General features: G+C 44.2%; 9 protein-coding genes across 9 annotated transcripts; 7 read left to right on the plus strand and 2 right to left on the minus strand.

Annotated features, from left to right (window-relative positions):
• Positions 1-2,541: 2,541 nt before the first annotated feature.
• On the minus strand, positions 2,542-9,787 carry LOC309334821 (uncharacterized protein). The gene is made up of 4 exons (XM_081849410.1): positions 9,677-9,787; positions 5,404-5,499; positions 5,220-5,303; positions 2,542-4,215 (listed from the first exon to the last, which is right to left on the minus strand). Exons 2-4 carry the CDS (start codon positions 5,470-5,472, stop codon positions 2,971-2,973), a joined length of 1,398 nt encoding a protein of 465 aa, XP_081705536.1. The 5' UTR covers positions 5,473-5,499; positions 9,677-9,787; the 3' UTR covers positions 2,542-2,970.
• Positions 9,788-13,015: 3,228 nt separating this feature from the next.
• Positions 13,016-19,826, plus strand: LOC309335206 (vomeronasal type-2 receptor 26-like; the record flags this gene model as incomplete). Its single annotated transcript, XM_081850079.1, has 6 exons — positions 13,016-13,224; positions 13,823-14,114; positions 15,426-16,229; positions 17,308-17,538; positions 18,186-18,312; positions 18,928-19,826. 6 exons carry the CDS (start codon positions 13,016-13,018, stop codon positions 19,824-19,826), a joined length of 2,562 nt encoding a protein of 853 aa, XP_081706205.1.
• A 2,488-nt stretch (positions 19,827-22,314) lies between these two features.
• On the plus strand, positions 22,315-32,979 carry LOC309335207 (vomeronasal type-2 receptor 26-like; the record flags this gene model as incomplete). The annotated part of the gene is made up of 6 exons (XM_081850080.1): positions 22,315-22,523; positions 24,480-24,771; positions 28,647-29,447; positions 30,639-30,869; positions 31,100-31,226; positions 32,081-32,979. The coding sequence occupies 6 exons, from the start codon at positions 22,315-22,317 to the stop codon at positions 32,977-32,979; spliced, it is 2,559 nt and encodes an 852-aa protein (XP_081706206.1).
• A 3,198-nt stretch (positions 32,980-36,177) lies between these two features.
• On the plus strand, positions 36,178-45,020 carry LOC309337316 (vomeronasal type-2 receptor 26-like; the record flags this gene model as incomplete). Its single annotated transcript, XM_081854096.1, has 6 exons — positions 36,178-36,392; positions 36,716-37,007; positions 37,534-38,346; positions 38,766-38,993; positions 41,801-41,927; positions 42,998-45,020. The coding sequence occupies 6 exons, from the start codon at positions 36,178-36,180 to the stop codon at positions 43,906-43,908; spliced, it is 2,586 nt and encodes an 861-aa protein (XP_081710222.1). The 3' UTR covers positions 43,909-45,020.
• Positions 45,020-55,846, plus strand: LOC309335208 (vomeronasal type-2 receptor 26-like; the record flags this gene model as incomplete). The annotated part of the gene is made up of 8 exons (XM_081850081.1): positions 45,020-45,806; positions 48,556-48,723; positions 49,074-49,365; positions 49,757-49,984; positions 50,309-50,566; positions 51,065-51,292; positions 53,743-53,869; positions 54,936-55,846. The coding sequence occupies exons 1-8, from the start codon at positions 45,673-45,675 to the stop codon at positions 55,844-55,846; spliced, it is 2,346 nt and encodes a 781-aa protein (XP_081706207.1). The 5' UTR covers positions 45,020-45,672.
• Positions 55,847-59,965: 4,119 nt separating this feature from the next.
• On the plus strand, positions 59,966-70,822 carry LOC309336561 (vomeronasal type-2 receptor 26-like). The gene is made up of 6 exons (XM_081852505.1): positions 59,966-60,538; positions 62,224-62,515; positions 64,423-65,232; positions 65,728-65,955; positions 68,383-68,509; positions 69,576-70,822. The coding sequence occupies exons 1-6, from the start codon at positions 60,324-60,326 to the stop codon at positions 70,484-70,486; spliced, it is 2,583 nt and encodes an 860-aa protein (XP_081708631.1). The 5' UTR covers positions 59,966-60,323; the 3' UTR covers positions 70,487-70,822.
• Positions 70,823-74,455: 3,633 nt separating this feature from the next.
• LOC309337314 (vomeronasal type-2 receptor 26-like) lies at positions 74,456-87,005 on the plus strand. Its single transcript, XM_081854094.1, has 7 exons — positions 74,456-74,890; positions 75,137-75,428; positions 75,841-76,647; positions 77,149-77,376; positions 84,123-84,249; positions 85,288-86,354; positions 86,701-87,005. Exons 1-6 carry the CDS (start codon positions 74,676-74,678, stop codon positions 86,184-86,186), a joined length of 2,568 nt encoding a protein of 855 aa, XP_081710220.1. The 5' UTR covers positions 74,456-74,675; the 3' UTR covers positions 86,187-86,354; positions 86,701-87,005.
• A 2,347-nt stretch (positions 87,006-89,352) lies between these two features.
• On the plus strand, positions 89,353-101,583 carry LOC309335209 (vomeronasal type-2 receptor 26-like; the record flags this gene model as incomplete). Its single annotated transcript, XM_081850082.1, has 6 exons — positions 89,353-89,612; positions 94,231-94,522; positions 94,979-95,791; positions 97,128-97,355; positions 98,259-98,385; positions 100,616-101,583. The coding sequence occupies 6 exons, from the start codon at positions 89,353-89,355 to the stop codon at positions 101,524-101,526; spliced, it is 2,631 nt and encodes an 876-aa protein (XP_081706208.1). The 3' UTR covers positions 101,527-101,583.
• A 23,247-nt stretch (positions 101,584-124,830) lies between these two features.
• LOC309335210 (vomeronasal type-2 receptor 26-like) lies at positions 124,831-131,729 on the minus strand (the record flags this gene model as incomplete). Its single annotated transcript, XM_081850083.1, has 6 exons — positions 124,831-125,729; positions 126,577-126,703; positions 127,407-127,637; positions 128,073-128,867; positions 129,976-130,267; positions 131,521-131,729. 6 exons carry the CDS (start codon positions 131,727-131,729, stop codon positions 124,831-124,833), a joined length of 2,553 nt encoding a protein of 850 aa, XP_081706209.1.
• Positions 131,730-140,579: the final 8,850 nt, after the last annotated feature.

Raw genomic sequence — 140,579 nt, forward strand, 5'->3', positions numbered from 1 at the left:
CTTCCAACTAGGATTCTATGAAAGATACACGGTGAATGTGGTCATGGTTAGGACTCCATCTAAACTTCATGACAGCTTAAACTTTGTTGCAGCTTAATAGGGTGATGAACTTGCTCAAGGTCATGGGGCGAGTTTCATGGCTGAGTGGGACTTTGAATTCTTGGGTCTCCCAGCTCCTAGGCTGACTCTCTAAGCACTACACCACACAGTCTCCTCACTTCTCCCAGGGGGAATAGGGGTCTCTAACCACTCCTGTGAGGACGCGGGTGGCGCTGTGGGTTAAACCACAGAGCCTAGGACTTGCCGATCAGAAGGTCGGCGGTTCAAATCCCCGCAACAGGGTGAGCTCCCGTTGCTTAGTCCCTTCTCCTGCCAACCTAGCAGTTCGAAAGCATGTCAAAGTGCAAATAGATAAATAGGTACCGCTCTGGCGGGAAGGTAAACGGCGTTTCCATGCACTACTCTGGTTCGCCAGAAGCGGCTTAGTCCTGCTGGCCACATGACCCGGAAGTTGTGCCCCGGCTCCCTCGGCCAGTAAAGCGAGATGAGAGCCGCAACCCCAGAGTCGGTCACGACTGGACCTAATAGTCAGGGGTCCCTTTACCTTTACCTTTTAACCACTCCTGTCACCCATAACAGACTACAGCATCTATGGTTTTTGGTGTGTCTGTTTGTTGTAAAAATGGTGTTCACATAGTGCTCCAAAGAGGAACAACACCTTAAAGGTAAAGGGACCCCTGACCATTAGGTCCAGTCGTGACCGACTCTGGGGTTGTGGTGCTCATCTCGCTTTACTGGCCGGGGCACAGCTTCCGGGTCATGTGGCCAGCATGATTAAGCCGCTTCTGGCAAAGCAGAGCAGCGCATGGAAACGCTGTTTACCTTCCCGCCGGAGCGGTACCTATTTATCTACTTGCACTTTGACGTGCTTTCGAACTGCTAGGTTGGCAGGAGCAGGGACTAAGCAACGGGAGCTCACCCTGTCGCGGGGATTTGAACCGCCGACCTTCTGATCGGCAAGTCCTAGGCTCTGTGGTTTAACCCACAGCGCCACCCACGTCCTCAGTGCCACAAATGACCAAATTCTCCCCACCAGAGGCTTTTGATCCATGCAAGCCTGAAGCAGCACTTCTCTCCTTGCAGCAGTTGGTGGTTTGCGTAACCCAGCCAGGAGGCCCATGGCACCATTCACATAACAAAAACTACTGTAGATATTAACATTTTGAAAAGTGTGTGTGTGGGGGGGGCGGTCCTTGACTTGGCTTTCGAAAAACGGGGGCTTTGCAATACTTGAGTACTAGGGAACCATTGCCCTACAGGAATTACTAAAAAACTGAATCACATCAGGAACCACAAGACAGAGAAACCAGTAGGAGAACACTTCAATCTCCCAGGACATTCTATACAAGATCTCAAAGTAGCTGTTCTATTACAAAGGAATTTCAGAAATAGACTGGAAAGAGAAGCTGCTGAATTGCAACTTATTACCAAACTTAAAACCATGGAGAGACCTGGTCTGAACAAAGACATTGGATTCTTATCTCATTATACATGACAAAGCCATTTTTCACCTTTTCACCCCTTGCTTTTTCCTGTAAGACCTATTGCAGTCGTTAAGTCGTCAACAGGCTCATCACAGCTATCTGCCTATCACCCATTCCCACCACCCTTCTGAGTAATACCCCTCCCCACCTTCTCACTATATAGAAGGGTCTGGAAACTTCTGTTTCAGTGTATCTGAAGAAGTGTGCATGCACACGAAAGCTCATACCAAGAACTAACTTAGTTGGTCTTTAAGGTGCTACTGGAAGGAATTTTTTTATTTTGTTTTAAAAAACTGAATGTAGCAACCCAGGTGCTTTGCCTAATTTATGCTGTGTGGTAATTACCTCACTGCAGGAAGTGAAGTTACAGGGAACCAGGCAGAGGGCCTTCTTGGTAGTGGCACCCACCCTGTGGAACACCCTCCCAACAGATTTCAAGGAGATAAAGAACCACACAACTTTTAGAAGACATCTGAAGGCAGCCCTGTATTGGGAAGCTTTTAATGTTTGACATACTATTGTATTTTAATATTTTGCTGGAAGCTGCTCAGAGTGCATGCAGGGTATAAATAATAAAATTATTATTATTATTATTAGTATCCTGGGCCATGATATCAGAGTATGGTGAACCTTATTCATCGCAAAAGGGCCTGGTCTAAAGCATTAAGTTCTTTGGATGGCAGTGAAGTTAAGGAAGCAGTGGAAGAAAGTAAGAGGCCTCATTTACGAGAGGAGAACAAACAATTTAAGGAAGATGAAGTGAGGCGGTAGCCCAGACAAACCACCAACAACTGTTGTAAAGGCTTAGCAGTAGATCACTTGAGCCGGTGTCAATTCAGGCGAAATTGCCTTGCAGCATGCTGAGGATTATAAACAGGAATGTTTATAAACAGAAAGTGTATTTTGAAAAATCAAATAATTATTATTATTTTTAAAAAGCAAACTGGACTGCTGAATCCGCCTGTTTATTAGGATAAAGTTTATTCATAACCACCTTTTAAAAACAACTAGGACATCTCACAGGCCTTGCCTTTTAAACTTTGCACGAATATATCATTCACATAATCTTCTAGAACCTATGAAATGTACAAGGAACAAGCAGCAGAAGAGAGACAAGCTATATCTTGATTGCAGGCCATTTAAGTTAAACCATTCCTTGACCTTCGTACCGATTACTGGACTTCTTCAGAGGAAAAATACATATATTCCCCCCACTGAAAGAGTTCTGGTTATTTAGAGGTTAGCTTAGGCAGGTGAGGTTGATAAAAGTTTTTTTAAAATAAAATATGCTAACCCACCATTCCTCCTCTTTAATTTAAAACCAGGGCTTCAACAATGCAAAACGCTCCCTACCCCCCAAATATAAAGGCTGAAAATCATGTTGCTACATCGGGACTGCCTGGCAGGAGCAGATGCGGAGGACATCTTAAATTCGGCGATGGTGATGTAGAAGTTGCAACATAAGCAGTAGCGGCAGCAGTACATAGCACCATCTTTGTATATGGCACCCTACAAAGGACACACACAGATTCCAGGCTGCCTGTTGTAAGTCAGGTGTGCCTCCATTTATCTGGTCCTGGAGCCTGGGCCTTGATAAGTCAAGAGGACCTCCAAGGAGTTGGCCCTGGGGTCTGTACTCTGGAAAGGCAGGAGCTTCTCCAGCTATTGGGTCCTGGGATCTGTGCCTTGATAAGTCAAGAGGACCTCCAAGGAGTTGGCCCTGGGCTCTGTACTCTGGAAAGGCAGGAGCTTCTCCAGCTATTGGGTCCTGGGATCTGGGCTTTGATAAGTCAAGAGGACCTCCAAGGAGTTGGCCCTGGGCTCTGTACTCTGGAAAGGCAGGAGCTTCTCCAGCTATTGGGTCCTGGGATCTGTGCCTTGATAAGTCAAGAGGATCTCCAAGGAGTTGGCCCTGGGCTCTGTACTCTGGAAAGGCAGGAGCTTCTACAGCTATTGGGTCCTGGGGTCTGGGCCGTGATATGTCCATGGCCCTCTCACCTATCTGGCCCTCGGATTTGCGCTGCAATGAACCCAGGGCCACCTGGCCCCCCAATCTGCGTTGGGTTAAGTCCAGGGCCCCTGAAGCTCTTTGGGGATTGCGCTGTGATAAGTCCAGCACCGCCCCAGCTCTCTGGCCCCAGGGTGGAAACCGCCAAAAGGCCGGGACCCGGGACTGACGCCAAGATGGTCTGCACCAAAATCCGGCCTGGTCCCCTTCCTCTTCCTCTTCCTCGGGCAGGGACTCTTTCTGTACAGGCCTGCTGCGGCAAACCGTCACCTCCCCCAGGGAAAAAATTCCATAGGTTTGGATGCCGGACACCACGCCTTCTCCCGTTTTTGTCCCTCTGTCGGTTTCCTTTCCTCCCTCATAACCATTCTGCGGCCTTTCTTGGCAGCTACTTATAAACGTCTCCCAGTCCCACTCCATGCCTTCATCCCCCAGAATCTGTCGGTGGCTTTCCTCTTGTGCAAAGGGGCCTTGTCTCGGAAGGAGTTTGATTGATTTTGTGGGAGGCATCAGGCCTCGGCCCAACCCAGGGGACCAGCTAGCAAGACCGTCGCTCTCCGCAGCTTCTGAGCTGTTGTCTTGCTCCTCTTCTTTGTCTTCGGCTTCCCCTTGGGCCTCCTCCGGATGAAACCGCTTAAGTCCCGTCTTCGGCTGGGCTGGAAGCTAAAAAGTGAGGGGAAAGTGCGATATTATAGAACAGCATCAAACGGGGAATAGAGTGGAGGAGGCTAAGAGATGACAGCCGTTACCAGAGGAAGAAGGGAATGGACCAGGAAGAAGGGATGAAAGAAAAGGGGAGTTTTATAGGAAAGGAGGAGAAATTGCAGGAGATTGATAAAAAACACCGCTTTTTTCCTAGAAAAAGGTGCTGGAACTCACCACAAAAACCTCCCTCGTTCTCGTAGAAGGGCAACAGTGCCCACCTGAGAAGTGCCGGAACTGAGTTCTGAAGCCCTGATAAAAATGCTTTTTTGAGAGGCATGTGGAGGAAGGGAGGGGGAAAAATATAAAAAGGAAAAGCCTCCTCTGCTTACGAGCCTTTAAGAAGAGCAAATTCTGCCGAAAATGGGGAGGGTCCCAAGAAAATCGCCAGGTTTCATCTTCTTCCCATCAACTATGGTGGGAATGCCTGCTTGCTACAACTCCAAGGAGAATAATTTCCTCAATGCATTTCATATACAACAGGCACTGCACCAAGGCCTGCTACTGTTCTGTCAATTTTCACAGAATCGTAGAACTGCAGAGTTGGAAGGGACCCCACGGTCATCTAGTCCAACCCCCTGCAATGCAGGAATTAGAGCTAATGTCTCTGGAAACGAGTTATATGATAACAACAAATCAGAAAGATACTGGCTTGTATAGTTTATACAGTGGTACCTCTGGTTATGTACTTAATTTGTTCTGAAGGTCCGGTCTTAACCTGAGGTACCACTTTAGCTAATGGGGCCTCCCGCTGCCGCTGTGAGATTTCTGTTCTCATCCTGAGGTAAAGTTCTTAACCCGAGGTACTACTTCCGGGTTAGCGGAGTGTGTAACCCGAAGCATTTGTAACCCAAAGCGTTTTTAACCCGAGATACCACTGTATATGTGTTTATCCCATTTTGTTTGTTTGTTTATAAATCAAGTCTTTTCTTGAAGACAACAGGGGGGCTTTGAACTGGGCTTACTTTTCTGGGTAAGCAATCTTTGGAAAACGCTGAGGGACTTCGCATGGTATCACGCAAGGAACTCACACGCGCGTCCCGTAACACCTGCAACAGTGAAGAAGAGATGTTTTAAGGCAGAGCATTAGGGCCGAACCCCATCTAGCCCTCCACCCCCACAGTAAGAAGTCTTATTGTCCGATGGCACCTGGATGATATCACGGGTCATATTTGGCCACATCCTGGGGTGGGAACATCTGGGGTTTTGATCCGCCATGGGTTGCCTCAGACAAACAGTGCAGCACTATGGGAAACGAAAAGAAATGCAAGGGATCAAGACTGGATAGCAGGGCATAATATAATAATAATAATAATAATAATAATAATAATAATAATAATAACAACAATAATAATAATACCTTTATTGTCAATGTACAACCAGTGTACAATGAAGTTAACTGAGCCTCCCTCCTCCCCACCCACAAACACTCAGTCTCATTGCACTCTGTGTGCTTGTTGCACAACACACCAACCCTGAACGTCAGTTGCACGATATTATTTTCCGTTCAGCAGCCTAACAAGCCCACGGATAGAAGCTGTTTTTTAGCCTGTTGGTACAGCTGATTATAATAATAATAAATAATAAATTTTATTTATATCCCGCCCTCCCCAGCCGAGGCCAGGCTCAGGGCGGCTAACAACAATCAAACAATCAGATATTCACAAATTCTAAAAATATTTCATTATAAAAATCAATTAAAATCAAATTAATGGCAACTAATTAAGCAAGATTCTGTGCAGAATATTCGTTCAGCCCGGATACTTCTATATCTCCTGCCTGAGGGTAGAAGATTAAAGAGGTGCTGGCCGGGGTGTAAATCATCCCTGAGAATTTTTCTCACTCTCCTAAGGCAATGATCCCTTGCGATGTCATCTAGCAGGTTCACCACTCTCTGTAAAGACTTTCTGTCTGTGGCTGTCAAGCCAACGTACCACACTGTGGTACAATATGAAAGGACACTTTCTATTTGCTCAGCTTAGGACAGCTCGTTATATAGTGAACGGAGAGCCCTGTTCAATAATGTTTGTACCATTAAATTGACATATAAACTATGGGACAAGGATAACTGTGACTTTAAAGAGGAATGGGAACCTTTTACACAGTACCTAAAGACACAACAAAGTGAATTGGACTCTTTGGCAGATGTTGAATAAACACTCACAAACTTTTCATTGATAATAATTAGTTAGATAAATTAAGGATTTATACAATTCTGTAACATGCATAGACTAGCATTTATAGAGAAACCAGAGACTGGAACTGAGGGAAGTCAGGGGTGGGGGGGTGGGTTGTTTGTGGGAGGGAGGGGGGAATGAGGAAAAAAATTAAGGGTGATATGTTTTAAGATAATATGTTTTGTTGAATTACCTAATAATAATAATAATAATAATAATAATAATAATGTTCATAGCATTATTCACTAACATAGAAACTGCTTGGCTCCAAAAGAGACTTCTAGCCTGGGGGGGGGGGGGGACAACCAGTTGCAGGAACTGAGGGCGACAGCAATTCTCTCCCCTCTTGAGATTCCAAGCAATTGGCATTCGGTGGCAAGGCTGCCTCTGAACAGAAGAAAGCCATGATGACTAGCAGCTTAGGGACATAAGAAGAACCAAGCAGGATCAGGCCAAAGGCCCAACTTCCAATTTTCAACAGGGACCAAGTTGGAGGCCATCACCTCCCCTCCCCAGCCCCTGAAACCATTTTCAAAAAGTAATTAAAACCAAGGGCAAGCAATGGCCAGAGAAGCTTGTTTAAACCAACTGGGCTCCAGTCCCGGGTGGTGCAATGGGTCAGTGGGTTTGGCTTTTAACCCACCCAAGGACGGCTGTGGGCAGGATTCCTGCACTGCAAGGGGTTAGACTAGATGACCCTTGGTGTCCCTTGCAACTCTACCAATTCTATGAGAGGTCTCTTCCCTCATCTGCCCCCATCCTGTCTCTCCACCTGTGCCCCTTTTCTTACCTAAAAAGCCACAAAGGTTGTATCTTTCCTCAGAGTTCCTTTGGAGGGCCCTTCCAACTCTTGCAGTCACTGGAGACCAGGGTTCAAATCTCCACCTGGCCATGATTGGGTGACCTGTTGAGTCAGTGACTGCCTGGCAGCCTAATCCACCTCACAGGGTTGTTGTGAGAATTAATTGGGGGCTGGGGCCATGTATGCCACCTTGAGTGCCTTGGGGACCAAGATGGGATATAAATGAAAGGCAAGTAAATAAAGAATTAAAACCCCCTTATAAGTATTATAAAATCCATAAGATGGATGGATCAAAAGAGTGGGGGAAATCTTCAGTCTGAGATGAAACCTGAACTGCATTGTAACGTCTCCACCCCCATCGTTCAGCCCGGACAGTGAGATCCAATGCTGAGGGCCTTCTGGCGGTTCCCTCATTGCGAGAAGTGAGATTACAGGGAACCAGACAGAGGGCCTTCTCGGTAGTGGCGCCCGCCCTGTAGAACGCCCTCCCAGCAGATGGGAAGGAAATAAGCAGCTATCTTCTCTTTAAAAGACATCTGAAGGCAGCCCTGTTTAGGGAAGTTTTTAATATTTAATGCTGTATTGTTTTTAACGCTTGATTGGAAGCCACCCAGAGTGGCTGGGGAAACTCAGCCAGATGGGCTGGGTATAAATAATAAATTATTATTATTATAACAAAATGCGGGCAAGTGGAGAGATCCAGTTAAGTCTACACCAGATGTGGGGAACCTGTGGCCCTGCCAAAGCCCGTCTTACACTTTATCATCCAGCTTCATTGGCTGGGGCTGATGGGAGTTGGAGAGTCCTGAAACATCTCAAGGGCCATGGGTTCCTGTGCATAGTTTTACACACTTCTATTCATGCCCACCCCCAGCTGCTTCTTTCCTCGGGAGAGGAGAGATAGGTCACACCCACACCAGCCAATTAAAGCACATGGGCTTCCCCCAAAGGATCCTGGGAATTGCATGAGGAAGGGCTGTACCTCAGCCGGAGTGTATCTGCTTTGCATGCAGAAGGTCCCTAATGGCGTTTACAGGCTCCCCGCCTGAAACTTTGGAGACAAAGCCTTCTAGACAACACTGAGCCTACATGGACCAATGCTTTGACTCTATATGAGACAGCTTACTACCTTCCTAGCTTACCCCTCAGAGCTACAGTCCTTGGACCAATGAACTACAGCTCCCAGGATTCTTTGGGGCAATCCACACGCTTTTAAAGTATGGTGTAGGTGGAGCCATTTTTTATTTTTGCCTTGCCCTTGGGATGCACCCATGCTGGGGTTCGGGAATTGCAAACACTTGTGTGAGTCGTGCTCTGGATCCAGAGTTTAGGATTCCACTTTTGGAATAAGCACGGCACTTCTGGAAACCATGCAGCAAAAGTGGGGGTTTCAAACCTAATCAAAGCAGTGGGATGGTGTTGTAATTGAGAAAGGGCCTTGCTCCTGCAAACCCTTGAGGTGTGTTGCAATCCCCTTTGATTACAATCACCATTGCTGCCACCATCTTTGTGGTGACAAGATTGTCTGCAGTCACAGTCAAAGGCGATTGCAACGCCCTTCTCCAGTTTCCTGGAGATTCCCCAGCAGTTTTCAATGGGCAACTGTGCCTTAAACTATTTGGGAATCTGGTTCCCAAGCCAAAGGGGGAGGGGGCACTCCCCCTAAGCCAAGCTGAGAAAATGGTCAAATGTTTTGTCAGGGGGCACTTTGGACCCACATTTATTAAAACTCCTGCTCCTCTCCAGCCATTTCAACCACGCTGCAAAAGTGAGGAAGAGGGATTAAAAAAAAAAAAAACTCCACGCAAGGATTTTGCACCCGAATCCGCAACAGAGAGTGGGATCTACTTTTCCGACCAGGGCTTCTTCTAAAATAAAAGCAGTGAGGCGCCTTGCACGGTCGTTTGACTGTGTCGATGCCCAATTTTCTCTTGCAACGCGCGCGCGCGCGCCTTTGGTTAAAGGAATTTGCCTCTGGGAATTTATTCCCCAATGGGAGCTTTCAAGCGCACGTGTTTTCTCCAGTCGCCGAGGCTTTAAATCTCTGCCTCGCTTTTTGCAACGTGGTTGAAATTTCCGGGGAATCGGTGCGCGTGCCCCAAAAAGCTAGGAAAAGTTGGGACACCCAAACGCCTGGCTAATGAAACCTGCAAGTGAGATCAGGATTCTTCTGCGAGGTGCGCCCTTTGCTTTAGAATCCACCCTTTGGGCGCAAAAGCAATAAAACTAGGTCTAGACTTGAATCCCCTGTTAGAAGACCCTCATGCCACTGTTGCTGCACGGAGTCTCCCAAAATATATATAATACAAATATATACATTTACAAAATATGCAGATTTACGTCTCTGGCTTTATTACAGAAGAGACACACAACCCTCACTCCTCCAATTTCTGCTTTTCTCTGGAAGAGCATACCCAAAAAAAATCCCCTCTCTTGAACTCACCTAAGATCTTCCAGCGAGAGGATCCAGAAGCAGCTGTGTCCGTGGGGGAAAAGAGAGATCCGGAAGCGGGAATTTTTTAAAAAGCAGCTGGTTGCGACGTCGTTTCCGGAAGAGGAGCCTCATTGGAACAGAAACCCAACCTGGAGATCTTGTGTTCCCAAGCTTACTCTCTAGAAGGGGGTTGCTCAATTTCCCTCCAAAAGCTTCCGATTTGAGGAAGGGGGGTTCCTTTAGGATTGGCAAAGGTTGATGGGAATGGTCGTTCCAACCAACCCCCGCTGTGTTTGGGGTAGGAATTTAAGCATGAAAAAGAAGGGGAAAAAACAGGTGAAAAAATTTGGGTATTTCCTCCCCCCCCCCCAAAGGGGAATCTTCAGCCCTCCCCAGCTCTCTTTATCCCTAACCCTGGGTCATGGGGGTTGGAGTCCAGCCATTTCTGGTCTTCCAGAGGGACATTGTTCCCATCATCTTAATGATTAATCTTTTAGGATGCGGTGAACAGAGTTGTACATGCACCTATATTATACTTATGTGTGTTCTTTTCATGATTCTATGCATTCAATGCACACTTTCCCCTAATGCTCATTTTAAACCTTTTTGCTTGGATACGCTATCAGAAAAATCAAATCTTGCAAATTTTACTCTGTGCAGGAGACTATTTGTCACCCGTGGCAACTGCAGCTTGGAATGTGGGGAAAGGGTGGTGGAAAGGAATAGGATTGGGGGGTTGGATTAAATGACCCTTTGGGTCCCTTCCACAACCCCACAAGCCCATGGTTCACTAAGGGGCAACCAAAATGATTGAAGGTGGAGCAACTCCCCTGATTGAGCTGGCAGAGGTGGTCTCTGGCATGGTTTGGGAGGAACACAGTCATTTAGAGATTGCCACTGGGCTCACTTGGGACTTCATGGCTTCCATGGCAATCATTGGGCTTACTCAAATTGTCATTATACTAGGAACATCACAACTGGAAGGGCACAACCTTGAATTCAAGATCGGGTTGCTGGCATGCACTCTATCTAGGTCTTTATTGAGATATTTAGTAATCCACTGAGTAGGTCTATTTACAATTGTGTAGTAACAGATGTTTAGACAAATTTATGGAGGGGGAATGGGACGTGGGAGCGCTGTGATCTAAACCACAGAGCTTAGAGCTTGCCGATCAGAAGGTTGGTGGTTCAAATCCCCGTAACGGGTTGAGCTCCTGTTGCTCGGTTCCGGCTCCTGCTCACATAGCAGTTCGAAAGCACATAAGTGCAAGTAGATAAATAGGTACCGCTCCGGAGGGAAGGTAAATGGCATTTCTGTGCACTGCTCTGGTTTACCAGAAGCGGCTTAGTCGTGCTGGCTACCCTGAAGCTGTCTGCGGACAAATGCCGGCTCCCTCGGCCTAAAGAGCAAGACGACCGCGCAACCCCAGAGTCGTCTGAGACTGGACCTAACGATCAGGGGTACCTTTACCTTTGTTGTTGTTTAGTCGTTTAGTTGTGTCCGACTCTTTGTGACCCCATGGACTAGAGCACGCCAGGCACTCCTATCCTCCACTGCCTCCTGCAGTTTGGTCAAACTCATGCTGGTAGCTTCGAGAACACTGTCCAACCATCTTGTCTTATGTTGTCCCCTTCTCCTTGTGCCCTCCATCTTTCCCAACATCAGGGTCTTTTCCAGGGAGTCTTCTCTTCTCATGAGGTGGCCAAAGTATTGGAGCCTCAGCTTCAGGATCTGTCCTTCCAGTGAGCATTCAGGGCTGATTTCCTTCAGAATGGATAGGTTTGATCTTCTTGCAGTCCATGGGACTCTCAAGAGTCTCCTCCAGACCATAATTCAAAAGCATCAATTCTTCGGCGATCAGCCTTTTTTATGGTCCAGCTCTCACTTCCATATATCACTACTGGGAAAACCATAGCTTTAACTATACTGGCCTTTGTTGGCAAGGTGATGTCTCTCTATGTGGGACAAGAAGCTATAGTTAGAACTGGATATGGAACAACTGATTGGTTCAAAATTGGGAAAGGAGTACGACAAGGCTGTATATTGTCTCCCTGCTTATTTAACTTATATGCAGAATTCATCATGCAAAAGGCTGGGCTGGATGAATCCCATGCTGGAATTAAGATTGCCGGAATAAATATCAACAACCTCAGATATGCAGATGACACAACCTTGATGGCAGAAAGTGAGGAGAAATTAAAGAACCTCTTAATGAGGGTGAAAGAGGAGAGCACAAAATATGGTCTGAAGCTCAACATCAAAAAAATTAAGATCATGGCCACTGGTCCCATCACCTCCTGGCAAATAGAAGGGGAAGAAATGGAGGCAGTGAGAGATTTTACTTTCTTGGGCTCCATGATCACTGCAGATGGTGACAGTGGTCATGAAATTAAAAGATGCCTGCTTCTTGGGAGAAAGGCGATGACAAACCTAGACCTTTACCTTTATGGAAGGTTATTGTCTTCAAGGATATGTCCTCCCTCCTCTGCTGAAAGTAGAAGGCTCCTGTGTGATGGATTTTGGAAATCACATGTAGGGAAAGTTCTGCTCCACATCTCCTGCTTGTGGGCTTCCCTTTGGGGCAACTTGTTGGCCATTGTGATTATAGGATGCTGGACTTGATGGGCCTTTGGCCTGATGGGCTCCAGGGCTCTTAAGATGCCAATAAAGATAATTCAAACTCATCTTTCTGCCTCCTTGACCCTTGTCAGTCTATTTAGTAAACATGTTTTTCTCTTGCTCTGCACCTGCTCTTCTGAAGTTCCAGAGGAAACCTCTCTTCCCTTTACAATTATCTGAACCACAGCAATTTATTCTTATGATATACAGAGTCCAAGGGATCCTCACACCCCGCCCTCAAATATTGCATTTGGAAACAATAACATAAACATCACACTTAAGGGCACCTGGAGGATTATTTCTTCCACTGAAGGGTTTGATGTATAAAATATCTCATGTGCCACAGAGTCCTTGGGGCTAAGATATAGGGCAGGTGAGGGGGGAGCTAAATTTGTGCGAAGCTTAATCAGGACATAGGAAGCTGTCTTTGAGATCTGTCCTATCTGCTGACTGGCAGCAGCTTTCCAGGAAGGGGACATCCTCAGCACTACCTGGAGAGGTGAGTCAGGATTGCACTTCACACTTTCTGGGTGGAAAACAGATGCTTGTCCATTGAATATTTGGCCCTTCCTCTCAATCCCCCTTTGAGCCTGAGACCACAGCCAGACACTTCTCTTTATTTGTCAACTCACTGCAGCTTCTGATTTGCAAGAATGTGGGGTTTCTTCTGAACAGCGGGTAGTGGGGAGAGGAATAGTCACAAGGCAAGTGTAGCCAAGAGACCCAGAATGATAACACTGTTTCTGGTGATGTCTCTCGCAAACTATGGGATGCAGCAGAGGGTAAAGTGTCCACCGAGTGTGATTGGTGATATAAATTCTCCTGTGAATTTTTACCAGCCAGCGGATCACCTCATTGGTGGAATCATATCTCCAAGATTTTTTGAAAATCCATATTCCTTCACCTTTTCCAGAAACCCCTTCAAGAGAATTGAGATGTAAGTATTGATGTATTGATGGGGCATATTTCTGCTTCCAACTGCTCTCCAGTTCCCTTGATGTACCTGTGTTAACCCTGTTTTCCGGTAGTCTATTTTTGTGTGAAATATTTGATTTGGTTTTATCATTAGAAATCTACAGTTGAACAATTTATATAATCGTTTCATGAGATTCTCTTAATCTCATGACTCCCCCCCCCCCATCCCCTACATGGGTCCTTGTAACAGAATTTAAATTTACATATGCATACATTCCCCACAATTTTCATTTTCCAAATTATCCATAATCTTCATCACTTTACAAGTGATTCTTAGAGTCCAGCTAAAGTTTTGATTTGCTTACAATAGTCTTCTAAGTAAATTATAATTTTTTCTTTTTCCCCATTCTTTTTTAAAGTCCTTGTCTTGGTTCCTGAGTCTCCCGATTAGTTTTGCCATTTTGGTGTAGTCCAGAATCTTGGCTTGCCATTCTTCCCTAGTCGGGATTATTTCTTCCTTCCCTCTTTGGGCTAGTAGCACCCTTGCAGCTGTTGTCGCATACATAAACAGTCTTTTCTAACTGGATAGAGGGTAACTGTGTGACACACTATTTTTGCAGATGGGAGGTTGTGAGGAGCTCACACGTTCTTTCATTCGCCCTTGCTGTTCAGGATATCAATGATAATCCCAAACTCTTACCAAACATCACCCTTGGCTTCAGCGTGTATGATACCTGTTTTCATGGAAGAATGACTTCCGATGCCTTGATAGACCTGTTTTCTGGTGGGGAAATCAGTATTCCAAACTACAGGTGTGGAAGACAGAAAAAGCTGTTGGCTGTTCTTGAAGGGGGTGAATCTGACATCTCCACACACATTGCAAGCATGTTGGGCATCTACAAGATCCCACAGGTAAGAACTGGGTTCAGGTCTAACACACCAGGCAACATATGCCACTTAGTCAGACTGTAGGGAAAACTTAGGACAATGTAACTGATTGTATTGCTTACTTTACATTGTACACTGCTTTGTAACATTGTCTTTTATGAAGTGAAGAGCCATAGAGAAATAAATTGAGCCTGGAACCTTTTGCATAGTAAATACAATTGTTTAATGTTCATTGAAATGGAAATGCATAATGTGTCTGTATTGTATACTGTGAAGCATGGCTGGAAACTTTCATTGGTTGTATCACAAGGTGTTTAGCTCATCTATGTGTATGCTAACCTGGGAGGCATCCCTATTGGGTAGGGTGCTCTTTGTTCTTAGCTGCTGAAGAGAATGGATGTGTTTTCTCTCTGTCTCTAGCAAACTGCCTGAGGCTGAATAGGGGCTACAGTGGAGAAGAGATGGAGCTCTGTTTTTAGCTCAGAATGCAATATATTTGTAATCCACGTTATTATCCCACATACTGGGACCAGTGTAAGAGTTATGCAACTAAGCAAATGTGATTCTGGTTGTTTTCAAGTTATGTTCTGTAGGTAAAGCATATTTTTGATAGAGTTACAAGCTAGGTGGATCAGGGGAATTCTGTGGACATAGTGTATCTTGATTTCAGTAAGGCTTTTTAAAACACCCCCCATAATATACTTGCAGAGAAGTTTGGGCTGGATGAGGTAACTGTTAGGGGGATTTGTAGCTGGTTGACTGAGGGTCCTCTCCTGTGTTTGATGCAGTGTGGACATGGTGATCCATGCATTAGTGACTCAAGGCTCCATTACTGCAATGCACTCCATTATTGCCAGCATGTAACTCCACTGCTATAAAGTGTGCTCTAGTGGCCCAATCACTGTTAGTGGTTCCCAATGGCTCAGATGCAGAGTTTGTATCCAACAGGAGCCATGTATAATGTTATGGACCCAATGTTATCAAACTCCTTTCCAGCTGAGGATTGGCAAACCACTTCGCTATTGACTTTCTGGGGCCTACTGAAGAGGTTTATTTTGTTTTATTATTTCAGCAGGCATTTTATTGAAGTCTGATTTGAAAGTTTTACCTTCTTGATTTTTTTTTGTATTGCCTCTTTCTAAACTCTTTGGAGACTACTGCAGTTAAGCAGTATAAAAACTGCTTCAATATTGATATTAAAAATTCTTTTATTTTTTTTTTAAACTAACCTGTCAGATTCACCCTAATTAAATTTACCATCATCTTTCACATAGAAGTATCCAATCTTAGTCTTAAAAAAAACAAACCACCAGTCTCTTTTTCTTTCCTCACCAGCTCAGTTATGGCTTTGTTCTTAATGATAAAGCCCAGTTCCCTTTTGTCTACTGGATGACTCCAAAGCAAGACACTCAGTACCAGGGGGTGGTCCAACTCCTCCTGCATTTCAGGTGGACGTGGGTCGGACTCTTTGCTCCAGACAATGACAATGGAGAAAGGTCCCTGAGTACCTTGACGCCTCTGATGATCAAAAAGGAAATTTGTATTGCCTTCACCGAAAGGGTAGAACATAAGACTTGGCTCTGGATACCCCATGAACTACCTGCCATGTGGAGAGAAGTCAATGTATTTGTTTACACTGCAGACTCTCAGTATGGACTTTTTATAATCATAGAGGTGGAATCCTTACTTCAAAGGGTACAGAGTGGAGGAGGGAAAGTCTGGATAACCACAGGTCTTCACAACAAAATCTCATTATGTGATACTGACTGCTTCTCGTATGTGCATGGCTCTTTGTCCTTTGTAATGAAGACTAGAAAAAGGACAAAAAAGGACTACTATGAGCCAATGTCCCCAACTAGTCCAAGCTGCATGATAAATGTATATGATTGTTCATATTCAAAGCATGCCTTGTCCCTGAGGGGTTTAACAAAGTGCAGGGAGAAGAAGAATCTGAAGTTGTTGCCCCAGGAAGAGGTGGAAAGAATTCAGTCGCAAGACAGCTACATCAATTACTTGAATATCCAAGTTGTGGCTCAGGCCTTAAATGCAGCATATTCATCCAGATCAAAGTGGATTTCAGTTGTGGGCGGTGGAAGAAGAGGAGGCAGGTTGGAACGTCAAAGTCTATGGTCATGGCAGGTATGTCCGTTCCATTTTGCAAAGGATTGTAAGATTTCTTACTGTCAGCCAGATTCCGTGTTGTTTTATGTTTTCCTGTGATTTTGATTCATTTGCAGTCGGTTTGCTTTTTTCAGTTTGTTGTGCTGCTGCTTTTTCACGAGTTTCAAGATTCTTGGCTTTGTGGTTTTCTGGAAAGTTTCTGTGTTGTTGTTTTTGAATGCAGCCCTGTGGCCCCAGTGCTGAGTGAGGGAAGGCTGGGCCAGGGCGGCAAGCAAGCAGGTAAGGGATGTCGCCCCCCCCAGCCTGCTCCACTTTTGAGAGATCCCCGCCTCCACTCCTGCTTGCAGGCAAGTCGGAGTGGGATCGGGCAGCAGCGCTGCTGCTTGCAGGGGAACAGGAACTGGATTGGGGCTGCTCAGCTGGGGAGGTGCCAGCTCCATCACACTTTCCGTTGAGGAGTTCACGGCTGCACTCCCCTCAAGGGAGAAGTTTAAAGGAGCCCCCGCCTCTGCATCTGCATCCGATCCCCTGCAACCCTATGAAGGCACCAAACAATTTCACCCCTGTGTTGCAAACAGTAGTCAGTAATATTCAAGGCAACACAATGACCAAATACAATGATACGATATCAATATGCACTCTTTATATAATACGAAATATATGAAATCACATAAACAGAAAAATTATGAATCTCTGAAAGTCACAAATTATGCACTCTTAATGGATTCTCTTGAAAACATAAAACCAAATAAACTTAAGTCTTATAAGTCTCTGAAAGTCTTTCTCTGAAAGAAGCAATGTGTTAGATTCTTATCTGGTGAAAACAGGCTGTAAAGCTTTGTTTATGGCGTCCAACGCTGTCGAAGTAGTTCGCAAACAGATGTTGTGAAGAGAGCATGTTTGGCTTCCAAAGGAAGTTCCAAAACCAGAACATTCATTTCTAGGTTTGAAGTGTTCCAGTTCCAAGTAGTTCGAGAACTAAGCTGTTCGAAAACTGAGGTACCACTGCCTTTATTTTCCCCAATTTGAACTGTTTTTATTTCTCCCCTGGTGGGTTCACGTTCTCTCAATGCTGGAGTTTCCTCTGTCATTCCAGCTTCATCCTTTCTTGAAAGAAGTCCGCTTCTATACTAATACTTCAGCTGATGGACAGTACTTGGATGAGAATGGGGCAGTGGCCGCTGACTTCGATATCGTGAATCTGGTGCTGTTTCCCAACAGTTCTCTTGCTAGAGTGAAGATTGGGAGAATAGAGAGACAGGGGTCCTCAAATATGAAGTTCACCATTAATCCGGAAGCAATTGTGTGGCCCAATCTATTTCAGAAGGTATGAGAAATTATATCTGTCATTTTATTAACTATGGCATCTGCCACGCTCTAACAACATTCTGAATAATACATATGATGCTGTCAGGGAACTGACATCAAAGGGAGAAACGGAGGCAGGGCACCAGAGCAATGCCGGGGAGGGAACCAGCAGAGGGGAAGGATTTCAGCGTGACACCAATAGAGAGGGGAGGGAGATGGAGGAATCGGTGTCAGGGCTCCAAGACCCTTCAAGCGAAACTAGCGGAGAGAGTGCTGGCACGCCCTTGCCGTCCCCTTACTTGCGCAGACGCGTTCCGCGCAGGGAACATAGGCGGAGACTTGGGGTCAGACAGCTTTTATGCTGGAAGAGATTCAAGAAACGCCCACCGACGGATTCTGCAAGTGACTAACAGGTCACGGAGGGCGAGCTCTAACCCTAAACATGGTTGAGCAAACGATCTAACTGAAGTGGAGGCAATTTACGCACGAGTAACCCACCCATAACCATTACAGATGCTTGGACTGCAATCTTGTGCTCACTTCCCTGCAGCTAAGTCCCACTGAGATTAATGGGACCTGCTCTTGTGTAAACAGGTATAACCTTTAATCCAAAGGCACAAATGCTACTGACACTTTCTCCCTGGTGCTCAATCTCTTTATGTCTAGACGGCGCCTCGTTCCAGATGCACTGAAAGCTGTCTCCCAGGATTTGCCAAAAAGGTTCAGGAAGGGAAGCCGCCGTGCTGCTATGATTGTGCTCCATGCTCAGAAGGGACCATCTCCACTCAGGAAGGTAGGGGAGGATATCAGAGGAAAGGACCTTTGATAGGAGGATGGGGCTAATTTCTGAGTCACTCCAAACATGATGCTAGTAATGACACCTCATGAATGAAATACTCTCTTCAGGGAGGGCTCCCCTATTGCCAGCCTTCAATGCCCCCCCCCAGCACGAGGAAAGTTTATCTCCCATGTGCTCAAGCATGTAGAATTAATCTGTATTTAATGGTGGTAGCTCTTCTACAGAATTTTAATTTGTGGTATATATATAGTTGTTTTCTCATTTTGACTTCTACTACATAATCCGTACAGTTTTACAGTAGGACAGGTGAAACATCTTTCAAATCCACCCATTCATCGGTAACGATTAACTCATAAGAAACCTCAAGGATTCAAGATGAGCACTGCTTAATAAGATTAAAGCATCGTGCTTTAAGAGAAGCCGGTGGGAATGAGTTGATGGATTGATTCTTTTCTGGCTGTGAATGTTTGCCTCTCTCCTTCCCTACAAAACAATCTTCTTTCCTGATTTCTCCCATATGCCCACCTTTCCTCAGAATTGAAACAGCATAAGACCATTGCAGGTGTGTGACTGATGTTAGGATACTGAAGTGTCTTTTCCTCTGTGCAGATGCTGATGAATGCACCAGTTGTCCAGAAGATCAGCATCCAAGTGAGGACCGAGATCAATGTGTCCCCAAAGCGATCATCTTTCTGTCCTATGAGGAATGTTTGGGGAGCCTCCTAGCTTCCCTTTCTCTCTTCTTCTCCTTAACCACAGGCTTTGTGTTAGGAATCTTCATTAAATACAACGAAACTCCCATAGTCAAAGCCAACAACAGGGACCTCTCCTACATCCTCCTCATCTCCCTCCTGCTTTCCTTTTTGTCCTCCTTCCTCTTCATTGGAAGGCCAAGGAAAGGGACCTGCCTTCTCCGACAAATGGCCTTCAGCATCATCTTCTCAGTTGCTGTCTCTTCTGTGCTGGCAAAAACCATCACTGTGGTTCTGGCCTTCCTGGCCACAAAGCCAGGGAACAGGGTAAGGAGATGGCTGGGGAAGAGTCTGGCCAACTCCATTGTCATTTCCTGTTCCAGTGTCCAAGTTCTCATCTGCACCATCTGGCTGGGGGCCTCTCCTCCATTCCCAGATTCTGACATGCATTCCCAGCTTGGAGAGATCATCCTGCAATGCAATGAAGGGTCTGTGTTCATGTTTTATGGCTCCCTCAGCTACATGGGCTTCTTGGCTGCCATCTGCTTCACGGTGGCTTTCCTGGCCAGGAAGCTGCCTGGAAATTTTAATGAAGCCAAGCTGATCACCTTCAGCATGCTGGTCTTCTGCAGCGTTTGGGTCTCCTTTGTTCCCACCTACCTGAGCACAAAGGGGAAATACATGGTAGCTGTGCAGATCTTCTCTATCTTGGCTTCTAGTGCTGGGCTTCTGGGCTGCATCTTCATTCCCAAATGCTACATTATTGTACTGAGGCCAGATCTGAACCTGAGAGAGCATCTGACAACAAAAAGCTAAACATGACATTTGATTCTTAGCTCTAAGGATATCATAGAATCATAGAATTATAGAGCTGAACGTCTCCATCAGAATCTTGATTGGAACCACAACTTGTTGTTGGGATTAAAAAAAAAATATCTGGATCCCTGGTAGCATTTTCCAGAGGTTTCCAGTAAACCTCACAAATACGTGCACGTGCGTGCATGCGTACATATTATTCTTATTATTTATTGAATTTAGGAGGTCTTGGGGTGGTTCACAGAATAAAATCAAAGTATAAAACCACAAAATATATAATCAAAATAAAACAACACCCCAATAAACCTTTCCCCACAGCATATTCAAGCAGTTTCCTCTGATTGCAATTTGCAGCTAACCATGTGTATGGTGAGGTAAAGGTCCCAAAACAGTATGAACCTCATTTGCCAATATAAAACTGCTGGGGAATTGGAGAGGTGTTTCACAATCCCCTTTGACTAAGGATGCATTCAAATTTTTGTCACCACAAAGGTGGCGGTGGTGGCAATTGTGCGCCATCATAATCAAAGGGGATTGCAACACACCTCTACGGTTTGTTGGAACAATCCCTTTTCTCAATTAGAACACCATCCTATTGTTTTCAAAAGCCCTCACTTTTGAAGCACGCTCAAAATTTTCTGGTTCCAGAAGTGCTGTGTTTATTCCAAAAGTGGATTCCTAAACTGTGGGTCCAGAGCGCAGCTCATACAAGTGTTTGCAATTCCCGAACCCCAGCATGGGTGCATCCCAAGGGCAAGGGAAAAATATAAAATGGCTCCACCAACACCATACATTAAAAGCCTATGTATTCCCCCGAAGAATCCTGGGAACTGTAGTTTAAGGGTCCAGGGACTGTAGCTCTGAGGAGTAAACCAGGAATGTAGTCAGCTGCCTCATATTGAGTTCATGGAGGCTTAGTGTTGTCTAGAAGGCATCGGCTCTCCAAAGTTTCCGGTGAAGCTCCTGGAAATGACATTGGAGATCAAGCCTGGGACCTTCTGCATGCAAAGCTGGTGTTCTGCGGCTGAGCTACAGCCCTTTGTCACGTAGCTCCCAGGATCCTTTGGGGGAAGCCCGTGTGCTTTAATTGGCTGGTGTGGGTGTGACCTATCTTCCTCTCCCAAGGAAAGAAGCAACTGGGGGTGGGCATGAATAGAAGTGTGTAAAACTATGCACAGGAACCTATGGCCCTTGAGATGTTTCAGGACTCTCCAACTCCCGTCAGTCGCAGCCAATGAACCTGGATGATAAGGTGTAGGAGAGGCATTGGGGTCCATGGTTCACAAAGGGGCAACAACCCTGATTGAGCTGGCAGAGGTGGTCTCTGGCATGGTTTTGTAGGAACATAGTCATTCTGAGTTTGCCACTGAGCCCAGTTGAGAGTCCATGGCTTCCATGGCAATCATTGGGCTTACTCAAATTGTCCTTATACCAGGCACATCACAATTGGAAGGGCACAACCTTGAATTCAAGATTGGGTTGCTGGAATGCACTCTATCTAGGTCTTTATTGAGGTATTTAGTAATCCACTGAGTAGGTCTATTTACAATTGTGTAGTATCATGTTTAGACATGAGGGGGGAAAGGCTACCCAAGGCGATTGCCTTTAAGGATATGTTATCCCCCCTCTGCTGAAGGTAGGAGGGCCCTGTGCGATGGGTTTTGGAAATCACATGTAGGGAAAGTTCTGCTCCACATCTCCTGCTTGTGGGCTTCCCTTTGGGGCAACGTGTTGGTCATTGTGATTATAGGAAGCTGGACTTGATGGGCCTTTGGCCTGATGGGCTCCAGGGCTCTTAAGATGCCAATAAAGATAATTCAAACTCATCTTTCTCCCTCCTTGACCCATGTCAGTCTATTCAGTAAACATGTTTTTCTCTTGCTCTGCACCTGCTCTTCTGAAGTTCCAGAGGAAACCTCTCTTCCCTTTACAATTATCTGAACCACAGCAATTTATTCTTATGATATACAGAGTCCAAGGGATCCTCACACCTCGCCCTCAAATATTGCATTTGGGAACAATAACATAAACATCACACTTAAGGGCACCTGGAGGATTATTTCTTCCACTGAAGGGTTTGATGTATAAAATATCTCATGTGCCACAGAGTCCTTGGGGCTAAGATAAAGGGCAGGTGAGGGGGGAGCTAAATTTGTGCGAAGCTTAATCAGGACATAGGAAGCTGTCTTTGAGATCTGTGCTATCTGCTGACTGGCAGAAGCTTTCCAGGAAGGGGACATCCTCAGCACTACCTGGAGAGGTGAGTCAGGATTGCACTTCACACTTTCTGGGTGGAAAACAGATGCTTGTCCACTGAATATTTGGCCCTTCCTCTCAATCCCCCTTTGAGCCTGAGACCACAGCCAGACACTTCTCTTTATTTGTCAACTCACTGCAGCTTCTGATTTGCAAGAATGTGGGGTTTCTTCTGAAAAGTGGGTAGTGGGGGAGGAACAGTCACAAGCCAAGTGTAGCCGAGAGACCCAGAATGATAACACTGTTTCTGGTGATGTCTCTCGCAAACTATGGGATGCAGCAGAGGGTAAAGTGTCCACCTAGTTTGATTGGAGATACAAATTCTCCTGTGAATTTTTACCGACCAGCGGACCACCTCATTGGTGGAATCATAGCTCCAAGATTTTTTGAAAATGTGCATTTCTTCACCTTTTCCAGCAACCCCTTCAACAGAATTCAGATGTAAGTACTGATGTATTGATGGGATTTATTTCTGCTTCCTTGCTACTCTCCAGTTCCCTTGATGTACCTGTGTTACCCTTGTTTTCTGGCAACCCTGATAAATCATTGGCTCCTCTTTTTTTTGTTGAGGAAACACCTCATTCAGTGGGATGCAATACAATTGGGAAATCTGGGTAGGAATATAATGTTACACAAAAGCAACAAGCGCCCTCTTTGCTTATAAACCTATAATATAAGGTTTATAATGTCGTGGGTCTATCCTGGGGATCGAAACAAGAATGCCTGTTATTTTACTTTATTTAAAGATTTCTTTATGATGGTTCATACATTATTTTATACAGTGGTACCTCGGGTTAAGTACTTAATTCGTTCCGGAGGTCCATTCTTAACCTGAAACTGTTCTTAACCTGAAGCATCACTTTAGCTAATGGGGCCTGCTGCTGCGCCGCCGGAGCATGATTCCTGTTCTCATCCTGAAGCAAAGTTCTTAACCCGAGGTGCTATTTCTGGGTTAGCAGAGTCTACAACCTGAAGCGTATGTAACCCGAGGTACCACTGTAATGCAATTTAAGTAACTGGCTACCAGCAGGAGTTTGACCAAACTGCGGGAGGCAGTGGAAGACAGGAGTGCCCGGCGTGCTCTGGTCCATGGGGTCACGAAGAGTCGGACACGACTAAACGACTAAACAACAACAGTAGTTTTGATATATGCTGCTCTCTGAAGAATAACTTGTTCTCTGAAATGTAGGGAATGCTCTGGGGTGTGTTTGAATTGCAGGTCTTCTGTAGTAAGCGACGTTGGAACTAGGCAATCATTTAACTCATGGACAGCAAAATCTATGCCGCTGCAGATTGTAAATGTCTACTGTGCTTTGTCACGTGCAAAGCAGCCTGTGGGCAAAAATTGGCTCCAGGACCTTTTTCTCTGGCGTCCAGCACAGCCAACATAACTAAGACTTCTTGGCTGCTCTGTGGGGCTCCTCTCCCCATACCCCCATTAGAAATATGCAAACCATTACTTTGGAAACCCATTTTGTGAGACATTGCCTGGGAGGTTGTTTTATACAGGGATGGGTGGTAACCACTGGACCTAGTGGGGCGGCGGCCAATAATAATTTAATAATAATTTATTATTTATACCCCGCCCATCTGGCTGGGCCTCCCAGCCACTCTGGGCGGCTTCCATAAAAACCAAAAATACAGTAAAATATCACACGTTAAAAACTTCCCTGAACAGGCCAAGGAAGAGTTGTGTTCTGGTTTTGCCTCCTTTCTCCTCATTGCAAAGATACTGTTGACACTGATACTGGTACACCTCTGAGGAGATTTCACCCCTCCCATATCCAAGAATCTCCTGACGAGGCTGCTGATTCTCCAGAGAGGAGGAGCAGTGTTCTGCTTTCTACTTATTCAGCTCCAGCACCAAGTCAGTCAGTCAGTGTGTCGGAGAGAGAGAGAGACTGAGTGTTAGAGATCGTGTGTAGAGATAAGGTTGCTGCTAAGAGCAGCTGCAGACACTCAGTGCAGCAATCATTTATGCTTAGACCTATTTAGCTCTGTATGTAGTTTTGTATTATAGCTGTAGTTATAGAATAAAAGAAGATATTCTACAGAGCTGCTCTCCGAGTCGTGTATACACTGCCAGACTCTGCTATACTCTGCTGTGCGACGACTATATTGTGGAAGTGAATCCGGTGCTCACAACTCTAAGCTGTGAGTCCACAGCACTTTGACCAGGTGGTCTCTGGAAGTGCTACCCAGCTCGCCTAGCCCAGTCGGGGTTGAAGTGCATGAGTCCAGTTGGTGACACTGGCTCAAGGGCGATGCTGACAACCTCCTCCTTCCTTTTCCCTGCCACCTCGCCTCATTTCCTATTTGCTTTGATTAATACAAAAAAGAATGTGACTTTCATTTTCACTGAATTGAGGGTAACTGTGTGACACACTATTTTTGCAGATGGGAGATGGTGAGGAGCTCACAAGTTCTGTCATTCTCCCTTGCTGTTCAGGATATCGGTAATAACCCCAGGCTCTTACCAAACATCACCCTCGGCTACAGCATGTATGATACCTCTTTTCAGGGAAGAATGACTTCCGATGCCCTGATAGACCTGTTTTCTGGTGGGGAAATCAGTATTCCAAACTACAGGTGTGGAAGACAGAAAAAGCTGTTGGCTGTTCTTGAAGCAGGTGAATCCGACATCTCCACACACATTGCAAGCATGTTGGGCATCTACAAGACCCCACAGGTAAGAACTGGGTTCAGGTCCAACACACCAGGCAACATATGCCACCTAGTCAGACTGTAGGGAAAAACTTAGGATAATGTAACTGATTGTATTGCTTACCTTACATTGTACGCTGCTTTGAAGCATTGTCTTTAATGAAATGAAGAGCCATAGAGAAATAAATTGAGCCTGGAACCTTTTGCATAGTAAATACAATTGTTTAATGTGCACTGAAATAGGAAATGCACAATGTTTATGAACAGTGGTACCTCGGGTTACAGACGCTTCGGGTTACAGACGCTTTGAGTTACAAACTCCGGTACCCAGTGGTTGCTCCAGGTTAAGAACTTTGCCCCAGGATAAGAGTGGAAATTGCGTGCCAGCGGCAGCAGGAAGCCCCATTAACTAAAGTACACCTCAGATTAAGGACCGTTTCAGGTTAAGAACAGTCCTCTGGAATGAATTAAGTTCTTAATGCGAGGTACCACTGTATTGTATACTGTGAGGCATGGCTGGAAACCTGCAGGAAAGTTTGGGCTGGATGAGATAACTGTTAGGGGGATTTGTAGCTGGTTGACTGAGGGTCCTCTCCTGTGTTTGATGCAGTGTGGACATGGTGATCCATGCACTGGTGACCTCAAGGCTCCATTACTGCAATGCACTCCATTATTGCCAGCATGTAGCTCTAAAGTGTGCTCTAGCGACCCAGTCACTGAGCTCTTTGGGGGAGTCACTGTTAGTGGTTCCCAATGGCTCAGATGCAGTCTGTGTGTGTGGTTTGGGAGCTGCACACCTGAAAAACAATGCTATCCAGGGTTGTAAAGACTGCGGAGAGAATAATTGGGTGCACTCTTCCCACCTTGGATCAAATCTACGCTTCCAGGTGCCATAAGAAAGCTGCAGAGATAGCGCAGGAAAGTGCGCACCCCGGAAATGATCTCTTTCAGCTTCTGCCTGCTGGAAGAAGGTACAGGGTTATAAAGACTAGGACTAGCCGCCTGAGAAACAGTTTCTATCCAAATGCGATTTTGGTTTTAAACGCAGTGTAAGGTAGTCTCTATGGGAGTATATTGTATTTAATTATGGGGTATCAGAGTTTTTAGGGGGTTAACCAGGCTGGGATAGCTGGGATAGCAGGCTTGTTGGTTTTTGAATGTCTGATGTAGATTTTTTCAATTTCATTGTTTTGTATGGGACAATGACAATAAAGATTATCGTATCCAACAGGAGCCATGTGTTCAGCATTTGGGACCCTTTTTTTTTTTTAAAAAAAAAACCCATCTTTATTGAAAATTCAAGAAGTGCATAATTATATCTGCACCAAACATGGTGAGGCATGTAAATAAAAGAGAGAAAAAGAAGAAGGAAAACCGAACCCGTGTAGAAGGGAAAATAAAGGGGAAAGGGGAAAAAAACCAGAACTGTATATTTTACAAAGTTGTTAAAGCCCTGGTGCTTTACCATCTGCCATATTTGTGATTGTTTTCTAATCTCGGCTTCTGATATTGGAGACATCAATACTTGTTTTTGTGTGTATTCTAGCCTCGGTAGTTTTATTTTTTTGAATCCTGCCCTCCCCATAAACTCTTCTGGTACCTCTTTTCAGGAAGTGGTTGTTAATCACGGTTGGAGATGTATGCACTTCATGAGATTATTGAGTTTTCTTTCTTTTGCATAAGTCACTTCACAAGAATCTTACCTGCCCTTTCACCTGCCTCTCAATACTTTTGTCCTGTACACATATGCATGAATTCAACTTATTGGGACAATATATTACTTAGTTCAAATTTCTTTTTTCGTATCTTACTATACAATTCATCAGTTGGCTTATTAACTATTAATGTCTATAAGTCATTTAATACCTCTTTCAATTTTTTCTTACTATTTTCAAGGTTGTCTTTTTTAAAAGTGATAAGTATGCTATAATTCGACCTCTCATAAAAGCTTTATACGCTTCCCATTCATATACAGTGGTGCCCTGCAAGACGAATGCCTCGCAAGACGAAAAACTCGCTAGACGAAAGAGTTTTCCGTTTTTTGAGTCGTTCCGCAAGACGAATTTCCCTATGGGCTTGCTTCGCAAGACGAAACGTCTTGCGAGTTCTTGCGAGCTAAGCCACTAAGCTGCTAATAGTCGCTAAGCCGCTAAGAGCCGCTAAGCCGCTAAGCTGTTAATAGCCGTGCTTCGCAAGACGAAAAGACCGCTAGATGAAGAGACTCGCGGAACGGATTAATTTCGTCTTGCGAGGCACCACTGTATCCTAGCGGTCAAAGTCTCAGTATTTATATCAAAGAGTTGTTCAGTCTCGGTCTTCATTTGTTTTACAAACTGGTCATCATTATGTAGTGAGATGTTAAAATACCAGTTTCTTGGTATCTTGGTATCTTATCTGTATTATATCCAAGCTAATTGCACTGTGATAAGATACACAACATACACCAATCTCACAATCTTGAATTTGATAGTATAAGGACACTGATATTAAGAATTTTTTTGTACTTGACTATAAAATGTAAATTGCCTTTCCTTAAGCGCCAAGGGTCAACCAGATTCAGCTTTTGCATGTACTTTTTGAGAGTTTCTCTAACTAATGAATCCTCTCCCCCCCCCCCCCCGTGGAGGTGTGTTTCTGTCCAGGTTAAGATTAATTATTTCATTGAAATCACCTTCTACTATAAGTTTATTATATGTAGTTTGACTCAGGTGACTAAAACATTGAAAAAACATATCTAGGGAATCTACATTTGTCCCATATATATCGATCAACATTATTACATTTTCAGCAATTTTCATACCCAAAATTAAATAGCGTCCATTTTCATCACTAATAACTTGTTGTGTATCCACCCTCAATCCTTTTCGTATCAAGATAATGAGGCCTGTTGCATTGGAAGCATAATTTGTAGTATATACCTCTCCTACTCAATCCTTCATTAACACATTTTGGTCTTGTTCCAACAAATGTGTCTCTTGTAGATAAGCAATATCAGTATTTAAAGATTTTAAGTATTGGAAAATTACTTGCTGTTTTTTGGAGTCTGTCAGCCCTTTTACATTTAAACTAACTAACTTCATATTGTATTATTAATTTCCTCTTAGCTTGGTCATAAATCCAATATTCATTGCTACAAGGTTTCTTGTATATGCATATAGGTGTGTGTATATATATATATATATATATATATATATATATATATATATATATACTGTATATATATATAACCTGCCATTCATACACCTCCAATACCCTACACATATCTCTCTCTATAATTGGGATTTATGGACCCAATGTTATCAAACAATAGCATTGTGGACCCAATATTATCAAACTCCTTTCCAGTTGAGGATTGGCAGGCCACTTCACTACTGACTTTCTGGGGCCTACTGAAGTATTTTATAATTTTATTTTATTTCATTTTATTTCAGCAGGCAATTTAATTGAAGTTTGATTTGAAAATTTTGCCTTCTTGATTTTTTTGTACAGTGGTACCTCGGGTTAAGTACTTAATTCATTCCAGAGGTCCGTTCTTAACCTGAAACTGTTCTTAACCTGAAGCACCACTTTAGCTAATGGGGCCTCCTGCTGCCGCCGCACCGCCGAAGCATGATTTCTGTTCTTCTCCTGAAGCAAAGTTTTTAACCTGAAGCACTATTTCTGGGTTAGCAGCGTCTGTAACCTGAAGAACATGTAACCCAAGGTACCACTGCATTGCATCTTTCGAAACTGCTTAGAGACTGTTGCGGTTAAGCAGTAGAAAAACTGCTTTCATTTTTTATTAAAAAAAAACACACTTATGAGGTTTGCCCTATTGAATTTATCATCATCTTTCACATAGAAGTATCCAATGTTACTTCTGAAAATCAAACCACCAGTCTCTTTTTCTTTCCTCACCAGCTCAGTTATGGCTTTGCTCTTAATGATAAAGCCCAGTTCCCTTTTGTCTACTGGATGACTCCAAAGCAAGACACTCAGTACCAGGGGGTGGTCCAACTCCTCCTGCATTTCCGGTGGACGTGGGTCGGCCTCTTTGCTCCAGACAATGACAACGGAGAAAGGTCCCTGAGTACCTTGACGCCTCTGATGATCAAAAAGGAAATTTGTATTGCCTTCACCGAAAGGGTAGAACATAAAACTTGGCTCTGGATACCCCATGAACTACCTGCCATGTGGAGAGAAGTCAGTGTATTTGTTTACACTGCAGACTCTCAATATGGACTTTATATAATCATAGAGGTGGAATCCTTATTTCAAAGGGTACAAAGCGGGGGGAAAGTCTGGATAACCACAGGTCTTCAGAACAAATTCTCATTATGTAATATTGAGTGCTTCCCATATGTGCATGGCTCTTTGTCCTTTGTAATGAAGACTAGAAAAAGGACGGAAAAGGACAACAATGAGCCAATGTCCCCATCTAATTCTAGCTGCATAGTAAATGTATATGACTGTTCATATTCAAAGCATGCCTTGTCTCTGAGGGGCTTAACAAAATGCAGGGAGAAGGAGGATCTGCAGTTGCTGCCCCAGGGAGAGGTGGAAAGAATCCAGTCGCAAGACAACTACATCAATTACTTGAATATCCAAGTTGTGGCTCAGGCTTTAAATGCAGCATATTCATCCCGATCAAAGCAGATTTCGATTGTGGGAAGAGGAAGAGGAGGAGGCAGGTTGGAACGTCAAAGTCTATGGTCAAGGCAGGTATGTCCGTTCCCTTTTGCAAACTGCAGCTCATTGTCCCATGATGTCTGGAATCATCATGCTAGTTATCTGCCTTGCACTGAGCCAGACCATTGGTTTGCCTAGCTTAGTATTGTCTACCTTGAGTGACTAGCGGCGCTTCTCCATAGTTTTTGGAAGGGAAACTTTCCCAGCTCTCATTAGAGATGAATTCGGGATTGAATCTCAGACCTTTTGTGTGCAAGGCAGATGCTCTAGCAACTGGGCCTCTTCCCCCATCATTCTGCATTCAGAGACAAACATTGCAGCAATACCTTGTATTGATTTATTTCTACAAATTTATAAGCCACCCTTCATCACTTAAGTGGGATCCCAATGTGGTTTCCATTAGAATGCAAGGAACAGAAAATAGGAATGAACGAAAGAATAATTCTCCCAGAGTCAGGGGAGGGGCACATCAGAAATGGACATACCAGCCAATAATTTTCTAGCAGCAACTTACAGACTAAGTTCAAAGGCAACACAAGAGAGAGAGAGTGATAGAGATGTAGAGCTAGTTGGAGAATGCTCTAATACAGGAGTTATCTACCTATTAGCAGCCTCCTACCCTGGAGGTCCCCCAATCAGTGCAGTTTGGAAAGGTCTAAACATGTAGAATCTAGATCTGATATGAATATCGAGGTTGACTTTTTTTTTTTTTACAAAAATTAATAAGCATACTAGGACTAGACAATAACATTTTCGTCTATCATTAGGCAGCAATACATTTACAAGCTTTTGCAGCCTCACAACAAATGGAGGGAATTTCTAACCTTCCTTACAATCTTTCAGGCTAATCAATACCACTGGATAGTCTTCTTTATACAGTTTCCTTTATGTGGTTATTATAGGGAAAAGAGGATCCTGTAATAGAAAGATGACTTTATCCTTCTTAGAACTTAGTGTTTCGCCCTTAATAAAGCCATCTTGATCATTCTATCCATATTTTCCCCAACATCTTAATCAACCTTTCCTGTATGTAATAATGCGGACTTTGGTCACCCCCAAAATGCGGAAGCAGAATGAGGGGGCCTAATAATCTATCACAGTCGCTCTGAGTCCAGAAGAGAGATGCGCCTCATTGAAAGAAGATAAGGATGCAAAAAATTAATGGCCACTTAACCAACATGGGTTCTCATTCTCTCAATGCTGGAGTTTCCTCTGTCATTCCAGCTCCATCCTTTCTTGAAAGAAGTCCGCTTCTATACTAATACTTCAGCTGATGGACAGTACTTGGATGAGGATGGAGCAGTGGCCGCTGACTTCGATATTGTGAATCTGGTGCTGTTTCCCAACAGTTCTCTTGCTAGAGTGAAGATTGGGAGAATAGAGAGACAGGGGTCCTCAAATATGAAGTTCACCATTAATCCGGAAGCAATTGTATGGCCCAATCTATTTAAGAAGGTAGGGGAAATTATATTAGTTACTTGATTCACTATGACATGTGCTATGCTATAACAACATTTTCAATAATACATATGAGGCTTGGACTGCAATCTTGTGCTCACTTCCCTGCAGCCAAGTCCCACTGAGATTAATAGGACCTGCTCTTGTGTAAACAGGTATAACCTTTAATCCAAAGGCACAATTGCTACTGACACTTTCTCCTTGGTGCTCAATCTCTTTATGTCTAGACGGCGCCTCATTCAAGATGCACCGAAAGCTGTCTCCCAGGATTTGCCAAAAAGGTTCAGGAAGGGAAGCCGTCGTGCTGCTATGATTGTGCTCCATGCTCAGAAGGGACCATCTCCACTCAGGAAGGTAGGGGAGGATCTCAGAGGAAAGGACCTTTGATAGGAGGATGGGGCTAATTCCTGAGTCACTCCAAACATGATGCTAGTAATGGCACCTCATGAATGAAATACCCTCTTCAGGGAGGGCTCCCCTATTGCCAGCCTTCAATGACCCCCCCCCAGCATGCGCATGTGCTCAAGTACATATAACCTGTATTTAATGATGTTAGCTCCTCTACAGAATTTTAATTTGTGGTATTTATATAGTTCTTTTCTCATTTCTCATTTTGGCTTCTACGACATAATCCATACAGTTTTACAGGTGGACAGGTAAAACATTTTTCAAATCCACCCATTCATCAGTACAGATTAACTCATATGAAACCTCAAGGATTCAAGACGAGCACTGCTCAATAAGATCAAAGCATCATGTTCTAAGAGAAGCCAGTGGGAATGAGTTGATGGATTGAGTCTTCTCTAGTTGTGAATGTTACAGATAGGTAGCCGTGTTGGTCTGCCATAGTCAAAACAAAACAAATTCCTTCCAGTAGCACCTTAAAGACCAACTAAGTCAGTTCTTGGTATGAGCTTTCGTGTGCATGCACACTTCTTCAGATACACAGTATGTGTGTATCTGAAGAAGTGTGCATGCACACGAAAGCTCATACCAAGAACTGACTTAGTTGGTCTTTAAGGTGCTACTGGAAGGAATTTGTTTTGTTTTGACTAGTTGTGAATGTTTGCCTCTCTCCTTCCCTACAAAACAATCTTCTTTCCTGATTTCTCCCATATTCCCACCTTTCCTCAGAATTGAAACAGCATAAGACCATTGTAGGCGTGTGACTGATGTTAGGATAGTGAAGTGTCTTTTCCTCTATGCAGATGCTGATGAATGCACCAATTGTCCAGAAGATCAGCACCCAAGTGAGGACCAAGATCGATGTGTCCCCAAAGCGATCGTCTTCCTGTCCTATGAGGAATGTTTGGGGAGCCTCCTAGCTTCCTTTTCTCTCTTCTTATCCTTAACCACAGGCTTTGTGTTAGGAATCTTCATTAAATACAAAGAAACTCCCATAGTCAAAGCCAACAACAGGGACCTCTCCTACATCCTCCTCATCTCCCTCCTTCTGTCCTTTTTGTCCTCCTTCCTCTTCATTGGAAGGCCAAGGAAAGGGACCTGCCTTCTCCGTCAAACAGCATTCAGCATCATCTTCTCAGTTGCCGTCTCCTCTGTGTTGGCAAAAACCATCACTGTGGTTCTGGCCTTCCTGGCCACAAAGCCAGGGAACAAGGTAAGGAGATGGCTGGGGAAGAGTCTGGCCAACTCCATTGTCATTTCCTGTTCCAGTGTCCAAGCTCTCATCTGCACCATCTGGCTGGGGGCCTCTCCTCCATTCCCAGAGTCTGACATGCATTCCCAGCTTGGAGAGATCATCCTGCAATGCAATGAAGGGTCTGTGTTCATGTTTTATGGCTCCCTCAGCTACATGGGCTTCTTGGCTGCCATCTGCTTCACGGTGGCTTTCCTAGCCAGGAAGCTGCCTGGAAATTTCAATGAAGCCAAGCTGATCACCTTCAGCATGCTGGTCTTCTGCAGTGTTTGGCTCTCCTTTGTTCCCACCTACCTGAGCACCAAGGGGAAATACATGGTAGCTGTGCAGATCTTCTCTATCTTGGCCTCCAGTGCTGGACTCCTGGGCTGCATCTTCATTCCCAAGTGCTACATTATTGTACTGAGGCCAGATCTGAACATGAGAGAACATCTAACAAGAAAAAGCTAAACATGACATTTGATTCTTAGCTTGAAGGATATCATAGAATTGTAGAGTTGGAAGTCCCCATCTGAATCTTGAGTGGAACCACAGCTTTTTGTTGGTAGTGTTTTCCAGAAGGCTGCAGTAAACTCCACAAATATCTGTATGTACATGTATCCTCATCAAAGTTCCCTTTGTTCACTTGTGATGGGCAGATACATAATTTGCAGTAGACTTCTTAAAGTTTCTGATTCCTAATTCTTCACTAATAGCAACTATGGAATTGCCGATTGCTGCTTGAAATCATTTCTGTACCAGGCTCTTCTGTCTTGAATTAGACTGCACATTATTCATAGCTGAATTTCCTAAGCTGCTTAAGACGTTGTCAACTGAATTGCTAAAGTGCAAAATGAACTTAGCTAAATTAGAAGAAAAGGGACATTAAACTAGCTACATGAAGGACATAGATAAAACGTCATATGGGAACGGTGATACACATAGTTTGTGGAAAAGAAATATTTTTGGCACGTGAGTGTTGTCGAGGATCAAAAGTGCAAGAGTAGGAGAAAGTACATAGAAGGACATGACGGAAACGATATTAGGTAGTCAGAAATGAGATAAGTGGTCTCTGGAGAAGTAAAGTTGTTGTTCCGGAGGTCCGTACTTAACCTGAAACTGTTCTTAACCTGAAGCGCCACTTTAGCTAATGGGGCCTCCTGCTGCTGCTGTGCCGCCGGAGCCCGATTTCTGTTCTTATCCTGAAGCAGTTCTTAACCTGAAGCACTATTTCTGGGTTAGTGGAGTGTGTAACCTGAAGCATATGTAACCTGAAGCGTATGTAACCCGAGGTACCACTGTACAAGATGCATGTGATAATGGCCTCATGTAGGCCTGTCCTGGTATCTATGCTAACCAAAGGGAATGTGAACAGTTTGACACCAGAAAGGTCTATTTCATTGGCAAAAGCAAATTGAACGCATAGCACCAAGTGCTTTTACACCAAGAGCTTGTTTCCTCTTCAGAAGTAACTGAATCTGGACAAAATACGTCCCTCTGGAAATGTTTTTCCTGCTTTGTATGTTTCGATCTCTGTTTCTCTTATTTTCCGAACTCCCCTCCCGCACTGTATTAGGAACTCTGATTCTTGAAATAAAATAGCATTTTATTACCTATTTCTGGGGTATGGTCTTAATAGCTGGCAAACCCCTCACCAGTACAGAATCTGTATGGCTGGATCTAGACACATCAAAAAGCTATTCAGTTAAATGTGTTGTAAACTTCATACAGGGAAATCCTGTTGGCGAATTATGGGACCCCACAGCGCCATCTGGTGTCACAGTGTTATAATGCATATAAAGCACCTTATCTTTACGAACATAGCTGAGTCCTATGATAGCGGGAAGGAGATTCCTGAAGCCAGACATCTCAGTTTGATTAATTCTTATTATTTATTAAATTTCTATAATGCCCATCAGCCATAGATGTCAGGGTGGTTCACAATATAAAAATACAATGTAAAAAAGACAAAAGACATAATAAAGATAAGAACAAAAACTAACCAATAATCCCTCCACTCAGAAGACATTTCAAAGGGCATTAGATGTCAACCAGCCAAAGGCCTGGTTAAAAAGGAACGTTTCACTTGGCACCTAAAGGTGTACAATGAAGGTACCAGCTGAACCTTCCTGGAGAGCATTCCACACACTGTGTCCTTGAGGAATCCCCTGGAATCTTTGTGAATCCTCTAAGCCCCTCACCATTATCCACTCAGTTATGAGATAGTGAGGGCGATCACCTTTTAATCCCTTGAAAATGACATGGAACTGAAGAAGGAGGTTGGAAAGAATGTTGCTCTTTCCCACTTCCTCTTACAGCTTTGAAATATAAAATATCCAGTTGTTTTTAGGGGCCTAAAAAGGTTGGCAGACCCTGGTTAAGGAACGAAGACTGTAAAAGTGGGACTTAATAGAGATGCATAAAATCACGGAGGAAGAGGAAAAGGATAGGTTTTTCCTGAAAAATTATAACTCAAAGAGGCATCCACAGAAGAATCCACTTGGAGAATCTAGATAGAAAATAGGAAGCAATTTTTTGGATACTGTAGCCCAATGGAGAAATTCACTGACACAGGAAAGAGTGAAGAAGTTTGCATGCACGGGACACCAGTGGCGCTGTGCGTTATACCACAGAGCCTAGGACTTGCCGATCAGAAGGTCGGCGGTTCGAATCCCAGCGACCGGGTGAGCTCTCGTTGCTCGGTCCCTGCTTCTGCCAACCTAGCAGTTCGAAAGCACGTCAAAGTGCAAGTAGATAAATATGTACCGCTCTGGCAGGAAGGTAAATGGCATTTCCATGCACTGCTCTGGTTCGCCAGAAGCGGCTTAGTCATGCTGGCCACATGACCCGGAAGCTGTAACCCAGCTCCCTTGGCCAATAAGGCTAGATGAGCGCCGCAACCCCAGAGTCGGCCACGACTGGACCTAATGGTCAGGGGTCCCTTTACCTTTACCTATTCATGCACACAAAAGCTCATACCAATAACAAACTTAGTTGGTCTCTAAGGTGCTACTGGAAGGAATTTTTTTTATTTTGTTTCAGCTGCTAACTGAGACACTTTTAAAAGACACATCACTTCCAGAATCAGAGGCTGCATATCTCTGAATGTCAATTGCTGGGATCAACTCTATTGCCATCAGCTTGGGTGGATCCCAGAAATGTCTGATTGGCCACTGGGTGCAACAGGATACTGCATTGGATTAAGCTTTGAGCTGAACCAGCAGCAGGACTCTTCTAATGCTCTTGTCAGCAGCAAAGTTCAGGCCAAACTCTCACTCACCACGTGACCCATGTCAAACTTTGTAGCAGCGACTTTGTTTCCTCCCAAACATGTTTATCTCCAACTCTGCACCTGCCCCTCAGGCCACAGAGAGACTTCAGGTTGTTGCAAAGATGAACTTCCTTCCCTTTATAATTATCAAAATCATAATGATTTATTCTGCCTTGTTCCTGAGGGAAAAGTTGATGCACAGAAGATCACTTGTGTCAGAGACAGATTGAGTCAAGACTGAGAGTAAGGGGGTTGGGGTACATCTGTGTGAGGTTTAATGGCTGTGAAGGTATAGCTGAGCACTACCATATTGGTTAAATAAGAGTTTTTTGGCTTCTTCTGATGTAGCTGGCTATGGGGGAGAGAGGAACACTCACAAGAGAGGTGTAGCAGTCAGAATGAGATCCCAGATGCTGATGCTGCTCATTTTGCTTGAATCCTGTGGAAACCTGAAGGCAAAATGCCCCTTGAATCCAATCCGGGAAGGAATCAAAGCACAGAATTATTTCCAGACTGGCGACTTCCTCATTGGTGGGATAATAACTCCAAATATGTTTAATCTACAACTTCCATACAACTTCTCGGAGCCCCTATTAACCAGGTTTAAAGATGAGTAAGTAATTATATGCAGAAGGACGTCACATTTTTCTACTGCACCCCAATGGCTCCTGCTTACTAGGGAAATAGTCTCCATTTTAGGGGTGAGGACTCTGTGGTGTTCCAGATATTGCGGGACTCCATGCTGGCAGAGGCTGAAGGGAACTTGAGTTTCGCAGCAGCTAGTGGGTTGCATGTTCCCAGACGTGATCTATTTTTACCTTCTGTGCTGCTGTGTTGCTTGCTGAACAACACAAGTGTATAAATAAGCCTGATCATGATTTATTTTCATTAAAAGGTGAATGGTTTGACACTTTTTATTTGATTGATTTCATACAGATTGCAATTTAGGTTGTACTGGCACATCTTGTCCTTCTTGTTCACCATCCAAGAGATCAACCAGAATCCCAGGCTCTTACCCAACATCACTCTGGGCTACAGCCTCTATGAGAACTATTACAATGCAAGGATCACTTCCGACGCCATGCTAGACCTGCTTGCAGGTGGGGAAAGCAATATTCCAAACTATCGCTGTGGAAAATGGAATAATATCTTGGCTGTTCTTGAAGGAGCCAATTCCATCATCTCCAAAGTGATTTCAACCACGTCAGGCATGTACAAAATCCCACAGGTATGAAGGGTGGGGCATGGAGGGACACAAAAGAGGTTCAGCAGCAAAATAAATTCTCATTATCGTCAGCAGAGTCAAAAAGAGGCATCAAAGAGGGAGAAAACCCTGATCTATGTTAAGCTAGATTGCTCAGTTGTTTAGAGTGTGGTGCTGCCAGCGTCAAGGTTGCAGGCTTGATCCCCGTATGGGACAGCTGCATTGCAGGGGGGGGGGGACAAGATGAACCTCATGGTCGCTTCCAACTCTACGATTCTATGATATGTTTAATCAGTTATTGCATTTTCGTGTTCTGTTGGAAGCCGCCCAGAGTGGCTGGGGAAACCCAGCCAGATGGGCGGGGTATAAATAATAAATTATTATTATTATTATTAACACGGAGACTTTGCTAGTGTTGCAGCCTCCCAAAGTTTCCAAATAAAACTATCAGCCCCAGTCAGCACAATATTTGTTAGGTATTAAATATTTCAGGCTAATCCTGTACTTTGCTCTGAAAATGAAACACTATATTTTTTCTTCCCCACTTCAGATCAGTTATGGCTTTGTACCTGGGGTTGTTGATGAGAACACCAAAGTCCCTTTTGTCTACCGTACGGTCCCCAATGAAGAAGTTCAGTACCTGGGGATTGTAAAGTTCCTCCAGCATTTCGGATGGACGTGGATTGGCCTCTTTGCTCCAGAGAATGAGAATGGAGAAAGGTTCTTGAGTGCCTTGACATCTCTGATGGCCAGCAATGGAATTTGTGTTGCCTTTTCAGTAACAATACCAGACAGGACTGAATCTGGGAGGTTCACACTAAGTGGATTAATTGCCCTACGGAGACAGACCAATGTATTCCTTTACTATGTAAACAGTCATACAGCACTGCGTATCCTCATGACACTAGAAGAAGTACTTTGGAAACAAGAACTTGGGTCAAAAGTATGGCTCACAACAGCTTTTCAAGACATTGACATGTATTTGCTTTATGGTCCCAAGTCCTTGAAGTATATCCATGGTTCATTCTCCTTTGTAATGAAGACCAAAATAAGGAGCAAACGTGACTGCTGTAAATCAGAGTCCCATCTTTTTAATCTGTTTCAGCAAAAAGCATTTAGTTGTTCATACTCAAAGCACGTCCTCGCTGTAAGAGGTTGGACAAGATGCAGAGATGTGGAAGATCCAGAGGTGCCGTCTGAAGAGGAGCTGCAGAGTGTTCTGTCTCAAGACAGCCACAGAACATACTTCAGTCTCCAAATCATGGCACATGTTTTAAATGTTGCCTGTTCATCCAGATCAAAGCAGATGTTGATGGCGGGTGGAGGAGACCAGTTGGCATGTCAAAGGCTACAGCCATGGCAGGTATTTCCTTTCCCTTTCTAGAAATCAAAGTTCTTTCTACCAACTCTGCAATAATCATTCACATTGATTTAGACACGAATGCAATATCAAGGTGGTCTACTGCAATAAAAAGCCTAAGACCATATAATAAAAGCATAAGAAGCGAAAACAAGTTAAAAGCAGACATCCCTCCACCTGGAGGGTGTCTGTTTAGTCTTGCCAGTAGGATAAGTTGTGGCACAACAGGAGTTTTGAGTTCCAAGGAAGCAGGGATGAGGCATCTAAAATGCTTTCTAAGTTCTGGTGTTCAGTCCTCCATAAATGCCAACGAGGCCAGGTATGCCAGGATTTGGGAGCTCAAAGGGAGAATGTTCAAAATGCTCAAAGGGATGAGATGTCCAAAATGCTTTGAAATGCTGGTGTTTTCCCTGTCATTCCAGCTTCACCCTTTCTTAAGAGAAACCCGGTTGTTGAACACTTCCATGGGCGGACTGTATTTGGGTGAGAATGGGGAGCTGCCAATCATGTTTGATATTGAGAATTGGGCGGTGCTTCCCAATGAGTCTTGTGTTAGAGTGAAAATTGGGAGTATAGAGAGAGAGGCATCCACTGACTTCAAGCTCGCCATTAACCCAGAAGCTATTGTGTGGCCCAAGTGGTTCAACCAGGTAAGAGCCCCTTTATTCCACATGATACGCATGAAGATCTAGTAATCTGTCGAATTCCCAAGAGGAATTCAGGTATAATCTTTTGGAAGTTTGGCTGATGCTTTCATTATAATTAATTAAGTAAATTATTAAATGTGTATAATGCTCTTCATGTGCAGATACACACACACATGTAAGTTCATATATTGTGGGAGCCTTTTTTGTGGAACCTGCTTGAGCTGCACAATATGGTCCATGGTAAATCCAGCAACAGATAAAATCCTGTGGTCCCTGCCTTCCCTGGATGCCCTAAGCACGTGCTTATTCTGCTTAATGGTTAATCTAGCCCGACCCTGCGAGATCTCATGGTAACATCGAAGAGCCCACGCAAGAGCATCCTGGAGCCCAGGGAGAAAAAGAGAGAGCTTGGGAGTAAGGCCTGCTTGGCAGGCCAGCTCCGGAAGGTCAGGGTGGTTGTGCAGGAGCCGTTCCAAGGGGCTCATTCGAGTGCAGTGGGATTTTGGTTCTTGAACTTAATCCATTCCAGAAGTCGGCTCAGCTCCCCAAACTGTTTGAAAACCAAGGAACGGCTTCCAATTGGCTGCGGGAGCTTCATGCACTCAACTAAAAGCCGCGTTGGACGTTTGGCTTCTGAAAAATGTTCCGGGTTTGCAGCGTTCAGGAACTGATTTGTTTGGGAGCCAAGCCATTCAGGAACCAAGGTACCACTGTATGTACATTTTTGCATATACTACTCCTTCCCCGGAATGTAACCCCTGCATAAGATGTGATCATACTCTATGTTTAAATACTGCTCTTCATCAGAGTGTTTTATTGCTGCTGTTCTGGGATGGGATTTTTCTTTTCTTTTGTTTTGTTTCTGCATCTTTTGCCCTGTGCCTAGAGAACTTGTTGGGTTGTTTCCAAACTCTATGAATCAACTCCATTGACACAAATACTCGTTGCAAACAAATACTTCCCCTGTATGTACCTTGTTTTTTATTATAATCAGACTGTGCCTCAGTCCAGTAGTTCAAAGACCTATGTATTAATACTCTTTTCAGTACATTTCCGAGCACAATACAAAGTGTTGGTGCTGACCTTTAAAACCCTAAACCGCCTCAGCCCAGTATATCTGAAGGAGGGTCTCCACCCCCATCGTTCAGCCCAGACACTGAGGTCCAGCTCTGAGGGCCTTCTGGCGGTTCCCTCCCTGCAAGAAGTGAGGTTACAGGGAACCAGGCAGAGGGCCTTCTCGGTAGTGGTGCCTGCCCCGTGGTATGCCCTCCTATCAGATGTCAAGGAAATAAACAACTAAAGGTAAAGGTAAAGGTACCCCTGCCCGTACGGGCCAGTCTTGACAGACTCTGGGGTTGTGCGCCCATCTCACTCAAGAGGCCAGGGGCCAGCGCTGTCCGGAGACACTTCCGGGTCACGTGGCCAGCGTGACATCGCTGCTCTGGCGAGCCAGAGCCGCACACGGAAACGCCGTTTACCTTCCCGCTGGTATGCAGTCCCTATTTATCTACTTGCACCCGGAGGTGCTTTCGAACTGTTAGGTTGGCAGGCGCTGGGACCGAGCAGTGGGAGCGCACCCCGCCGCAGGGATTCGAACCGCCGACCTTTCGATCGGCAAGTCCTAGGTGCTGAGGCTTTAACCCACAGCGCCACCTGCGTCCCGTTTAAATAAACAACTACCTGACTTTTATAAGACATCTGAAGGTAGCCATGTTCAGGGAAGTTCTTAATGATTGATGTTGTAATGTATTCCTAATCTTTTGTGGGCGGCCTCCCAGAGTGGCTGTGGAAACCCAGCCAGATGGGTGGGGTAGAAATAAATTGTTATTGTTATTATTTAAAAAGCAAACACAGCAGGGAGGCTTCCATTCTACATAATAATAATAGTAATAATAATTTATTATTTGTACCTCGCCCATCTGTCTGGGCCTCCCCAGCCACTCTGGGAGGCTTCCACAGAGTCCAAACACTAAAATGTCACACGTTAAAAACTTCCCTGAACAGGGCTGCCTTAAGATGTCTTCTGAATGTCAGGTAGTTGTTTATCACTTTGACATCTGATGGGAGGGCGTTCCACAGGGCGGGCGCCACTCCCGAAAAGGCCCTCTGCCTGGTTCCCTGTAGCTTTGCTTCTCGCAATGAGAGAACCGGCAGAAGGCCCTCAGCGCTGGACCTCAGTGTCCGGGCAGAACGATGGGGGTGGAGACGCTCCTTCAGGTATACTGGGCCGAGGCCATTTACATCAAGCATAGGAGCCAACTCCTAGGAGCTGTGGGGGCTTTGGCCCCCACATTAAAATATTTGTGGGGGCTGCGGCCCCATAAAGTTGATGGGCATTGATTATGTGTTGTGACTTTTAGAAGACATCTGAAGGCAGCCCTCTTAATGATTGATGTTTTAATGTATTTCTAATCTTTTGTTGGAAGCCGCCCAGAGTGGCTGGGGAAACCCAGCCAGATGGGTGGGGTATAAATAAATTATTATTCTTATTGTTTAAAAAGCAAACACAGTAGGGAGGTTTCCATTCTACATCAAGCATATAGCCAACTCCTAGGAACTCCTATTGGCCCCCGCAATAAAATATTAGAGGGGACTGCGGCCCCATAAACTTGATGGGCATCGATTATGTGTTATGCAGCTTACCTGTGTCCCCACAATATTTTACTCAAGTTGGCACCCCTGACATCAAGGGTGCTTTCTTGTGGGACTGGAGACCCTGTTGGGTTCTTTCCAGACTCTCTGAGTGAGTTCTATATGCACAAATATTGCCGACACTTCCCCTTTAATGTGCATCTTTTCTTTATGGCTAGACTGTTCCTCACGCCAGGTGTACCAAAAGGTGTCGCCCAGGATATGCCAAGGTGGTTCAAGAAGGAAAGCCGGTTTGCTGCTATGCTTGTGTTCCATGTGCGGAAGGGACCATATCTACACAGGAAGGTGGGTGACGCCACAGGAGATGGAATTGGTTGGGAGAATATGAATAGGGCAACATATTAGTCAGACACATTCTGGGAAGATTCTAAAGACATATTTGGATGCAGATCCTTTCTTGATTTTTAAGCCCCTCCCGGGAAGTAATTTGAAAGAAATGACTCACAGGAAGCAATGTCTGGGATGCAAATTGGGTTCAGCCTGCCCATAAGGCACAGCTTTGGCTATTTTATAGCAAGCCTTCTCGGATCAGACAACCAGAACCACCCTCACAAAAGTGAATTAAAAATGTCTTTAAAATAAACGAGAAATAGTGAAAATTGCAATTCATTTAAAAGAGAACGCATGATGCACAATAATAAAAAAATTAGGTGAACATTCCATTGCATTGCATTGTAGAACAATTAAAAATTAGGTTATTTCAGCAGGAAGTTATTGGATATCCCAGACAAGGAGTTTGAGAACAGCTGTAGCAGCTTGGAAGAGAGGAGTTCAAGGATATTAAAAATAAATAAATCATAAGTTGTGTGACCTTGTTTCTCAGTTTGATCCTTTTACATGGTTTGCATGTTTTGTGGTATTTCGTTCATTGTGACTTGCTGTTTTTTATTGATTATTGATTGGTAATTCTTTATTGTACGTGATAAGTGTAAGCTGTTAATCATTTGCTGATATGAAATATTACTGTTTACTATTCCTTAGTATTAATATTGAATATTTTTGAATTTTGCTTTATTTGATATGTTGTTTATTTTAAAGTTATGCTTTTATTATGACTTTTTGTGTGTGTATTACGCCTGTGATCTTTGCTGTCTATTTCGTAGTTTTTTCAGCTTGTAACCCTCCTTCTGCATAGCAATATAGAAAGGCAATATACAAATTAAAAGCGAAATGAAATATGGAAATGAAGTAGTGTTACTGCCCGAAAACTATCGCATAAGGAAATGCACCGAAGAAGCTTCCCTTTCTTACAATACATTCTCATTTTCTGGTATCTCCCCTATGAGTGCATTTCTTGACATGTAATAGAATATGTCTGTAAGCAAAGCCAAAGCCATTCCTTTTCTCCTCCTCAGATGCAGAGCGTTGCACCAAATGTCCAGAAGAACAATATCCAAATAAGGACCGAGATCACTGCATTCCGAGGATTATCTCCTTCCTATCATATAAAGAATATTTGGGGATTCTCCTGACTTCTTTGGCTCTCTCCCTGTCCTTAACCACAGGCTTTGTTATCGGGATCTTCATTAAATACAGGGAAACTCCCATAGTCAAAGCCAACAACAGGGACCTCTCCTACATCCTCCTTGTCTCCCTCCTGCTGTCCTTCTTGTCCTCCTTCCTCTTCATTGGCCGTCCCAGGAAAGTCACCTGCCTCCTTCGACAAACGGCCTTCAGCACCATCTTCTCAGTTGCTGTATCTTCTTTGCTGTCCAAAACCATCATGGTGGTGCTGGCCTTCATGGCCACAAAGCCAGGGAACAGGGTGAGGAGATGGCTGGGGAAGAGTCTGGCCAACTCCATTGTCCTTTCCTGCTCCAGTGTCCAAATGGTCATTTGCATCATTTGGCTGTGTATCTCTCCCCCATTCCCAGACTCAGACAAGTATTCCCAGGCTGGAGAGATCACCCTGCAATGCAATGAAGGGTCTGTTGCCATGTTTTATGCTGCCCTGGGTTACATGGGCTTCCTGGCTGCCGTCTGCTTCACGGTGGCTTTCCTGGCCAGGAAGCTGCCTGGGGCCTTCAATGAAGCCAAGCTGATCACCTTCAGCATGCTGGTCTTCTGTTGCGTTTGGGTCTCCTTTGTGCCCACCTACCTGAGCACAAAGGGGAAATACATGGTAGCCGTGCAGATCTTCTCTATCTTGGCTTCTAGTGCTGGGCTTCTGGGCTGCATCTTCATTCCCAAATGCTACATTATTGTTCTGAGGCCTGATCTGAACACAAAGGAACACCTGGCCACAAAACCTAAAGTTGTTGCCTGATTCTTAACATATTTATAACCGTTTCCCACCACAGTAGTAATGAAGCACACAGAGTTGACTTGGGAATGAATGCATCTCCTTAGATAAAGTTTGCTCCTCATTTTTCATTCATCTTGATTGATGAAAGGGAATCATTGTATCACATGCCCGGAGAGTGTCTGGACTTACAACTTTTAGGGATAACCCTACCTGTAGAGTCACCTGGAGTTCAGCCTCCCTCTTCATACATATTTATCTTTCTCTACCATATCCAGTTTGTACTTTGACATGACCCACCTTCCTTTCTTCCTGGGTTCATAACCTAAGCCTAAATAATAACTTAGTGTAACTTGAAATTCTGCTTCTAGTATTAAAAAAAGGAACTGAAAAACGGAATCTCATTTGAGTGTATTAATGCTTGAATGAACCTTCTTAAGGCCCTTGGAGCTGGACCTAAGTATCTGGTCTGGACAATGGGTGTGGAGACGCTCCTTTAGATATTCAGGGCCTATGTCATTTAGGGTTTTCAAGGTTGGCATCAAGAAATGGATGTGGCAGCTGTCTGTTTGGTGGGAGTGAGAGGGGCACCACGATAACTGGAGCCAGAGACAATGATGGACAAGAACCACCACTTTTAAGTAAGAAGGCAGATGAGTGGTGGTGGCATGAAGTCAGGTTGAGATTGGTGGGGTAGTCCCCACTCACCCCCATGGAGCAGACCTCTCACTTATTTGCACTGAGCTTCTGGAGAAGGGCAGGAACCATCCTTTTTGTCTCCCTCTCTTATTTAGCAGCAGCACTCATAGACATCCAATGAATCTGAAGGTTGGGAGATTGAGAGCAAACAAAATATTGAATCATGCAGTACATAGTTACTTCCCCCAAATGCCAGTTGCTGGTGACCAGTGCCTGGCAAGGCCCATTGCTTTCATGCCCTGCTTGTGAGCTTCTCAGCAATGTCTGATTGGCCACTGTGTTGCAGGACTAGATGGGAGTTTGGACTAACCCAGCAGGGCTGTTCTTAGCAAAGTTCAAGCCAAACTCATGCCCAAAATGCAAGTGACTCATGTTGCAGATGAAGCCACATCTGTGATTTGGTGTAAACATATTTTTCCAGCTCTGTCCCTGCCCCTTGAACCATATAGAGATTCCAAGAACTTTCTTCCTCTTTTAATTATAAAAATAATAGTGATTTATTCTTCCCTAAGCTCAAGAGAGATCTCTGGCAATTGCCCAAACATCAGAAGCCAAGGAAGCCTGATGTTATACGTGTCACACTGTGCTGGAGGGTGTTGACTTCCTCTGATTACCTGGCTGTGGGGGAGAAAGGGGAGGTCAAAATAGAGGTGTAGGAGGCCAAGCCAGAATGACCTCCCTGCTGCGGCTTCTGCTGCCGCCTCTGCTTCTTAGGCACCATCAAGTCTTGACGCGCAGCGTAAATTAATAATGCAGAGTTTTAAAGAATAAAAGCTTTACTAATTTAAAATAAACTTCTTCATAAACAACATGGTTCCAAGCAGTTGGACTGAGGTTACATACTGACTCTGCTCACAAGTGAAGCAGACAGACTCTGATTTCTTACAGAGAGCACAAAAGAGAAACTGGCTACTTTGTCACATGTCAGAGTCACCCAACAGTTAGCAGTCAGGCCTGAATAACTTTAGGAGGCCCAAATGACTGTGCAGTCCCAGCACTTCCCAGCCTGCTTTGCTGCTTCTGCTCTCATGTGTCTTTGTCACATGACAAGTCTGTGAGAAACTGAAAGCAAAGTGCTCCTTAAATCTGATGAGGGAAGAAAATGAAGCGCAGAGTTACTCCCGGTCTGGAGACTTCCTCATTAGCGGAATCATATCTCCAAGAAGCTTTGCTGAGCAACTTCCATATAACTTTTCCCAGCCCCCAGTAACCAAGCTTAAAGTGTAAATAATTAAATGCACCGTGGATATCATGCTTCTTCACCACACCTTCAATGGTTCCCTTTAACAGGGAAATAGTTTCAGGGATAGGGAGACAGTGGCTCTTCAGGCGCTGCTGGACTCCGGCTCCTATCATCCTGATCACTGTTTGTGGAGGCCGAGGCTGAGGGGAGTTTCTAATCTCTTTTCCTTTTACTCCTTTTGGTCTTCAAATAAAAACATCTTGGAGGTCCCGGGCCACAGGGAGGCTAGGCTGGCCTCAACCAGAGCCAGGCTGTGGCCCCGATCTGGTTTAACAACCTGTCACAAGAGACTTGGGCCCTGTGGGACTTGACATCTTTCCACAGGGCCTGCAAGACAGAGGTGTTCCACCAGGCTTTTGGCCAAGGCACAGTCTGACCCCCTCCTTTCGTAATCATCACAAAACTCTAGCCCAATGGTTGCCATTAATTTGATTTGAATTGATTTTAAAATGAATTGATTTTAGAATGCTGTGCTACTTTTATTGTTTTTAGCCGCTCTGAGCCCGGCTTCGGCTGGGGAGGGCGGGATATAAATAAATTATTATTATTATTATTATTATTATTATTATTATTATTATTATTATTATCCATGTCTTTTAAAATTATAAACTGGAGGTCATAGGCAGTCTTAGGAATGATATTTGTAAGCTACAGTGGGTGATTGGCCAAAGAGCAAGATAATGATGCTATAAATAAACTGAGGCCTTTGTACAGTTGTAGAATTGTAGAGTTGAATGTCCCCACAGCTTGTTGTTGGGATTAAAAAATAATCTGGATCCCAGATAGTATTTTTCTGAGGGCTGCAGTAAACTGCACAAACATTATTATTATCATTATTTATTGAATTTATATACCAACCTATACTGGGGGGTCTCAGGGCAGTTCACATAGTTATACTTTGAAACCACAAAATACATACTCAAAAAACAAAAGCTGCGTAAGACATTGTCAACTGAATTGCTATAGTGCAAAATGAACTTAGCTAAATTAGAAGAAAAGGGACTGTAATGGTTCTAGGGGTTGCTTGTGCATAAGTTGCCGCCACTCTTGGCTTGGTTGCCTGGTTGAACCCTTTCTGTCTGGACAGCCCTTCACTTCGTGGCTGTCTCACTCGCTAGCAGAATCCCTCAATGGGCGTTTTTTGAATCTCTTCCAGCAAAGAAGTTGTTTGACGCCAAGTCTCCTCCTACTCTCCCTGCGTGGAAGTCTTCTGAGCAGGGAGGGAGTGGGCAGCGTTGTGCCCGTGCTCTCCCCACTGGTTTCTGGCGAAGAGGCTTGGAGCCTCCTCTCCGAATCCCCCTTCTCCACTGGTGTTACACGGATTTCCTTCCCCAGCAGATGGGCTGCCTCTCTCCCTACTGGGACCCTCTCCGGCATCCCTCCGGAGCCTTCACTCCGCCTCTAGCTCTGATGGCAGTTCCCTGACAGGGACATTAAACTATTTTGGCACGTGAGTTTTGATGAGGATCAAAAGTACAAGAGTACTAGGAGAAACATGGAAGGACATGACATGGAAGGACATGACATGGAAGGACATGACTGAAACTTGATATTAGGTAGTCAGAAATGAGCTAAGCCAGACACCTCAGTTTGATTTTATTCTTATTCTTATTATTTTATTTATTAAATTTCTATAGCGCCCATCAGCCACAGATGTCAGGGTGGTTCACAACATAAAAATACAATATAAAAAAGACAAAATACATAATAAAAAAAAAACTTAAACTAACCAATAATCCCTCCACCCAGAAGACATATAAAAGGGCATTGGATGTCAATCAGCCAAAGGCCTGTTTAAAATGAACGTTTTCACTTGGCACCTAAATGTGTACAATGAAGGTACCAGCCGAACCTCCCTGGAGTGCAGGGTCTCCAGTCCCACAGGAAAGCACCTTTGATGTCAGGGGTGCCAACTTGAATAAAATAGTGTGGGGACCCAGGTAAGCCAGGCCCCACAGAAATGATCACATGATGCAGTGCGCACACACCATTTGGATGGGAATACCCATCAACTTTGTAGGGTCCAGCCCTACTGGAAGGAATTATTTTTATCTTGTTTCAGCTGCTTACTGAGACACATTTAAAAGGCTATCACATGACTGCCAGGATCAGAGGCTGCATATTTCTGAATGCCAGTTGCTGGAATCAACTCCAGGAAAGAGCTGTTGCCATCAACCTGGGTTGGCCACTGGGTACAACAGGATACTGGATTGGATTAAGCTTTGAACTGAACCAGCAGCAGGACTCTTCTAATGCTCTTGTCAGCAGCAAAGTTCGTGCCAAACTCTCACGCACCACAAGTGACCCATGTCAAACTTTGGGGCAGCGACTTTGATTCCTCGCAACCATGTTTATCTGCAACTCTGCTCCTGCCCCTCAAGCCACACAGAAACTTCAGGTTGTTGCAGAGATGAACTTCCTTCCCCTAATAATTATCAAAATCATCATGATTTATTCTGCCTTGTTCCTGAGGGAAAGGTTGGTGCGCAGAAGATCAGAGACAGACTGAATCATGACTGAGAGTAAGAGGGGTGGGATGTATCTGTGTGAGGTTTAGTGCGTCTGAAGGCATAGCTGACCACTTCCCATATTGGTTAAATAGGGGTTTTTGGGCTTCTTCTGATGTAGCTGGCTATGGGAGAGAGAGGAACACTTGCAAGAGAGGTGTAGCAATCAGTCAGAATGAGATCCCAGATGCTGATCCTGCTCATTTTGCTTCAATCCTGTAGAAACCTGAAGGCAAAATGCCCCTTGAATCCAATCTGGGAAGGAATCAAAGCACAGAATTATTTCCAGACTGGCGACTTCCTCATTGGTGGGATAATATCTCCAAATGTGTTTGGTCTACAACTTCCATACATCTTTTCACAGCCCCCATTAACCAGGTTTAAATATGAGTAAGTAATTATATGCAGAAGGACGTCACGTTTTTCTACTGCACCCCAGTGACTCCTGTTTACTAGGGAAATAGTCTCCATTTTAGGGGTGAGGACTCTGTGGTCTTCCAGATGTTGCGGGACTGCAGCTCCCATCACCCCTGATCACTGGCCATGCTGGCAGGGGCTGAAGGGAACTTGAATTTCGCAGCAGCTAGTGGGTTGCATGTTCCCAGCCATGCTCTATTTTTACCTGCTGTGCTGCTGTGCTGCTTGTTGAAGAACACAAGTGTATAAATGAGCCTGATCATGATTTATTTTCATTAAATGGTGAATGGTTTGACACTTTTTATTTGATTGATTTCATACAGAGCGCCATTTAGGTTCTACTGGCACATCTTGTCCTTCTTGTTCACCATTCAAGAGATCAACCGGAATCCCAGGCTCTTACCCAACATCACTCTGGGCTACAGCCTCTATGAGAACTATGACAATGCAAGGATCACTTCCGATGCCATGCTAGACCTGTTTGCAGGTGGGGAAATCAATATTCCAAACTATCGCTGTGGAAAATGGAATAATATCTTGGCTGTTCTTGAAGGAACCAATTCCATCATCTCCAAAGTGATTTCAACCACGCCAGGCATGTACAAAATCCCACAGGTATGAAGGGTGGGGCATGGAGGGACACAAAAGAGGTTCAGCAGCAAAATCAATTCTCATTATCGTCAGCAGAGTCAAATAGAGGCATCAAAGAGGGAGAAAATCCTGACCTACGTTAAGCTAGATAGCTCAGTTGGTTAGAGTGTGCGGCTGCCACTGTCAAGGTTGCAGGCTTGATCCCCGTATGGGACAGCTGCATTGCAGGGGGGAGGACAAGATGAACCTCAGGGTCGCTTCCAAATCTATGATTCTATAACTCTTTAACAACTGCCCAAAGTTTCAAAATAGAACTATCAGCCCAGGCCAGCACAATATTTGTTAGATATTAAATATTTCAGACTAATCCTGCTCTTTGAAAATGAAACACTATACTTTTTCTTCCCCACTTCAGATCAGTTATGGCTTTGTATCTGGGGTTGTTGATGAGAACACCAAAGTTCCTTTTGTCTACCGCGTGGTCCCCAATGAAGAAGTTCAGTACCTGGGGATTGTAAAGTTCCTCCGGCATTTTGGATGGACGTGGATCGGCCTCTTTGCTCCAGAGAATGAGAATGGAGAAAGGTTCTTGAGTGCCTTGACATCTCTGATGGCCAGCAATGGAATTTGTGTTGCTTTTTCAGTAAGAATACCAGAAAATAATGAACCTAAGATGTTCACACAAAGTGAATTTATTGCCCTATGGAGACAAACCAATGTATTCCTTTACTATGTAAACATTCAGATGGCACTGGGTTTCATCATGACACTCCAACAAGAACTCGAGAAACAAATTGGGCCAAAAGTATGGCTCACAACAGCTTTTCAAGACATTGACACAAATTTGTCTTTTGGTCCCAAGTACTTGAAGTATATCCATGGTTCATTCTCCTTTGTAACGAAGACCAAAATGAGGAGCAAAAGTGACTGCTGTAAACAAGAGTCCCATCTTCTTAATTTCTTTCAGCAAAAAGCATTTAGTTGTTCATACTCAAAGCACGTACTCGCTGTGAGAGGTTGGACAAGATGCAGAGATGTGGAGAACTCGGAGGTGCCGTCTGAAGAGGAGCTGCATAGTGTTCTGTCTCAAGACAGCCACAGAACATACTTCAGTGTTCAAATCATGGCACATGCTTTAAATGTTGCCTGTTCATCCAGATCAAAGCAGATGTTGATGGCGGGTGGAGGAGACCAGTTGGCATGTCAAAGGCTACAGCCATGGCAGGTATTTCCTTTCCCTTTCTAGAAAACAAAGTTCTTTCTACCAACTTTAAAATAATCATTCTTATTGATTTAGACACGAATGTAACAGTGAGGAAAAGGTTTTTGTTTTATTTATTTAGATTTAGATTCTTTTTTTAGGCTCCTGCTGGAAGATATATATACAATGTGTATTTCATAAAATATCAAGGTGGTCTACTGCAATAAAAAACATAAGACCATATAATAAAACCATAAGAAGAAAATAACAAGTTAAAAGCAGACATCCCTCCACCTGGAGGGTGTCTGTTTAGTCTTGCCAGTAGGAGAAGTTGTGGCACAACAGGAGTTTTGAGTTCCAAGGAAGCAGGGATGAGGCATCTAAAATGCTTTCTAAGTTCGGGTGTTTAGTCCTCTGTAAATTCCAACGAGGCCAGGTATGCCAGGACTTGGGAGCTCAAAGGAAGAAGGGATGAGATGTCCAAAATGCTTTGAAATGCTGGTGTTTTCCCTGTCATTCCAGCTTCACCCTTTCTTAAGAGAAACCCGGTTGTTGAACACTTCCATGGGCGGACTGTATTTGGGTGAGAATGGGGAGCTGCCAATCATGTTTGATATTGAGAATTGGGTGGTGCTTCCCAATGAGTCTTGTGTTAGAGTGAAAATTGCGAGTATAGAGAGAGAGGCATCCACTGACTTCAAGCTCGCCATTAACCCAGAAGCTATTGTGTGGCCCAAGTGGTTCAACCAGGTAAGAGCCCCTTTATTCCACATGATACACATGAAGATCTAGTATTCTGTTGAATATTTCCAAGAGGAATTCAGGTATAATCTTTTGGAAGTTTGGCTGATGCTTTCATTATAATTAATTAAGCAAATTATTAAATGTGTATAATACTCTTCATGTGCAGATACACACACATGTATGTTTGTATTTGTGTTTATTTGTTTGTATGTATGTAATTTTTTCATTTATTGTGGGAGCCTTTTTTGTGGATCCTGATTGAGCAGCACAATATGGTCCATGGTAAATCCAGCAACAGATGAATTCCTGTGGTTCCCGCCTTCCCTGGATTCCGTAAGCACATGCTTATTCTGCTTAATGGTTAATCCAGCCCGGCGCTGTGAGATCTCATGAGAACATCTCAGAGCCCACGCAAGAGCATCCTGGAGCCCAGTGAGCAAAACAGAGAGCTTGGGAGTGAGGCCTGCTTGGCATGCCAGCTCCCGAAGGTCAGGGTGGTTGTGCAGGAGCCGTTCCAAGGGCCGAATTCGAGTACAGTGGAATTTTGGTTCTTGAACTTAATCCATTCCAGAAGTCCGCTCAGCTCCCCAAACTGTTCGAAAACTAAGGAACGGCTTCCAATGGGCTGCAGGAGCTTCCTGCACTCAACTGAAAGCTACTTGCTTCCGGGTTTGCAGCGTTTGGGAGCTGATATGTTTGGGAGCCAAGCCATTCAGGAACCAAGGTACCACTGCATATACATTTTGGCATATAATACTCCTTCCCCGGAATGTAACTCCTGCATAAGATCTCATCATACTCTATGTTTAAATACTGCTCTTCATCAGAGTGTTTTATTGCTGCTGTTCTGGGATGGGATTTTTCTTTTCTTTTCTTCTGTTTCTGCATCTTTTGCCCTGTGCCTAGAGAACTTGTTGGGTTGTTTCCAAACTCTATGAATCAACTCCATTGACACAAATACTCGTGGCAAACAAATACTTCCCCTGTATGCACCTTGTTTTTTATTATTATTAGACTGTGCCTCAATCCAGTAGTTCAAAGACCTATGCAATAATACTCTTTTCAGTACATTTCCGAGCACAATACCAAGTGTTTGTGCTGACCTTTAAAGCCCTAAACCACCTCAGCCCAGTATATCTGAACGAGCGTCTCCACCCCCAACGTTCAGCCCAGACACTAAGGTCCAACTCTGAGGGCCTTCTTGTGGTTCCCTCCCTGCAAGAAGTGAGGTTACAGGGAACCAGGCAGAGGGCCTTCTCGGTAGTGGTGCCTGCCCCGTGGTACGCCCTCACATCAGATGTCAAGGAAATAAACAACTACCTGACTTTTATAAGACATGTGAAGGTAGCCATGTTCAGGGAAGTTCTTAATGATTGATGTTGTAATGTATTCCTAATCTTTTGTGGGCAGCCTCCCAGAGTGGCTGTGGAAACCCAGCCAGATCGGTGGGGTATAAATAAATTGTTATTGTTATTGTTATTATTTAAAAAGCAAACACAGCAGGGAGGCTTCCATTCTACATAATAATAATAGTAATAATAATTTATTATTTGTACCTCCCCCATCTGGCTGGGCCTCCCCAGCCACTTTGGGAGGCTTCCACAGAATCCAAAAATACACTAAAATGTCACACATTAAAATCTTCCCTGAACAGGGCTGCCTTAAGATGTCTTCTGAATGTCAGGTAGTTGTTTATCGCTTTGACATCTGATGGGAGGGCGTTCCACAGGGCGGGCGCCACTCCCGAAAAGGCCCTCTGCCTGGTTCCCTGTAGCTTTGCTTCTCGCAATGAGAGAACCGCCAGAAGGCCCTTGGTGCTGGACCTCAGTTTCCGGGCAGAACGATGGGGGTGGAGACGCTCCTTCAGGTATACTGGGCCAAGGCCGTTTACATAAAGCATAGGAGCCAACTCCTAGGAGCTGTGGGGGCTTTGGCCCCCACATTAAAATATTTGAGGGGGCTGGGGCCCCATAAAGTTGATGGGCATCGATTATGTGTTGTGACTTTTAGAAGACATCTGAAGGCAGCCCTCTTATTGATTGATGTTTTAATGTATTTCTAATCTTTTGTTGGAAGCTGCCCAGAGGGGCTGGGGAAACCCAGCCAGATGGGTGGGGTATAAATAAATTATTATTCTTATTGTTTAAAAAGCAAACACAGTAGGGAGGTTTCCGTTCTACATCAAGGATATAGCCAACTCCTAGGAACTCCTATTGGCCCCCGCAATAAAATATTAGAGGGGACTGCGGCCCCATAAACTTGATGGGCATCGATTATGTGTTATGCGGCTTACCTGGGTCCCCACAATATTTTACTCAAGTTGGCACCCCTGACATCAAGGGTGCTTTCTTGTGGGACTGGAGACCCTGTTGGGTTCTTTCCAGACTCTCTGAGTTCCATATGCACAAATATTGCTGACACTTCCCCTTTAATGTGCATCTTTTCTTTATGGCTAGACTGTGCCTCACGCCAGGTGTACCAAAAGGTGTCGCCCAGGATATGCCAAGGTGGTTCAAGAAGGAAAGCCGGTTTGCTGCTATGCTTGTGTTCCATGTGCAGAAGGGACCATATCTACACAGGAAGGTGGGTGACGCCACAGGAGATGGAATTTGTTCGGAGAATATGAATAGGGCAACATATTAGTCAGAAACATTCTGTGAAGATTCTAAAGACATATTTGGATGCAGATCCTTTCTTGATTTTTAATCCCCACCCGAGAAGTAATTTGAAAGAAATGACTCGCAGGAAGCAATCTCTGGGATGCCAGTTGGGTTCAGCCTGCCCTGCCCATAAGGCACAGCTTTGGTTATTTTATAGCAAGCCTTCTTGGATCAGACAACCAGAACCACCCTCACAAAAGTGAATTAAAAATGTCTTTAAAATAAACGAGAAATAGTGAAAATTGCAATTCATTTAAAAGAGAGAAAGCATGAGGCACAATAATAAAAAAAATTAGGTGAAAATTCCATTCCATAGCATTGTAGAACAATAAAAAATTATGGGATTTCAGCAGGAAGTTATTGGATATCCCAGACAAGGAGTTTGAGAACAGCTGTAGCAGCTTGGAAGAGAGGAGTTCAAGGATATTAAAAATAAATAAATTATAAGTTGTGTGTCCTTGTTTCTTAGTTTGATCCTTGTATGTTATGTGGTATTTTATTCATTGTGACTTGCTGTTTTTTATTGATTATAGATTAGTAATTCTTTATTCTACATGATAAGTGTTAGCTGTTTATTTTTTGCTAATATTAAATTTTACTGTTTATTATTCCTTAGTATTATTATTGAATAGTATTGAATTTTGCTTAATTTGATATGTTGTTTATTTTAAAGTTATGCTTTTATTATGACTTTGTCTGTGTGTATTACGTCTGTGATCTTTGCTGTCTATTTCGTAGTTTTTTCAGCTTGTAACCCTCCTTCTGCATAGCAATATAGAAAGCCAGTTTACAAATTAAAAGTGAAATGAAATATGGAAATGAAGTGGTGTTACTGCCCAAAAACTATTGCATAAGGAAATGCACCAAAAAGCTTCCCTTTCTTACAATACATTCTCATTTTCTGATATCTCCCATATGAGTGCATTTCTCGACATGTAATAGATTGTGTCTGTAAGCAAAGCCAAAGCCATTCCTTTTCTCCTCCTCAGATGCAGAGCGTTGCACCAAATGTCCAGAAGAACAATATCCAAACAAGGACCGAGATCACTGCATTCCGAGGATTATCACCTTCCTATCATATAAACAATATTTGGGGATTCTCCTGACTTCTTTGGCTCTCTTCCTGTCCTTAACCACAGGCTTTGTTGTAGGGATCTTCATTAAATACAGGGAAACTCCCATAGTCAAAGCCAACAACAGGGACCTCTCCTACATCCTCCTAGTCTCCCTCCTGCTGTCCTTCTTGTCCTCCTTCCTCTTCCTTGGCCGTCCCAGGAAAGTCACCTGCCTCCTTCGACAAACGGCCTTCAGCACCATCTTCTCAGTTGCTGTATCTTCTTTGCTGTCCAAAACCATCATGGTGGTGCTGGCCTTCCTGGCCACAAAGCCAGGGAACAGGGTGAGGAGATGGTTAGGGAAAAGTCTGGCCAACTCCATTGTCCTTTCCTGCTCCAGTGTCGAAATGGTCATTTGCATCATTTGGCTGGGCATCTCTCCCCCATTCCCAGACTCTGACAAGCATTCCCAGGCTGGAGAGATCACCCTGCAATGCAATGAAGGGTCTGTTGCCATGTTTTATGCTGCCCTGGGTTACATGGGCTTCCTGGCTGCCATCTGCTTCACGTTGGCTTTCATGGCCAGGAAGCTGCCTGGGGCCTTCAATGAAGCCAAGTTGATCACCTTCAGCATGCTGGTCTTCTGCAGCGTTTGGGTCTCCTTTGTGCCCACCTACCTGAGCACAAAGGGGAAATACATGGTAGCTGTGCAGATCTTCTCTATCTTGGCTACTAGTGCTGGGCTTCTGGGCTGCATCTTCATTCCCAAATGCTACATTATTGTTCTGAGGCCTGATCTGAACACAAAGGAACACCTGGCCACAAAAACTAAAGTTATTGCCTGATTCTTTACATGTTTATAACTGTTTTCCTCCTGAGTTGCCTTGGGAATGAATGTATCTCCTTAGATAAAGTTTGCTCTTCATTTTTCATTCATCCTGAATGATGAAAAGGAATCATTGAATCACATGTCTGGAGAGTTTCTGGACATACAACACTTAGGGATAACCCTACCTGTAGAGGTACACGCAGTGCAGGCTCCCTCTTCATATACCATATACCTTTCTCTACCATATCCAGTTTGTACTTTGACATGACCCACCTTCCTTTCTTCCTGAGTTCATAAGCTAAGCCTAAAGAATAACTTAGTGTGACTTGAAATTCTGCTTCTAGTATTAAAAACAGCAACTGAAAAACGGAATCTCATTTGAGTGTATTAATGCTGGAGGGAACCTTCTTAAGGCCCTTGGAGGTGGACCTCAGTATCATTTAGGGTTTTCAAGGTCGGCATCAACCAATGAATGTGACAGCTGTCTGTTTGGTGGGAGTGAGAGGGGCACCACGATAGCTGGAGCCAGAGACAATGATGGAGAACCACCACTTGTAAGTAAGAAGGCAGGTGAGTGGTGGCGGCATGAAGGCAGGTTGAGATTGGTGGGGTAGTCCCCACTCACCCCCATGGACCAGACGTCTCACTTATTTGCCCTGAGCAGCTGAAGAAGGGCAGGATCCATCCCTTTTGTCTCCCTCTCTTGTATAGCACCAGCACTCATTGACATCCAATACATCGGAAGGTTGGGAGATTGAGAGCAAACAAAAGATTGAATCATGCAGTGCATAGTTACTTCCCCCAAATGCCAGCCGCTGGTGACCAGTGCCTGGCAAGGCCCATTGGTTTCATGCCCTGCTTGTGAGCTTCTCAGCAATGTCTGATTGGCCACTGTGTTGCAGGACTAGATGGGAGTTTGGACTAACCCAGCAGGGCTGTTCTTAGCAAAGTTCAAGCCAAACTCATCCCCGAAATGCAAGTGACGTATGTTGCAGTTTGAAGCCACATCTGTGATTTGGTGTAAACATATTTTTCCAGCTCTGTCCCTGCCCCTTCAACCATGTAGAGATCCTGGGAACTTTCTTCCTCTTAGAATTATAAAAATGATAGTGATTTATTCTTCCCAAAGCTCAAGAGAAAACTCTGGCAATTGCCCAAACATCAGAAGCCAAGGAAGCCCAAGGTTATACGTATCACACTGTGCTGGAGGGTGTTGACTTCTTCTGATGACCTGGCTGTGGGGGAGAAAGGAGAGGTCAAAATAGAGGTGTAGGAGGCCAAGCCAGAATGACCTCCCTGCTGCGGCTTCTGCTGCCGCCTCTGCTTCTAATGCACCATCAAGTCTTGACGCGCAGCGTAAATTAATAATGCAGAGTTTTAAAGAATAAAAGCTCTACTACTTTAAAATAAACTTCTTCATAAACAACATGGTTCCAAGCAGTTGGACTGAGATTACATACTGACTCTGCTCACAACTGAAGCAGACAGACTCTGATTTCTTACAGAGAGCACAAAAGAGAAACTGGCTACTTTGTCACATGTCAGAGTCACCCAGCAGTTAGCAGTCAGGCCTGAATAACTTTAGGAGGCCCAAATGACTGTGCAGTCCCAGCACTTCCCAGCCTGCTTTGCTGCTTCTGCTCTCATGTGTCTTTGTCACATGACAGGTCTGTGAGAAACTGAAAGCAAAGTGCTCCTTAAATTTGACGAGGGTAGAAAATTGAGTGGTAGAGTTACTCATGGCCTGGAGACTTCCTCATTAGCGGAATCTCCAAGAAGCTTTGGTGAGCAACTTCCATAGAACTTTTCCCAGCCCCCAGTAACCAAGCTTAAAGTGTAAATAATTAAATACATCATGGATATCAGGCTTCTCCACCACACCTTCAATGGTTCCCTTTAACAGGGAAATAGTTCTTATTTCAGGGATAGGGAGACAGTGGCCCTTCAGGCGCTGCTGGACTCCGGCTCCTATCATCCTGATCACTGTTTGTGGAGGCCAAGGCTGAGGGGAGTTTCTAATCTGTTTTCCTTTTGCTCCTTACGGTCTTCAAATAAAAACATCTTGGAGGTCCTGGGCCACAGGGAGGCTAGGCTGGCCTCAACCAGAGCCAGGGCTTTTTTGGCTGTGGCCCCGATCTGGTGGAACGCTCTGTCCCAAGAGACTAGGGCACTGCGGGACTTGACATATTTCCTCAGGGCCTGCAAGACAGAGCTGTTCCACCAGGCCTTTGGCCAAGGCACAGTCTGACCCCCTCCTTTGGTAATCCTCACAAAACTCTAGCCCAATGGTTGCCATTAATTTGATTTGAATTGATTTTAAAATGAATTGATTTTAGAATGCTGTGCTACTTTTATTGTTGTTAGCCCCTCTGAGCCCGGCTTCGGCTGGGGAGGGCGGGATATAAATAAATTATTATTATTATTATTATTATTATTATTATTATTATTATTATTATCCATGTCTTTTAAAATTATAAGCTGGAGGTCATAGGGAGTCTTCGGAATGATATTTGTAAGCTACAGTGGGAGTTTGGCCATAGAGCAAGATCAGGACGCTATAAATAAACTGAGGCCTTTGTCCAGTTGTAGAATTGTAGAGTGGAATGTCCCCACCCCACTGAATCTTGAGTGGAACCACAGGTTGTTGTTGGAATTAAAAAACAATATGGATCCCAGATAATATTTTCCAGAGGGCTGCAGTAAACTCCACAAATATTATTATTATCATTATTTATTGAATTTATATACCAACCTATACCGGGAGGTCTCAGGGCGGTTCACAGAACAAAATCAAAGTATAACTATGAAACCACAAAATACAAAATTAAAAAACAATGCGCCAATAGGCCCCTCCCCACTGCATAGCCAAGCAGGTTCCTCTAACTGCAATTACAGCTAACCATGTGTATGGCAAGAAAAAGGTCCAAAAGCATCCTCGTCAAAGTTCCCTTAGCTCACTTCTGATGCGGAGGACATATATAATTGACAGTAGACCTCTTAAAGCTTCTGATTCCCGATTCTTCGTTAATAGCAATTGCGGAGTTGCCCATTGTTGCTTGAAATCATTCCTGCTCTTCTATCTTGAGTTAGACTGCACATTATTCATAGCTGAATTTCCTAAGCTGTTCAAGACATTGTGAACTGAATTGCTAAAGTGCAAAATGAACTTAGCTAAATTAGAAGAAAAGGGACATTAAACTAGCTAGATGACGGACACAGATAAAAGGTCATATGGAAATCTACAAGGTTGTTACACATAGTTTGTGGAAGAGAAATATTATTATGAGTTATTATGAGGATCAAAAGTACAAGACTAGGAGAAAACTTAGTACATGGAAGGATATGGCTGAAACTTGATATTAGGTAGTCAGAAACAAGCTAAGCCAGACACCTCAGTTTGTTTTTATTCTTATTCTAATTTTTTTTAATTAAATTTCTATAGCGCCCATCAGTCATAGATGTCAGGGTGGTTCACAACATAAAAAGACAATGTAAAAAAGACAAAATACATAATAAAAAAGAACACAAACTAACCAATAATCCCTCCACCAGCAGACATTTAAAAGGGCATCGGATGTCAATCAGGCAAAGGCCTGGTTAAAAAGGAACACTTCGCTTGGCACCTAAAGGTGTACAATGAAGGTAGCAGCCGAACCTCCTTGGAGAGCAGGGTCTCCAGTCCCACAAGAAAGCACCCTTGATGTCTGGGGTGCCAACTTGAATAAAATATTGTGGGGACCCAGGTAAGCCATGCCCCACACAAATGATCACATGATGCAGTGCGTACACACCATTTGGATGGGAATACCCATCAACTTTGTAGGGTCCAGCCCTACTGGAAGGAATTATATTTTATTTTGTTTCAGCTGCTTACTGAGGCACATTTAAAAGGCTATCACATGTCTGCCAGGATCAGAGGCTGCATATTTCTGAATGCCAGTTGCTGGAATCAATTCCAGGAAAGAGCTGTTGCCATCAACTTGGGTTGGCCACTGGGTGCAACAGGATACTGGATTGGATTAAGCTTTGAACTGAACCAGCAGCAGGACTCTTCTAATGCCCTTGTCAGCAGCAAAGTTCATGCCAAACTCTCACTCACCACGTGACCCATGTCAAACTTTGGAGCAGCGACTTTGTTTCCTCCCAAACATGTTTATCACCAACTCTGCTCCTGCTCCTCAGGCCACACAGAGACTTCAGGTTATTCCAGAGATGAACTTCCTTCCCCTTATAATTATCAAAATCATAGTGATTTATTCTTCCTTGTTCCTGAGGAAAAAGTTGATGCACAGAAGATCACCTGTGTCAGAGACAGACTGAGTCAAGACTGAGAGTAAGAGGGGTGGGGTACATCTGTGTGAGGTTTAATGGCTCTGAAGGTATAGCTGAGCACTACCCATATTGGATAAATAAGAGTTTTGGGGCTTCTTCTGATGTAGCTGGCTACGGGGGAGAGAGGAACACTCACAAGAGAGGTGTAGCAGTCAGTCAGAATGAGATCCCAGAGGCTGATGCTGATCATTTTGCTTGAATCCTGCAGAAACCTGAAGGCAAAATGCCCCTTGAATCCGATCCGGGAAGGAATCAAAGCACAGAATTATTTCCAGACTGGCGACTTCCTCATTGGCGGGATAATATCTCCAAATATGTTTGGTCTGCAGCTTCCATACATCTTTTCGCAGCCCCCATTGACCAGGTTTAAGCAAGAGTAAGTAATTATATGCAGAAGGACGTCACGTTTTTCTACTGCACCTCAATGGCTCCTGGTTACTAGGAAAATAGTCTCCATTTTAGGGGTGAGGATTTCATGGTCTTGCAGATGTTGCAGGACTACAGCTCCCATCACCCCTGATCACTGGCCATGCTGGCAGGGGCTGAAGGGAGCTTGAGTTTCGCAGCAGCTAGTGGGTTGCATGTTCCCAGACGTGCTCTATTTTTACCTTCTGTGCTGCTTGCTGAAGAACACAAGTGTATAAATGAACCTGATCAGGCATCAAAATGATTCACTGAATGATCACACCTGCATTCATGAGATGAGTGGGACACAGGAGAAAATCCTACTTTGTGTTCCTGGTATGCAGGTGTATGGGAAATAGCACTTTCTGAACACTTGACCCAATGCAGCAGAGTTTTTAATGGACTGGTAAAGAAAGCCAAATTTTAAGCATGTACTTGTTATTTACAGATCACATTAAGAATCCAGCACAATTATTGCAACCCCCTATAACACATGTATCTCTATGGAGAGGACTGATTAACCAGTGAGCCTATTATGTATGTACCTTAAGGTTACTTCCAATAACATATACTCCAAGTGTTGTGTTTGCTGTTCTTGTCAAGTTTATAGTGTTACTGTTGAAAACCAAAACAAAACATATTTAAACAAACAAAACAGAGGTCTTTTATGATGATATTTGGGAGGGCATTTGATTCCATCCCTTCCCTGTCTGAAATAACCTCCCAGAAGATATCAGCAGAATTACCAGTAGTGTCTGCGACTGCCATTGCATTGAGATTGAACAGTCCACACAGGGAGCAATATGAATGACAAGGAAACTATCCGGCTGGATGAAATGTTAGTTTAAGTGGACATTATCTCAAACTGGAACTACAAAAGAAGCCTCCCTTGATGCAGAATGAGACACGCAATTGCAAGCTTAGCCAAGTTCAGTGCTTCTGGGAATTAATTTGGCTCCAGGGACTTTTTCCTCTGCTTCACTCCCCCCCCCCCAGAAGCAATCTACATTCCTAAGATTGTGCTGTGCCAGACACCTGAATTCACTTGCACAGGAGAGACGGAAGGAAATACATCCTTCTGATGGTTTGTTTCACAGAAAGACTGGTTGAAACTGACCTTTCTTAAATAACAGCCCAATCTGAATCATGCCTATTGAAAATAAGCCATACTAATCAAATAGAGCCTCTAAACAGACTTAGCTCTCCATTGCAGTTGGCTCTTTATGCAACTCCTTTGAAGCAGCCAATACTAGCCTTAGCAGCCATGGCCCCATATTTATCACACATACGGAACAAAGAATGTTTTCTTCACTTTCCTTCTTTGAAGATGTGTGCTTCTCCTCTTGAGAAATTCTTATATTTTAATTCTTAAGTGGCAAATGGATTTTCATCTTGTGAGAAGGATATGTCTCTTCTCACCCTTCAAACAAACATACAGACTAGAGTCCCCCTATTGCAACAATGAAAATCCAGACACAAAAGTTATTTTGAGTTATTTTAAAGGAAATTCCAGTGATTAGCACCTGGACACTGTTTCCAACTGCCGTCTTCCTTCTATGTCTGTATGGCAGCCCTAATGCAGACCACTAATTGGGAATCAAATACAATTTATTTTCATTAAGTGGTGAATGGTTTTAATTGATTGATTTCTTACAGTATGCCGAGTAGGTTTTTTGGGCATATCTTGTCCTTCTTGTTCACCATCCAAGAGATCAACCGGGATCCCAGGCTCTTACCCAACATCACTCTGGGCTACAGCCTCTATGAGAACTATTACAATGAAAGGATCACTTCCGATGCCATGCTAGACCTGCTTGCAGGTGGGGAAAGCAATATTCCAAACTATCGCTGTGGAAAATGGAATAATATCTTGGCTGTTCTTGAAGGAGCCGATTCCATCATCTCCAAAGTGATTTCAATCACGTCAGGCATGTACAAAATCCCACAGGTATGAAGGGTGGGGCATGGAGGGACACAAAAGAGGTTCAGCAGCAAAATAAATTCTCATTATCGTCAGCAAAAAGAGGCATCAAAGAGGGAGAAAATCCTGAACTATGTTAACCTAGATCAGGGGTCTGCAACCTTTAAGACAAAAAGAGCCACTTGGACCTGTTTCTGAAGGAAAAAAAAAACTGGGAGCCGCAAAACTCCTCATTATAAAAATAACTTTTTTGTCACTTTTTTATTATTTCTTTGTTTGACCCCTCAGAATTACTCCTCCTCATAGAAATAAACGTTAAATTAACAAGTTACCTTTTTGTGTGTGTGTGTTCTTCACTCCCCTTCAAAACAGTGACCAGCATACATGCCCCTTACAATGTAGCGGGCGGGCGGGCGGGAACGTGACGTCGGGACGGTGCATGACTAATGCACGCATCGCCCCCATGCGACGTCACAGCCAGTACAGCGCCCACCACAGTGGGGAGTGTCGGGGCACACAATGCGCATCCTCCCCTCGCTGGTGTCTTTTACACAAAGGTGTAAAAGAGGCACATGTGGCTCTGGAGCCGCGGGTTGCAGACCCCTGACCTAGATAGTTCAGTGGGTTAGAGTGTGGTGCTGCCAACATCAAGGTTGCAGGCTTGATCCCCGTATGGGACAGCTGCATTGCAGGGGGGAGGACAAGATGAACCTCAGGGTCGCTTCCAACTCTATGATTCTAAAGTTTATTCCCTGTTTAGGGAAGCTTTTAATGTTTAATAGGTTATTGTATTTTAGTGTTCTGTTGGAAGCCGCCCAGAGTGGCTAGGCAATCCTCGCCAGATGAGCGGGGTATAAATAAATTATTATTATTATTATTATTATTATTATTATTATTATTATTATTAATAATAACACGGAGACTTTGCTAGGGTTGCAGCCTCCCAAAGTTCCAAAATAAAACTATCAGCACCAGTCAGCACAACATTTGTTAGGTATTAAGTGTTTCAGGCTAAATCTGTTCTTAATAATAATAATAATAATAATAATAATAATAATTTATTATTTATACCCCGCCCATCTGGCTGAGTTTCCCCAGCCACTCTGGGCGGCTCCCAATCAGTGTTAAAAACAGTACAGCATTACATATTAAAAACTTCCCTGAACAGGGCTGCCTTAAGATGTCTTCTGAATGTCAGGTAATTCTTTATCTCTTTGACATCTGATGGGAGGGCGTTCCACAGGGCGGGCGCCACTACCGAGAAGGCCCTCTGTCTGGTTCCCTGTAGCCTCACTTCTCGCAATGAGGGAACCGCCAGAAGGCCCTCGGCGCTGGATCTCAGTGTCCGGGCTGAACGATGGGGGTGGAGACGCTCCTTCAGGTATACAGGACCGAGGCCGTTTAGGGCTTTAAAGGTCAGCACCAACACTTTGAATCATGCTCGGAAACGTACTGGGAGCCAATGCAGATCTCTCAGAACCGGTGTTATGTGGTCCCGGCGGCCACTCCCAGTCACCAGTCTAGCTGCCGCATTCTGGATTAATTGTAGTTTCCGGGTCACCTTCAAAGGTAGCCTCACGTAGAGCGTGTTGCAGTAGTCCAAGCGTGAGATAACTAGAGCATGCACCACTCTGGCGAGACAGTCCGCGGGGAGGTAGGGTCTTAGCCTGCGTACCAGGTGGAGCTGGTAGACAGCTGCCCTGGACACAGAGTTAATCTGCGCCTCCATGGACAGCTGTGAGTCCAAAATGACTCCCAGGCTGCGTACCTGGTCCTTCAGGGGCACAGTTACCCCATTCAGGACCAGGGAATCCTCCACACCTGCCCACCTCCTGTCCCCCAAAAACAGTACTTCTGTCTTGTCAGGATTCAACCTCAATCTGTTAGCCGCCATCTTTGAAAATGAAACATTGTATTTTTCCTCCCCACTCCAGATTAGTTATGGCTTTGTACCTGGGGTTGTTGATGAGAACACCAAAGTCCCTTTTGTCTACCGTACGGTCCCCAATGAAGAAGTTCAGTACTTGGGGATTGTAAAGTTCTTCCAGCATTTCGGATGGACGTGGATCGGCCTCTTTGCTCCAGAGAATGAGAATGGAGAAAAGTTCTTGAATGCCTTGACATCTCTGATGGCCAGCAATGGAATTGGTGTTGCCTTTTCAATAAGAATATCAGAAAAGAATGAACCTAAGATGTTCACACAAAGTGAATTAATTGCCCTACGGAGACAGACCAATGTATTCCTTTACTATGTTAGCAGTTGTAGGGAATTCCTTTTAATCATTATACTACAACGAGAACACGAGAAACAAATTGGACAAAAAGTATGGCTCACAACAGCTTTTCAAGACATTGACATCAATTTATATTATGGTCCCAAGATCTTGAAGTATATCCATGGTTCATTCTCCTTTGTAATGAAGACCAAAATAAGGAGCAAACATGACTGCTGTAAATCAGAGTCCCATCTTCTTTATCTTTCTCGGCAAAAAGCATTTAGTTGTTCATACTCAAAGCACGTCCTCGCTGTGAGAGGTTGGACAAGATGCAGAGATGTGGAGAATCCGGAGGTGCCATCTGAAGAGGAGCTGCAGACTGTTCTGTCTCAAGACAGCCACAGAACATACTTCAGTGTCCAAATCATGGCACATGCTTTAAATGTTGCCTGTTCATCCAGATCAAAGCAGATGTTGATGGCGGGTGGAGGAGACCAGTTGGCATGTCAAAGGCTACAGCTATGGCAGGTATTTCCTTTCCCTTTCTAGAAATCAAAGTTCTTTCTACCAACTTTACAATAATCATTCCCATTGATTTAGACATGAATGCAACAGTGAGGAAAAGGTTTTTGTTTTATTTATTTAGATTTAGATTCTTTTTTTAGGCTCCTGCTGAAATATATATATAATGTGTATTTCATAAAATACCAAGGTGGTCTACTGCAATAAAAAACATAAGACCATATAATAAAACCAAAAGAAGCCAAAACAAATTAAAAGAAGATGTCCGTCCACCTGGAGGGTGTCTGTTTAGTCTTGCCAGTAGGATACGTTTTGGCACAACAGGAGTTTTGAGTTCCAAGGAAGCAGGGATGAGGCATCTAAAATGCTTTCTAAGTTTGGGTGTTAAGTTCTCTGTAGATTCCAACGAGGCCAGGTATGCCAGGACTTTGGAGCTCAAAGGAAGAAGGGATGTGATGTCCAAAATGCTTTGAAATGCTGGTGTTTTCCCTGTCATTCCAGCTTCACCCTTTCTTAAGAGAAACCCGGTTGTTGAACACTTCCATGGGCGGACTGTATTTGGGTGAGAATGGGGAGCTGCCCATCATGTTTGATATTGAGAATTGGGTGGTGCTTCCCAATGAGTCTTGTGTTAGAGTGAAAATTGGGAGTATAGAGAGAGAGGCATCCACTGACTTCAAGCTCGCCATTAACCCAGAAGCTATTGTGTGGCCCAAGAGGTTCAACCAGGTAAGAGACCCTTTATTCCACATGATACACATTAAGCTCTAGTAATCTGTCGAATTCCCAAGAGGAATTCAGGTATAATCTTTTGGAAGTTTGGCTGATGCTTTCATTATAATTAATTAAGTAATTAAATGTGTATAATGCTCTTCATGTGCAGATACACACACACATGTAAGTTCATATATTGTGGGAGCCTTTTTTGTGGAACCTGATTGAGCTGCACAATATGGTCCATGGTAAATCCAGCAACAGATAAATTCCTGTGGTCCCCGCCTTCCCTGGATGCCCTAAGCACGTGCTTATTCTGCTTAATGGTTAATCCAGCCCGGCCCTGCGAGATCTCATGAGAACATCGCAGAGCCCACGCAAGAGCATCCTGGAGCCCAGGGAGCAAAAGAGAGAGCTTGGGAGTAAGGCCTGCTTGGCATGCCAGCTCCGGAAGGTCAGGGTGGTTGTGCAGGAGCCGTTCCAAGGGGCTCATTCGAGTGCAGTGGGATTTTGGTTCTTGAACTTAATCCATTCCAGAAGTCGGCTCAGCTCCCCAAACTGTTCGAAAACCATAGAACGGCTTCCAATTGGCTGCAGGAGCTTCCTGCACTCAACTAAAAGCCACGTTGGACGTTTGGCTTCTGAAAAATGTTCCGGGTTTGCAGCGTTCAGGAACTGATTTGTTTGGGAGCCAAGCCATTCAGGAACCAAGGTACCACTGTATATACATTTTTGCATATACTACTCCTTCCCCGGAATGTAACCCCTGCATAAGATGTGATCATACTCTATGTTTAAATACTGCTCTTCATCAGAGTGTTTTATTGCTGCTGTTCTGGGATGGGATTTTTCCTTTCTTTTATTTTGTTTCTGCATCTTTTGCCCTGTGCCTAGAGAACTTGTTGGGTTGTTTCCAAACTCTATGAATCAACTCCATTGACACAAATACTCGTGGCAAACAAATACTTCCCCTGTATGTACCTTGTTTTTTATTTTTATTAGACTGTGCCTCAGTCCAGTAGTTCAAAGACCTATGCAATAATACTCTTTTCAGTACATTTCCGAGCACAATACCAAGTGTTGGTGCTGACCTTTAAAACCCTAAACCGCCTCAGCCCAGTATATCTGAAGGAGCGTCTCCACCCCCAACGTTCAGCCCAGACACTGAGGTCCAACTCTGAGGGCCTTCTTGTGGTTCCCTCCCTGCAAGAAGTGAGGTTACAGGGAACCAGGCAGAGGGCCTTCTCGGTAGTGGTGCCTGCCCCGTGGTACGCCCTCACATCAGATGTCAAGGAAATAAACAACTACCTGACTTTTATAAGACATGTGAAGGTAGCCATGTTCAGGGAAGTTCTTAATGATTGATGTTGTAATGTATTCCTAATCTTTTGTGGGCAGCCTCCCAGAGTGGCTGTGGAAACCCAGCCAGATGGGTGGGGTATAAATAAATTGTTATTGTTATTGTTATTATTTAAAAAGCAAACACAGCAGGGAGGCTTCCATTCTACATAATAATAATAGTAATAATAATTTATTATTTGTACCTCCCCCATCTGGCTGGGCCTCCCCAGCCACTTTGGGAGGCTTCCACAGAATCCAAAAATACACTAAAATGTCACACATTAAAATCTTCCCTGAACAGGGCTGCCTTAAGATGTCTTCTGAATGTCAGGTAGTTGTTTATCGCTTTGACATCTGATGGGAGGGCATTCCACAGGGCGGGCGCCACTCCCGAAAAGGCCCTCTGCCTGGTTCCCTGTAGCTTTGCTTCTCGCAATGAGAGAACCGCCAGAAGGCCCTTGGTGCTGGACCTCAGTTTCCGGGCAGAACGATGGGGGTGGAGACGCTCCTTCAGGTATACTGGGCCAAGGCCGTTTACATAAAGCATAGGAGCCAACTCCTAGGAGCTGTGGGGGCTTTGGCCCCCACATTAAAATATTTGAGGGGGCTGGGGCCCCATAAAGTTGATGGGCATCGATTATGTGTTGTGACTTTTAGAAGACATCTGAAGGCAGCCCTCTTAATGATTGATGTTTTAATGTATTTCTAATCTTTTGTTGGAAGCCGCCCAGAGTGGCTGGGGAAACCCAGCCAGATGGGTGCGGTATAAATAAATAATTATTCTTATTGTTTAAAAAGCAAACACAGTAGGGAGGTTTCTGTTCTACATCAAGCAAATAGCCAACTCCTAGGAACTCCTATTGGCCCCCGCAATAAAATATTAGAGGGGACTGCGGCCCGATAAACTTGATGGGCATCAATTATGTGTTATGCGGCTTACCTGGGTCCCCACAATATTTTACTCAAGTTGGCACGCCTTACATCAAGGGTGCTTTCTTGTGGGACTGGAGACCCTGTCGGGTTCTTTCCAGACTCTGAGTTCCATATGCACAAATATTGCTGACACTTCCCCTTTAATGTGCATCTTTTATTTATGGCTAGACTGTGCCTCACGCCAGGTGTACCAAAAGGTGTCGCCCAGGATATGCCAAGGTGGTTCAAGAAGGGAAGCCGGTTTGCTGCTATGCTTGTGTTCCGTGTGCGGAAGGGACCATATCTACACAGGAAGGTGGGTGACGCCACAGGAGATGGAGTTTGTTGGGAAAATATGAATAGGGCAACATATTAGTCAGACACATTCTGGGAAGATTCTAAAGACATATTTGGATGCAGATCCTTTCTTGATTTTTAATCCCCTCCCGGGAAGTAATTTGAAAGAAATGACTCGCAGGAAGCAACCTCTGGGATGCCAGTTGGGTTCAGCCTGCCCTGCCCATAAGGCACAGCTTTGGTTATTTTATAGCAAGCCTTCTTGGATCAGACAACCAGAAACACCCTCACAAAAGTGAATTAAAAATGTCTTTAAAATAAACGAGAAATAGTGAAAATTGCAATTCATTTAAAAGAGAGAAAGCATGAGGCACAATAATAAAAAAAATTAGGTAAAAATTCCATTCCATAGCATTGTAGAACAATAAAAAATTATGGGATTTCAGCAGGAAGTTATTGGATATCCCAGACAAGGAGTTTGAGAACAGCTGTAGCAGCTTGGAAGAGAGGAGTTCAAGGATATTAAAAATAAATAAATTATAAGTTGTGTGTCCTTGTTTCTTAGTTTGATCCTTGTATGTTATGTGGTATTTTATTCATTGTGACTTGCTGTTTTTTATTGATTATAGATTAGTAATTCTTTATTCTACATGATAAGTGTTAGCTGTTTATTTTTTGCTAATATTAAATTTTACTGTTTATTATTCCTTAGTATTATTATTGAATAGTATTGAATTTTGCTTAATTTGATATGTTGTTTATTTTAAAGTTATGCTTTTATTATGACTTTGTCTGTGTGTATTACGTCTGTGATCTTTGCTGTCTATTTCGTAGTTTTTTCAGCTTGTAACCCTCCTTCTGCATAGCAATATAGAAAGCCAGTTTACAAATTAAAAGTGAAATGAAATATGGAAATGAAGTGGTGTTACTGCCCAAAAACTATTGCATAAGGAAATGCACCAAAAAGCTTCCCTTTCTTACAATACATTCTCATTTTCTGATATCTCCCATATGAGTGCATTTCTCGACATGTAATAGATTGTGTCTGTAAGCAAAGCCAAAGCCATTCCTTTTCTCCTCCTCAGATGCAGAGCGTTGCACCAAATGTCCAGAAGAACAATATCCAAACAAGGACCGAGATCACTGCATTCCGAGGATTATCACCTTCCTATCATATAAACAATATTTGGGGATTCTCCTGACTTCTTTGGCTCTCTTCCTGTCCTTAACCACAGGCTTTGTTGTAGGGATCTTCATTAAATACAGGGAAACTCCCATAGTCAAAGCCAACAACAGGGACCTCTCCTACATCCTCCTTGTCTCCCTCCTGCTGTCCTTCTTGTCCTCCTTCCTCTTCCTTGGCCGTCCCAGGAAAGTCACCTGCCTCCTTCGACAAACGGCCTTCAGCACCATCTTCTCAGTTGCTGTATCTTCTTTGCTGTCCAAAACCATCATGGTGGTGCTGGCCTTCCTGGCCACAAAGCCAGGGAACAGGGTGAGGAGATGGTTAGGGAAAAGTCTGGCCAACTCCATTGTCCTTTCCTGCTCCAGTGTCGAAATGGTCATTTGCATCATTTGGCTGGGTATCTCTCCCCCATTCCCAGACTCTGACAAGCATTCCCAGCCCGGAGAGATCACCCTGCAATGCAATGAAGGGTCTGTTGCCATGTTTTATGCTGTCCTGGGTTACATGGGCTTCCTGGCTGCCATCTGCTTCACGGTGGCTTTCATGGCCAGGAAGCTGCCTGGGGCCTTCAATGAAGCCAAGTTAATCACCTTCAGCATGCTGGTCTTCTGCAGCGTTTGGGTCTCCTTTGTGCCCACCTACCTGAGCACAAAGGGGAAATACATGGTAGCTGTGCAGATCTTCTCTATCTTGGCTTCTAGTGCTGGGCTTCTGGGCTGCATCTTCATTCCCAAATGCTACATTCTTGTGCTGAGGCCTGATCTGAACACAAAGGAACACCTGGCCACAAAAACTAAAGTTATTGCCTGATTCTTTGCATGTTTATAACTGTTTTCCTCCTGAGTTGCCTTGGGAATGAATGTATCTCCTTAGATAAAGTTTGCTCTTCATTTTTCATTCATCCTGAATGATGAAAAGGAATCATTGAATCACATGTCTGGAGAGTTTCTGGACATACAACACTTAGGGATAACCCTACCTGTAGAGGTACACGCAGTGCAGGCTCCCTCTTCATATACCATATACCTTTCTCTACCATATCCAGTTTGTACTTTGACATGACCCACCTTCCTTTCTTCCTGAGTTCATAAGCTAAGCCTAAAGAATAACTTAGTGTGACTTGAAATTCTGCTTCTAGTATTAAAAACAGCAACTGAAAAACGGAATCTCATTTGAGTGTATTAATGCTGGAGGGAACCTTCTTAAGGCCCTTGGAGGTGGACCTCAGTATCATTTAGGGTTTTCAAGGTCGGCATCAACCAATGAATGTGACAGCTGTCTGTTTGGTGGGAGTGAGAGGGGCACCACGATAGCTGGAGCCAGAGACAATGATGGAGAACCACCACTTGTAAGTAAGAAGGCAGGTGAGTGGTGGCGGCATGAAGGCAGGTTGAGATTGGTGGGGTAGTCCCCACTCACCCCCATGGACCAGACGTCTCACTTATTTGCCCTGAGCAGCTGAAGAAGGGCAGGATCCATCCCTTTTGTCTCCCTCTCTTGTATAGCACCAGCACTCATTGACATCCAATACATCGGAAGGTTGGGAGATTGAGAGCAAACAAAAGATTGAATCATGCAGTGCATAGTTACTTCCCCCAAATGCCAGCCGCTGGTGACCAGTGCCTGGCAAGGCCCATTGCTTTCATGCCCTGCTTGTGAGCTTCTCAGCAATGTCTGATTGGCCACTGTGTTGCAGGACTAGATGGGAGTTTGGACTAACCCAGCAGGGCTGTTCTTAGCAAAGTTCAAGCCAAACTCATCCCCGAAATGCAAGTGACGTATGTTGCAGTTTGAAGCCACATCTGTGATTTGGTGTAAACATATTTTTCCAGCTCTGTCCCTGCCCCTTCAACCATGTAGAGATCCTGGGAACTTTCTTCCCCTTAGAATTATAAAAATGATAGTGATTTATTCTTCCCAAAGCTCAAGAGAAAACTCTGGCAATTGCCCAAACATCAGAAGCCAAGGAAGCCCAAGGTTATACGTATCACACTGTGCTGGAGGGTGTTGACTTCTTCTGATTACCTGGCTGTGGGGGAGAAAGGAGAGGTCAAAATAGAGGTGTAGGAGGCCAAGCCAGAATGACCTCCCTGCTGCGGCTTCTGCTGCCGCCTCTGCTTCTAATGCACCATCAAGTCTTGACGCGCAGCGTAAATTAATAATGCAGAGTTTTAAAGAATAAAAGCTCTACTACTTTAAAATAAACTTCTTCATAAACAACATGGTTCCAAGCAGTTGGACTGAGATTACATACTGACTCTGCTCACAACTGAAGCAGACAGACTCTGATTTCTTACAGAGAGCACAAAAGAGAAACTGGCTACTTTGTCACATGTCAGAGTCACCCAGCAGTTAGCAGTCAGGCCTGAATAACTTTAGGAGGCCCAAATGACTGTGCAGTCCCAGCACTTCCCAGCCTGCTTTGCTGCTTCTGCTCTCATGTGTCTTTGTCACATGACAGGTCTGTGAGAAACTGAAAGCAAAGTGCTCCTTAAATTTGACGAGGGTAGAAAATTGAGTGGTAGAGTTACTCATGGCCTGGAGACTTCCTCATTAGCGGAATCTCCAAGAAGCTTTGCTGAGCAACTTCCATAGAACTTTTCCCAGCCCCCAGTAACCAAGCTTAAAGTGTAAATAATTAAATACATCGTGGATATCAGGCTTCTCCACCACACCTTCAATGGTTCCCTTTAACAGGGAAATAGTTCTTATTTCAGGGATAGGGAGACAGTGGCCCTTCAGGCGCTGCTGGGCTCTGGCTCCTATCATCCTGATCACTGTTTGTGGAGACCGAGGCTGAGGGGAGTTTCTAATCTGTTTTCCTTTTGCTCCTTACGGTCTTCAAATAAAAACATCTTGGAGGTCCTGGGCCACAGGGAGGCTAGGCTGGCCTCAACCAGAGCCAGGGCTTTTTTGGCTGTGGCCCCGATCTGGTGGAACAACCTGTCACAAGAGACTAGGGCCCTGTGGGACTTGACATCTTACTGCAGGGCCTGCAAGACAGCGCTGTTCCACCAGGCCTTTGGCCAATGCACAGTCTGACCCCCTCCTTTCGTAATCATCACAAAACTCTAGTCCAGTGGTTGCCATTAATTTGATTTGAATTGATTTAAAAATGAATCGATTTTAGAATGCTGTGCTACTTTTATTGTTATTATCCATGTCTTTTAAAATTATAAACTTGAGGTCATAGGCAGCTTTAGGAATGATTTGTAAGCTATAGTGGGAGTTTGGCCAAAGAGCAAGATCAGGACCGTATAAACGGAGGACTTTGTACAGTTGTAGAATTGTAGAGTTGAATGTCCCCACCCCTCTGAATCTTGAGTGGAACCACAGGTTGTTGTTGGAATTAAAAAATAATCTGGATCCCAGATAGTATTTTTCTGAGGGCTGCAGTAAATTCCACAAACATTATTATTATCATTATTTATTGAATTTATATACCAACCTATACCGGGGGGTCTCAGGGCAGTTCACAGAACAAAATCAAAGTATAACTATGAAACCACAAAATACATACTCAAAAAACAATGCCCCAATAATCCTCCCCCCCCCCCCACTGCATAGGCAAGCATTTTCCTCTCACTGCAATTCCAGCTAACCATGTGTGTGGTGAGAAAAAGGTCCAAAAGCATCCTCGTCAAGGTTCCCTTAGCTCACTTGTGATGCGGAAGAGATAGATAATTGACAGTAGACCTCTTAAAGCTGCTTAAGACGTTGTCAACTGAATTGCTAAAGTGCAAAATGTACTTAGCTAAATTAGAAGAAAAGGGACATTAAACTATTTTGGCACGTGAGTTTTGATGAGGATCAAAAGTACAAGACTAGGAGAAAACTTAGTACATGGAAGGACATGACTGAAACTTGATATTAGGTAGTCAGAAACGAGCTAAGCCAGACACCTCAGTTGGATTTTATTCTTATTCTTATTCTTATTATTTTATTTATTAAATTTCTATAGCGCCCATCAGCCACAGATGTCAGGGTGGTTCACAACATAAAAATACAATATAAAAAAGACAAAATACATAATAAAAAAGAACACAAACTAACCAATAATCCCTCCACCAGCAGACATTTAAAAGGGCATCGGATGTCAATGAGCCAAAGGCCTGGTTAAAAAGGAACGTTTTCACTTGGTACAATGAAGGTACCAGCTGAACCTCCCTGGATTGCAGGGTCTCCAGTCCCACAAGAAAGCACCCTTGATGTCAGGGGTGCCAACTTGAATAAAATATTGTGGGGACCCAGGTAAGCCATGCCCCACATAAATGATCACATGATGCAGTGCGCACACACCATTTGGATGGGAATACCCATCAACTTTGTAGGGTCCAGCCCTACTGGAAGGAATTATATTTTATTTTGTTTCAGCTGCTTACTGAGACACATTTAAAAGGCTATCACATGACTGCCAGGATCAGAGGCTGCATATTTCTGAATGCCAGTTGCTGGAATCAACTCCAGGAAAGAGCTGTTGCCATCAACCTGGGTTGGCCACTGGGTGCAACAGGATACTGGATTGGAATAAGCTTTGAACAGAACCAGCAGTAGGAGCCTTCTAACGCTCTTGTCAGCAGCAAAGTTCGTGCCAAACTCCCACACCACGTGACCCATGTCAAACTTGGGGGCACCGACTTTGTTTCCTCACAACCATGTTTATCTCCAATTCTGCTCCTGCCCCTCAAGCCACACAGAAACTTCAGGTTTTTGCAGAGATGAATGTCCTTCCCCTAATAATTATCAAAATCATCATGATTTAATCTGCCTTCTTCCTGAGGGAGAGGTTGATTCACAGAAGATCACCTGTGTCAGAGACAGACTGAGTCAAGACTGAGAGTAAGAGGGGTGGGATACATCTGTGTGAGGTTTAATGGCTCTGAAGCTATAGCTGACCACCACCCATATTGGTTAAATAGCAGTTTTTTGGCTTCTTCTGATGTAGCTGGCTATGGGGGAGAGAGGAACACTCACAAGAGAGGTGTAGCAGTCAGTCAGAATGAGATCCCAGATGCTGATGCTGCTCATTTTGCTTGATTCCTGTGGAAACCTGAAGGCAAAATGCCCCTTGAATCCAATCCGGGAAGGAATCAAAGCACAGAATTATTTCCAGAGTGGCGACTTCCTCATTGGTGGGATAATATCTCCAAATTTGTTTGGTCTACAACTTCCATACATCTTTTCACAGCCCCCATTAACCAGGTTTAAGGACGAGTAAGTAATTATATGCAGAAGGATGTCATGTTTTTCTACTGCACCCCAATGGCTCCTGTTTACTAGGGAAATAGTCTCCATTTTAGGGGTGAGTGGGTTGCATGTTCCCAGACGTGATCTATTTTTACCTTCTGTGCTGCTGTGTTGCTTGCCGAAGAACACAAGTGTATAAATGAGCCTGATCATGATTTATTTTCATTAAAAGGTGAATGGTTTGACACTTTTTATTTGATTGATTTCATACAGATTGCAATTTAGGTTCTACTGGCACATCTTGTCCTTCTTGTTCACCATCCAAGAGATCAACCGGGATCCCAGGCTCTTACCCAACATCACCCTGGGCTACAGCCTCTATGAGAACTATTACAATGCAAGGATCACTTCTGATGCCATGCTAGACCTGCTTGCAGGTGGGGAAAGCAATATTCCAAACTATCGCTGTGGAAAATGGAATCATATCTTGGCTGTTCTTGAAGGAGCCAATTCCATCATCTCCAAAGTGATTTCAACCACGTCAGGCATGTACAAAATCCCACAGGTATGAAGGGTGGGGCATGGAGGGACACAAAAGAGGTTCAGCAGCAAAATAAATTCACTTCATCGTCAGCAAAAAGAGGCATCAAAGAGGGAGAAAATCCTGAGCTATGTTAAGCTAGATAGCTCAGTTGGTTAGAGTGTGGTGCTGCCAATGTCAAGGTTGCAGGCTTGATCCCCGTATGGGACAGCTGCATTGCAGGGGGGAGGACAAGATGACCCTCAGGGTCGCTTCCAACTCTATGATTCTATGACTCTTCAACACAGAGACTTTGCTAGTTTTGCAACTGCCCAAAGTTTCAAAATAAAACTATCAGCCCAGGCCAGCATAATATTTGTTACGTATTTAATATTTCAGGCTAATCCTGTACTTTGCTCTGAAAATGAAACACTATTCTTTTTCTTCCCCACTCCAGATCAGTTATGGCTTTGTATCTGGGGTTGTTGATGAGAACACCAAAGTTCCTTTTGTCTACCGCATGGTCCCCAATGAAGAAGTTCAGTACCTGGGGATTGTAAAGTTGCTCCAGCATTTTGGATGGACATGGATCGGTCTCTTTGCTCCAGACAGTGAGAATGGAGAAAGGTTTTTGAGTGCCTTGACATCTCTGATGGCCAGCAATGGAATTTGTGTTGCCTTTTCAGTAAGAATACCAGAAAATAATGAACCTAAGATGTTCACACAAAGTGAATTTATTGCCCTATGGAGACAAACCAATGTATTCCTTTACTATGTACACATTCAGACGGCACTGGGTTTCATCATGACACTCCAACAAGAACTCGAGAAAAAAATTGGGCCAAAAGTATGGCTCACAACAGCTTTTCAAGACATTGACACAAATTTGTCTTTTGGTTCCAAGTACTTGAAGTATATCCATGGTTCATTCTCCTTTGTAATGAAGACCAAAATAAGGAGCAAACGTGACTGCTGTAAAAAAGAGTCTTATCTTAATCTTTTTCGGCAAAAAGCATTTAGTTGTTCAAACTCAAAGCACGTCCTCAGTGTGAGAGGCTGGACAAGATGCAGAGATGTGGAGAATCCGGAGATGCCGTTTGAAGAGGAGCTGCAGAGTGTTCTGTCTCAAGACAGCCACAGAACATACTTCAGTCTCCAAATCATGGCACATGCTTTAAATGTTGCCTGTTCATCTAGATCAAAGCAGATGTTGATGGCGGGTGGAGGATACCAGTTGACATGTCAAAGGCTACAGCCATGGCAGGTATTTCCTTTGCCTTTCAAGAAATTGAAGTTCTTTCTACCAGCTCTACAATAATCATTCTCATTGATTTAGACACAAATGTAACAGTGAGGAAAAGGTTTTTGTTTTATTTATTTAAATTTAGATTCTATCTTTAGGCTCCAGCTGGAAAATATATATATATAAAATGTGTATTTCATAAAATATCAAGGTGGTCTACTGCAATAAAAAACATAAGACCATATAATAAAACCATAAGTAGCCAAAACAAGTTAAAAGCAGACGTCCCTCCACCTGGAAGGTGTCTGTTTAGTCTTGCCAGTAGGAGAAGTTGTGGCACAACAGGAGTTTTGAGTTACAAGGAAGCAGGGATGAGGCATCTAAAATGCTTTCTAAGTTCGGGTGTTTAGTCCTCCCTAAATTCTAACGAGGCCAGGTATGCCAGGACTTGGGAGTTCAAAGGGAGAAGGGATGAGATCTCCAAAATGCTTTGAAATGCTGGTGTTTTCCCTGTCATTCCAGCTTCACCCTTTCTTAAGAGAAACCCAGTTGTTGAACACTTCCATGGGCAGACTGTATTTGGGTGAGAATGGGGAGCTGCCAATCATGTTTGATATTGAGAATTGGGTGGTGCTTCCCAATGAGTCTTGTGTTAGAGTGAAAATTGGGAGTATAGAGAGAGAGGCATCCACTGACTTCAAGCTCGCCATTAACCCAGAAGCTATTGTGTGGCCCAAGTGGTTCAACCGGGTAAGAGCCCCTATATTCCTCATGATACACATGAAGATCTAGTATTCTGTTGAATATTTCCAAGAGGATTTCAAGTATAATCTTTTGGAAGTTTGACTGATGCTTTCATTATAATTAATTAAGTAAATTATTAAATGTGTATAATACTTTTCAAATGCAGATACACACACACAAACATGTATGTATTTGTGTTTATTTGTATGTATGTATGTAATTTTTTCATATATTGTGGGAGCCTTTTTTGTGGAACCTGATTGAGCTGCACAATATGGTCCATGGCAAATCCAGCAACAGAAAAATTCCTGTGGTCCCCACCTTCCCTGGATGCCCTAAGCACGTGCTTATTCTGCTTAATGGTTAATCCAGCCCGGCCCTGCGAGATCTCATGAGAACATCGCAGAGCCCACGCAAGAGCATCCTGGAGCCCAGTGAGCAAAACAGAGAGCTTGGGAGTAAGGCCTGCTTGGCATGCCAGCTCCGGAAGGTCAGGGTGGTTGTGCAGGAGCCGTTCCAAGGGGCTCATTCGAGTACAGTGGAATTTTGGTTCTGGAACTTAATCTATTATAGAAGTCTGCTCAGCTCCCCAAACTGTTCGAAAACCATAGAACGGCTTCCAATTGGCTGCAGGAGCTTCCTGCACTCAACTGAAAGCCATGTCAGACGTTGGGCTTCCGAAAAATGTTCACAAACCGGAACACTTGCTTCCAGGATTGCAGCGATCAGTAGCTGATTTCTTTGGGAGCCAAGCCATTCAGGAACCAAGGTACCACTGTATATACATTTTTGCATATACTACTCCTTCCCCGGAATGTAACCCCTGCATAAGATGTGATCATACTCTATGTTTAAATACTGCTCTTCATCAGAGTGTTTTATTGCTGCTGTTCTGGGATGGGATTTTTCTTTTCTTTTGTTTCTGCATCTTTTCCCCTGTGCCTAGAGAACTTGTTGGGTTGTTTCCAAACTCTATGAATCAACTCCATTGACACAAATACTCGTGGAAACAAATACTTCCCCTGTTGTGTATTGAGTCAAAGGATTTTATATCTGTATTATTACTGTCTGTATTGCATTAGGGTAAAGTAACTGCCTTTTGGTTCCAGAGGGTACAGCTACTATTGGTTCATTTAAGCTGCTGTATTTGGATCCTCTGTCTTATTGGTTGCCTCCAAAAGGCAGGACTGTGATTGCCTGATATTGTTCCCTCCAAAATTGTATCCTTTCTAGCTGGTTCCCTGTCCCTATAAATGTAGCTCTCCCCTCCTCAAGTCTCAGTCTTGTTACTATAATAAAGAAGTGTTACTAGAGAACTGTCTCCAGCATATTATGTCAAGAGAGCTGAAATCACAAACCCCACGTCACAACAACTGGCGACAAAGGTGGGATCCGGAATGCTGAGGAGCGGTTAAACGCAGCCCTGCCTCAGAGTCCGGATTGTAGCCAAGAACAAGACTCACTGGCCAGCTGAGAAGACGACCCTGCCCACAGGACAATGGAGAGTCCAAGGGTATTGGAGCCCTTCCAGCCATCAGAGCCCCACACGTGGGAAGACTACGTCGAACGCTTCGAGTTCTTCGCAGAGGCTCAAGGAATCACCGATGCCAGCAAAAGAAGGGCCACATTCCTGAGCTACTGTGGGCCTGAGACCTTCGAGCTGGCCAAGGCATTGCTTGCCCCAGTGAAGCTAAGTGAGACATCTCTCAAAGATATTCTTGCCTGCCTAACAAGTCATTTAGTGCCTACTGAGACCAAGATGGCCCGGCGGATGGAGTTTCATAAGAGGCAGCAGCGTGCTGGGGAGTCTGTATCTGCATTTCTAGCGGAACTGCGGAAGCTCGCTCAGCACTGCGACTTCCAAGATCTGGAAGAGACTCTCCTGGATCGGTTTGTCGGTGGTCTGAGCAGCAAGAAAGCCAGAAGGCGCATCGTGGCTAAAGAAGAGGTTACCCTTGCTTCAGCCTTGAAGGAGGCCACCGCCACAGAGAATTATGAAAGAGAGGAGCTTGATGCCAGTCGCAGGGCCCCTAAGCCACAGATAGAAGTTGCGCATGCCATGGACGAGCTAGAGGCTACTCCGAGCCAGAGCCCAGTCCGTGGGGTCGAGTCAGTGCGTCAGGCCTGCACAGTGCACAAAGATCACCGAGGCAGGTGCCCTGGTTGTGGCGGAATCCATGAGTGGAAGAGTTGTCGTTTCTGGGATGCTATGTGCCGGACGTGCGGAAAGACAGGTCACATCGCCAGGGTCTGTAGATCGGTGGCGTTGGGAGCGACAGGAGCACCTAGACTGGAGCATCGCAGATCGGCCACAGCAAACCATGTTCTAAAGGACTGCCACTACGTAACGGAGATCAACGGGAGGGTCGTGCAGTTTCCGGCGCAAGGCAAGACACACGTCAAGGTGAAGATTGAGGGTCAGCTGTGTGACATGGAGGTGGACTCCGGATCTGGATTCACCATCGTGTCGGACCAGACCGCGAGGACATTCTTCCCCAGGGGTAAGTTGCCCCCTCTGGAACCCTTCCCGGCAACTTTGCAGTCATACTCAGCGGGCCGCATCCATGTCATGGGAATGTGTGCCGTGAGAGTACAGTTCCGGGACAAACAGGTGGTACTCAAACTGGTGATTGCGAAGGGCAGTCGCCCCAGTCTCCTGGGCACTGACTGGTTCCCCGCCCTGGGACTGAGTATATCAGGGCTTAATTCAATCCAAACCTGCCCCGAGATGAGCGAGGCATTATACAAAGAATTTGCTGGTCTCTTTAATGGAAAACTGGGTTGTTATAAAGGGCCCCCAGTTGACTTCGAATTGGACCCTGGGGTGGCCCCAATCCGACTCAAACCAAGGCGAGTGCCATTTGCACTGCAACCCAAGATTGAAGCAGAGCTGGATAAATTGGTCAAGCAGGGAGTTCTCTCACCCGTGGACTCCGCTAAGTGGGAGACTCCAATCGTCACGCCCCTTAAAGCAAATGGGGAAGTCAGGATCTGTGCTGATTACAAATGTACTATCAATAAGGCACTCAGGGGAAACTCATACCCCATTCTAGTCGTATCACATCTGTTGGCTAAACTGGCTGGGGGCAAGGTGTTCGCCAAACTTGACCTGGCACAAGCTTACCAACAGCTGCCAGTAACCCCACAATCAGCAGAAGCACAGACTATTGTCACACATAAAGGGGCGTTCAGAGTTAACAGATTACAATTTGGAGTTTGTGTGGCCCCAGGGATTTTTCAAGGGCTCATGGAACGCCTGTTAAGAGGTCTGCCGGGGGTCTTGCCATTTTTTGATGACGTTTTGATTGCTGGAAAAGACCCACAGGAACTGGTTGCGCGTGTCCGTGCAGTGTTGCTCAAGTTCAAGGAGGTGGGGTTGCAACTAAAAAAAGAGAAATGCAGTTTTGGGGTGCCAACTGTGGAATTCTTGGGGTTTAAAATTGATGCATCAGGCATCCACCCCACAGATGCTAAGGTTAAGGCCATCATCGAGGCACCACGACCACAGAACAAGACGGAGTTGCAGTCATTCCTGGGACTTATTAACTTTTATCATTCGTTCTTACCCCAGAAAGCTTCGGTAGCTGAACCATTACATAGACTGTTGCAGAAAAAGAATGTGTGGCGATGGGGGCAGGAGCAGCAGAAGGCTTTTGACTCCTTGCGAGGAATGCTGAGTAGCAAGAGCGTCCTTGCTCATTATGATGAATCGAAGCTGCTGGTCCTGGCATGTGATGCCTCTCAATATGGCCTGGGGGCGGTGCTGAGTCATAGGGAACCGGATGGGTCGGAAAAGCCCATCTCTTTCTATTCCCGTACGTTGTCGCCCACGGAGCGCAACTATGCTCAAATTGACAAAGAGGCGCTTGCAATTGTGGCAGGAATCAAAAAGTTCCATGATTATGTGTACGGTTGCCATTTCTCCATTGAAACGGACCACAAACCACTGTTGGGGTTGTTCAACCCAAACAAACAAACGCCACAAATTCTCTCCCCCAGAATGTTGCGTTGGTCTATATTCCTGAACGGGTTCCAGTACACCTTGACCCATGTGCCGGGGAAACGGTTGTGCCACGCTGATGCGCTGAGTCGATTGCCCCTGCCTGGCGGGAGCAATGAGGATCCTGCTCCAGCGGAGCACATAATGATGCTGGAAACACTTCCGGGGGCTCCTGTAACGGCTACTGATATTGCTGAGAAAACGAGGAAAGATGCTGTTCTCTCCCGTGTGCTCACTTGGGTGGGGAGGGGGTGGCCAGGTGGTCCGCATGAAGACAAATTCAGGCCTTATGCGACAAGGCAGCACGAGTTATCCATGCATAAGTGTTGTCTCCTGTGGGGCGATAGGGTGATCATCCCAGCACTACTGAGAAACAGGGTTCTTGAGACGCTTCACATGGGACACCCGGGAATGGTCAGGATGAAATCACTAGCCCGATGTTATGTGTGGTGGCCTGGAATGGACCAGAACATAGAACAATGGGTACGAACATGCAAGGCATGCCAAGAGGTGCGGCCAGAAGTGGCCAGAGCACCAGTTCACTGGTGGGAGCAGTCCAGATCTCCCTGGAGCCGGCTGCACTTAGATTTTGCTGGGCCATTCCAGGGGAAGGTTTTTTTGGTTATCGTTGATGCATATTCCAAATGGTTAGAAGTGGCGGTGGTCCCTAGCATGGCATCAGCTGCTGTAATCAAGGTGTTGAGGCAGCTGTTTGCAACCCACGGGTTACCTGAGACCATTGTATCAGATAATGGGGCAGCTTTTGTATCCCAAGAATTCAGGGCATTCTTGGCTGATAACTTCATAAGAGGGGTCACATCCGCGCCCTTTCACCCATCCTCCAATGGGCAGGCGGAGCGCATGGTAAGAACAGCCAAAAAATCCATTGCGCGCTTAATGGAGGGTAACTGGTCAGCTCGCATCGCGCGAATGTTATTTTTGCAGCATGCGACGCCGTGTACTGCGACGGGCAAGTCACCAGCTGAGCTGCTCTTGGGTAGAAGATTGGTAACGGTGCTGGATTATGTCCACCTGGATAAAATGCCAAACCGTAATTCAAGAGCAACCCCCCAGGCTGAGACTGACACAACAAGGTACTTCGCCCCTGAAGATCTGGTCTGGGTGAGGAACTATTCACGAGGTTCGCGGTGGGTGGCTGGTGTGGTCACCCGGGCTAGTGGACCTGTGTCCTATTATGTGACCTTGGAAAATGGGCAAGTTTGGAAGAGACATATAGATCAGCTGAGGCGCCGGGCGCTCAGCAGGGAGGAGTCTGATAATTCATCCCTGACTAATGACGCAGAGCTGCAAGATCAGAGTGAAAATGGCCCAGAGGTGCAATCACCAGGGGCTTCAGCAAATGAACCAGGGTCTGCTAGTCCTCAGGATGACGAGGTACAGGTAGGGGACCCTGAGATGTCTGGGACTCCATCTGTTCCTGACGAAACCCCTATAGCAGCCCCCCTACCACAGGTGACACCCAATCCAGAACCGGCAACACCTGTTGTCAGGAGATCAAGTAGAAGTTGTAGGACCCCACAGTACCTGAGAGATTACGTCTGCTGTGCTCACTAGGGGGGGAGGGGTGTTGTGTATTGAGTCAAAGGATTTTATATCTGTATTATTACTGTCTGTATTGCATTAGGGTAAAGTAACTGCCTTTTGGTTCCAGAGGGTACAGCTACTATTGGTTCATTTAAGCTGCTGTATTTGGATCCTCTGTCTTATTGGTTGCCTCCAAAAGGCAGGACTGTGATTGCCTGATATTGTTCCCTCCAAAATTGTATCCTTTCTAGCTGGTTCCCTGTCGCTATAAATGTAGCTCTCCCCTCCTCAAGTCTCAGTCTTGTTGCTATAATAAAGAAGTGTTACTAGAGAACTGTCTCCAGCATATTATGTCAAGAGAGCTGAAATCACAAACCCCACGTCACAACATCCCCTGTATGTACTTTCTTTTCTATTATTATTATTAGACTGTGCCTCAGTCCAGTAGTTCAAAGACCTATGTATTAATACTCTTTTCAGTACATTTCCGAGCACAATTCAAAGTGTTGGTGCTGACCTTTAAAGCCCTAAACCGCCTCAGCCCAGTATATCTGAAGGAGCGTCTCCACCCCCATCGTTCAGCCCAGACACTGAGGTCCAGCTCCGAGGGCCTTCTGGCGGTTCCCTCCCTGCAAGAAATGAGGTTACAGGGAACAAGGCAGAGGGCCTTCTCGGTAGTGGTGCCTGCCCAGTGGAACGCCCACCCATCAGATGTCAAGGAAATAAACAACTACCTGACTTTTATATGAAATCTGAAGGTAGAACTGTTTAGGGATGTTCCTAATGATTGATATTTTAATGTATTCCTAATGTTTTGTTGGAAGCGTAGCTGGGGAAACCTAGCCAGTTGGGTGGGGTATAAATAAATTAGTATTGTTATTGTTTTAAAAGCAAACACAGTAGGGAGGCTTCCATTCTACATCAAGCATAGGAGCCAACTCTTAGGAGCTGTGGGGGCTTTGGCCCCCACAATAAAATATTTGAGGGGGCTGGGGCCCCATAAAGTTGATGGGCATCGATTATGTGTTGTGCGGCTTACCTGGGCCCCCACAATATTTTATTCAAGTTGTCACCCCTGATATCAAGGGTGCTTCCTTGTGGGACTGGAGACCCTGCTGGGTTCTTTCCAGACTCTCTGAGTGAGTTCCATATGCACAAATATTGCTGACACTTCCCCTTTAATGTGTCATCTTTTCTTTATGGCTAGACTGTGCCTCACGCCCGGTGTACCAAAAGGTGTCGCCCAGGATATGCCAAGGTGGTTCAAGAAGACAAGCTGGTTTGCTGCTACGCTTGTGTTCCGTGTGCGGAAGGGACCATATCTATACGGGAAGGTGGGTGATGCCACAGGAGATGGAATTTGTTGGGAGAATATGAATAGGGCAACATATCAGTCAGAAATTTTCTGTGGAGATTCTAAAGACATATTTGGATGCATTTTTTATTCCCCTTCCAGGAAGTTATTTGAAAGAAATGACTTGCAGGAAGCAATCTCTGGGATGCAAAATGGGTTCGGCCTGCCCTGCCCATAAGGCACAGCTTTGGTTATTTTATAGCAAGCCTTCTCAGATCAGACAACCAGAACCACCCTCACAAAAGTGAATTAAAAAAATGTCTTTAAAATAAACATGAAATAGTGAAAATTGCAATTCATTTAAAAGAGAGAAAGCATGATGCACAACAATAATAAAAATTAGGTGAACATTCCATTCCATTCCATTGTAGAACAATTAAAAATTATGGGATTTCAGCAGGAAGTTATTGGATATCCCAGGCAATCAGTATGAGAATAGATGTAGCAGCTTGGAAGAGAGGAGTTCAAGGATATTAAAAATAAATAAATTATAAGTTGTGTGTCCTTGTTTCTCAGTTTGATCCTTTTACATGGTTTGTATGTTTTGGGGTATTTTATTCATTGTGACTTGCTGTTTTTCATTGATTATAGATTAATAATTCTTTATTGTACATGATATGTGTAAGCTGTTTATCATTTGTTGATATTAAATTTTACTGTTTACTATTCCTGAGTATTTTTATTGAATATTATTGAATATTGCTTTATTTGATATGTTGTTTATTTTAAAGTTATGCTTTATTATGAATTGTGTGTGTGTATTATGTCTGTGATCTTTGCTGCCTATTTTGTTGTTTCTTCAGCTTGTAACCCTCCTTCTGCATAGCAATATAGAAAGGCAGTATACAAATTAAAAGTGAAATGAAATATGGAAATAAAGTAGTGTACGGCCCGAAAACTATCGTGTAATGAAATTCACATGCTCATTTTCTGATATCTCCCATGTGAGTGCATTTCTTGACATGTAATAAAATATGTCTGTAAGCAAAGCCAAAGCCATTCCTTTTCTCCTCCTCAGATGCAGAGCGTTGCACCAAATGTCCAGAAGAACAATATCCAAACAAGGACCGAGATCACTGCATTCCGAGGATTATTTCCTTCCTATCATATAAACAATATTTGGGGATTCTCCTGACTTCTTTGGCTCTCTTCCTGTCCTTAACCACAGGCTTTGTTGTAGGGATCTTCATTAAATACAGGGAAACTCCCATAGTCAAAGCCAACAACAGGGACCTCTCCTACATCCTCCTTGTCTCCCTCCTGCTGTCCTTCTTGTCCTCCTTCCTCTTCCTTGGCCGTCCCAGGAAAGTCACCTGCCTCCTTCGACAAACGGCCTTCAGCACCATCTTCTCAGTTGCTGTATCTTCTTTGCTGTCCAAAACCATCATGGTGGTGCTGGCCTTCCTGGCCACAAAGCCAGGGAACAGGGTGAGGAGATGGTTAGGGAAAAGTCTGGCCAACTCCATTGTCCTTTCCTGCTCCAGTGTCCAAATGGTCATCTGCATCATTTGGCTGGGCATCTCTCCCCCATTCCCAGACTCTGACAAGCATTCCCAGGCTGGAGAGATCACCCTGCAATGCAATGAAGGGTCTGTTGCCATGTTTTATGCTGCCTTGGGTTACATGGGCTTCCTGGCTGCCATCTGCTTCACGTTGGCTTTCATGGCCAGGAAGCTGCCTGGGGCCTTCAATGAAGCCAAGCTGATTACCTTCAGCATGCTGGTCTTCTGCAGCGTTTGGGTCTCCTTTGTGCCCACTTACCTGAGCACAAAGGGGAAATACATGGTAGCCGTGCAGATCTTCTCTATTTTGGCTTCTAGTGCTGGGCTTCTGGGCTGCATCTTCATTCCCAAATGCTACATTCTTGTGCTGAGGCCTGATCTGAACACAAAGGAACACCTGGCCACAAAAAACTAAATTGTTGCCTGATTCTTAACATATTTATAACCGTTTTCCACCACAGTAGCAATGAAACAAACAGAGTTGCCTTGGGAATGAATGCATCTCCTTAGATAAAGTTTGCTCCTCATTTTTCATTCATCTTGAATGGTGAAAGGGAATCATTGTATCACATGCCTGGAGAGTGTCTGGATATACAGTGGTGCCCCGCAAGACGAATGCCTCGCAAGAAGAAATACCCGCTAGACGAAAGGGTTTTCCGTTTTTCGAGGCGCTTCGCAAGATGAATTTCCCTATGGGCTTGCTTTGCAAGACGAAAACGTCTTGCGAGTCTTGTGATTTTTTTCGCTCCCCCCCTTTTTCTAAGCCGCTAAGCCGCTAATAGCCGCTTAGCCGCTAAGCCGCTAAGCCTTTAATAGCCGCTAAGCCGCTAATAGCGCTAATCCACTAAGCCGCTAATAGGGGTGCTTCGCAAGACAAAAAAACCGCTAGACGAAGAGACTTGCGGAACGGATTTATTTCGTCTTGCGAGCCACCACTGTGCAACATTTAGGGATAACCCTACCTGTAGAGTTACACGGAGTGCAGCTTCCCTCTTCAAACATAATTATCGTTCTCTACCGTATCCAGTTTGTACTTTGACATGACCCACCTTCCTTTCTTCCTGAGTTCATAACCTAAGCCTTAATAATAACTTAGTGTAACTTGAAATTCTGATTCTAGTATTAAAAACAGCAACTGAAAAACGGAATCTCACTTGAGTGTATTAATGCTTGAATGAACCTTCTTAAGGCCCTTGGAGTTGGACCTAAGTATCTGGTCTGGACGATGGGTGTGGAGACGCTTCTTTAGATATACAGGGCCAATGTCATTTAGGGTTTTCAAGGTCGGCATCAACAAATGAATGTGACATCACGAGAGAACGAGAGAACACAATAGCTGGAGCCAGAGACAATGATGGAGAAGAACCACCACTTGTAAGGCAGGTGAGTGGTGGTGGCATGAAGGCAGGTTGAGATTGGTGGGGTAGTCCCCACTCACCCCCATGGAGCAGACCTCTCACTTATTTGCCCTGAGCTTCTGGAGAAGGGCAGGGTGCATCCTTTTTGTCTCCCTCTCCTATATAGCACCAGCACTCATAGACATCCAGTGAATCTGAAGGTTGGGAGATTGAGAGCAAACAAAATATTGATTCATGCAGTACATAGTTACTTCCCCCAAATGCCAGTCGCTGGTGACCTGTGCCTGGCAAGGCCCATTGCTTTCATGCCCTGCTTGTGAGCTTCTCAGCAATGTCTGATTGGCCACTGTGTTGCAGGACTAGATGGGAGTTTGGAGTAACCCAGCAGGGCTGTTCTTAGCAAAGTTGAAGCCAAACTCATCCCCGAAATGCAAGTGACGTATGTTGCAGTTTGAAGCCACATCTGTGATTTGGTGTAAACATATTTTCCACCAGCTCTGTCAGTGCCCCTTGAACCATGTAGAGATCCCAAGAACTTTCTTTTCCTTATAATTATAAAAATGATAGTTGTTTATTCCTCCCAAAGCTCAAGAGAGATCCCTGGCAATTGCCCAAACATCAGAAGCCAAGGAAGCCTGAGGTTATATGTGTCACACTGTGCTGGAGGGTGTTGACTTCTTCTGATTACCTGGCTGTGGGGGAGAAAGGAGAAGTCAAAATAGAGGCATAAGAGGCCAAGTCAGAATGACCTCCCTGCTGCGGCTTCTGCTGCCGCCTCTAATGCCCCATCAAGTCTGTGGGAAGCTGAAGGCAAAGTGCTTCTTAAAGTTGATGAGGGAAGAAAATGAAGCCCACAGTTACTCCCGGCCTGGAGACTTCCTCATTAGCGGAATCATATCTCCAAGAAGCTTTGCTGAGGAACTCCCATATAACTTTTTCCAGCCCCCAGCAACCAAACTTAAAGTGTAAATAATTAAATACATCATGGATGTCATGCTTCTCGACCACTGCTTCAATGGTACTCTTTAACAGGGAATTAGTTCTTATTTCAGGGATAGGGAGACAGTGCAGAACCATATAATAGACGAGGAATTACAGTGGGTCTACTATGAGTATTACATTTAAGAAACACAGAACTGTTTGCTTGAACAACTTAAGGTATCACAAGAAATCATATTTAAAAAACAAAACATGTAAAGGAAGGTCCACATAAAGAGGCGTGTCTTCAGCATAGAGCAAAAGCTGCACAATGCGAAGCGCTCTCTCCAGAGAGGCTCGCCTGGTGCCATCATTACATATCTGTAGTCACCAGGCAAAAACAGTCGTCTTTCATAAGGCGTCTGGCTTTTAATTATTAGGGTCTTTTTAAGTGGGCGGGGTGTTCCAATCTAGCTTTTAAAAGTAGATTTAATTTTTTTAATGCAGGTTTTAAGGTATGTTTTTGTTTCTTTGTTTAATATAATCATACATTGCTTTGAGTTGCTGTGGAAAAGACGACAAATCAATTCAATAAATAATAATGCAAGAGACACTCATTTGGGGACGTCGTTCCATCTCAGGTTCATCCTATGTAACAAGGATGTTTCGGTGACAAAAAGTGCACTACGCCTGTCTACATCTGTGGGATAAAAATGTAATAATAATAATAATAATAATAATAATAATAATAATAATAATAATAATAATTTATTTGTACCCCGCCCATCTGGCTGGGTTTCCCCAGCCACTCTGGGCGGCTTCCATAGAAACAACAACAACAACAAAAATTAAATAGTGCAATGGACGGACGCATCTTTGTCTCTCCTTCCCTACTACATAGGCTTATTCTGCTACCTCGTTTCCCCCCAAAATGTAATAGAACACAGATAGTTATGCATGTAAGTGATGCCCAAGCCACTCTTCTCATCCTCAGATGCAGATCATAGCCACAAATGTCCAGAAGATCAACATTCAAACAAGCACTAGAATCAATATATTCCTGAGATCATCATATTCCTGGTTTATGAAGAATATTTGGGGATAATCTTAGCTTCTATTACGCTATTCTTGTTTTTAACAACAGGCATAGTATTAGGAATCTTCATTAAATATAAAGAGACTCCAATAGCCAAAGCCAACAACCGGGACCTCTCGTACATCCTCCTCATCTCCCTCTTGCTTTCCTTTTTGTCCTCCTTCCTCTTCATTGGAAGGCCAAGGAGAGTGACCTGCGTTCTCCGACAAATGGCCTTCCTCATCATCTTCTCGATTGCTGTCTCCTCTGTGTTGGCTAAAAGCATCACTGTGGTGCTGGCCTTCCTGGCCACAAAGCCAGAGAACAGGGTGAAAAGATGGCTGGGGAAGAGTCTGGCCAACTCCATTGTCATTTCCTGTTCCTGTGTCCAAGTTGCCATCTGCATCATCTGGCTGGGAATCTCTCCACCCTTCCCAGAGTCTGACATGAGCTCCCAGGCTGGAGAGATCACCCTGCAATGCAATGAAGGGTCTGTTGCCATGTTTTATGCTGCCCTTAGCTACATGGGCTTCCTGGCTGCCATCTGCTTCACGGTGGCTTTCCTAGCCAGGAAGCTGCCTGGGGCCTTCAATGAAGCCAAGCTGATCACCTTCAGCATGCTGGTCTTCTGCAGTGTTTGGGTCTCCTTTGTGCCCTGAGCACAAAGGGGAAATACATGGTAGCCGTGCAGGTCTTCTCTATCTTGGCTTCCAGTGCTGGGCTTCTGGGCTGCATCTTCATTCCCAAGTGCTACATTTTTATACTGAGGCCTGACCTAACTACAAAGGAATACTTGACAATAAAAACTAAAGAAGTCATCTGATCTTGGGTACTATGTATAGGGACAGATTCTGCTTACAGTACAAACTCAAAAACAGGGCAGAGACTCAAAAACATACCTTTCTTTAACATCAGCAGCCAGGAGCGCCTCAGCCCTGTTTTTGAGTCTCTGCCCTGTTTTTGAGTTTGTTTGAAACTTCAAACCTCAATTTCTTATTACCACTGCTTGGTTCTATTAAATAGGGTTATGTTTAAAACTTGTCATTGAGGTTTTCATACCTTTTTTGTAAACTCGAGGAAGCATTTTCAGCCCTGCTCTTGAGCTTGTTTGATATCACTTTAAATCTTATAATTTCTTTATTTCCTTCTGAGGAAACTGATTAGTTCAGTGAAACGAGTTTTGTAGCCGGCATCTCATAAAGTCTTTGTTTAATTCTAGTTTATTTTTTGATTTTTGTTATTCTACAGTCGATTACTTCTCATTTCAGGGGTTTTCACGGTAATTTCTTTTGTTTTGTGTAATTACAACAGAATCTGAAGCAGAACCAGTTTTGTCTCCAGAGGGGGGGGGGTGTATCTGAGAGGCAGAGCTTGTTCCACCCAAGTTCTATGCCCAACATCTCCAGTTTAAAGCATGAAGAAGCGGGACCAGGGAAAGCCACTTTCATTCTGAGATCCTGCCAATTAGAGGGGATAATACTTAGCTGGATAGGCCGGTGGGCTGCATACACATCAGACATTTGAGACACAGCATGTGACCCCCAATGAATACTGGGAGCTGTAGTTTACCCCCCACAGAGCTACAGCTCCCAGTACTCTTAACAAAGTACACACTTTTCTTACAGGGATGCTCTCATGTTCTTTATGTCAGGAGTTCAGCCTACACTTGAGTAGGACTCTGGCAGAGACACATGCCCGACTGGCATGTTCTCTCCCTCCTGGTCTTTCGTTTGGGAGCTTCTAGATCAATTTAAATTAGGGTTTACTTTGTTGGACCTCAGTGTCTGGGCTGAATGATGGGGGTGGAGATGTTCCTTCAGGTATACTGGGCGGAGGCTAATTCGGGCTTTAAAGGTCAGCACCAACACTTTGAATTGTGCTCAGAAACGTACTGGGAGCTAGTGGAGATCCTTTAGGACCAGCGTTATATGGTTCTGGCAGCCACTCCCAGTCACCAGTCTAGCTGCCGCATTAGTTGTAGTTTCCAGGTCACTGTCAAAGGTAGCCCCACGTAGAGCGCATTGCAGTCGTCCAAGTGGGAGATAACTAGAGCATGCACCATTCTGACTAGACAGTCTGTGGGCAGGTAGGGTCTCAGCCTGCGTACCAGATGGAGCTGGTAGACAGCTGCCCTGGACACAGAATTGACCTGTGTCTCCATGGACAGCTGTGAGTCCAAAATGACTCCCAGGCTGCACACCTGGTCCTTCAGGGGCACAGTTACCAGATTCAGGACCAGAGAGTCCCCCACACCTGCCCTCCCCCTGCCCCGTGTCCCCACACAAACAGTACTTCTGTCTTGTCAGGATTCAACCTCAATCTGTTAGCCGCCATCCATCCTCCAACCACCTCCAGACACTCACAAAGGACATTCATCACCTTCACTGGTTCTGATTTAAAAGAGAGGTAGAGCTGGGTATCATACACATACTGATGAACACTGAGCCCCTTCTTGCCCTGCTTATGAGCTTCCCAGAGCTGTCTGATTCACTACTGGGAGATACAGGGTCCTGGACACAATTGTCCTTTGGTCTGATCTGGCTGCAGGGCTCTTCCTAGGTACTTGTGAGCAAAATTCAGGTCAAACTCTCCCTATCCCCTTTCCTTGACTCAGATCAAAACTTTGGAGGTGCATATCACAAACACGCTTTTCTCCAGCTGTACACTTGCCCCTTAAGCCATATAAGACTCCGGGGAGTTGTTGATGTGAAACTTCTTCAACTTATAATTATTAAAATCATAGTGATTTATTCTTGTAAGAGCTAGAGAGATATTTTTTGGAGATGGCCTAGGCATCAGAATCAACAAGAGTGTTGATAGCAATGCCATTAAATGCACTGTGGCTGGAAAGCAAAGAGTGCAGAGAATATTTCCTGAGACTGAGTCAAGATCTGAAGCAGGAGAGAGGAAGGGGCAGGGGATATGCATGTGTGATGTTACATAATTCGGAAGTCACAGCAGAACAACACCCAAATCAGTAAAGCCACTCACTGCGACTTTGGTCTTGGAAGAGCTGTTTGCTTCTTCTGATCTGCTTTCACTGGAGGTGAGAGGAGCCACTGATATGAGAGATGTAGAAGGCAGAGCCAGAATGAGATCCCTGCTGCTTCTGTTGCTGCCTCTGCTGCTAATGATGCCCCATAGAGTCTTTAGGAACCTGAAAGCAAAATGCCCCTTGAATCTGATCAGGGACCAGCATGAAGCACTCAGTTACTACCGGCCTGGAAACTTCCTCATTAGTGGGATTGTATCTCCAAAATATTTTTTCGGAAAGCTTCCATACAACTTTTCCCAGACCCCCTTAACCAGGGATAAGGGGTAAGTAATTCTATGCAGACCTCTCCAATGGCTGCTTTTTAAACCAGGCAAATAGCCCCTATTCAGAGCTCCAGAACCTGTGACCCTCCGGACATTGTTGGGTTAAAGTTCCCATCATCCCTTGCTGGCTGGGCTGGTACTGGTGGGAGTCGGAGTCCAGCAATAGATTCCCAGCCATCCATTCCATTTTCAGCTTCCCTGGGACTTGCAGGAAGTGCTCTTCTGACAACACCATAATGCAAATGATCAGGGATCAAAATGAGGCATAACATTATTCCAATTTGGGTAGATAGGTGCGGGCGACACCAAATTCAGGCAATTTCCAAAGTGCAAAGTTTCTATTTATTTTACTTTTATTTTATTTTGACACTATATCACATAATTACAATAATCTGCCAATAGTGCAACAGTAGACCATGTGAAAATTCCTCTTCGCTAAATTAATGCTTTCCTTCTCCATCTCCACCTTTTCCCTTTCGTGTCATATGTTTTTGAATTATGAGCCTGACAAACTGTCTTAAGAAAATTAATACAATGAGTGACATTTTTTGGCTGGAAAGAAAGAGAAATAGGCTTTAAATAAAATAAATACATATCATAATACAGAGCAGAAGACTTCCTTATTAAGGGAGTTGGATGTCCAAAATATGAAAAATAATTTTTCAGCTTTTTCTCACACACCCCTTCAGCCGACCAGATTTCATTCATAACTACTGCAATGCGCTCTATAAAGCTGGTGGGGCTACCTTTGAAGGTGACCCGGAAACTACAACTAATCCAGAATGCGGCAGCTAGACTGGTGACTGGGAGCGGCCACCGAAACCACATAACACCGGTCTTGAAAGACCTACACTGGCTCCCAGTACATTTCCAAGTACAATTCAAAGTGTTGATGCTGACCTTTAAAACCCTAAGCAGCCTCAGCCCAGTATACCTGAAGGAGCGTCTCTACCCCCATCGTTCTGCCCGGACACTGAGGTCCAGCAACAAGGGCCTTCTGGCGGTTCCCTCGCTGCGAGAAGCCAAGTTACAGGGAACCAGGCAGAGGGCCTTCTTGGTAGTGGCACCTGCCCTGTGGAACGCCCTCCCACCGGATGTCAAAGAGAAAAACTACTACCAGACTTTTAGAAGACATCTGAAGGCAGCCCTGTTTAGGGAAGCTTTTAATGTTTAATAGACTATTGTATCTTAATATTCTGTTGGAAGCCGCCCAGAGTGGCTGGGGAAACTCAGCCAGATGGGCGGGGTATAAATTATTATTATTATTATTATTATTATTATTATTATTATTATTATTATTATGACTGGTTGATGAGTTTGGTACCCCTGAACTCAAATGGTTTCTAATGACCAGGGCGACACCCTGTTTCCTAGTTCCCAACTTAGTGGTCATCATTGGCAAATGACATGCCCTTGCTTGACCCCTGTGTTGACTTTTAAAAAACAGTTGGGGGATCTATGCAGACATCCTCTGAAGCAGCCAAAACCATGCAAGTAGCATTGCTGCAACTTCCCAGTCTTTTACAAATTTTGGGATTGGGGATGGGGTTCATTTTTACTCAGTTTTGTTCTTTGAAGAGCATGTGCACTTCTAAGCTCCTTACAATGGAGCACATATCCTCCAACTATTATTGGAGAATGCAGAGATCTTTGGAGAAGAATGAGGGATATAAATTCAAGAAATAAAATGCATGCATACATACAAGCTATTATTTGCAGAACAAATATGTTTGTTTTTGTTAAATGGTGAATAGCAGTTTAACGCTTCAAAATTGGTTGATTTATTGCAGTTTGTCTGCCAGCAGGTACTGGCGAATCTTGTCCTTCTTGTTCACCATCCAGGAGATCAACAGTGATCCCAGGATCTTACCCAACATCACCCTGGGTTACAACCTCTATGAGAACCATTTAGATGAAAGGATAACTTCTGACGCCACGATAGATCTGCTTGCAGGTGTGGAAAGCAATATTCCGAACTATAACTGTGGGAAACAGAATAACCTGCTGGCTGTTCTTGAAGGGGGAAATTCTGCAATCTCAAAGCAGATTTCATCCATGTTAGGCATCTACAAAATCCCACAGGTAGGTAGGGTGGCAGCATGGAGGGACAAATAAAATTCCACTTTTTTTTTTTTTTTACACCTTTCTTTCCAGAGAAGTCAAGAGAGCGCATTAAAAACGAGAAAACAGCTTTTTTTGTTTTCAAAATTCAGCCTCCACCAACCTAGCACCTTCCAGATGTTTCAGACCACAATACCATCCTACATCCAGTTGGAGAGTTGGAAAGCTAATTTAGTCCACCCCCCTATAATGTAGCAGACTCGAGATTAAGAGTCTCATGCTGTACTTATTGACCTATCCCAGTCACAGCCAGTACAAATTTTCTTAGATATTAATCACTTCAGATTAATAAGGATATGTTCCTGGAAGTAAAGCAAATCACTATCAGTTTCTATTATGATCTTGTTGAGATTCCTACATCGCAGGACTAGATGACCCTCAAAATTCTACAATTTTAATTCTTTCTTTTCTCACTAGATCAATTTTGCCTTCATGGCTCAGGTTCTTGAAGATAAAACCCAGTCCCCATTTGTCTACCAGATGGTCCCCAAAGAAGAAGCTCAGTATCGGGGCATTGTCCAGTTGCTCCTGCATTTTGGGTGGACGTGGATCAGCCTCCTTGCTCCGGACAATGATGCTGGAGGAAGATTTGTGAGTGACTTAACGCCTCTGCTGATTGGCAGCGGGATTTGCATTGCCTTGTCCAAAAGATTTCCAGAAAAGGATCTAATTAAAATGTTCAGCTCAAATGAACCATATGGAACCTGGAGACAAGTCGATGTATGTGTTTGCTACATAACCACTCAAATGGGATCAAATATGATTATTGCAATTCAAGTAGCACGTGGGAAACAAATTGGGCCAAAAGTCTGGATCACAACAGCTTTTCAGGACATCGACTTGAATTTGTCTTATCCTCCCTATATCTTCCAGCACTTACATGGTTCTTTATCCTTTGTAATGAAAACCAAGATCAGTAGCAGCAGAAGGGCCTATTCTATACCAGGCTCCCATCTTCTTCAGCAATTTTGGGAGGAAGCTTTTCATTGTTCATATTCAAAACATGTGCTGTCTGTGAGAGGCTGGACAAGATGTGTAGAGGAGGAGAAACTGCAGAATTTGCCCCAAGAGGAGCTCCAGAGAGCCCTGTCTCAAGACAGCTACAGTACTTACCTCAATATTCAAGCTGTGGCTCAGGCCTTAAATGCAGCATATTCATCTAGATCCAGGTGGATGTTAATGGTGAATGGAGGAGACACAGTGGAACATCAAAGGTTATGGCAATGGCAGGTATTTCCTTTTCCTTTTCTTTTTTGCAAACTATCCATTGTCCCAATGATGGAACCAAATTTACAAGTGAGATTTTTCCTTGCCCGTTTCTGAAGGAAATTCAATTTGTAAGGGTTCTGGTTAAGGTGAACATTTTGGCTTGCTTTGGTTATGTCATATGAGACACTTCCATATCCAGATTTCTGTTTTTTTAATAATGATTTTTATTAAATTTCTGTATTACATTTTAGAAAATTCACTTAAACAACCTTAAAATATCAGTGACTTTCCTTCCTCTCTTTCCATGGTTCATTTTGCACAACATAAATCCCTGCATATTTTATATGAACTAAACCATTCAGTATTCCATTATTAAATCCATCAAAAATTATTTACACTGTTGAATTTATCTTAATGCTGCCAACGTTTTCAAGTAAAGACAATTTCCCCCCATATACCGCATTTTCGCTCCATAGGGCGCACCGGACCATAGGGCGCACCTAGTTTTAAGGGGGGGGGGGAGAAAGAAAAAGCCTGAGTTTCCCCCGACCCCAGCCCCCAGAACAGGCTGCTATCCGCAAGATTTCGGAGCCTGGCGGGAACTCCTGCCGCACTCAGAATGCTTGCGGATAGCTGCCTGAAGCCGACCCCTCTCTCTCTCCAGGCTTCAGCGAAAGCCTGCATTCGCTCCATAGGACGCACACACATTTCCCCTTCATTTTTGGAGGGGAAAAAGTGTGTCCTATAGAGCGAAAAATATGGTATTCAATAAACGTTTTCCAATCTTATCTAAACATATGTTGTTCTTGTTCTCTTATTCTATATGTTAAGTCTGCAAGCTGCACATTTTCTATCAACTTAAGTTGCCATTCTTCTTTAGTTGAGACCTCGCTCGTTTTCCATTTGGGGGCTAACAAAACACGGTCTGCAGTAGTGGCATACATAAATAATCTTTTTTGACATCTGGGAATTTCCGCCTGAGTTATCCCCAACAAAAAGGACTCTGTTTGTTTTGTTTTTTTTAAGTACTTTTAAACATTTTCCCCCAGTTCATTATGAATTATTCCCCAATACTCTTTTACCCTTTTACAGGTCCACCACATATGATAGAAAGTACCCTCAGTCTCATTACATCTCCAACACTTATCTGATTCAGTCTTATATATCTTAGCAAGTCTACTTGGAGTTAGATACAGGTTTCTTCATCAGGGATGAAATCTCATATCCCAATCCGCTGGGTGTTTAAGCTGCCCATCAACAGTTAAGCACCTGGAATGTAGACTGAGTGGGCACAGAGATCTTCTGGTCAGTCTTCCACATTGCTTTCTTAATGCTGATGTTTTCCCTGTCATTCCAGCTTCACCCTTTCTTAAGAGAAATCCAGTGTTCAAATACTTCCATGGGCAGACTATGTTTGGATGAGAATGGGGAGCTGCCAGCTGACTTTGATATTGATAACTGGGTGATGTACCCTAACGGGTCCTGTGTTCGAGTGAAAATTGGGAGTCTGGAGAAAGTGACTTCTGCTGGCCTAAAGTTCGCCATTAACCCAGAAGCCATTGAGTGGCCCAAGCAGTTTAACAAGGTATGAGGATATAACAGAGGGATGAGACTAGGAGAGCCTGATTACACTGTTCATAGTGCAACTGCTGCACAACACGTGTGCAGCAGTAAGGTGTCTTAAGAACTATATCTTAAGAAACCAGTAAATGCTGCCAGACAGACCAGAGGGGAATCTGGGGCGCTCAAGGAAATACTGGAGCCCCAGGATTCTGAGACAAGATAAGCAGCATTTCCCAGCCAGGTTCCTCTCTGTTCATCTGGGGAGGAAAACCAGCATTTATCTCTTTCTTTCTCCCAGGGAACAGAGTAGACCACTTTTCTCTAACACCCAAACTGTATCCCCAGGAGATTGCACCCAGCAGTTAGGAACATGGCAGATGGCTCAAATCCTTACATTTAGCAAATCCAGATTTCAGACTCCAAGAGGCAATTGGTATGAAGATCTATTCAGATTAGAAGGAAGGGAAGAAGGAAAATGGACAAAGCAGAATACTGAAAAGAGGTTGATATCCCTCCTTCTTTGCCAGTCCTCAGAGCACCTTTGAAAACGTAATAATCCAGGAGTCATTTTTAACGTTCTTGTCTTCGGGATATTGCATGTACAATTGCTGCATTGCATCAGTGTGGTTTGTTGCCACTATTTTCTTATTGCTGTTATTCTGGATTTGTTTTTGCCTTATTTTGTCCTCTGTATAGAAGGTAGAGATAACAAAGTTGAGGCAAAGAAGCAAACACACCAAACAGTTTTCCCTGCCATGCCCTTTTCTTAAAAAAATAAATAAATAAAGTGCTTCCCCAGAAATAAATGGACAGGGTCAGTGGGACTAGGGATCTTGCTGGATGCTTTGCAAACTCTATGAAATAATTCCATCGGCACAGGTGCTCCTAACATTTTCTGCTTGATATACCTTGTCTTGATTATTAGACTGTGCCTCGCTCCAGGTGTACCGAAAGCTGCCACCCTGGATATGCCAAGGTAATTCAAGAAGGAGATCCAGTTTGCTGCTACTCTTGTGTTCCATGTGCGGAAGGGACAATCTCCACTCAGGAAGGTGGGTGATTCCAAGGGCGGGGTGGCGAGGGTGACTCTGTGGTCTAAACCACTGACAAGAATTCTGAGATCACGTTAAGGGTAGCCAACTTCTGTGCGATTGCCATAAGACTTAGGTAACAAGCTGTGCTATCATAATGATTAAGGTTTTAAATGATAATTTTAGGTTATATGTTAGTGACTAGAATAGTTTATATATTTTTTAACTGTTGCTATATCTGTATTGTCCCTGTTAAAGGTAAAGGGACCCCTCACCATTAGGTCCAGTCGTGGCCGACTCTGGAGATGCGGCACTCATCTTGCTTTATTGGCAGAGGGAGCTGGCATACAGCTTCCGGGTCACGTGGCCAGCATGACTAAGCCGCTTCTGGCGAACCAGAGCAGTGCACAGAAACGCCGTTTACCTTCCTGCCGGAGTGGTACCTATTTCTCTACTTGCACTTTGGTGTTCTTTCGAACTGCTAGGTTGGCAGGAGCAGGGACTGATATCCCTAATTGCAAATTCAAATGTATCCCTATTGTGTTTTATGACTTCCTTGATATTGTATGTGGGCTGGAACTGGTCTGTGACCAAAATAATAAAATTCAGTATTCACTGAGCTTTTTGGGCTTGCTGATTGTTAGGGCGGCGGTTCAAATCCCCGTGATGGGGTGAGCTCCTGTTGCTCCATACCAGCTCCTGTCAACCTTGCAGTTTGAAAGCATATCAGCACACATAGATAAATAGGTAAAAAAGGCAAAGATAAATAGATAAATAGGTACCGCTGTGGCGGAAAGGTAATCAGCGTTTCCGTGTGCTCTGGTTTCCATCACGGTGTCCCATTGTGCCAAAAGCAGTTTATTCATGCTGGCCACATAACCCGGAAAGTTGTCTGTTGTGGACAAATGCCGGCTCCCTCGGCCTGAAAGTGAAGACCAGCATCGCACCCTATAGCTGAATTTGACTGGACTTAACCGTCCAGGGGTCTCTTTCCTTTACCTGACTCCGAGGGAGAGGGCATTCCTTGGGAGAATAAGAACAGGTCAGAGATTTACTCAGAGGCTCCTTCTGTGAAGATTCTGATGGCATTTTTGAATCTGGATCCTTTCCTGGTGTCTACATTATTATTCACCTTCATTAATTAATTAGTTACTGAAAGTGAGTTTAAAGGAACGACAGAAATGAAGTTATATCTGGGGTACAAAGCATGAGGTGAATTCATAGAATCATAGAATGATAGAGTTGGAAGAGACCACCAGGGCCATCGAGTCCAACCCCCTGCCAAGCAGGAAACACCACCAGAGCACTCCTGGCAGGGAGCAGGGAGAGTGCTCAGCATGCACTATGCACTATGTGTTCCTGTTGCTATTTCCAACCACATCTTCAGTGATCAAAGAACCAAAGCACACCCAAAAGAAAGTGAATTAAAAAAATTATTAAGAATAATTTACCAGCAGTGATTTTTAGAAAATGTTCATTTATAATTATGATAGCAGGATACAGAATAAACAAGAAATTGTATGAAAACGATTAAACTATAACAGTTAACCATAAACAGATCAAACTATGACTATACAGTGGTACCTCGGGTTACATACGCTTCAGGTGACACACTCCACTAACCCAGAAATAGTACCTCGGGTGAAGAACTTTGCTTCAGGATGAGAACAGAAATCGCGTGGCGGTGGGGCAGCAGCAGCAGGAGGCCCCATTAGCTAAAGTGGTGCTTCAGGTTAAGAACAGTTTCAGGTTAAGTACAGACCTCCAGAACGAATTAAGTACTTAACCAGAGGTACCACTGTATAAACTATATAAACTGTAACTATATAAAATAACAACGGGCCTATTGTGAGCATTACACAAAAGAAATATTAATCCAATTACATTTACTACCTAGGATATAACAATTATATCTAAAATAGTTGAAAGCAATTATCCAAAAGTCCAGGTAAACAGGTATGTCTTCTGTACAATGAAGACACCAGATGCACCTCTGTGGGGAGGTCTTTTCCTGTCAATGTTACCTACATCACAAGGTTATTTCGGAAACAAAAATTGAAAAGTGTCACATCTATCTCTTTTGGATACACATGTATACACAGCTAAATAAATCAATTAACATTTTCCTCCTTTGTTGCAAATTCCAATTTTGTTACCTCCTCCACGTTATCATCTTCTTCCACAATGCAGCATGACACAGAGAGTTAGAGATATAAGTGATGGAGATGAAAACACTTTTTCTCCTCCTCAGATGCAGACCATTGCACCAAATGCCCAGAAGATCACCATCCAAACAAGGACCAGGATCAATGTATTCCCAAGATTATCACCTTCCTGGCCTATGAAGAATCTTTGGGGATCCTTCTGGTTTCCGTTGCCCTTTTCTTGTCATTAACCACAAGTTTCGTTTTAGGAATCTTCATTAAATACATGAAAACTCCCATAGTTAAAGCCAACAACCGGGACCTCTCCTACATCCTCCTCATCTCCCTCTTGCTTTCTTTTTTGTCCTCCTTCCTTTTCATCGGCCAGCCAGGGAAAGTGTCCTGCCTTCTCCAACAAGCAGCCTTTAGCATTATATTCTCAGTTGCTGTCTCCTCTGTGTTGGCAAAAACCATCACTGTGGTGCTGGCCTTCCTGGCCACAAAGCCAGGAAACACTATGAGGAGATGGCTGGGGAAGAGTTTGGCCAACTCCATTGTCATTTCCTGTTCCAGTGTCCAAATTGTCATCTGCATCATTTGGCTGTGTATCTCTCCCCCATTCCCAGACTCAGACAAGCATTCCCAGGCTGGAGAGATCACCCTGCAATGCAATGAAGGGTCTGTTGCCATGTTTTATGCTGCCCTGGGTTACATGGGCTTCCTGGCTGCCATCTGCTTCACGGTGGCTTTCGTGGCCAGGAAGCTGCCTGGGGCCTTCAATGAAGCCAAGCTGATCACCTTCAGCATGCTGGTCTTCTGCAGCGTTTGGGTCTCCTTTGTGCCCACCTACCTGAGCACAAAGGGGAAATACATGGTAGCCGTGCAGATCTTCTCTATCTTGGCTTCCAGTGCTGGGCTTCTGGGCTGCATCTTCCTTCCCAAGTGCTACATAATTATATTGAGGCCAGATCTGAACACAAAGGAACATTTGACTGCTAAAGCTAAAGCTGGCACCTGATCCTTAAATATGCAGTTTTGACAGTTGATACCCAACCATATCTTCTTAGATACAAACCTCTCTTCATTCTGCATAAATTAGAGTGATGACAATGAATGCCTAAAGACTCTGCAATGGCCACAGGCATTATGAGATTATAATTTTCTATGCCTTGCTGTACCACAGCCTGATTCCCCTCAGATTCTTGATCAACCATCTGACCTTCATAATCCTCATGGTCTTCTGGGGATCACTGTGACTGGTTTGGCACATCTGTTTATTTATACGGCTAACTTGCCCTTAAACTGCCCCCCAAACTGGATCACAACATATCAAATGGCAAATAATAATTCAAAAAAACATATTAGAAACAACCAGAAGAAATTGCAATATTAATGAGGAAACAAATAATAAAAATAAAATAATAAAATTTTATTTATATCCCGCCTTCCCCAGCCGAAGCCGGGCTCAGAGCAGCTAACAACATTAAAATGATACAACATTCTAAAATCATTCTAAAAATTCTAAAATCTGACAGTTAAAGCTAAAAACATTGCACAAAACAATGCATGTTTTAGTAGCTTAAACTAAACTGTAGTTATACCAAAACAAAACAGGATGGTAGTTTAAAAAACCCCTCACCGTTTCCCAGGTAATGCACTTGTGTTGGGACAAAAAAAAATGGAGCATCCTCCAAATAATCTGCAGTAGAACTTCTTTGGTGGCTGAAATCCACCCCCACCTCACCCCCGGTTTTATCTCCCTATTTCCTGCTTCGTTGTTGTGTATCAATGTGCTGGAGAAGAACAGACCCAGGGGACCAAAATTGGGGAACCCCATGTGTAGAATTTGAAAACTCAAGACTAGGTTGAGCAAAAGTGATACAACAACAAGAAGAACAACAACAAAACAACAACAACAAATTTGTACCCTGCCCATCTGACTGGGTTGCCCTAGCCCCACTAGATTATTGTCATATGTGCAGAAGAAATTGGCTAGAAGAGACTGTCACCTTACAGAAACTATTTCCTTCATAGTATGGAACCGTTTAGAGCCAATTATTGAACCACTCACTTGGCCTGATTGCCCAGGTTAAGTCTGTAGCCTCTCCTCTGAATCGTGCAGGCGGGAAGCCTAGCCGAAAAATGGCGCCTTATAGTGTAACTGGCAGCTATCCAAGAAAGCAGGCATTATTTGTATTGACTTTTTGGAACTTAATGAAATTCTCTCCATTTTAGTTAGTTTGTTTTTAGATTACAGAAGTGTTAGCTGCTCTTATTTATCTAATTATATATGAAGTGAATAATAATAATAATAATAATAATAATAATAATAATAATAATAAAGACCAGGCTCAGGGCAGCTAACAATCAATAATAAAAACAAGTTGATTAAAATACAACTTAAAAGCAAGATTAAAATACAACATTAAAACATTAAAATGCAGCCTCTTCACAGGAGGAGAAAGGAAAAAAGAAAGAAAGAGGGGGAGGGAATCAAACTGATTCTAAGCCAAAGGCCAGGCGGAACAACTCTTTCTTACAGGCCCTGTGGAAAGAAATCAGATCCTGCAGGGCCCTGGTCTCATGAGGCAGAGTGTTCCAGCCGGCCGGAGCCAGTGCTGAGAAGGCCCTGGCTCTGGTCAAAGCCAATCTAACTTCCTTAGGGCCCGGGACCACTAGGGTGTTGCTATTTATGGACCTTAAGGTCCTCTGTGGGGCATACCGGGAGAGGCAGTCCTGTAGGTACGAGGGTTCTAGGCCGTGAAGGGCTTAATACTGTGCTAGTGAGGCACCCTTTTCCACAGGGAGAGGCTCAGACTCAGAAGCGCAGAGACTCTGGGACCCCTGGAAGAGGATGCTTTGCTTGCTGGCTGCAGAGTGCAGAGCTCAACTGCTTCTCTCTGCTGCCACCTGCCTGCTTTTCTCATTGACTTTGTGGGTGCCCTGCCCCAGTGGTGTAGCGTGGGTTGTCAGCACCCAGGGCAAGGCAAGTAATTTGCGCCCCCTAACCCGTGGATTTGCGCCCCCTAACCCTAACCCCCAGATGTTGCGCCCGGTGCGGCCGGCCCCCCCTGCACCCCCCATGCTACGCTATGCCACTGCCCTGCCCCCACAATTATATTATTGTGGCTGCCCAAGCACCCACGGCCCCCTGGAGTTGGCTCTTATGGAAGGCAAGCAATGCAGAGCCAGACATACCTCTTTCAAACATGTTCGTAGCTGTTTGCCAGTCCTGCCTGCCTGCAATGCAATTGCGCCCTAAGTCTGAAACCACAAGTTGCACCAGGGGGAAAGGCAGAGGAGGAGGACACATGAAGCCCTGGAAGGGAGATGATCTGGTTATATCATTGCTAATATCAGATTGCATTGGAGGGATTCAGAGTGTCATAGCAATCAATGTGCTTTAATGCTTGAGAGTTTATTTCATGATGAATTGAAAGCGCCACCATTGCCACATTATCAAAAGGAATTACAGGTGATTCTCGACTCATGCTTGGGTTATGTTCCAGGAATAGTGCATAAAGCCAAAATCACATATGGTCAAAACACACTGGATTCAACAAAATCCAACAACTGGATTGCCAAACCGTTCCCCCCCCCCCGGACACCTGCCCCCTTTCTACCTCCTTGTTTGTTTGTTTGTTTGTTTGTTTGTTTGTTTATTGCCAAGCATGTATAGCTGAATGCACACAAATTAAATGTGTGAGAGTTGCAAGTTGCTTATATTTGGATAGTAAGTGTTGGCATGAATGAATATGCTTGTAATGATGTATTGTTATATATTTATATTGCTGTCATGTTGTGAGGTGTGTTGGTTACATTTATGTGGAAAAGCAGCATGCGTACTGAAATCATAGAATCTTAGAGTTGGAAGGGACCCTGGGGGTCATCTAGTCCAACCCCCTGCAATGCAGGAATCCCAGCTAAAGCATCCATGACCGATGACCCTCCACCCCCTCTTTAAAGACCCCCAAAGAAGGAGAGCCCACCACCTCTCATGGGAGTCTGTTCCACTGCTGAACAGCTCTTACTGCCAGAGAGGGTTTTTTTTAAATGTTTAGTTGGAATCCCCTTTCTTGCAACTTGAAGCCATTGGTTCGAGTCCTACCACCCAGAGCAGGAGAAATCAAGCTTGCACCATCTCCCATGCAACAGCCCTTAAGATATTTGAAGATGGCTATCATATCTCCCAGGGACGTGGGTGGTGCTGTGGGTAAAACCTCAGTGCCTAGGACTTGCCGATCGTATGGTCGGTGGTTCAAATCTCCGCGGCGGGGTGAGCTCCTGTCGTTCGGTCCCAGCTCCTGCCCACCTAGCAGTTCAAAAGCACCCCTAAGTGCAAGTAGATAAATAGGGACCGCTTTCTAGCGGGAAGGTAAACGGCGTTTCCGTGTGCTGCACTCGTGCCAGCTCACCAGAGCAGCTTCGTCACGCTGGCCACGTTGGCCCCCGGCCTCTTTAGTGAGATGGGCGCACAACCCTAGAGTCGGACATGACTGGCCCTTACAGGCAGGGGTACCTTTACCTTTACCTTTTTATCATATCTCCCATCAGTCTCCTCTTTTCCAGGTTAAACATACCCAGGTTAAACATTCAAGCGCTCCTCGTAAGGCTTGGTTTCCAGACCCTTGATCATCTTGATTGCCCTCCTCTGCACACATTCCGGCTTGTCAATGGCCTTCTTAAATTGTGCCCAGAACTGGACAGGATATTTCAGATGTGGTCTGACCAAGGCAGAATAGAGTGCTACTATTATTTCCCTTGATCTGGACACTAGACTTCTGTTGATGCAGCCTAGAATAGCTTTAGCTGCTGCATCACACTGTTGACTCATGTTAAGCTTGTGGTCCACCAAGATATAATAAATATTTTGTTATCTTCCCTCTCTCTCCTTTTTGTAAGCCGTTGTTTGTTTACTCTGTGGACCCAGAGACAAATGGTTTCATGGCACTGGTTTAGGGACTGGTCTAAGGCAGAGCAGAGTGCAGATTCTACAAAGCAGGTGGTTCTTGCACATTTTTACTGAGTACCAGCCTTGTGTACCCTTAGGCAATGTCACTGGAAATTTCCTAGAAAGCCCAGCTTCTCATTATGCCTCTGTCTCAAGGAAAGAAGCCATAAGTCTCAGCAGCAAGCAATCACTAAGAGAAAGGACTACATTATTGGGGACCTAGAGTTTACTCAGAAACCTCATCTACAAGTGAACCAAAGTTTTCTCAAAATCCCCCCCATTTGCCCAAGTATGAAACACAACACTCCAGGTTCTTGATAAGCATAACACAGGATTGCCAGAATCCTGACAGAAAAACCCTATGTTTTTGTTGTCAGATGCTCCTTTGTATTAAGATCAGGTCTCAACACAACAATGAATATGCTGTGGGGGGAGGTTTATTGGGGTGTTGTTTTATTTTGATTATATATTTTGTGGTTTTATACTTTGATTTTATTCTGTGAACCACCCCAAGACCTCCAAAATTCAATAAATAATAAGAATAATATGTACGCATGCACGCACGTGCACGTATTTGTGGGGTTTACTGGAACCCTCTGGAAAATGCTATCAGGGATCCAGAAATATTTTTTTTAATCCCAACAACAAGTTGTGGTACCAATCAAGATTCTGATGGAGACGTTCAGCTCTATAATTCTATGATTCTATGGTAGCCATAGAGCTAAGAATCAAATGTCATGTTTAGCTTTTTCTTGTCAGATGCTCTCTCATGTTCAGATCTGGCCTCAGTACAATAATGTAGCACTTGGGAATGAAGATGCAGCCCAGGAGTCCAGCACTGGAGGCCAAGATAGAGAAGATCTGCACAGCCACCATGTATTTCCCCTTTGTGCTCAAGTAGGTGGGCACGAAGGACACCCAAACACTACAGAAGACTAGCATGCTGAAGGTGATCAGCTTGGCTTCATTGAAGGCCCCAGGCAGCTTCCTGGCCAGAAAAGCCACCGTGAAGCAGATGGAGGCCAGGAAGCCCATGTAACCCAAGGCAGCATAAAACATGGCCACAGACCCTTCGTTGCACTGCAGGGTGATCTCTGCAGTCTGGGAATGCTTGTCAGAGTCTGGGAATGGGGGAGAGATGCCCAGCCAGATGGTACAGATGACAATTTGGACACTGGAACAGGAAATGACAATGGAGTTGGCCAGACTCTTCCCCAGCCATCTCCTCACCCTGTTCCCTGGTTTTGTGGCCAGGAAGGCCAGCACCACCATGATGGTTTTTGCCAACACAGAGGAGATGGCAACAGAGAAGATGATGAAGAAGGTTGCTTGTCGAAGAAGGCAGGTGAACTTCCTTGGCTGGCCGATGAAGAGGAAGGATGATAAAAATGAAAGCTGGAGGGAGACAAGGAGCATATAGGAGAGGTCCCTGTTGTTGGCTTTGACTATGGGGGTTTCTTTATATTTAACGAAGATTCCTAACACGATTCCTGTTGCTAAGGACAAGAATAGGCAAATGGAGAGTATGATCATGCCCAAATGTTCTTCATAAGACAAGAAAGTAATAATTTTGGGGACACACTGATCTCGTTCCTTATTCGGATGCTGATCTTCTGAGCATTTTGTACAATGTTCTGCATCTGAGGAGAAAAAGAATGGTTTCAACACCATTTATATCCATAACCCTCTGCATTCTTGTACATTTTGAAGACGGATGCTGATGTTTTGTAGGTGAAAAAATTAGAATGTGCAATAGCAAAAGTTAGGCAGAATTGGCTCATTTGCTTCTTTAAATCTTATACTTGCATTCTGCCCTTACTCCAAGATGACAGAGGTGGTGCACAAAGTTTTTCTTACTTTTTAATCACTGAAATAACCATACAATACTGGACAAATCTGAGAGACCTCTGGCCACCCCAGATATATACATCTGGCATCTTCATTGTGTGGTTTTTCCCTATTATAAAGATAACATTTTTATTGGCTGTTGTATTGTAATCATATTAACATAATGTATGGTTCACTTTATATTGTGCTTTCACTGCATTAAGTATTTACTTTTTTTTGGCAATTTCTCAGTTATTCAAAATGGTTTTTAAAACTATCTTTTTGTTGTTGGTTCTCAGATTTGGTTCATTGAAAGCATAGTACAAAATACCTGAATAACTGACTATGTGCAATGTACGCTGAGGCTCTCCCTACTCCCCACTTTGTACCCCAGAGGTTGCTTCCTTCTACTGAGAAATGAGGTTACAGGGAACCAGGCAGAGGGCCTTCTCAATAGTGGCCCCCACCCTGTGGAATGCCCTCCCAACAGATGTCAAGGATGCAAACAACTATCTGGCTTTTTGAAGACATCAGGGAAGTTTTTAATGTTTGGTGTTTTATCGTGTTTGTAATATTCTGTTAGGAGCTGCTCAGAGTGACTGGGGAAAGCCAGTCGGATGGGTGTCATACAGATATACTACTACTACTACTACTACTAATAATAATAATAATAATTCAACTCACTTCCTGGAAGTGGTGAAGGTGAGTAAAAATAGCAAAGGTGAGAAAGGATCCACATTCAAAAATGTCTTTGGAATCTTCACGGAAAGTGTCGCTGAATGAATCTCTGCTCTGTTTTTATTCTCCCAGGGAACCCTTGGAGTCACTCACCTTCCTGAGTGGAGATTGTCCCTTCCGCACACAGAACACACAAACAACAGCAAACTGGCTTTCCTTCCTGAACCCTTTTGGCATATCCTGGTCGACATCTTTCCGTACATCTCGAGCGAGGCACGGTCTAACCATAAAGAGAAGGTGCATCAGAAGGAAACCACTAGGAGTATTTCTGGCTATGGAATTCATGCATAGAGGTCAAAAAGGGCACATCTTGGATGCACATTTGTCACCTCCAGACTGGATTATTGTAACTTTCTCTACATGGGGCTGCCCTTGAGACTGACCCAGAAACTCCAGCGGGTGCAGAATGCCGCGGCGAGACTCCTTACGGGATCCTCGCTGCGAGATCACATTCATCCGGTGCTATACCAGCTGCACTGGCTCCCAGTGGAGTACAGGATCAGGTTTAAGGTGCTGGTTTTAACCTTTAAAGCCCTATACGGCCTAGGACCCTTGTACCTACAAGACCGCCTCTCCTTGTATGTCCCACAGAGGAACGTACGATCTTCAAACAAAAACATCTTGGAGGTCCCACGCCACAGAGAGGTTAGGCTGGCCTCAACCAGAGCCAGGGCTTTTTTGGTGGCCCCAATCTGGTGGAACGCTCTGTGACATGAGACTAGGGCACTGCGGGACTTGACATCTTTCCGCAGGGCCTGCAAAACAGAGCTGTTCCACCAGGCCTTTGGCCAAGGCACAGTCTGACCCCCCTCCTTTGGTAATTCTTTAGTGAAGTATTCTCTGATTTTCCCCATTCTTTTTGAAACTCTTGTCTAGTGTGATCTCTAGTTGCCTCTGTTAATCTAGGGTGTTCAATATACTCTACCAGTTTGTCTTGCCATTCCTTTTTTGTTGGCACTGTTTCTTTTTCCCATACCTTATTAAACTGCTTGGGCCACTCAATAGCCTCTGAGTTAATAGAGAACTTTACGCCAGTGGGTGCCTCTTTCGCTAAGCTCCCAATCTTCACTCTAACACGAGACTTATTAGGGAACATCACCCAGTTCTCAATAGAAAAGTCAATGGGCAGCTCTCCATTCTCATCCAAACACAGTCCTGCTATGGAAGTATTTGAGCACTGGATTTCTTTTAAAAAATGGTGAAGCTGGAATGACATGGGAAACACCAGCATTAAGAAAGCAGGAAACCATGTTGGATATCTTGGTCTTGTTTACTTTAAGCTCTTATGAACTGGGGCTGTTGCACATTTCAGGCATTCTATTTTATTATTAAAAAGCTAGCCCACCTTTCATGTTATAAAATAACTAGGTGCCTTGCAGAATAAGAGCTATAGAAAAGAAAAGAAAAGACTTCTAGGAATCCTCAGAGGCCATATGCGTCAAAAATGTCTTATCAAAAATGCAATATTCATAGAATCATAGAATCATAGAGTTGGAAGAGACCACAAGGCCCATCGAGTCCAACCCCCTGCCAAGCAGGAAACACCATCAGAGCACTCCTGACATATGGTTGTCAAGCCTCTGCTTAAAGACCTCCAAAGAAGGAGACTCCACCACACTCCTTGGCAGCAAATTCCACTATCGAACAGCTCTTACTGTCAGGAAGTTCTTCCTAATGTTTAGGTGGAATCTTCTTTCTTGTAGTTTGGAACCATTGCTCCGTGTCCGCTTCTCTGGAGCAGCAGAAAACAACCTTTCTCCCTCCTCTATGTGACATCCTTTTATATATTTGAACATGGCTATCATATCACCCCTTAACCTCCTCTTCTCCAGGCTAAACATGCCCAGCTCCCTTAGCCGTTCCTCATAAGGCATCGTTTCCAGGCCTTTGACCATTTTGGTTGCCCTCCTCTGGACATGTTACAATGGATAGCATTTAAAACAAACACACACACACACACACACAAACACACACACACCAAGAAAGGAAATACCTGCCATGGATACAGCCTTTGAAATTCCAAGTTGTCTCCTCCACCCACCCTAAACCGCTGCTTTGACCTTGCTGAATAGGCAGCATTCAAGGCTTGAGCCATGGCTTGGATGCTGAAGTAAGTGATGTAGTTGTCTTGCGACAAGGTTATCTCCAGCTCCTCCTGGGGCAGATCCTGCAGTTTCTCCTCCTCTGCACACCTTGTCCAGCCCCTCACAGACAGTACATGTTTTGAATATGAACAATGAAATGCTTCGCGCCAAAACTGCTGAAGGAAATGGGAGCCTGGTGCGGAGGAGATATTTCTGGTGCTCCTTAATTTTGTCTTCATTACAAAGGAGAAGGAACCATGGAAGTGCTGGAATATATAAGGAGGATAAAACAAACTCAAGTCGATGTCCTGAAAAGCTGTTGTAATCCAGACTTTGGGACCAATCTGTTTCTCACTCTGCAACGAAAAGATGATAGCCCATCCCACTTGAGTGGTTACAAAGGAAACAAACACACACACTTGATTCCAGCTGACATATTCATCTGATCCTAATATTTCGTATGCGTTTTTTTCTGGTATTCTTTTTGATATGGCAATGCAAATCCCACTGCTGATCATCAGAGGTGTCAAGGCACTCACAAATCTTTCTCCATCATCATTGCTTGGAGCAAGGAGACCAATCCACGTCCATCCAAAATGCAGGAGCAGCTTGATAATCCCCTGGTACAGAGTTTCTTCTTTGGGGACCATCCGGTAGATGAAAGGGAACTGGGTTTTATCTTCAAGAACCTGGGCCATAAAGCCATAACTGATCTAGCAAGGAAAGGAAGAGATTGGTGTTTTGTTTTGCTTTCAGGATGAGAAACAGGTTATTTATTTACCTGAACTGTTTAATATGTAACAAAATATCTGCTAGTTGAGGCTGATGGGAGTTCCTGAGTTTTGGAAAAAGAGCCTCAGATCCATAGCTCAGGATTTTCTCATTTTTTAATGTCCCTTCTTAACTGCCCTGGAGACAAAAAGGCATTTGATGTAGCTGGCATTCTCCTCTGTCCCTCTATGCTGCCACCCTTCATACCTGTGGGATTTTGTAGATGCCTGACATGGCTGAAATCTCTTTTGAGATAGCAGAATTTTCATGTTCAAGAACAACCAGCATGTGACTCTGTTTCCCACATTGGTAGTTTGGAACGTTGCCTTCCCCTCCTGCAAGCAGGTCTAGCATGGCATCGGAAGTCATCCTCGCATCATGATAGTTCTCATAGAGGTTGTAGCCCAGGGTGATGTTGGGTATGAGCCAGGGATCCTGGTTGATCTCTTGGATGGTCAACAAGAAGGACATGATGTGCCAACTGTACCTCACACTAAATCTGCAAGAAATAAATAGAATAAAAAAGTGTCAAACCATGCAACAAAATTGAACATCCACAAATAATGGGGTGCATGCCTATTATACAAATGAAATAAAATAAAATAAATGGGCCATGCATGCTCCTCCAATGCAGGAGTGTAGAAGCACACAATATTCAAAGAACAAAACTGAGTAAAAAAAAAAATTTCTCTCCAAAGTTTGGGTTAAGCATGATAGCTCACTTGGTAGAGCATGAGACGCTTAATCCTAGGGTCATGGGTGAGAGCCCATCATTGGGCAAAATATTCCTGTATTGCAGGGGGTTGGACTAGATGACCACCATGGACCCTTCCAACTCTAAACCTCTATGATTCTAAGTAGGGGAAGTGTATTGCCACTGGACTGGGGACAAGAAAACAGAGTATCTCCATGGTAATTGGGATCAGCTTGAGCACAGATCGGGAAGTTCCAAGTGCAACAATAAATCTTTACTTATGAATGAAGCCTAGCAGGTTGACGGAGTGTGTGTGTGTGTGTGTGTGAGAGAGAGAGAGAGAGAGAGAGAGAGAGGGAGAGAGGGAGGGAGGTGTGGGGGAGGAAGATAGAGGGAGAGGTTGTTCATATTTTGGACATCTGACTCCACCAATGAGACCTGTATAGATTTTTAATGTTTGGTGTCCTAATGTTTTTAATTTGCTGGAAGCTGCCCAGGGTGTCTGGGGTTACCCAGCCAGATAAGAATAAGAATAGATAATTTTACAGGGAAGCTGTAAATAGGACAAGTGTGCTTGAGAACCTTTTGCTGGACTCTCAATCCCATCAGCCCCAACCAGCAAGGATCATGAATGATGGACACTGTAGTTCAGAAATGTGTGGGTAAATAGGAACCACTGGAATAGGGGTGGAGGAACATGACAGACACCTGCAGATAATTAGGTAAAGGTAAAGGTACCCCTGCCCGTACGGGCCAGTCGTGTCCGACTCTGGGGTTGCTCGCCCATCTCACTTAAGAGGCCGGGGGCCAGCACTGTCCGAAGACACTTCTGGGTCACATGGCCAGCGTGACGAAGCTGCATCTGGCGAGCCAGCACAGCACACGGAAACGCCGTTTACCTTCCCGCTAGTAAGCGGTCCCTATTTATCTACTTGCACCCAGGGGTGCTTTCCAACTGCTAGGTTGGCAGGCGCTGGGACCGAGCAACGGGAGCGCACCCCGCCGCGGGGATTCGAACTGCCAACCTGACGATCGGCAAGTCCTAGGCACTGAGGTTTTACCCACAGCACCACCCGTGTCCCTTAATAATTACTTACTCGTTAATCCTGAACACTGGGGTCTGGGAAAAGACATAAGGATGCTGCTCTTTAAAAACGTTTGGAGATATAATCCCACTAATGAGGAAGTCTCCAGACCGGTGGTAGTTGTTTGCATCACTTTGATCCTTGATCAGGTTCAAGGGGCATTTTGCCTCCAGGCTCCCCCAGACTTCATGGGGAATGATAAGCAGCAGAAGTAGTGAAAGGAGCGGTAAGATCATTCTGACTCTGCTTTCTACATGCCCCAGTTGGCTCTCCCACCTCCAGTGCCAGGAGATCAGAAGAAGAGGAAATCTCTTCCAAGGCCGAAGTGGCAGTGGCTTTAGTGATCTGGGAGGTGTTCAGCTGTAGCTGCAGAGCTGCTAACTTTACACAGGCATATCTCTCCCTCCTCTGGCCAGCTTTTCACCTGCTCTAAATCTTGACTCAGTCTGTGTCAGACACAATAAAAATATTCTCTGCACCAACTTTGCTTTCCAGGCACAGTGCAATGAATAACATCGTGCTGTTTTTGATTCTGATGTTTAGGCCGTCTCCAGAAATACCTCTTGAGCTCTTACAATAATAAATCACTATGATTTTGATAATTACAAGTGGAAGAGGTTTTGTCTCTGAGGCTTATTGGAGTCTGGAATGAATGGCTCAAGGGGCAGGGGCAGAGCTGGAGAAAAACATGTTTGTGATATGCATCGCCTACATGAGTAGGAGAGTTTGGCTTGAACTTTGCTCAACTGGGTTAAACCAAAGTCCCATCCAGTCCACCCCACTATATCACACAGTGGTGAATCAGGTGGCTCTGGGAAGTTCACAAGCAAGGCTGGAAGTTCCCGATGGAGCTGGTCACAATTTCTCAAGGAATTTGGTTTGTGTGTATTAAAACTATCAATGACTATGAGTTATGATGGCTATGCTCTGCAGCTAAGGAAGGATGGGGTGCTGTTGTGCTCGTGTCCTGCTAGAGGTGCAAATCTCTCCTACACCAATACAGTGGTACCTCGGGTTACATACACTTCAGGTTACATACGCTTCAGGTTACAAACTCCGCTAACCCAGAAATAGTACCTTGGGTTAAGAACTTTGCTTCAGGATGAGAACAGAAATTGCACTCTGGCAGCATGGCGGCAGCGGGAGGCCCCATTAGCTAAAGTGGTGCTTCAAGTTAAGAATAGTTTCAGGTTAAGAATGGACCTCCGGAATGAATTAAGTACTTAACCTGAGGTACCACTGTAAATCATTAGGTAAAATTGCTGTGGTGCAGGGAATTTACTAAGCTTTCCACTAGTTTAGACTGGTGAAAGCGTTAAAGGGACACCTGACCATTAGGTCCAGTCGTGACCGACTCTGGGGTTGTGGTGCTCATCTAGCTTTATTGGCTGAGGGAGCCGGCGTACAGCTTCCGGGTCATGTGGCCAGCATGACTAAGCCGCTTCTGGCAAACCAGAGCAGCGCACGGAAATGCTGTTTACTTTCCCGCTAGAGCGGTACCTATTTATCTACTTGCACTTTGACGTGCTTTTGAACTGTTAGGTTGGTAGGAGCAGGGACTGAGGAACAGGAGCTCACCCCCTCAAAGGGATTTGAACCGCCGACCTTCTGATCGGCAAGTCCTAGGCTCTGTGGTTTAACCCACAGCGCCACCCACGCTTTCCACTAGTTTAGACTGGTGATAGCTTTAGGAGCATGCAATTTAGGGCTTATTATCCAAAGCTGTTCAGTTTATTCTTATTTGCCCATCTAGTTTTATTTTTGATTTTGGGGGCCTCAAGGCTAGAAACCAGAGTTAGAGGAGTGATCTCCCATTTCCAGCTGAGTTTTCCATCTTAAAAAGCTTGAAGGTGAAAGCATAGAAACTTATGGGGACATCTTCATTGTTTCTATACAGTTCTGAACTTCTCACTCTGCTCTTGAGCTCCTAAACCATGGCACCTGAGCATTGGTTCTGCTGCTAAGCTTCTACCACCATCTGCCAGGATAAATATCTATTTCGTTCTTACAAGTCAGAGCCTTGGCTTGCAAGCTTTGGAGTGGGAATCATGGCATAACTGGAAGATGCTATAATGATGACGTAAAAATGCCAGCAATGCACAATATTATTTAGAAAACAAGACTGTGCAAAACTAGGGTGAGCCAGGTGAACACGAGCAGCATAAAGACCAAAGTGGTTGGAAGGTCTAAGTCCAAACATTCCTTTCCATCATTCAAGATTTATGCAGAATGAAGAGAGAGAGTCAAAGTTTATGAAGCTTTAATCCAGAAACAATTATGTATGTTTAATTTCTACAGGGCTGGCCATTGTCAGCATTGATTAATTTAAGAATCAGATACCATTCTTAGTTTTTGTTGTCAGGTGCTCCTTTGTATTCAGAACAGGCCTCAGCATAATAATGTAGCACTTAGGCATGAAGATGCAGCCCAGAAGCCCAGAACTAGAGGCCAAGATAGAGAAGATCTGCACGGCTACCATGTATTTTCCCTTTGTGCTTAGGTAGGTGGGCACAAAGGACACCCAAACACTGCAGAAGACCAGCATACTGAAGGTGATCAGCTTGGCTTCATTGAAGGCTCCAGGCAGCTTCCTCGCCAGGAAAGCTACCATGAAGCAGATGGTAGATAAGAAGCCCATGTAGCTAAGGGAACCATAAAACATGAACACAGATCCTTCATTGCACTGCAGGATGATCTCTCCAACCTGGGAGTGCTTGTCAGAGTCTGGAAATGGGGGAGAGATCCCTAGCCAGATGATGCAAATGACCATTTGGACACTGGAACAAGAAATGACAATGGAGTTGGCCAGACTCTTCCCAAGCCATCTTCTCATAGTGTTTCCTGGCTTTGTGGCCAGAAAGGCCAGCACCACCATAATGGTTTTAGCCAAGACAGAAGATATGGCAACAGAGAAGATGGTGCTGAAGGCCGTTTGTTGAAGGAGGCAGGTGACTTTTGTGGGACAGCCAATAAAGAGGAAGGAGGACAAAAAGGACAGCAGGAGGGAGACAAGGAGGATATAGGAGAGGTCCCTGTTGTTGGCTTTGACTATGGGAGTTTCCTTGTATTTAATGAAGATCCCTACAACAAAGCCTGTGGTTAAGGACAGGAAGAGAGCCAAAGAAGTCAGGAGAATCCCCAAATGTTCTTTATATGATAGGAAGGTGATAATCCTTGGAATGCAGTGATCTCGGTCCTTGTTTGGATATTGGTCTTCTGGACATTGGGTGCAATGTTCTGCATCTGAGGAGGAGAAAAAGAGTGGCTTCTGTATTTCTCCTTCATCTTGGATAACTTTTATGTAAGCTGGACTGGTGGAAGAGCGTTAAAAAGATAATTGCCTTCTCATGCTTCACTTTTTACGTATGATTTCTTGTTATACCTTTAATACAGTAGCTACTTGAAATACTTTCAAATTTCTTCCATGAAATGCTCATATTATTCCCCTCAAAATTATTCATATTGTAATCATTTTCCTATTATGCATTCTTTATTTCATATTGTGCTTTCATTGTGTTTAAAATTTGTTATTCTTCACTATTTTTTCAGGGTTTTCTAAACATTTTATTTAAAAAAAAAAATGTTTTTTTTGGGCGTTGTCAGGCTTCAGGGAATTCAGTCCCTCCCATGGTGGCAGCCAAGAAGCAGATAAACCAAAAAACGGTTCTTACTAAGTAATTTATTCACTACGCACAGAGAGAGACGAAGGAATCCAATCTATCTAGGATAGAAGACATCTGAAGGCAGCCCTGTTTAGGGAAGCTTTTAATGTTTAATAGGTTATTGTATTTTAGTGTTTTGTTGGAAGCCACCCAGAGTGGCTGGGGAAACCCAGCCAGATGGGTGGGGTATAAATAATAAATTAAAAAACAACAAAAAACGGTGTTTTCCAAGTAAATTCCCACCCCTTCCGTCTCTCCTATTCTACGTCACCCTTGTGTTGGCTAATCTGAGCTTTCTGCCTCGGAGCTTTCTGTTCTACTACCTTTAATGCATGTCTGGTCTTGGGGGGGGGGGAGTCATTAATGCTTTCCAAAGACACTGAGTCTGTCAGCTGTCTCTCCCCTGGTGCTGCTTCTTCCTGCTGTTCCTCTTCCAATATTTCCCAGCCTCTCCTCTCTGCAGCTTCTGAACGATGCCCTTCCACAAGCCACTGTTCTAAATCTATACTCCCTCCTCTTCTCTGGAAGGTTCTGGGGAAGGGGGGGTGGTCCCCACCATTCCTCCTAAGTCCAGCCCCTGACAGGCATTGTTCTTGTTCTTTGATAACTGAGAGCACATTATAAAATAACTAAATGAACTCACTGTCCTTATTCTCCCAATGAATCTCCTCTCCCTTTTAGTCACCTACCTCTCTGAGTGGAGATCGTCCCTTCTGCACAGGGAGCGCAAGCATAGCAGCAAACCACCTTTCCTTCTTGAACCACCTTGGCATACCCAGGCTGGCAGCTTTTGGTGCACTTGGAGCGAGGCACAGTCTAACCATTAAGAAAAGAAGGTACATTAAGGAGAGAGTGTTAGTAGCATTTTTGACAATGGAATTCACTCAGAGAATCTGGTAAGGACACAACAGCATCCCTAGTCCATCTGATTCCACCCACTGTTTTATGGGAAGCACTTGGAAAGAGTAAAGAAGGGACACACACACACACACACCAAAACATAATAACAGCAATAAGAAAACTGTAGCAGTAGCTGGGGGAAAGTGTCTGGGAAACACATTGTTTCTTGTTTCAGGATCTTGCTGTTTTGCAGCATTCTCGCTTCGCAGGTAAGATTCACCTTCCGTTGTGTGGGCAGGGCGGTCCCTCCCCCTACCTGGCCAATCCCCTGGCAACGCCTCCCAAGGCAGGATTGGGCGATTGGCTGAGGTAGGCTGAGACCTCCAGGTCTCCAGCCTGGGGAGGGTGAAGCCAGCCCGTACTACTGGGAGCTGTACTGGGATCCAGGGGGCTGCGCATGGCCATGCAAAAGGCGCCCCCCATTTGATGTGAGGAGCGGTCATTCTCACAAGGACAACTGTTAAGCACGCTCTCCTAGCCTCCCCCCCCCTTTGTTATATCCCCTACCTTCTTAAATGGCTTGGGCCACTCAATGGTTTCTGGGTTAATGCTAAACTTTATGCCAGTCGACACCTCTCTCTCTAGACTCCCAATCTTCACTCTAACACGAGACTGATTAGGAAACATCACCCAGTTCTCAATATGAATGTCGGTTGGCAGCTCCCCGTTCTTATCCAAACACAGTGTGCCCAGAGAAGTATTTAAGCATTGGATTTCTTTCAAGAAAGGGTGAAGCTGGAATGACAGGAGAAACAACAGCATTAAGGAAGTACTGTGTCCAGTTCTGGGCACCACAGTTCAAGAAGGACATGAACAAACTGGAATGTGTCCAGAGGAGGCCAACCAAAATGGTCAAAGGCCTGGAAACGATGCCTTATGAGGAACGGCTAAGGGAGCTGGGCATGTTTAGCCTGGAGAAGAGGAGGTTAAGGGGTGATATGATAGCCATGTTCAAATATATAAAAGGATGTCACATAGAGGAGGGAGAAAGGTTGTTTTCTGCTGCTCCAGAGAAGCGGACACGGAGCAATGGTTCCAAACTACAAGAAAGAAGATTCCACCTAAACATTAGGAAGAACTTCCTGACAGTAAGAGCTGTTCGACAGTGGAATTTGCTGCCAAGGAGTGTGGTGGAGTCTCCTTCTTTGGAGGTCTTTAAGCAGAGGCTTGACAACCATATGTCAGGAGTACTCTGATGGTGTTTCCTGCTTGGCAGGGGGTTGGACTCGATGGCCCTTGTGGTCTCTTCCAACTCTATGATTCTATGATTCTATGATTCTAAGGAAGCATGGAACCATGCTGGCTATCTCAGTCTTATTCCCGTTGAGCTCTTATTGTGGGCAGTGAACATCTTGTGTAGACTATAAGCCCTCTTGAAGAACTCTATGTTATCAATTAAAACATTTATAGACCACCTTTTATATAACACAGCTAGGAGCTGAGCAGAATAAGATCAATACAAAGACAATAAAATATTTTTTTTAACCCACGAGGACTATAGATATTCAAAGTGTTTAACCAAAGTAGTCCTAAAAAATCAGTGCTCAGGAATGCCCTTAGAATAATAGAATCTTGGAGTTGGAAGGGATCCACACACTCTCTAGTGAAGATTATTCTACACTTCTGGGGGCCAATCCAGTTAAGTCCTTGACGTGGCTATCCATAGTGAACACCAGCGTGTGTTTGGGACATGCCACTTTGCCAAGCTTCTTGAGTGCATTCTGTGGTGCCCAGCACGCTTCCTCAGTGCCAGTAAATCCGCAGAGCAACACTCAACATCAAAGCAATTCAGGAGCGAGGCAATTAAGTACAGACAAACAGCTTTACTGCCAGGTTGTAAAAGCTTAACTGTTTCCATTTACAGTGGTACCTTGGTTCTTGAACTTGATCCATTCTGGGAGTCCATTCAACTCCTGAAACCATTTGAAAACCAAGGCACGGCTTCCGATTGGCTGCAGGAGCTTCCTGCACTCAAGCGGAAGCTGTGTTGGATGTTTGGCTTCCGAAAAACATTCACAAACTGGAACACTCATTTCCGGGTTTGTGGAGTTTGGGAGCTGATTTGTTCAGGAGCCAAGCCAGTCAAGTACCAAGGTACCACAGTACATAGTTCATCTGCTGAAGTTCTAGTAAACAGTTAGTTCTGGGAGGAATGAACACTTACATTCACCGCAACATGTCTTGCTACTAAATTGGATTCTACAGCTGTGTCAATGGATTGCAAGGAAAGATAATACCTGCCATGATTGCAGCCTCAGAAATTCCTCTTCCTTTTTTCCACCTGCCATCACCATCCACCTTGATTTAGATGAATATGCAACATTTAAGGCATGCGCCACAGCTTGGACATTGAAGTAAGTGCCGTAGCTGTCTTGAGACAGGACTCTTTCCAGCTCTTCTCTGGGCAAAGGCTCCAGTTTTTCCTCTTCTCTGCATCTTGTCCGGCCTTTCATAGACAACACATGCTTTAAATAGGAACAATGAAAAGCTTCCTCCCAAAACTGGTTAAGGAAATGGGACCTTGGTTCATAGTAGATATGTTTGGTGCTCTTTATTTTGGTCTTCATTACAAAGGACAAAGAGCCATGGATGTACTTGAAGAAAAAAGGATGTAAAGAAAAGATAAAGTTGATGTCTTGAAAAGCCGTTGTGATCCAGACTTTTGGCCCAATTTGTTTCTCAAGTGCTTCTTGTACTGAAAAGATTATACTAAGTCCCACTTGAGTTGTTATGTAGCAAACAAATACTCTGGCTTGTCTCCAGATGGCAAAAGGCTCATTTGGGCTGAACATTTTAATTAGATCCTTTTCTTGAAATCTTTTTGACAAGGCAATGCAAATTCCACTGCTGATCAGCAGAGGTGTCAAGGCACTCACAAATCTTTCTGCGCCGTCATTGTCTGGAGCAAGGAGGCCAATCCACGTCCATCCAAAATGCAGGAGCAACTTGAGAATGCCCTGGTGCTGAGCTTCTTCTTTGGGGACCATCCGGTAGACAAAAGGAAACTGGATTTTATCTTCAAGAACCTGAGCAATGAAGGCATAACTGACCTATTGAGAAAAGAAAGAGATAAGTGGTGTGCTTTGCTCTCAGGAACCTGAAATGATAAATATCTAAGAAGATTTGTGCTGCCTGTGGCTGATTGTAGTCTGAAATGTCCGAGGGGAGGGTGACAGGTTGGTTAAAGCTAAATTTTGAAAAAGGAGCCATTATAGCTCAGGATTTTCTCATGTTTTATTGCCCCTTCCCAACTGCACTGGGGTTGAAATTCTCCTCTGTCCCTCCATGGAGCCACCATTCCTACCTGTGGGATTTTGTAGATTCTTGACATATCTGAAATCTCCTTTGAGATGATAGAATTGGCTTGTTCAAGAACAGCCAGAAGGTTATCCCATTTCCTGCAGTTATAGTTTGGGACATTGCTTCCCCCACCTGCAAGAAGGTCTAGCATGGCGTCAGAAGTCAACCTTCCATCAAAGTGGTTCTCAAAAATATTGTAGCCCAGGGTGATGTTAGGTAAGAGCCTGAGATCTTGGTTTATCTCCTGGATGGTGAACAAGTAGGACAATATGTGCCAGAAGAACATAGGTGAGACACTGCAAAAAATATACCAATTTAAAAAAATTAAACTGCTATTCACAATTTATTAACAAATGAACAAAAACATTATCTGATCCACAAATTATTACAGGTATATAAATATTGGGAGGTTTATGCTCCATTTCAGGAGTATAGAAGCACTTCATCTTCAAATAAAAAGGTAAAGGGACCCCTGACCATTAGGTCCAGTCGTGGCCGACTCTGGGGTTGCGGCGCTCATCTTGCTTTACTGGCTGAGGGAGCCGGCGTACAGCTTCCAGGTCATGTGGCCAGGTCATCTTCAAATAAGTATTAGTAAAAACAATTTCCTCTGAAAAGTTTGTGAAATGCTGGGAAATTGCAGGAAAGGCTGCATTTCCTTCAGTGGTCATGGCAGCTTCTGAAGGGTTGCTTCAAAGGAAGGTCTGTGTAAATTGTTCAACTATTTTTCAAAAGGCAATACAGGGTTCAAGGTGGGAGAGTCTTTCTCCCAGACTGTCCACTGGCGTCATGATCACTTACGAAAAAATCCTGGTGGGTTGAAGGTGTGTGAGAGAGAAAGAGAGAGAGTTGAATATTTTGGAGACCTTAATCCACTAATCAGGAAGTCCTCTGACCTGTTTTATTTTACCTAAATCACCCAGAGCAATTTAGCATTTCTTTTTTTAAGACAGTCTCTAGCCTCAGGCTTATAATTGAAGAAGACATGGCACAAAAGGGAAGTGGATTGGGATGGAGGAGGAAAACTTTAATATAACTAAGAGAAGTTTCAACATGAACTGCTGTTGGTTTACTGCTGCATTCCTTAGAGATGATTTTCATTAAGCTGTATATAAATTGTGCAAATAAAAATAAAATAAAATCACAGCATCTTGGAAACCACCTGGATCTCATGACATCCTCACCTCCCTCCTACACGTGAAATAATTTAATGCCACCTTAGGATATCTGGTTAGGTTCATTTCCATTCTAGGGTGTTGCTACAGGCTCCAAACCCCTGTAACTTGCCCTGAGAAATAGGAGCTATTGGGGTGGAGGTGGACAAACATGACAACCACCTGCATTTAGTTACTTACCTCTCAATCCTGGTGGAGGGGGTCTGGGAAAAAACATATGGAAGTTGCTCAAGAATATATTTTGAAGGTATGATCCCACTAATAAGGAAGTTTCCAGGCCGGTAGTAACTGCGTGCTTTATTCTGATCCCTGATCAGATTCAAGGGGCATTTGGCCTTCAGGTTCCCATAGACTCCGTGGGGCATCATTAGCAGCAGAAGCAGCAACAGAAGCAGCAGGGATCTCATTCTGCCTCTGCCTTCTACATCTCTTGTCAGTAGCTCCTCTCACCTCCAGAACCAGCACAGCAGAAGTCAAAAGCTCTTGCAAGACCCAAGCTGCAGTAGCTCTCCCGGTCTGGGTGGGGTTCAGCTAAGGCAGAATTAAATGCCATGCAGACACCTCCTGCTCCCGTCCCACCCTTTACCTGCTCTGAATCTCAGCTCCACCTGACTCCAACACAGGAAATATTATCTGCACCAAACTGTTTTTCAGGCAGAGTACAATGAATAACATCTTGCTCTTGTTGATTCTGATGCTTAGGTCATCTCCAAAAATATCTCTTGAGCTTTCTGGAGAATAAATCACTATGATTTTGATAATTATACGTGGTAGGAGATTAGTCTCTGCAACTTCCTGGAGTCTTTGCATGGCTCATACATGTTTGCTGTGTGCATTTTCAAAGTTTGACAGGAGTCAAGGGGTGGGGAGTTGGGCCTGAACTTTGCCCTCAAGAACCTAAGGAGAGCACTGCAAGTGGATTAGACCATCTATTTAAGCATCCAGTGGGTGGCGCTGTGGGTTAAACCACAGAGCATAGGACTTGCCGATCAGAAGGTTGGCGGTTCGAATCCCCATGATGGAGTGAGCTCCCGTTGCTCGGTCACAGCTCCTGCCCACCTAGCAGTTCGAAAGCACGTCAAAGTGCAAGTAGATAAATAGGTACCGCTTCAGGCGAGAAGGTAAGCACTGTTTTTGTGCACTGCACATGCTGGCCACATGACCCGGAATCTGTACACCGGCTCCCTCAGCCAGTAAAGCGAGATGAGCACCGCAACCCCAGATTCGGCCACGACTGGACCTAATGGTCGGGGGTCCCTTTACCTTTACCTTTATCTCCCATTGGTGTATCAGACACTTCTGGGAAGGTCACAGGCAGGGCAGAACTTGTAAACAAGTTGTTTATTTCATGGAAACAACTTAGAGGTGGTTTTTTTTAATGGTCTATACAATTTATTTTATTTAATGGAAGAACTTAAAACCACTGAGTAATTATTATTTTTTAAGCATTTAGTTCAAAGGGGGAATATGATCCTTTGACTGTGTCTGTGTCTACATACATACATACATACATACATAAAGGCAAAGGGACCCCTGACCATTAGGTCCAGTCGTGGCCGACTCTGGGGTTGTGGTGCTCATCTCGCTTTACTGGCCGAGGGAGCCGGTGTACAGCTTCTGGGTCATGTGGCCAGCATGACTAAGCCACTTCTGGAAACGCCGTTTACCTTCCCACCGGAGCAGTACCTATTTATCTACTTGCACTCTGACGTGTTTCGAACTGCTAGGTTGGCAGGAGCTGGGACGGAGCAACGGAAGCTCACCCCGTTGTGGGGATTTGAACCGCCAACCTTCTGATTGACAAGTCCTAGGCTCTGTGGTTTAACCCACAGCACCACCCGCATCCACATACTTACATACATACATCCTAGCAAAAAAAGGGTGTCATTTGTATTGGCACATAATCAAACTGAGATGTCTGACTGCAGACAGTTTCTTCCACTGATCATAAAGATTCTAAACTGGCTGTAGACTGGTGAGGGGTTTGCCAGCTATTAGGACCATACAGGAAGACACCAGAAATAGGTGATAAAAGGAGATTTTATTTCGGGAATCTGAATCCCTAATACAAACAAGAAATCTGAAGGTAAGAGCAACAGAGAGCAATATAAACTGACACATGCAAAACAGCAAATACATTTCAAGAGAGGCTGATTCTGTCCAGATGTAGCCATTTCTGAGGAGGAGACAACCTCTTGGCATAAAAACACCAGCTTCTATACTTTCCATTTGCTTTTGCCAAGCATAGTTTCTGATGTCAAATTGTTCACATTCCCTTTGGTTAGCATAAATACCAGGACATGTCTAAGAGCCAGTGTGGTGTAGTGGTTAAGAGCGATAGACTCATAATCTGGGGAACTGTGTGGTGTAGTGGTTAAGAGCGATAGACTCATAATCTGGGGAACTGGGTTCGCGTCCACGCTCCTCCACATGCAGCTGGTGGGTGACCTTGGGCCAGTCACACTTCTCTGAAGTCTCTCAGCCCCACTCACCTCACAGAGTGTTTGTTGTGGGGGAGGAAGGGAAAGGAGAATGTTAGCCGCTTTGAGACTCCCTAGGGTAGGATATCAAAGCGGGATATCAAATCCAAACTCTTCTTCTTCTTCTACGTTTAGTGCTATTTTTCTAGAAAGATTATTGCTGGAACTCACCCTTCTTTCTCTTATAATGACAATGGTCCCCACCTGAGAGGTGCCAGAACTGAGTTCCTGTGAGTTCCAGCTAAAAAAAGCCCTGCCTTGTTGAGGTCATCACATGTATCCAACTGTTCCCATTTCGTCCTGTCTGAGTCTGACAACTCTACTTCTCCAAAGACCACCCATCTCCTACCTGACTACCAAAACTCAATGACCCAACCCAAAACTTCAAGTAATGTTCTTCCATGCACTAACTTTTCTTGTAGAGCTTTTGCCCCTCATCAAGACTCATTAGCAGAAAATATTTCTCTTCTCCAAACTATTCATAAATGTGTAGATTCCCATGAGACTTTTTAACAATTTTCTTGATTCTATTACATCCTTAACAACAACAATCCTTAATCCCAACAACAAGCTGTGGTTCCAGTCGAGATTTCGGTGTGAACTTCAAATGCTACAATTCTATGATACCCTTAGAGCTAAGAATCAAATATCATGCTCAGTTTTTTCTTGTCAGATGCTCTCTCATGTTCAGATCTGGCCTCAGTATAATAATGTAGCACTTGGGAATGAAGATGCAGCCTAGAAGCCCAGCACTAGAGGCCAAAATAGAGAAGACCTGCACGGCTACCATGTATTTCCCCTTTGTGCTCAGGTAGGTGGGCACAAATGAGACCCAAACGCTGCAGAAGACCAGCATGCTGAAGGTGATCAGCTTGGCTTCATTGAAATTTCCAGGCAGCTTCCTGGCCAAGAAAGCCACCGTGAAGCAGATGGCAGCCAGGAAGCCCATGTAGCTGAGGGAGCCATAAAACATGAACACAGACCCTTCATTGCATTGCTGGATGATCTCTCCAAGCTGGGAATGCATGTCAGACTCTGGGAAGGGTGGACAGATTGCCAGCCAGATGGTGCAGATGAGAACTTGGACACTGCAACAGGCAATGACAATGGAGTTGGCCAGACTCTTCCCCAGCCATCTCCTTACCCTGTTCCCTGGCTTTGTGGCCAGGAAGGCCAGCACCACAGTGATGGTTTTTGCTAGCACAGAAGAGACAGCAACTGAGAAGATATTGCTGAATGCTGTTTGACGAAGAAGGCAGGTGGCTTTCCTTGGCTGGCCGATGAAGAGGAAGGAGGACAAAAAGGAAAGCAGAAGAGAGATGAGGAGGATGTAGGAGAGGTCCCTGTTGTTGGCTTTGACTATGGGAGTTTCTTTGTATTTAATGAAGATTCCTAACACAAAGCCTGTGGTTAAGGAGAAGAAGAAAGAAAGGGAAGCTAGGAGGCTCCCCAAATATTCCTCATAGGACAGGAAGACGATCGCTTTGGGGACACATTGATCTCGGTCCTCACTTGGATGCTGATCTTCTGGACAATTGGTGCATTCATCAGCATCTGCATAGAGGAAAAGACACTTCAGTATCCTAACATCAGTCACACGCCTACAATGAAGAAGAAGAAGAAGAGTTTGGATTTGATATCCCGCCTTTCACTCCCTTTAAGGAGTCTCAAAGCGGCTAACATTCTCCTTTCCCTTCCTCCCCCACAACAAACACTCTGTGAGGTGAGTGGGGCTGAGAGACTTCAGAGAAGTGTGACTGGCCCAAGGTCACCCAGCAGCTGCATGTGGAGGAGCAGAGACGCGAACCCGGTTCCCCAGATTACGAGACTACCGCTCTTAACCACTACACCACACTGGCTCTCAACGGTCTTATGCTGTTTCAATTTTGAGGAAAGGTGGGCATAAGGGAGAAATCAGGAAAGAGGATTGTTTTGTAGGGAAGGAGAGAGGCAAACATTCACAACTAGAAAAGTCTCAATCCATCAACTCATTCCCACTGGCTTCTCTTAGAACAGGAGGCTTTGATTTTATTGAGCAGTACTTATATCCTTGAGGTTTCATATGAGTTAATCTTTAGTGATGAATGGGTGGATTTCAAAGATCTCTAAAATTATATGGGTTATGTAGTAGAAGCCAATATGAGAAATGAGAAAATAACTATATAAAAACCACAAATCAAAATTTTGTAGAAAAGCTACCATCATTAAATACAGGTTAATTCTACATGCTTGACCACATGGGCAAATAAAATTCCCTGGTGCTGGGGGTGGGAACAGGGGAGCCCTCCCTGAAGAGGGTATTTCATTCATGAGGTGCCATTACTAGCATCATGTTTGGAGTGCCTCAGAAATTAGCCCCATCCTCCTATCAAAGGTCCTTTCCTCTGATATCCTCCCCTACCTTCCTGAGTGGAGATGGTCCCTTCTGAGCATGGAGCACAATCATAGCAGCACGACGGCTTCCCTTCCTGGACCTTTTTGGCAAATCCTGGGAGACAGCTTTCAGTGCATCTGGAACGAGGAACTATCTAGACGTAAAGAGATTGAGCACCAGGGAGAAAGTGTCAGTAGCAATTGTGCTTTTGGATTACAGTTTATACCTGTTTACTCAAGAGCAGGTTGACACTGACAAACTGGAACGTGTCCAGAGGAGGGCAACCAAAATGGTCAAAGGCCTGGAAACGATGCCTTACGAGGAACGGCTAAGGGAGCTGGGCATGTTTAGCCTGGAGAAGAGGAGGTTAAGGGGTGATATGATAGCCATGTTCAAATATATAAAAGGATGTCACATAGAGGAGGGAGAATGGTTGTTTTCTGCTGCTCCAGAGAAGCGGACACGGAGCAATGGTTCCAAACTACAAGAAAAAAGATTCCACCTAAACATTAGGAAGAACTTCCTGAGAGTAAGAGCTGTTTGACAGTGGAATTTGCTGCCAAGGAGTGTGGTGGAGTCTCCTTCTTTGGAGGTCTTTAAGCAGAGGCTTGACAACCATATGTCAGGAGTGCTCTGATGGTGTTTCCTGCTTGGCAGGGGGTTGGACTCGATGGCCCTTGTGGTCTCTTCCAACTCTATGATTCTATGATTCTATAGGTCCCATTAATCTCATTGGGGCTTAGCTGCAGAGAAGTGAGCACAAGATTGCAGTCCAAGTATCATATGTATTATTTAAAATGTTGTTAGAGCGTGGCAGATGCCATAGTTAATAAAATGACAGATATAATTTCCCCTACCTTCTTAAATAGATTGGGCCATACAATTGCTTCCGGATTAATAGTGAACTTCATATTTGAGGACCCCTGTCTCTCTATTCTCCCAATCTTCACTCTAGCAAGAGAACTGTTGGGAAACAGCACCAGATTCACGATATCGAAGTCAGCGGCCACTGCTCCATCTTCATCCAAGTACTGTTCATCAGCTGAAGTATTAGTATAGAAGCGGACTTCTTTCAAGAAAGGATGGAGCTGGAATGACAGAGGAAACTCCAGCATTGAGAGAACATAAAACCACAACTGGGACTCTGGGTGGATTTCTGCCAGCAGGTGAAAACAATGTGATTGGATTAATTTTAATTTCATTCCTATTTTTTCTTCATTGCATTCTTATGGAAACCACCCAGGGATACATTGATGTGATGAAAGGTGGCTTATAAATTTGAAGAGCATCTGCTTTGCTCTCAGAAGGCCCCAAATTCAATCTTCAATTGCATATCCAGGAAGAGCTGGAAAAGCCTCCCTTCCAAAAACTGTGCAGAACCACTGCTGGTGTGTCAAGGTAGACAATACTCAGCTAGGTAGAACAATGGTATGGCTCAGTTAAAGGCCGCTTCCTGTGGTCCTAGCATAGTGATTCCAGAGCTGGGACAATGAACTGCATTTTGTAATATTGAATGAACATACCTGCCATGACCATAGCCTTTGAAGTTCCAACCTGCCTCTTCCTCCCGTAATTGAAATCCGCTTTGATCTGGATGAATATGCTGCATTTAAGGCCCGAACCACAGTTTGGATACTCAAGTAATTGACGTAGCTGTCTTGCGACTGGATTCTCTCAATCTCTTCCTGGGGCAGCAACTTCAGACTCTCCTGCTCCCTGCATTTTGTCAAACCCCTCACAGACAAGTCCGGCATTGAATATGAACAATCAAATATTTTTTCTGAGCAGCTTAAACAAAGCGAGGTCACTGGCCCATAGTAATCCTTGTTCGTCTTTTTTTTGGTCTTCATTACAAAGGACAAAGAGCCATGAGCATATCGGAAGCAGTCGGTACTGCATGATCCAAGTTTGTTCTGAAGACCTGTGGTTATCCAGACTTTCCCTCCTCCACACTGTCCCCTTTGAAGTAAGGATTCCACCTCTATGATGATAAAAAGTCCATACTGAGAATCTGCAGTGTAAACAAATACATTGACTTCTCTCCATATGGCAGGTAGTTCATGGGGTATCCAGAGCCAAGTCTTATGTTCTACTCTTTCGGTGAAGGCAATACAAATTTCCTTTTTGATCATCAGAGGCGTCAAGGTACTCAGGGACCTTTCTCCGTTGTCATTGTTTGGAGCAAAGAGGCCGACCCACGTCCACCGGAAATGCAGGAGGAGTTGGACCACCCCCTGGTACTGAGTGTCTTGCTTTGGAGTCATCCAGTAGACAAAAGGGAACTGGGCTTTATCATTAAGAACAAAGCCATAACTGAGCTGGTGAGGAAAGAAAGAGACTGGTGGTTTGATTTTCAGGACTAAGAGTGGATACTTCTATGTGAAAGAGGAGGGCAAATTTAATTGGAGCAAACCTCACATGGTGTGTGTGTTTTTAATATAGTATTTTTTAAAAAATAATAATCAATTTTTATAACTCTTAATTGCAATAATCTCTAAATATGGTTCCTCACTTCATGAAAGACAATGATTTAAAGCATCGTACAATGTAAAGTGGGACGCGGGTGGCACTGTGGGTTAAACCACAGAGCCTAGGACTTGCCAATCAGAAGGTCGGCAGTTTGAATCCCCATGACGGGGTGAGCTCCCATTGCTCAGTCCCTGCTCCTGCCCACCTAGCAGTTCGAAAGCACATCAAAGTGCAAGTAGATAAATAGGTACCACTCCGGCGGGAAGGTAAAGGGCATTTCCCTGTGCTGCTCTGGTTTGCCAGAAGCGGCTTAGTCATGCTGGCCACATGACTCGGAAGCTGTACGCCAGCTCCCTCGGCCAATAAAGCGAGATGAGCGCCGCAACCCCAGCGTCAGCCATGACTGGACCTAATGGTCAGGGGTCCCTTTACCTTTACAATGTAAAATCCGTTACATCATCCTAAGTTTTCCCTACTGTCTGACTAGGTGGCATATGTTGCCAGGTGTGTTGGACCTAAACCCAATCCAGTCTTTATTACAGTCATAGACCAGCATAAGTAGGGTGGGGAACAATCATATAAAACCTGTAAAACATTTTGGAAAGCTAAAATTATTAAAACAGAAGGTATATATAAAAGACTATTAGAATCTAAAAAAGGCTAAAAGAATCTAAAAGAAGGGTTGGGAGTATTAAAAAAAATGGAAGAGCATAAAAGGTTAGTATATAAACAGAAATGGCCAGTGGTTTTTTTTAAAAAAAATGTCTAGGGGTACTCTCATTTTCCTACTCATATTGAAATACTGCCCCTCAATGAGGCCAATATGGATGTTCATTAAATCTAGTTTATGGCACAGGTCACCATCCACCGAATTTTAAACACTGCTATGCAGAACCTGGCAACAATGTATGTTATAGCAGGGTTGGCATCTGAGGAGGACCTGAACCCATTTCTTACCTGTGGGATCTTGTAGATGCCCAACATGCTTGCAATGTGTGTGGAGATGTCGGATTCACTCGCTTCAAGAACAGCCAACAGCTTTTTCTGTCTTCCACACCTGTAGTTTGGAATATTGATTTCCCCACCAGCAAACAGGTCTATCAGGGCATCGGAAGTCATTCCTCCCTGAAAACTGGTATCATAAATGCTATAGCCGAGGGTGATGTTTGGTAAGAGCCTGGGGTTATTATTTATTTCCTGAACAGCAAGGGAGAATGAAAGAACATGTGCGCTCCTCTCATCCACCCAGCTGCAAAAATAGTGTGTCACACAGTTACCATCAATTCCGTGAAAATGAAAGTCACATTCTTTTTTGTAATAATCAAAGGAAGGGGGAGAGAGGAGGGGAAACTGGAACACAAATCAGCCCCTTTTCTGTTGATCTCAGATGCCCTCCAGGTCCAGTGGTTTGCAGCCATCACTGTATCAAACGACCTCCCAGGCAATGTCTCACAATGGTTTCCCAATATTGATCTGCATATTTCTAATGGGGACATGGGAAGAGCAGCCCCACAGAGCAGCCAAGAAGTCTTAGCGATGTTGGGCTGTGCTGGGAGCCAGAGAAAATGGTCCTGGAGCCAAACTGAGCCCACAGGCTGCTTTGCACATGACGAAGCACAGTAGTCATTTACAATTTGGAGCTGCATAGATTTTGTTGTGCGTGGGTGAAATAATTGTGCAGTTCCAACGTCACTTACTACAGAAGACCTGCAGCTCAAACACATTGCACAGCATTTCCTACATTTCAGAGAACAAGTTATTCTTTGGAGAGCAGCACACATCAAAACTACTACCAATTACGTAAATTGCATTATAAAATACTTTGAAGCACTGCTTTTCACCAAGTGAACAGACATACAAAAATATTTAAATACAGTAAAGTATATTAACAACCATGCTTGTTTCAACCCCCAGGAAGGACCCATGACAGCTTCAGCTATTTACATATTATAGGTTTATAAGCAAAAGGTGCTTTTGTGTAACATTATCTTCCTACCCAGATCTCCCAGTTGTATTGCATCCCACTGAATGAGATGCTTCCTCAACAAAAAAAGAGGAGCCAATGATTTATCAGGGCTACCAGAAAACAGGGGTGACCCAGGTACTTCAAGAGAATTGGAGAGTGGGAAGGAAGCAGAAATAATTTACATCATCATTGTTGTTGTTTGGTTGTTTAGTCGTGTCCGACTCTTTGTGACCCCATGGACCAGAGTATGCCAGGCACTCCTGTCTTCCACTGCCTCCCACAGTTTGGTCAAACTCATGCTGGTAGCTTCAAGAACACCCTTCATGGATCACTGCTTTGCCATGGCGAAGGGGATTGAATAACTCAGAGAAGCTATGAACTATGCCGTGCAGGGCCACCCAAGATGGACAGGTCATAGTGGAGAGCTTTGACCAAACGTGATCCACCTGGAGCAGGAACCGGCAAGCCACTCCAGTATCCCTGCCAAGAAAACTCCATGGACAAAAACAACAGGCATATAATACATCATTACTTACCTATGAATTCTGATGAAGGGGTTTCTGGAAAAGGTGAAGTAATGTGTCTTTTCAAAGAATCTTGGAGATATGATTCCACTAATGAGGTGGTCTGCTGGCCGGTAAAAATTCACAGCAGAAAATATATCGGTGATCTCAGTCGGTGGGCACTTTACCCTCTGCTGCAGACCATAGTTTGCGAGAGACATCACCAGAAACAGTGTTATCATTCTGGGTCTCTCGGCTACACTTGCCTTGTGACTGTTCCTCCTCCCACTAACTGCTGTTCAGAAGACGCTCCACATTCTTGCAAATCAGAAGCTGCAGCGACTTTACAAATACAGGGAAGTGTATTTGTATGTCAAAGGGGGATTGAGGGGAAGGGCCAGAAATTCAATGGACAAGCATCTGTTTTGCACCCAGAAGGTGAGAAGTGCAATCCTGACTCACCTCTCCAGGTAGTGCTGAGGATGTCCCCTTCCTGGAAAGCTGCTGCCAGTACAGATCAAAAAGGCAGCTTCCTATGTTCTGATTAAGCTTCACACAAACTTGGCTCCCCAATTCACCTGCCCTATATATTGGCCCCAAGGACTCTGTGGCACACGGGACAAGTGGAACAGACACAGTGGAATAAATAAACCACCAGCTGCCCTTAATTGTGATGTTACTTCATTGTTCCCAAATGCAATCTTTGAGAGCGGAGGGTGTGAGGATCCCTTAGAGGATCAGAAGAGATCATGGTGGTTCAGAGAAGTGTAAAGAGAAGAGAGGATTCCTCTGGAACTTCAGAATAATAATAATAATAATAATAATAATAATAATAATAATAATAATAATTTATTATTTGTACCCCGCCCATCTGGCTGGGTTTCCCCAGCCACTCTGGGCGGCTTCCATAAAAACCAAAAATACACTAAAATATCATAGATTAAAAACTTCCCTGAACAGGGCTGCCTTAAGATGCCTTCTGAATGTCAGGTAGTCATTTATCGCTTTGACATCTGATGGGAGGGCGTCCCACAGGGCAGGTGCCACTACCGAGAAGGCCCTCTGCCTGGTTCCCTGTAGCCTTGCTTCTCGTAATGAGGGAACCGCCAGAAGGCCCTCGGTGCTGGACCTCAGCGTCCGGGCAGAACGATGGAGGTGGAGACGCTCCTTCAGGTATACTGGGCCGAGGCCGTTTAGGGCTTTAAAGGTCACCACCAGCACTTTGAATTGTGCTCGGAAACGTACTGGGAGCCAATGTAGGTCTTTCAAGACCGGTGTTATGTGGTCTCGGCGGCCGCCCCCAGTCACCAGTCTAGCTGCCGCATTCTGGAAGCAGAGCTTCAGTAAAAAACATGTTTACTGAATAGACTGACGTGGTTCAAAGAGAGAGAGAAACAAGTTTGACTGATCTTTATTGCCCTCTTAAGAGGCTTGGAGCTGATCAGGCCAAAGGCTCATCAAGTCCAGCATCCTGTAATCACAATGGCCAATGAGTTGCCCCAAAGGGAAGCCCACAAGCTGAAGATGAGCGCAGCAGAACTTTCCCTACATGTGATTTCTAAAACCCATCGCACAGGTGCCATCTCCTTCCACCCACGCTCAGTTGCATTTACTGGAGTTTCCCTGCACTCACATTTGAGCTGTCTCCCAGTTTAGTTTCCTTACCCTAAGCTCTGGAGTATACCAAGGAGCCCAGTGTGTTCCACAAAGTGAAAGAGGGGGCTCAGGGTCATGGGAGTGATTCATGCTCTTATGTAGCTGAATTGCTTCATACTTTCTGAATGTCCCATGGTCTTAGCTTTGTTCTGTGTTACAGTGTTCAAAATTAGCCAGGCTCCAAGGACTCTGTGGCACATTTTGCACTTAGCTATTGGCCAAGGTCAATGGGGCACCCAAATAGTTTGTTAGGGCAGAGAAGGTGTCGATTGACTGTTGGCAGTAACAAGTCCCCAGTGATCCAAGGAATCATCTTAATAATGTAGTTATGGAGTGGCCTGCAATGAGTGACCCACTCAAGAAATGAACAAAAGGTTTCCCCAAAGGCTACTGAACAACAGCCCTTATGCTTGAATGGCTCCTCTCCACTGACTGGGCATAGCAGGACCTCAGGTTCTGCTATGGACACCTCCACCTGCAACACCAAGTGTTGCTTTTTGGCCTCATTTCTGCACTGAGAGTGTTTAGCAAAGTCCTAGTTGCCCTGGTGGCACACCTACTAGTGTGGTGTAGTGGTTAAGAGTGGTAGTCTCGTAATCTGGTGAACCGCGTTCACTTCCCCGCTTCTCCACATGCAGCTGCTGGCCAGTCACACTTCTTTGAAGTCTCTCAGCCCCACTCACCTCACAGAATGCTTGTTGTGGGGGAGGAAGGGAAAGGAGAATGTTAGCCACTTTGAGACTCCTTAAAGGGAGTGAAAGGCAGGATATCAAATCCAAACTCTTCTTCTTCTTCTTCTTCTTCTACTACTACTACTACTACTATCAGGGACTACACAGAAGAGGAATCGTGGAGACAGCCAACTCATCCTGACCCTTCCAAGGAGGAAAAGAAAGGCCGTATAGATTTAAAACAGGGGTTTAAGGTGGGTAACAGCTCAGAGGTAGATGAGGGGAAAATCTGGGAAATCATGGGACATCTGGAACAACACCTAGATGACACATTGTCATTAGAAAGCATTCCAGATCCTCCAACTCCCAGAACCCAGAGAGCCTTAAAAGTAGGAGACCAAAGAGCTCAAAGATAGAGGACATGTAGCAGCACCCCTATAGGAGACAATGAGCATGACAAATGAGAAGATGGGGGTGGAGATTCACCCGGGACAACGCCATTATCCAAGAGGCTGGGTTCTATAGCTTCTCTCTGTAACGATTGAAATAAAAAAGGACTGTGAGAAGTTCAGAAGTTCAGTCCACTTGTCGAGTGATACTCTGAGTTCCATGCACCCATTGAAGCAGGTGGACCATGGTGGGTCAGCACTTAACTTTGCTGGCCCCGGGGTGCCCTGCTTAAGGCAGGCAGTAGCTGACCAGCTAGATACAATGATCTCTCCCACCAATGGAGGCAACCCACAGCACTTGTACCTTATGACAAATAGGATGATCTTATAACGTGTAGCTGCTGCCTCCCGCGTTGTTTTTGCTGCCTTTTTTCAGTGACATCCCTGGGGTACAAGCCTTGGCAGTGTGTATAAAAATATTTGAGGGACCCCCACCAAGTTGATGGGCATTACCATCTAAATAGAATGCATGTGTCGCATCTTGTGATTGATTATGTGGTGCGAGACTTACTTCCCCCTACCAATATTTTATTCAAATTCACACCCCTGGCCAGGAACAATCTGGTTACCAGTAAGTTAAAACCAAACAGAACAATGATGCTTGTTTTTTGGTTAATTCACAACTTTGGAACTACAGAGATGATTTCATATAATTTATATACTGCTCAAAGCTGTTTACAAAAAGATCATATAACTAGGGGGATTCCAGAATTATTTCCACCAAAACAAAATCCTTTTTCCATATGCAAAGTCTGCAGCTAAGATGGCTCTTCCTTGGTGATCTAAACACATATTTCAGCAGACATTTTACCCCTCTGTGCTCAGTGTAAGTGCCTGACATAAAGGCAGCAAGTGTAATTCAGAATGTATTTGAATTACATCTATTCTATGGTTAGCAGAACCAGATCCATTGAGTAACTGAGCTTGTAGGGAAGGGAGGGTGAATGTTCAGGACGTGGGTGTTGGTGTTACAACTGGGGTGTTAGTTGCAAGTGCTCTTTTGCTGATATTTTGGAGGGAAAGTATTCTTTTTTGTTAAAGCTACTTCAGCTGCTCTGAATCTTGACTCAGTATTTATCTGACACAGGATTTTCTGTGCACCAGATTTCTCTCCCCCAGGCACCTGCACAGTGCAATGAATGACACTTTGCTGCTATTTATTCCGATGTTTGGACAATTACGAAAAATATCGCTTGAGTTCTGGGGAGAATAAATCACTATGATTCTGATAATTAAGGAAAACAAGGTTCACCCTACTTTGCTGGCATTTATGGAACATTAAAAGAGTATGTTGTCATATAAAGGTCAAGCTGACCTTTGACCCCCCCATAAGCTGGCCCAGGTAAAGACCAGGGAGCCATTTCTGTGCATTCTTGTTCTCATGTTTTCCTCCAGGTCTGCACCTGTGCCTTGAGCCACACAGAGACACAGGTGATGCATCTCCCCCTTATAATTATTCTTATTCTTGCCAAATCACCAGGGATTGAGACAAATCAGCCAAACATCAGAATCAAAGCTAAAGTGAGGTAATTTATTACACTGTGCCTGAAAAGTTTCTTGCAGAAAATATACCCTGTGCCATGGACCACTTTTCTTGTCCAATCTTCAGGACTCGGATTAATCATGAGATTGTAAGAGCACCCAAAGTCCATCCATTGAGCTTTTAATATACCTTTTCAGCTGTTTCTGGGTGAGCCAGCTTTTGTTGGTTCATCAACAGATCTCTCTTCTCTGTTGATGCAATAACAAAGTCTATTGTTTCAAGGACTTTTCTTTTTTCTCCTTCTGATTCCCCTTGAGCCTTTATCTAAGTTTTCTCTCCTACAAGCCCAACTTCATTTTCACTGGAAGCCCTGCCCACACTCTGGATCATGTTTAGCTATAGGATTCCCCAAATTGAATATTTTAGGGTCTCACTACAAACATGGTGTGTGTGTGTCAGATTGTGGCCACTCTAAGCAACTGGAACCGTCTCCCTCAGGAGATTGTGGACTCTCCTTCCTTGGGTGTTTCTAAGCAGAGGTTGGGTGCCCACCTTTCATGGATGCTTTAACTAAAATTCCTGCATTGGAGAGCGTACCAACTTATGGTCTGTCCGTGTGGTTTGGGAGCTGCACGGCCAGGGAAAAAACAATGCTATCCAGGGTTGTAAAGACTGCAGAGAGAATTATTGGGTGCACACTTCCCACCTTAGATCAAATCTATGCTGCCAGGTGCATAAGAAAGCGGCAGAGATAGCACATGATAGTACGCACCCAGGAAATGATCTCTTTCAGCTTCTGCCTTCTGGAAGAAGGTATAGGGTTATAAAGGCCAGGACTCGCCACCTGAAAAACAGTTTCTACGCTAATGCAATTCTGGTTCTAAACGCAGCATAAGGGGTCTCTGTAGCATAGTGTATTTTAAAATGGGGTTTTAGAGTTTTTTAGGGGTTTTTGAATGTTTTATGTAGTTTTATGTAGTTTTGTGGTAGTTTTATGTAGTTTTATGTAGTTTTTCAATTTCATTGTTCTGCAAGGGACAATGACAATAAAGATATAGTATCTTTTCTTTTCTTTTCTTAAATAATATTTATTGAAATTTTCCATATAATAACAAAACAAAAAGCAAAAATTAAAAAACACAAAAAAATATCCAAAAAAGAAAAACAATTAAAAAAACACATAATATTTAAAGAACCTTATTTTCCTTCACCTTATTTCTCAGACCTCCTCCCCCCCCTTCTTGCATTCCAATTTATGTTGTCTGCTCAACAAGTTCTTATCATTTTTCTCAACCTTAACTTAATAATTTCTTTATTCATGCTATTTATTTTAGCCTTATTTCTAATTAATTTAAAAAACCCAATTTTAACTTAATCCTAAACCTTTTTCCTAAAGTCGACCCAAATTTCCTTTCCACAATTTCCCCACATTCCATAAAAATCGCAAAAGTTATAAAAAGAAAAAAGAACTTAACAAACTATATTTTAACACCCTTTGGATTCCCAAATCCCACCCTCCCTTTCCCGGTTTGATCCCCAAATCAATGTCCATCAGTCCATCAATTCTCAGCCTGGATCCCAAACTTCCGAGGCTCCTAAAACTCTTTCCATTTCGCTCTGCCGGATTTTTTGACCATCCTTTGTGTTCAATACCAAATCTCGGGGAAGATCTGTCCCAATAATGACCATTTTTCTTCCAAACAGGCCTCTGAATTTAAAAGTGGAGCTCGAATTTTGTTCCTTAAATTTTTAAAAACTGTATGTCCCAAAAGCTCCAACTTCCATCTTGATCTCACTTGTGCTAACAGGCCTCTGATCTGCCTTGATCTTCCACAACATTATAGCTTCACCTTCATTTTGCACCAAATTTTCCACCAAATCCTCATATATCTCTTTTTCCACTTTCTCAAATTTATCAGATTTTTTTTGCCCAGCTGCAGCTCCTTCTGTTCCAACTTCAAGGGCTTTTGGTTCCACGACAGAGGCTTGTATCAAGTCTCTTCCTGTTCTAGCAAGTTTATTTACTGCTTCATGTTGTCACCCTTGTAGTCAAAATATTACTCTGGTCCTGGATCTCTCCCTGTAATTCCTGGAGCTTTCCCAGGAGATGAAATGTCCTATTCAGCTCAGTCAGTATTTTTCCACTTACAGCCATTTCTTGCAGTGTTCCAAAACTCCCCTCTAGGGGGATTTTGTTTACTTAGTATCTTTCCAGTTCCAATCCAAAAGTCCAATGTAACCTATTTTTCTTTATTCCCAGCAATTTGTATCCAAATTACAGAAAATCTAACCGGCAGTCACCAGAAACAACGTTTCCTTTTATTTCCCAGCTTTGACAGCTAGTTTGACAGCTGTCAAAGTCTGTATCTTTTCAGCAGGCTCTCTCACAGATCACTCCCGGGTCCCGGGGGGTTGCACTTTAGCTTTCCAAACCGACTCTTGTCCTCCAGCAAAATTAATTGTAGTGTCCAATCCTGAAATTAATAGTTTTTCTCCACAAGGGACAAAGATGTTTCTCTCAACTTTAGCTCTCTAGTCCTTGCTTTAGGTTGTCTGCAAGGCGGGGGGGGGGCGGACTTCCTTTTTACACCTCCCCCGGTCGTACCGAATTTAAAGACAAAAATTCCTTTTTAAATCCAATTTCCGTATTACTCACGGGTTGTTGCTTTTAGTCCGAATGTTCAAGGGAAAAAGTCAGCGCTCTCCGTCCATGGCTTGCGGCTTCACTCAGCAGGGGAAGCAGAGGGCTCTCAGCACCGCGCCACTCCCCATTCCCCGTTCCGTAGCCTTTAAAAAGGCTCCTTCGCAGGTCGGGAGGACGCTTATGGTGCCCACCGAGTCACCACGTCCACAGGCATCCGCGCCTGTGGTTTTTAGGGGTCCCCGCGTCGCCGGCGCGGCAGGACCCGAACCCTGTTGAGTCGATTCCCTCCGGAGCTCGGAGGGAATCCGCCATTAGGCGATGGCACTAACCCGGAAGTCAATAAAGATATCGTATCGTATCGTATCGTATCGTATCGTATCGTATCGTATCGTATCGTATCGTATCGTATCGTATCGTATCGTATCATTGGACTAGATGCCCCTTGGGGTCCCTTCCAGTTCTAGAATTCTATGATTCTATGATAACCCTGCAATCCTAAGTAATGGATTAGAGTTCCTCCCAACATTAAATGTGACCCCATAACTCCTATTTTGTTCAACAGTCCAATGCATGTGAAGATTATATTTGGGGTAGGTTGTGCTATACCTCTCATTGTTCTTGATCATAAACTTCAGAGTTTCCCTGGCCTTCTATGTGGCCCCTTTTACTTCCCTTTCCATGTAGGGGCCCAATCACCCTGTTTTTAGTGCTGGTTGTGACCATTCTGTGTGACCATTGCAACAATTCTGAACATAAAGAATGGGTTTTGATTTTCACTGATCTTTCATGCAGGCCCTGCACCCTCATTTTGGTTCAAGAACCCATTTAACGAAAAGGTTAGTCTTGGTGGGTTGTGCTGCATTTAAGTGACTCACCATAACTGATCTGAAGTAATGGGTTTGGGCTTCCTCTTAAACCTACATGTGGGCCCTGAATTCCCTTTTCAATTTTAAGGCCCAGTGAAACTAAATATTTTTGGAGTGTCATGTAACTTTTCTATGAGCCCAGCCTATTGACTTGGTCCTAAACAACAGATTTATTTCTCTCAAGTCATCTATGGGGCCCTGGAAACCTGAGGCGCCCTTATGATGAATATATTGCTTTAGGGTGTATTGTAACCTCTCCATGATCCAATTCCATCATCCATGATTCTGAGGGAAAGGATTTTTTTCTCTGTACCCTTTCAGGACCCATATGGAGGTTTGAGACTCAAAACCATTTTGGGGGAGTGTTGGGAGGTATCTGATGGTGGGGTAGACAGGTCACAATACACAATTCAGTGCAATCCACTCAACCATAATTCTCAGAAGGTGACTAGATATTTCTGCAGCCATTCAATGCAGGCCTCATCCTGCTTTAAAGGTCAGACGTGTGCCTAGAAATTGTGGGGCAAATATAAGTACAGTGGTACCTCGAGTTAAGAACTTAATTAATTCTGGAGGTCCGTTTCGAACCTGAAACTGTTCTTAACCTGAAGCACCACTTTAGCTAATGGGGCCTCCTGCTGCTGCCATGCCGCCGGAGCACGATTTCTGTTCTCATCCTGAAGCAAAGTTCTTAACCCATAAATTCTTGAGGATGTTGTAGAGTTGCTGTTTGTTTTCCTTTGTAATTTTCAAAACCACAGTGGTTTCCATACATCTTCTTCTACTTTGATACTTGGGCCATACCCACTGAACATTCAACATGGGTTTCTGTGGTCGTTTAATATCAGATAACCTAAAAAGATATGTGTGAATGTGACTTTATCAACTGTTTATGATGTATAATTTATGTTCTTGCCCAAAGTGTAAGGCTTAATGACTCCCAGCTAATAACGTCTGAAAAAATCTCTCTCTCTCTCTCTCTCTGTATATATATATTACGTGTTACAAAGTGAGAGTTAAATCTCTTCGTATTACCATACTTAAATATTTAATAGATTTGGAACAAATATGGAACTGATAGTCCTTAAATGAATGGGTAAGTAAATTTTCACCTATAGGCAACAAACCCAATTTGTACCAGTTAATAGAGTATTGTGAAGACATCTATCATCTGCACAAACATGGAAATAGTAAAATGAGGTTTAGAAATCATCAGAAGAATATCATCTGCATATGAAATTAATTTATATTTAACTGAATTGTGGACTACTCCATAGATCTCCCTATGTTGTCTAATAGCAGAAGCAAATATGAAAAAGCAAG

The sequence above is a fragment of the Podarcis erhardii genome, assembly GCF_964252035.2.
Source record: "Podarcis erhardii genome assembly, chromosome: 2".
In the NCBI taxonomy this organism is placed as follows: Eukaryota; Metazoa; Chordata; class Lepidosauria; order Squamata; family Lacertidae; genus Podarcis; species Podarcis erhardii.

Excerpts from the sequence above, each read along its gene's own strand:
- LOC309337314 (XM_081854094.1), top strand. The coding sequence starts at position 74,676 with ATGAGATCCCAGATGCTGATGCTGCTCATTTTGCTTGATTCCTGTGGA. Across the intron at positions 75,429-75,840 it reads GCATGTACAAAATCCCACAG|ATCAGTTATGGCTTTGTATC; the intron begins GTATGAAGGGTG and ends TCCCCACTCCAG. Across the intron at positions 77,377-84,122 it reads GGCCCAAGTGGTTCAACCGG|ACTGTGCCTCACGCCCGGTG; the intron begins GTAAGAGCCCCT and ends CTTTATGGCTAG.
- LOC309334821 (XM_081849410.1), bottom strand. The coding sequence starts at position 5,472 with ATGGCGGATCAAAACCCCAGATGTTCCCACCCCAGGATGTGGCCAAAT. Across the intron at positions 5,304-5,403 it reads TGACCCGTGATATCATCCAG|GTGTTACGGGACGCGCGTGT; the intron begins GTGCCATCGGAC and ends TCACTGTTGCAG. Across the intron at positions 4,216-5,219 it reads AAGATTGCTTACCCAGAAAA|CTTCCAGCCCAGCCGAAGAC; the intron begins GTAAGCCCAGTT and ends CTCACTTTTTAG.
- LOC309336561 (XM_081852505.1), top strand. The coding sequence starts at position 60,324 with ATGAGATCCCAGAGGCTGATGCTGATCATTTTGCTTGAATCCTGCAGA. Across the intron at positions 60,539-62,223 it reads TTGACCAGGTTTAAGCAAGA|TATGCCGAGTAGGTTTTTTG; the intron begins GTAAGTAATTAT and ends GATTTCTTACAG. Across the intron at positions 65,956-68,382 it reads GGCCCAAGAGGTTCAACCAG|ACTGTGCCTCACGCCAGGTG; the intron begins GTAAGAGACCCT and ends ATTTATGGCTAG.